This window comes from Phyllostomus discolor, chromosome 3, assembly GCF_004126475.2.
Source record: "Phyllostomus discolor isolate MPI-MPIP mPhyDis1 chromosome 3, mPhyDis1.pri.v3, whole genome shotgun sequence".
In the NCBI taxonomy this organism is placed as follows: Eukaryota; Metazoa; Chordata; class Mammalia; order Chiroptera; family Phyllostomidae; genus Phyllostomus; species Phyllostomus discolor.
In genome coordinates this window covers 13,421,766-13,555,954 of record NC_040905.2, presented here as the reverse complement: position 1 = coordinate 13,555,954, position 134,189 = coordinate 13,421,766, and the positions used below count along the sequence as shown (strand labels likewise).

Genomic DNA, 134,189 nt, shown 5'->3' with positions numbered 1-134,189 from the left:
CTTGGGTGGGAAACTAGTTCAGTCACACAGGGCCCACACTTAGAAGGGCTTGCTGTTTAATGCTCCATAGTGGCAGCCTTGAAATTCTGAATCATTTTATCTCTGAATTCATGGTTTTTTGAGTGAAATGTTATGGGACAACAGAGCAAGCCTGGGGGCTGGAAGCCGCAGCTCCTGGGAAGTGCCACTTCCCATCCTTCCCCTGCCTCCTCGCAGGTGCCCACCAGGCCCTGGCACCCTGGTCCTCCCCAGCCAAGCCTAGTCTGCTGCCAGCCTCTGTGAGGGCAGCAGCAGCTAGGCCTCATTCCCCAGGAGGGATGAGGGAGGAATCCCGTGTTCTTCTATCGCCATCCACCCCGCACCCTCTGAGTGCCTGGGCATCAACTAGGAGATGATCAGGGTCGGGTACAGTTCCCCAATTCATTCCTGTGTCTCTGAGTGAGAGAAGCAGCCATCCCTGCCCTAGGCTGACAGCTCCATGGCGACTGCCAGAGCCTCTCACCCACCCCCGTTCAGATACTTAGTGTGGCCAGGCAAATAGGCTCCAGTCTCTCAGGGGTCACCCATATCCTGTGGGGAGGGAATTGAGTTCTCTGCCCTGGGACAGGACCTCACATTTTCATTTTGCACTGGGCCCTGCAAATCATGCAGCTGGCCTTGCCTATACTTTTTACCTGTGTCCTTGGGCAAGTTACTTCACCTCTCTCTGCCTCTATTTCTGTCTAAGATGATAGAAGCAACGATAATAATTACCTCGTGGTTGGGGATTGTTTTGAAGATTAACCGAAGTATCCAAGTGATGCCTAGTAGTCAGCAAGAACTAAATACATGCTGGCTGCCTTTAGTACAAGCCCACCGAGCAGGACATAATTGACTCCTTCTCCCAGACTATAGGAAGAGAAGCAAAATGACTTCTCCCAATAATCAGCCCTGGAACTTTGTTAAGCAAAGAGGTTTTGTTTGTTTGCTTGCTTGTTTTTAACTTCTGCCCTAATCCTTGGACTAGAGATAATGTTTTTTATTTCTAATCTGTCATACCAACTTTCCTTCCCTTCAGCCCATCCTGCCTTCTAATGATGCCGTTATCCTGCTCTTCAGCATCCAGTTGTTTTACAATGCGATGCATCTGGAAATATCACACTGTCACTCCATGTATATACATGCTCAGAAAACTATAGACAATGAGTGAAGAAGGTTGTTTTAATTTTTATTTATTGATTTGAGAGAGAGAGAGAAACATTGATTTGTTGTTCCACTTAGTTATGCATTCATTGGTTGATTCTTGTATGTGTCCTGACTGGGGATTGAACCTGCAACCTTGGAGTATCGGGATGAGGCTGTAACCAACTGAGCTACCTGGCCAGGGCAAAGGAAAGTTTGTTGTTGTTGTTGTTGTTGTTTTTAATATTTTATTTATTTTTTAGAGGGGGAAGGGAGGGAGAAAGAGAGAGAGAGAGAGAGTGAGAAACATCAATGTGCAGTTGCTGGGGCTCATGGCCAGCAGCCCAGGCATGTACCCTGACTGGGGATCGAACCTGCGACACTTTCAAAGGAAAGTTTTTAAAGACTGAAAGGCCAGATGCTTCCCGCAGCAGTTTGGAGTCAGTCATGAGAACCTGTACCTTCTTTAAGAAGCAAGAAGGCGATGAGGACGGAGAGCAGGCTCACATCTGTCTCCATCTTCCTGTCAAGTTTTCCAGCTACCAGCATATTTTTGCTTAATATTTAGGGTGTGGGTCCATTCTCCTTGGGAGGGTCTCTCCTGATGGATTGAAAAATTCCTGTCATGCTGAGGTCAAATATCTCCATCTATTAATAAACACAGATGGTGGCCCTTAGACTTTGAAACGTTTTAATTTATGCGCAATCGTTTTAGGGTCACTCTTTTCTCCCAATGCCGCCCCAAGCGTTCTTGGAGAACTATAAATAAGAACCAGCCAACTCTCAGCTCCTAGCTAGCATACAGTGAGTGCCAGACGGGGGGCAGTGTGTTCTTCCCACGGCATGCTCCCAGCTGGGGAGACACATTCTTCCGACAGATAATTAAGCCCGGCCATTCCCATTTCCTCCCGCGTGCAGTCCTGTGAAGCAGCCTCCTGGTATGCGTTAATCATCTTTGTCTAACAGGTGCCAGGCACATGGTAGAAATTTGACAAATATTTGCACCCCAGTGAGCGAAATGGTATGAGATGAAAAGCGGCCTGGGAAGTGATTGATTAGTAAGCAGGGGAAGCCAGAGTTCAAACTCGAGCATCCACATTAGAGCCCGTACTTTTCAATCCTTTGGATACAAGCTAGGACTTGATTTTAAAATAAATAAATACATAAATAAAATTGTATGTTATTATATATGACATATACAATAGATTTATATGTGAGATGCCATAGATTCTTATTTATAAGTCAATATATTCTATAATATATCGATATCAGCCTTCTTCTATATCACATGGTATTTTCATATGATATCTGTATATAAAACAGTCAGAGGCTGAAGTGCATGTGATGGCTAATGGCCACTTGCCAAACTTCCAGTTTGGCCAGCGGTCCGGACATGGAGGCCTGCCCTCCTCTCTCACTGAACACAGAAAGCTCCTTAGCCTCTTGCTGCACCCTTGGGTCTTTCAGCCCGCCTCTGAAGATGACGAGGAGTAAACCTGACTTCAGAAGCCTTTGGGAATGGTGTCAGTCCTGTGGTACCAGGATATGAGGACCTGTTGGGGAGGCTCGCCAATTATAAACAAGGATTTCCTGTGATTTTTTTTCTCTCCACCACACACACAATCTAAGTTGGCCACATAGTAGGGGGCTTAATGAGCCTACTGTGTGTAATCTGTATTCTGTCTCCTTCAAAACACAAGTTCATGGCCTGACAGATTTATTTATCAAACAAAGGCTTACGGATGGTCCGTTCAACTCTTCTCTCAGCCTCTCTCAGCAAGACTGCAAGTTCCCGGGAGCAGGGGCGGTGGGTCTCCTGTGTGACGAGGACCTCCCTGCATTAGCGCTGCAACATGAAGTGAGCCCTCAGTGAGGACGGGAGAAACCGGGATTCTCATCGTTATCAGAGGAGGGGGGCAAATTGATGGGGCAGTTGGGTGGGCAGTTTTGCAGTATCCGTCAGGATTGTATCAGGAATTGCGCTTCTACACATGTATCCTACAGATCCATTTGTACCTGTAAAATGCCGTATGTCCAACCTTACTCACTGCCCAGAGCTTCTGACGGTCACAGGAGGCCCTCCTGTACTTCTTGACATTCCCTGCAGTATTGTGCTCCGTGCTTTGAAGACATTATGCGACGGATGGATAAGCCTTCAAACTCGATTGAATCATTGACCCGCCTGAACCCTGGAAGCCTCTGGGATAAGGAAACTGCGCCCTCTACAGGACGTTTTAGGAAGTGGTGAGCCAGAAAGGTGTTCTCAAACACGGGTTAAGGAATTCCCTTAACCCAGGTACAGGGCACAGAAAAATAATAAAAGAGGAGGCTTGGGCTGTTCTTCCTGCCCTCCTTCACCAGGCCTCCTCTGGGCACACTGACCGGGCCAACAGTTACATGAGGCGTGCACTAGAAACTTGGCTAGAGTCCGTGCTGGGCCACCCCTGCAGGCCCTGGAACTGCTTCCAGAGCCGGACCCAAATTCACTTTGAAGAGCCAGGGAGTAGGGATGTCACAGGGCCCAGGGAAGTAAAACAGCGCCTCCAAGATCACACTGCTGCTTGGTGCAGCCCTGGGACTTATTCCTGTAGCGCATTCTGATTTCCGAACATGAATTCTAATCCTCTAATCCAGAGGTCTGACCTAATCTGGTTATTTCTGAGCTTTGTCTTTGTCACTTTGAGTCTTTCATGGCAGTCACAATCCATTCCAGAACTCCCCTCCATGTTTGTTCCCGTAGTCTCTGGGCTGGCACAAAGTCCTGGCCAGGCCTGGCATGGGAGTGGGGCCAGGTGCCCAGGTCCCTGACTCTGTCTCACTGCTTGTCCTGTGTGTCCCCGGGGCCTGCGGTCACTCTGTCCTGCCCCTGTGCAGCCGGCCGGTATGGTGATGCCTCAGAGATGCAGCGAAGCCCTCATCCCTGGACCCTGAGGAAAGGCCAGTCCCTGCCTTTCCTCTGCTGGGCAGCCTCCCAGGAGCGCCTGGGCTCTCCCTCCTAATTACTTTCTAGGTCTCACTCAGGGGCCCTGGAAAACTATGGATCATTTCCAAACCTCTTGGGAGACACAGAGGAATCAAGGGGCTTCTGCAACCCCTGGGAAGACCATGCTGCTGTTTCAAGTACCCTATGCCTAGAGCAGGGCCTGGCAGAGGTCCACAGGGCTACCACCCTCCAAAAACCCTGAACAGGGTGTTGAACTCAGGCCCACACATCCCAGGTCCCGCAAGTGGCAGGGTAGCTGTGAGGCAGGGGCTCAGTACAGGGACACTGCCTGCTCCTCACTCTGACAGTTCAGAGCTGCACGCCTGCGTGTGTGTGGAGTGTGTGTTGTGTGTCTGGAGTGGGAGGGACTGTGGGAGGGAGCAACCACGGAGCTGAAAAACCTGCTGTTTTGCTTGGCTCTCCGTTTCTCCTGACTCATTCCAGGATAATAGCAGTCCAGATCTGGCATCTGATTCAGAGATGGTCTCCAGGGGAGAGGAATGAAGGAGGCTGTTTGATGTCTCAAATGGTTAAGACTGCTGTAACTTAATGCTTTACATGTCATTCAATCATCTGAAGGCTGCATATCGCCAAACAAAAATAATGTGCTATTCCTTCTTGAATGGTTACTGGGATCAAAGCACGCAGTTGAAATCTTAGAATTTCTGGTGCCACCAAGCTGGTTGGGGAAAAGTTAGCGACCTGGCATCTAGGCTGTTTACTCTCTGAGTTGAAGGAAAATGGCACTGAGGGAATCTTCTCTTCCTTCGAGTTTTGCACGGGGCTGAATCTGGATAGAAAATCCGGCACCACGGCAGGAGGATGCCCGTTTTCCACAGTGTCTGGAGCCTGATGATGATCTTAGAGCAGGGAGAAGGAAGCAGTTGCCGTCCTAAGGGCCGGGAGAACCTTCTCAAACAAAATCAGGCCAAGCATGCCTCCCCACCGGGACGCTGGATCTTTGCTCAGTGCGGTCACGCCCGTTGGGAGCTTGGCTAACCAGCTCCGCTCACTGAAAACCTGAAAGGCTCATTGTTCAGGTGGCCGTAAAGGAACACCCGCAGCGGCTGTGAAAGGCCCACTGTTTCGAGCTTGAAACAGTCGTCTGCCCCAAGGTTTAAATGTATGCAAAACTGTTTTTTTTTTAAAGTCCTTTCTGTCCAAAGGCAAAAAGAGAATGCAAGAAATGGAAAGGCCCCAGCGGCACAGAAACATCTCCGTGTGTTTCACGGAGTAACTTGCCTGGAGCGCTGCTTGTGGCCAGCTATTTCCCCGCCTCCCTCCAGAACACTGGTGTCTATTCACCATTCATTCACCTGGTCTCTGGAGCGGATCCCGAGGGCAGCCAAGGAAAGCACCCGGCACGTCCATCTCAGACTCTGCAAACATCTTATGCAGGTTTAAGAAGTCTGAAAGGAAGTTTTACAGCTCACCTCCACTGGGGGCCCAGAAAGAGAGCGGGGGAGACCCTATTCATTCTCTTACCCCACGTGAGACAACATTCACTGAGGGGAAACTACTCAGAGAATCTTAATTTGGAAGCACAACATAGGGTCGGAGAAGTAATTGATTACTTTTTAGAAAAAAAAAAAAGCCTCTTGATTTACTTTTTTCCTAGTCTCCAGGGTAGACTAGGGCAACACCTCCCCCCCTCCAAAGGAAAGGCTCTGTCTGTCTCTCTTGGTCCATAAGGATCGCCCCACATAGGCCTCTGAGGCTGACCTCAGAGGGAGCGGGCACACGCTCGGGGGAGAGGCGAGAGCGAGCACTCTGCTCTGGGGAGTGGCCGGAAGAGAGGCTGGAAGAACAGGTCAGGATGGCAGTTCATGGGGCCCCGGCTTCCATGCTAAGGCTTTTGGAATCTATCCTTAAGGCACGTGGACATATTGGAAGGCTTTCACACTGTTTCTTTTTAAAGTTATTATGTAGCAATGATTTAAGAATTAATAGGTAGTTATTTATTAATATATGGTAAAAGCTATTATAGAAACAGATATTAGCAAACCTCCTAATAAGATAGAAATAAAAGCCCCAAACTGAACAAGCCGTAATCATAATGCACAGAGGTGACCACTGGAAACATTTTGGAGAGTGGTATATACGCCTATTGACAATACTTTACACATGGTGGTTTTATCATCTGATTTTTTCACTAAACATTATAAAGTAAATGTCTTCATGTGTTATTCTATTACATAGTTCTTTTCCTTTTCTATTTATTATTGATTTGGAGACTTCCTACTGAGAGGAAGGGAGAGAGAGAAATACTAATTTGTTATTCCACTTATTTTTTTAAGGATTTTATTTATTTATTATTTTTAGAGAGGGAAGGGAGGGAGAAAGAGAGAGAGAGAGAAACATCAATGTGCGGTTGCTGGGGGTCATGGCCTGCAACCCAGGGGATCGAACCTGCGACACTTTGGTTCACAGCCCGCGCTCAATCCACTGAGCTACGCCAGCCAGGGCCGTTATTCCACTTACTTATGCATTCCTTGGTTGCTTCGTGTATGTGCCCTGATTGGGGGTTGAACCTGCAACCACGGCATATCAGGACGACACTCACCAGCTGAGCTACCTGGCCAGGGTCCAGGTAGTTATTTTCAACCTTTTTCCAACCTAACGTTCCTGAGGGAGCTGACACCCACCCTCTCCTGAGTCACAGGGGTTGAATAATGAGGATTTTAAGAAGGCGACACTTCCCTTTAGAATGACTGGTCTGTACTATCATTTAGATGGTTGAGCTCTATTTCTATAAAGTGTGTATTGGACATTTCAATAGTTTCTACTCTTACACACTTGCCAATAGTGCTTCAGTAAAAATATCTGAATTTATAATTTTGTATACTTATCTGATTAAATTCTTTAAGGTAAAGTCTTTGAAGTTCAGTTGCTGGGTCAAAGATTCTCCCTCTTTGTGTGTGTGTGTGTGTGTGTGTGTGTATTTAAAAAGCTAAAAGGAAAAAAAAGATCATTCCAATGTCGACTGAGCTAGTGCCCCCTGCCTTTTGCCTTTGTGATCTTACTAGCTCAGACCAGACCACATTATTTTCCTTCTTTATAACCTTTGTCAATCTGGTTGACAAAAAGTCTATTACCTTTATTTTTTTTATTTGTATCTATTTGATTTCTAGTAAGGTTGAAAATTTTTCATATGGCTATTGGCCATTTATATTTCTTCTGAGAATATATACTTCTGAGAATTGTCCACCCATGTACATTGCTCATTTGCCCTTTTAAAGAAAGTTTTTCTTCCTCTTCCTGTATGCAGCTGGAGGTGACCTCTGAAAATGGTTCACTATCCGCTCGGCCCAGAGAAAACCCCACAAAATCATGTGAATCAAGAGATTCAGATCTTTGTGTTCACTTCGGGGTCACCGGAGAAGCTGCCCAGGCCACCCAGGGCATGCATATCCGGAAGCCACCAAGTGTCTGAGGGATGTCACTTCACAGCAGCCAAGTGCATCATTCCACTGTTACAACGGTAACGTCCGGAGGTGTGCTCAGGCCCTACAGTGGGGCTTGGCACGGGGTCAGTGGTCCCTGGCGCGGGGTCAGTCCCCAGAGCGCTGACTTTTTGCTGCAGGAGTTGAAAAATGCTGGAAGTAAAACTGAAATTCAGAGTTTAGATGTAAATTCTCTGGCCATGGACCACATTCAAGTGAACAAACCTCCCGAGACGCGGCGCAGAATGCGGAGCTCACTGCCCGGGCAGCCCACACGTGAGCCCTCCCTCCCTCCCACGCTGGGGCGAGCCTACTGAGAAACAGCGGATCGCTCCTAAACCAGAAGACGAGGCTGCACAGAAGAAAAAGAGACCCCAGAAGAGACTGAAGAAATAAAAACTTATGGCCCAGGAGTAAATTCAGCATAAGATTAATGCTAATAAAAGTACAAAAAGTTTTTATCTTATTATTAACAAAGCATTCCATGTTCATTGTCAAAAGATCCGAATCAGTTCAATGAGTCATCCAGGACCTCATAACCCAGAGATAACCCAGATTAGGACTTTTTCTATGTGTGCCTGTGCCAAGTAGATGCATGGATTGCAAAAGCGGGCTCTGACACAGATGCTGGTTTTACGCACGATGTTTGTGAGCAGCTCAGCTTGCTGGAAACACATAGCTACATCACCATTTGTGGTGACTCACTAGATGGGCGTCCCGTTTTTCCAATTCTTGACCATTGAGGTGGTAATTCTTTTTTTTGTTTGTTTTTTTTGTTTTTTTTTTAAAGATTTTATTTATTTTTAGGGAGGGAAGGGAGGGAGATAGAGAGAGAGAGAGGGGGAGAGAGAGAGAGAAAGACATCAATGTGCGGTTGCTGGGGGTTCTGGCATGCAACCCAGGAATGTACCCTGGCTGGGAATCGAACCTGGGACACTTTGGTTCCCAGCCCGCGCTCAATCCATTGAGCTATGCCAGCCAGGGCTCATAGGTGGTAATTCTTTATGGCTGTGTCCAGTTCTTTACCTAGTGGAATCACATTCCAATGATTTGAACGTCTTCATCAATATCAGCACTCTGGTATATTATGCTGCAATGGCTTCCCCCCTTATCTCTTTAAATTTTATTCATTCCAGGATACAGTTCATTTTATATTTTAGTAGTAAAATTCGTATTTTGATTTTTACATATTGAACCTTCCATTCCAAAGGTAAACTCCACTTGGTTGTGGTATGTTTTTCAAAGATTTTATTTATTTTTAGAGAGAGGAAGGAGAAAGAAAAGGAAAGAAACATGGATCTGTTGCCTCTAGCACACCCCCAACTGGAGACCTGGATGGCTGTGGTATGTTTTCATGTGATTTTTTTTTTTTAAATTTACTGATTTTGAGACACAGAGAGAGAAACATCAATTTGTTGTTCCGCTTATTTATGCATTCATTGGTTAATTCTCATATGTGCCCTAACTGGGGATTGAACCCCCAACCATGGCGTGTCAGGATGACAATCCAACCAACCAAGTCACCTTGCCAGGGTGGCTATAGTATGTTGTTATCTGGTTTTTATATCAGGATAATGTTGGCCTCCCAAAATAACTTGCAGTTGAGTCCTGGAAAATTTATTACAAAATTATTCATAAATAACATTATGAGGTCACATACCCTAGCTCCTCCCTCTTCCCAACCTGCCCAGCATGTTCCAGGTCCCCAGGACTCTCCGTTTTCATCCTCTGACCAGAAATCTGGGGCTTCGATCACCACACCCTGCCATACTCCTCTATGGCTGTGCTCACGTCCAAGGCTAAGCAGTGAGTTTACTTCCGGAAGGAGCCATGGCAAGCTGTCATGTCAGTTTGATGATACTGCATGTGTGATCGTCTCCAATCTGTCTGTCACTAGTTATGTTTCAGAGTCCTCACATGGGTGCTCTCAGCATTTTATCCAGATCGTGTAGTTGCATTCGGTGGGCAAGAAAGGGAAGAGTGTGTTTACTTCATTTCATCCAGAGCTGGAACTCATAAATTGGGTTTCAATTAATAATTTAATTGCAGCTCCCTTTCCACTTTACTAAGCCCTCTCCTCTTCATCTCCTTTGATGTACACTAAGATTTCATAAAAGTAAAAAATGTAGCCCTGACTGGTGTAGCTCAGTAGATTGAGTGCCGGCCTGTGAACCAAAGGGTCGCTCGTTTGATTCCCAGTCAGGACCCAGGCCTGGGCTGCAGGCCAAGTCCCCAGTGTGGGGTGTGTGAGAGGCAACCACACATTGATGTTTCTCTCCTTCTCTTTCTCCTTCCCTTCCCCTCTCTCTAAAAATAAATAAAACTTAGTAAAATAAAAAATGTAAAAACTTATATAATTAAGAATTTTGCCATCTAGAAAGTCTTCTTTTAGCCCATCTTTGTTCAACTCCCGTACCCTTTTCTTCTACACCTTTCTCTTAGCCCCACCCAAGAGCAGACAGGAAGACAGGCGGGCTGCTCCAATGTTACTATGAGATTGTCAGGAGCTAGATTTTCGTCTCTGCTCAAAAAGAAAAAGAAAAAAAAGGATTCCCTTAAAGCTGTAACTTGCTTAAATCTCAGGCCTCCTTTCTGGCATTTTTCTGGAAACAATCCATGAAGGAAGTGCGAGTGTTTCTTTAGGACTGCCCTTTATGTTAAAGGCGGATGACATCAAGGGCACTTGTGTAGGAAGCACGTGCTCACAGAACTGAAGAATTTTGGAACCGAAAGTAAGTTTAGAGATCCTCAGTGCCTCAGTTGAACAGATGCAGTCACACACTAACACGGGGAGAGGCTACAGCAACGTGGCTGGCATTTCTGATGTGATGTAACAACCAAATGCCCACAGGGCCAGCCTGGGAGGCAAGACAGACACCAGGGAAGGCTGTGGTAAGCCGTCCAGAAGAGGCTTTGTCTCAGACTTACCCTCTACAGGAAGAGGCCATTATGCTCAGTGTTAGCTAATTATTACCACAGAGGAACACATACCCTGGATTGTCAGATCTTCGAATTTTTTCAGAGAAGTCAAGTGAAGATTTCTGCGTGAAACCTTTAATATGAACCTTTGCTCAGGGTTCCTAACAGTGTCTGGGCCAAATAACACACAGCTATAGCCTATCCTGGGTATGGTACGTAAGACATCCGTTTTGACTTTTGGCTCGGGTAAAGGTTAAAATGCCAAGCAAAGGAAATGGGATTCCCTTTGTTTTCCTGTCCTCAGTTAACCATCGGCCTTAGAAAGGGATATAGCTTTGTAAGCTCTTTAAGATAAAGAGGGGTGAGAAAGGCTGGGGTGCAAGCCTTTGCAGCAGACAATTGGGAGACTTAAAATCCACGGGCATGCCATGTCTTCAGCATTCAAGTTCTACAGAAAGAGGGTTGGCTAAAAACACATCTATAGGAGGTATACGGCATAAAGATCAAACACGCAGGTTTTCAAGTCAAAAGAACTCTCCAAGTAGGTAGCTTTCTGACGATCTGATCCAATTCAAAAGGCTGTATCATTCTAATGACCTTCTATTACAGCAAGTTACTTATCCCCAAACCCTGGTTTGCTCATGTGTAATAAATACCTACCATGTAGTAATAATGTTGTGAGGTTGAAATAGTATGTATAGTTTTTTTTAAAAATTATTATTTTAGGCTGAGAGAAAGGGGGAGAGAAACATCGATTTGTTGTTCCACTTCTTCATGCACTCACTGGTTGATTCTTGTATGTGCCTTGACTGGGGATTGAACCCGTAACATTGGTGTATTGGATGACGCGCTAACTGAACTACCCGGCCAGGACTACGCACTGTTTAACACAGTGATGTGGAATTGCTTGAAGGTCTTTTGAGTAGCAGTAACATAATCAAACAGATGCTGTAGAGACGTAATCTGGGGATTGTAGACTGAATAAATAGTGTAGATACTAGAGGCAGAATGAAAAAAAGCAAGGCTGGAATTTGGATAGACAGGATTTGGAAATAACTTTAACAAAGGGAGTATCTTGGAAGGTGAATGAGATCATCAATAGCATGTACATACACAGAAGATGCTGATGACAATCCAGGAAAAGTGCTCTTCAGAAGCAGCAGAAGCAGAAAAATGTTGAGAAAAAATGCTTAGAAACTTCAGTGCTATGGAAAACCAGGGAACAGTTAAGGTATGGCAAAACCAGCACCTGTTTTTCCAAAATCTTATTTTGGATGCCATGAAATAATTCTTATCAACATTGAGACAATTGGCCATTTGAATCCTGTTCAAATGACCTCTAATAGGTACATGGACTATAGTATAATAGCATTTTAAACTTGGAAAAGATTGGTCATCTTATATATTTTCATACCAAATGCCAGACCTTAACCAAAATCTTACATAGGTGGTTGGTTATAATTGTGAACATGGGCAACACCTTCTTTGCAAGTAACCTCCATTTTATTGTCGCAGTTAACATTTTAAAAGCTGTTCTTCAATTGTCATTTTTCCCACATTCATATAAGAAGGTACCATCTTTTCTGTTTCCCACATCATCTCTCGTCCCTACTGCTCTGTACTTCCAACTGTACATGATACGGTTTCAAACAAATTCATGTTACTCATGCTCTTGCATCACTTCAAAACTAATGCCCAGAACGGAACACCATACTCCAGACATGGCGTGACTGATGCCAAGTGCAGGACTAACTAGATGTGGTCGTTTCCGCTTCATCGTGGGGAACATGCTCCACAAGCCCTCTTAGGAAACGAGGATATTACCAAACCCTGTATGTATGTCCCAGTGATAAGTTTTAATTGATAAATTAGGTGCGGTAAGAGATTAATAAAATAGAACAATCATAGTAATATAGTAGAATAAAAGGAGAATAAAATGTGAACGTAGTCTCTCTCTCTGACAACCAATCTAACCTAAAGCTTGGTGACTAACAGGCAAGCAGTGCGTACAATGTGGATGCGCTAGACAGCAATGATTCATATCCTTGGTAAAACGGAGTGGGATGGCTTGAGATATCACGCTGCCCAGAACAGCACACAATTTAAAACTTAAGAATTATTTCCAGAACTTTCCATTTACTATGTTTGGACCACAGCTGACCGTGGATAGCGAACGGCGGAAAGTGCAACCGCAGATGACGGGGTGGCGGAACTGCTGCCTCTCTCACTTTGGGTATCGTGCAGGTCAGGGACACGAGGAAGCTCCTGTTAACAGGGTCCCAATGCTAAGGTTAGTGTGATGGCTAACGTAGGCGTTTAGCTTCTCTCCAATGCCCCACACCAGGCATTAACCAAAGGCAGCCCATCTGTTTCTATCTGCCTTGTATTGCCCCCTAAACTGCACTGAAGTCGTCACTCGACAGCTCAGAGCAGAACTCGACAAATTACAACACCCTGAACTTTTTCTCGTCATGAATCTGTCATACTGCACTATCATAGGCATCTTTAAATACAGGGCCCACATCGACCCAAGCCAGAAGTTTGTTCTCTGCTCCTTTCCCTGTTTCTGAAGTCTTAAACATCCGTGTATTTTAAGAGTGATTAATCAATTGAGAACAGTTTAATTATCTAGTCTAACTTGGAATTATATTAGGATAAGGCAAATAGAAGGTGAACCTAACTTTGTACTTAACATGAAACCAGTTTAACTATTGTTCAAAAATATTCACGCATTATGTTACAGAATTGTTTCCTGTTTTCAGATTTTATTTGACATCAAGTATTACACTAAGCACACAATAAAGGAAGACTAAAATTGCTCAGAGAATGGGGATTTTATGATTTGCTGAATATTTCAATTACTTATTGCTACATATATTATATGGCTGATAATAAAACACCTTTAATATTAAATTAAAAATACTGATTTGGGACTATATGTTATGGTCACTGCTATAAAGCATGTTTATTAAAGCCTGATCCATGTAACACTTGCATCCGAACCATCTGTAACTAGAGAAAAAGCCGAATCTGGAACGGTCCTACAGTGCTTGTTAGAGGCAGCTTCCCTGTGTGTACCCACATGGAACGAACTTCAAGATTCCGAGACACCTGGTAACACAAGGAGAGAAGGCACAGCGCAGGGCAACGCGCAGAGACCACGTAGGAAAGAATACACAAATGGGTGACGGGAACCGCCTCTGGGAAGTGGCGGGGGGCGGAGACCTTTGGTGCCCTATATCCTTCATCCCTTTCCAGTTTTTCAACGTGTGTATAAACGATCTGTTTGAATAAATACCTAAGAGAAAACCATCTTAAAATGCCCACTCTCAGGCTTATTCTGGCCCTCCTCAGTCAGAATCTTTGGAATTACAGGTTAGAAATCTTAATTTTTAGAATGTTCTCCAGAGAACTCGTATAAACAATGAAAGTGGAGACCTCTGCTATGAATATTACCTTCCTATGACACTATGAAATGTTCCCTTTGGAACATTTTAAAAAATTAGGTCTGTCAAATTCAGTATAAAAATGAACACTATTAAATGACTGGTTCATAACATGAATTCATAATATCGGGTTGGCCAATTAGTTCATTTAACTTTTTTCCATAAAAGACAATTTTCATTTTCACCAATAACTTTATTGATTTGGATATTTGGAGTATGTTGGCTATTTTCCACATGGTAGAACACTGTTCTCAATTAATGTCTTGATTGGATCGCTGTCAACTGGTCTCCCCGACTGCGCAGCATCCATCAGCAAGAAACCTCCAGCACGAAACTTCACAAACCACTTCTGACACGTCCCATCAGTCCCAGCACCTTCTCCACGCACTGCACACATCTCTTCCATTGCAGTGCGTTTTCACCTTTCTTGAAATAAAGCATATGCCAAAAAATGTGGCGTATGTTCTTCCATCTTCAATACTAAAATGGCTACACAAAAAACTCACCAATTTTAATGTTTTTTTTTTTTTTTTTTTAAATGCACACTGGTATGACAGCTGTCACAAAATACAATTGAACAAAATGGTTTCAAATGAAGTTAAAGACAACCAAGCACTACCATAGCCATCTTATGAAAACAACAGGATGAAATTTTCGGCCAACACAATATGTTTTGAGACCATAATAACATGACCACGAAAAACAAAAGTTTATGTGGACTTCCAGTCAATATAGTGGCGTAGGCAGATGTCAATTGCCACGTCCCATGACCACATCAAAATTACAACTAAAATATAGAACCACCATCGCTCAGAACCAGCAGAAATCAAGCTGAATGGAAGTCTGACACTAGGAATTAGAAAAACCATATCCATCCAGACTGATAGGAGGGGCACAGACACTGAACAGGCAGGTCCAACACCCACACATGGTGGATAAAAACTCAGGAGGGATATCTTGGAAGTGAGGAGTCCCAGCCCCATACAAGGGACCCCAGCCCAGGGGTTCCAGTGACAGGAAGAGAAGTCCCTGTAACTTCTGGCTGCAAAAACCAGTGGGGATTGAGTCAGTGGAAGAAACCAGTGGAGCCCCAAACAGTTCCTCTTAAGAAACCCATGCAAGGACTCACCTAACTCAGACTCACTCTCTCTGAGCTCCAGCACTGGAGAAGCAGCTTGAGAAGTACCTGTGGCACACAGGGAGAAAACTGAAGTGCCTGGCATCAAGGAGAGCAGAGGCCATTGTTGTCCCTTTTCTGAACCTTGCCCCCACAGAGCCAGCAAGCTGGTGCCATATCCACCAACCTGGCTAACACTGTTTGACCCGCCTTAAAGATTCCCAGAGACCCCAACCCACCCCAACTTGGGACCCACCCAAGCTGCTTTTCCATATGAATGGCTGGTCTTGGCTCATGCTTCACAACTTCCTAAACCCTCTCAAACAAGCAACAGCTGGCCTCAGTGAGACCCAGGCCCTGCACAAGCAGCAGCCAGCCTAGATGCAGTTTAGCTTGGCCTGGGAATCTCCAAGCCCAGCACAAGTAGCAGCCATCTCAGGCAGGGTGCCCCAGGCAAAACACAGGTAGGGGCTGCCCTTGGCCTGCACCACTAGGGAAATCCCAGAGCCTCCACACCCAGTGGACAGCTACAATCTCAGAGCACCGCCACCCTGCCCCTGCACAGCTGATCCTCCACAGAGGGCAGAGGGTGGTGGTCAGTGGTCACAGCCAGTCCCTGCCACTGACTGGCCTGGGTAAATCCCTTCCACTGACCTGCCACAGCAATCAAGGCTCAACTACAAGAGGAAGGTGTACTCAGCACAAACAAAGTGCACACCTCGAGTACCCAGCTTGGGTGGTGGCAGGGCAGGCTGTGCCAGTGGACCTTATAGGACACCTGCTACATTAGGCCACATTACCAAGACACGGAATCAAAGCAGCTCTGCCTAATATGTAGGAACTCACAGGGGGGCTGCCAAAATGAGGAGACAAAGGAACTGGCCCAAATGAAAGGACAGATCAAAACTCCAGAAAAAGAGCTAAACAAAATGGAGATTATCAATCTCTCAGATGCAGAGTTCAAAACAAGGGTTACAAGGATGCTCAAGGAACTCAGCGAGGACTTTTTATGCTCAGCAGCATAAAAAGGACCCAGTCAGAAACAATGGATACACTAATTGAAATAAAGAACAATTTACAGGAAAACAACAGTAGAGTGGATGAAGCCAAGAATCAAATCAGCAATATGGAACACAAGGAAGCAACCCCTCCCCCCCCCCAAAAAACCCCAATCAGAACAAGAAAGAATCCACAAAAACTAAGATAGTATAAGCAGCCTCTGGAACAATTCAAGAGGTCCAACATTCACATCATAGAGGTGCCAGAAGGAGAACAGAAAGAGCAAGAAATTGGGAATCTACTTGAACAAGTAATGAAAAGAAAACCTCCCTAACTTGGTGAAGGAAATAGACATGCAAGTCCAGGAAGCACAGAGCCCCAAACAAGATGGATACAGAGGCCCACTCCAAGACACATCGTAATTAGCGTAAAGTTAATTATTAATGAACTTTAGTTAATGGTTCAAACCAAACCATTATTATATGAAATGTTAACTTATTTAAGAAAATTGATGGTTGCCAGAAGTGACTGGGGAATGGATGAAGAGATGAAGGGGTTAAGAAGTACAAATAGGTCATCACAGAACAGCCACAGGGCTATATAGTACAGGAAACTGTAGTAGCTAAAGAACTTGGAGAAGAACAATGGTGCAGGGATTGTCTGAGGGTGCAGGGAATGCTGGGGAAATGGGAGTAAAGGGGAAAAAAAATCAGGAAAACTATAAGAGCATAATCAATATATATTTTTTAAAATATATTTTTAAAGTTTATGCTTTTTATCAATAAACAGAAAAATGATTTAAAATATTGCTGACTTAAAAAAATCAAGTATGGTTTGCTACACTGTTCATTTTACATTTTTAATTCTAGCTCTCAAAGAAATAGAACAAGTGGTGAAGACAAAACTAATTTGTAATGCATTATATAACTGGGGTGGGTGGGAGAAATCAATTTGTTTTAAAGATTTTATTTTTGGAGAGAGGGGAAGGGAGGAAGAGGGAAACACTGATGTGTGAGAGATACATTGATTGGTTGCCTCTCCCACACCCCCCTACTTGGGACCTGGCCTGCAACCCAGCATATGCCCTGATTGGGAATCAAACTGGTGACTTTTTGGTTTGCAGGCCAGTGCTCAATCCATTGAGCCACACCAGCCAAGGCTCAATTTTTTTTTCTTTGGTATCATTAAATTAACTGTAACATGGGCATGCACTAATAACACAAAAAAGCCTGCTATGCAGAGAATAACAGGTAAGTAAATTAGTTGCCAAAACAATTGGTTCAAGAATGCATCAGCAGGGCAATAACCAATGCTGCTTTTGACTAGAGAGTTCAGTTTAATTTAAAAGTTGTCAAAGCAGCCCTGGCTGGGTGACTCAGTGGGTTGGAACCTAGTCCCATAAACAGAAAGACTGTGGGTTTGATCTGCAGTCAGATGATGTAGGTTTTGGATTCGATCCCCAGTGGAGCATGTATGGGTGGCAACCAATAGATGTTTCCTTTCTCTCTCTTCCCCTTCTTCTCTAAAATCAGTAAAAATATATCCCTGGGTAAGTATTAAAATTTTTTTAATTGTCAAAGAAGATACTAAAATACGTTTCATGTCATTTCAAACAAGATGATTAATGTGGGTCTATTCACAGCTATGAAAACAACTTAGCTATGAAAAAATATACTGAAATAATTATATTAGTAAAAAACTTAAATGGTGCCACTTGTATATATGGATGAAGACACCTAAACCAAACGCAAAACTTTGAAACAGGATGAAAACATTTTTGAAACCTAACTGCAAGATAAAGGGGGCCGCCTGGCAAAGTGCTGAGCATAAATGCGAAAATCTCTCAATTTCAACTATGTCACTTAAATTGATGTGCGATCTTTAAGTTAACCTACTCTGGACTCCAATGCCCTCATCTGAAAAATAAGAAATATTAACACCTTCACTTATTCTTACTGTTATGATGGTTTTAAATAGGAAAATGTGTAAAACCACCAGGCATGACATCTGATTAGTGTGATACATTTCAGTTCTTTTCTTCTCTGTTAAGCGGAACTGTGAAAAACAAGTTTCCAAAATTTTACTGGGTGACTTGTTACTCAAAAGAATAAAATGAGACCCAGAAGTATTAGAATTAAAAAAAGAAAATGGCTTGCGACAGACACAAGACAGCACGTGACAAAGCCCAAGCTTCCTGTCCTAGCTTGCCGATGGCCGTCTCCCACAGTCTCCTGGCCCTCTAAGAGTCCAGTGGAAGGTTCTAACCCAAGAAAGAAATCGAACCAGTTTGTTATTGAAAATTTCTGGAAATTATGTGCTCAGGTGACAAACATGTATCAGGAATAACAAGATTTAAGTACTCAATACTTTTAAATATGGTTTTACTAAAGCATAAGTCATTTCAAAGCAAAAGTAGTTTATGATGTCAATTCTGACATATAATACATTTGTCATTATATGAATTTAAGTTTTTATTTGTGTATTTCACTGTAGTGCTGTGACAACAAAATGACATCTGTGTACCAGAGCATACACACATCAACAGTAAGATGTAACTTTTATTACACCACTGCTAGAATATTTAGCTTTTTGTAGGACATATATAAGCATGTAAGATTGGCCACACCAAATAATTTTCTGTTTTTTTCCCCCTTAGATAATCTTAATTTTTTATCAGTAATACTTTATCAACTTCACTGTTAATAGAACTGTAAATTATCTGGGTGACAGGGTATGGGGATGGGGGAAGAAATCATTCAATTGTGTTACACTGTAATAGTCGTTAAAGTAATCTCACACACATCAATAAGGAACTGTCATCATAATTAAGGGCTAGTTACTGTTGTTAGTTGCACAATGATAAAGTTCTTTCCAAAATATTGGTTAGCCCACTTATAGTATGAAAAATGCCCTCTCCACATATGCAGAAGAAAAAAATATTCAGAAAGTTATTTTTGGCCTTGCTATGTCAAAAAGTCAACTGTACAAAGATCTACCTGTCAAACCTAAAATTATAATTTTAAAAGTCTATAAAAACAAAAATGTCATGCATTTTTATCAATTATGCAGAGGCTTTAAAACTGTTGCAAGACCATATAGTATATATTAGCTTTTATACTGCTAATGCACAACTAACAGCAAACTTGATTAGATTAACAGAAATCTGTCTTAATTACACCTTTATATATCACACTAGAGAGACAAATGTCACAAGATCTGCAGAAATATTCAATCTGAGCACTTAAATGGCAGGATAACTTTTTGTGTTATAATCCATCACATATAGAGTAATAAAACAAAAAACAAATCTGCAGTCTCACGTTACAAAAAATAATGTACTGCTGTAAAATATTAAAGAGTAAAGGATATCGTCTATAACACAAAGAACTAGTGTCAAAAAACAAAACCTCTAAATAAAAATCTCAAATACACATAGCAACTGAAGCACAAATACTGCATTAAATACAGTAAAGATTTAATAAGGCTAGTTAATAAAAGACACAAAAATAGGGGGAACTAGGGCAACCAGTAAATAAAACCAAAATAATGGGAAAAAAATCTGAATCACTGTTTTCCCCCTAGCTGGAACACAATTTTGGGGGGTTGTCTTTCCATTCATATAATACCTAACACTGTACATGAAGATTTTAATGTCACAGAAAAACTTGGTTCTTCTATGAAATTCTTGATACCTTTTTTGAAGTACACATTATTATGAATGAAAAACAGCCTACAGATGGGCACCTATTATTTTAACACTGCAGATTCACAGAAACTTTTTAAAAGTTATCGTAATCTTTTTTGTCTTTCTTCCCTTCCGCTTCAAATCCATCAACTCCATCACTATCCCTTCTTCGTTTCCTGTTGTTGTGGATGTTAAAACGTTGGCTCATTTGGGGTAATGGATCCATGCCTAGAACTTTGTGTATCTGGCGGAATGCAAGGAGTCTCAATGCAAACTGCAACAAAGAGAGTCAGAATTAGGGTTAATAAAAAGACCAAAAGAATAATTATTAAGTTTACTCCCCCATATGTAAAGAAGTCTGTTTAATGAAAGAAATACCTTGAACAATATTAGTTTCATAAGTGAAATACTCCCTATGTTCTGCTGTTTTTATTTTCAGGTTTTTCTGTGTGCACGCTAATTTGTTTTTTTTTTAAAACCTAAGTTAAAAATTAAATCTTTAAACAATTTAGTATTATGTTCATTTAAAAAACACCCTGAAACTATACAGAGCAAAAGACAAGTGTCTCATTCACCGACTGAACCCTCTATGGGTCACAGTCACCTATTTTCCCCACTGTGATACCCATGGACATAGGCTCAGCCCCAGCAGCACACGCACAATGTACATACATACACTTCCCTGGGTTTACAGAAAAGAGGATCACACTTCAACTTGTTACTTCACAAGTGAAAAAGATTTTCACTCCATGGCTGTGTATACACAGGAATATGTTAGGCACTGATGGCACAAGACACCATGAAATCTTGAAGCTAAAGGGACTTCTGAGACATAATTTAATCTACTCAATTTCTGAAAAATATATCCCTTTAACTTAGGGAGATTTTATAGTCATTTGATTGAATGGCAACTTTAACTATATGGTTATGAACCTCAAAGTAATTGTTTAGACTATTTTTTGAGACACAGGTCACATAAGATTCAACTTCCCTGACAACCACTAATCTACTTTTCTGTCTCTACAGATTTGCCTACTACGGATATTTTACATAAAGAGAGTCATATGGCATTTTGTGCCTGGTTTCTTTAACTCAGCAAAGATTTTCAAGGCCCATCCATACTGTAGTGTGTATCAGTACATCCCTTTAATGACTGAATAATATTCTAGCATGTGGGTGTACTATATTTGTTTACCCACCCATTCATCAACAGAACACTGGGACATTTCCACTTCTCAGCAATCACGCATAACGCTGTTATGTATACTGATATACAAGTTTTATGTAGACATATTTTCAGTTCTATTGGGTATATACCTAGAAATCAAACTATTTTTTTTCAAAGTGGCTGCTATTTAGACCATTTTTAACCTTTTTCTTCAGCTGATACAGTACATTTAGTACATTTCTGGAATCCAAAAAATGGAAAGCTATAGCAGTTTTTAAATTGATCAATTCTTTCATTCATTCTTTAGGTTTTTTCCTTTTCCATAATTCTTCTAACAAGATTGATAAGAGATAATGATAGCTAATATAAAAGCTGGAGAGTGAAGGTGAACAGCAGTCACTGGAAATCTGGTGTTGGAGGAAAGCTCTGCAGACATCTCAGACCACCAGAAAGACAAGTAAGCGGGTCCCAGAGCAAATTAAGACTAAAACATCATTGGAATAAAAAACGACAAAACTGAAGCTGTCCTACTTTGGGCATACTATGAAAAGGCAGCAGGAAAAGAGAAAAACCAAACGAGAGATGGACTGATTCTACAAAGGAAGCCAGAGGCATGAGGCTACAGGAGCTGAGTTGGACTGCTTAGGACAGGACCTTATGGACACGACTCATTCATTCAGTCACCAGGAATCAGAGCTGACACAATGCCACATAACATGCACTTTATAATTATACATATTAACGCATTTAATCCTTCCAACTTGAGCCAGATAATGCTTTTATTCCCATATTACAGATGAGATGGCAGAGCTGGTATTCAAACCAGGGAGTCATGACTCCAGAGCACACACTTTTAATCACTGCATTACACAGCTAGAGGCAGGAGAGGCTAAATTATAACAAAAATTACCATAAACCACACAGCACATTACTTCTGTACAACCAGATGACATAGTTTCTCTCTACTGATATTGATATATAATTTAATACTCAGATTTAATGAGACACTGAAAATACTGCTTTATTTTTATATTTATATAATATACTTAACTAGACATACACATGGTTAAAATAATACAATTTCAGACCATATTAGTGAAAACTAGTTTAAAGTACAATCCCCTTTAAGGACTTACTTATTAAAGAAGCAGAGAAATGAATACTACCCAGTATTTTTCTTCTAAAGGACAACTATACAAAAACAAAACCCTATGGCAGCGACCCAACAAAGCTTCGGGACTAGGAGCACACTTTCACCTGTGCACTGGATGTGATGTCCTCACGCTGCTGGTCTGTCATCGTTGCCAAGGTATCAAAGGGATCCTTCTCGCAAGGATCCAAAAGTCCAGGACTACCTACAGCCATCACAAAGGTGAGAAAAAAAACATTAGCTTTCTGTAAAAGAAAGAAGAGTTCTTACTCAATTATCAAACACAAATATTAAAAGTGAAACTTACCTTTCAGAATAATCCCTGAAGAAATGCACTCAAAGACTCTTCTCAGCGCATCTCCAGGGCTCTGGGGACTGGAAGCACTGCTGATTGCTTTCTCTACTAGTAACTCCATAGCCTGAAGATAAAAACATAAAAAATGTGTTTAACAGCTTACAGACCAAACATGAGAATGGCAAACTACTTAATGAAAATTAAAAACTTTAAAGATTAAAGAAGTTACATAGAACAAATCACAAAAACAGAAAATAAGATTGCACGTAATATAAAAACAAAGTTAACTATAAAACAAGTAATGAAAACAAAACTCATAAGACAATATAAAATTTGCATTTTAAAAAGATTTTATAATTTATTCTTAATGAAGAAAAACAAATAGATTCAGAGGTTTTTTAAATTGTTTAAATTATTGCTATCCTTTCCTAAAACAGGACAGTCCTTAAAATCCTTTAGACATTTAGAAGCTCACATACATTTGTTTTTTAATACCTACAGACTGATGATACGTACTAGGGAGTTATATGAGGCCAATCTTCTTTTTTAAAAAGATTTTACTTATTTATTTTTAGAGAGGGGAAGGCACCATGAATAAGCAGCAGCAGTGTGTGGTTGCCTCTGGAGCGCCCCCTACTGGGGACCTGGCCCACGACCCAGGCACAGCATGTGCCCCGGTCCGGGAATCAAACCAGTTACACCCTTTGGTTGCAGGCTGGCACTCAATCTACTGAACCACACCAGCAGGGCAGGAGGCCAGTCTCCTAAGTAGAGAAGACTGTTTTTTTTCTTTACAAACAATGTATATTATCTAAATTTTCATTTAATGCATAACTGAACTTCTATTATCCCTAAGCAAAATACAAATTATGCTTTCACTGTAAGTTACTTTGAGAGACTCAAAATCTAAACCAATGAATAGAATACAAAAGTAGAAGTACAGATTTAGAAAGCAGTCAACCCAATGATGTATTTTTGAGGGGCCTATTAAAAATGTGCTTTCATTTAGATTTTAAAAATTGAGATATTATTTCCATGATAACATTCATTCTCAAAGTTTATTTTTTGAAAGACTTTATTTATTTTTAGAGAGAGGGGAAGTGAGGGAGAGGGGAAGTGAGGGAGAGGAGGGAAGAGAAACATCAATGTATGGTTGCCTCTCAAACAACCCCTACTGGGGACCTAGCCTGCAACCCAGGCACATGCTCCCAAATGGGAATCAAACCAGTGACCCTTTGGTTCACAGGCTGGAGCTCAATCCACTGAGCTACACACCAGCCAGGACCATTCTCAAGTCTAAAGTTTATAATTCAGTGGAGTTTTTTTTTGCTTGTTTTTTATTTTTAAAGATTTTATTTATTTTTAGAGAAGGGGGGAGGGAAGGAGACAGACAGAGAGAGAAACATTAACAGGTTGCCTCTCATACACGCCCCATCCAGGGACTGAACCCTCAACCCAGGCATGGGCCCTGACTGGCAATGAAACCACTGACCTTTATTGCTCTTTGCAGTACAATACCCAACCGAGTCACAACTGTCAGGGCAACAATGAAGTGGTTTTCAGTATACTTACAAACAAAGTTGTTCAACCATAACCACTATCTAATGCCAGAACACATCCATCACCCCTAAAAGAAACACCACACCCATTAGTAGTCATTCTCCATTTCCTCCATTCCCCTGGCAATGACTAAATCACTTTCTACTTCTATAGATTTGTCTATTCTGGACATTTCATACAAATAAAACCATGTGGCTTTTTGTGTCTGGTTTCCTTCACTTAGCATAATGTTTAAAGCTTCACCCATGTTGTAGCTTTTACCGATAACTTAAATTTTAGACAAGACCACCAATAACAATTCAAAGAAATTAAATGGACTAGAAATATAATGAAATCCCTAAAATAATACTGAAGCTGAAAATACCTTAGTGAGAATCCATTTTTAGTTGTCTGCGTAAAAAGCTCAGATTTAATCAGAGGTAAAAACTATGTCAAGCTATTCACTCCAAAGCCATTACTCAGATTTTAAAATAAGAATTCTAAGGTGTTTGGACATGTGAAGAATGAGATTGTAAGAAAGAAGGGAATTTTAAAAAAACAGTGCACATTAATGGCAGTAAAAAATAACAGGTTTTGCCCCAGCTGGTGTGGCTCAGTGGAATGAATACCAGCCTATGTACCAAAGGGTCACCAGTTTGATTCCCACTCAGGGCACATGCCTGGATTGCAGGCCAGGTCCCCAGTAGGGGGCATGAGAGAGGCAACCACACATTGATGTTCTCTCCCCTCTCTCTAAAAATAAATAAAATCTTAAAAAAAAAAAAAATGACAGCTTGTACTGGTCATTCAAGCTAAATGAACAGGCCCTGGCTGGGTATGTCTGGACCACTGTCTCCATGTAACAAGGTTGTAGGTTTGATCTCTGGTCAGGGAACATATAGGAATCAACCAATTAATGCATAAATGGGTGAAACAGCATATTGATGTTTTTCTCTCTCTGCCCTACCTCTCTAAAATCAATTTTTAAAAAATGACAGTAGCATGAGAGATTGGAAAAAAATTAAATGTTCATAATGATAAACATAAATCACAACTAAAAAATCAAGATGGTTCAGTTTACCCAGTTTAAGAACACAGATGTTGTTCAAGACATTTTAAAAGGATTTTCGTTAAAAAATTTTTAGTATGTTAAGGAATTAGCTTCAGTTTTCAAGACAAATCTATGAATGTATATAAAAAAACACCTCTCCTTGCTGAACAAATCAAGTATTATTTTAAGACATCCAACAGACTGTGAAATCCTGAAGGACAGGTCAATGTCATATACTTTGAATGCTAGGCCTAGTATAAATGAAAATACTCAGCATATAGAAAACACTCAGTAAATACTTGTGAAACAGAATATTCCAGGAAAGAATGTGAAAATAATCCCGCTTATAAAAAGAACCAAGGTAATAAATAAGGAAAGTGCTTACTGATTTTGTGCTAAAAATATAAAATTGAAGTCATAAATATTCAACTTGCCATAAATACCTCCAACTTTTATTAAATTCCTTTACAGAATGTTAAGAAAAAAATAAGTATTAAGTAATTACCTATAATCTATATGTCAAGATAAAAAAGGTATTTCAAGTAATTCAAAGCTTTTGAAAAACTGCATATTGACTGACCTTATAAAGTAGGAATTTGTGATATATACTTGCATATAAAGGTAGATAAAAACTAATTAAAACCAAGGAAGAAATGATTTATGGAAACAGTAAGTTAATATATTTAAATACACAATGAAACCAAGTCAACTATCTGAACTTCTAAGATCACTTGTTGTGAAGCAAGCAATTAAAAATATTAATTTTCTACAGAACATGGTTATCCTCTAAGCAGATATCTACAGTTAGGAAAGCAACAAAAGTAAAATACACATAGTTTATAAACTCTGAAATATGCATACATGCATTCAAAAGTAAAAGGACAGTATCAAAGATGAAGAATCAAATTAGGGAAATGATATATATTCAGGCTTTAATGTAAAGGATCTTGGGGACTTAAGTCACTTAAGGAGAAAAGCTCTCCACATTAAATGATTTGAAACAAATGATTATAATATTTATTTTTAAAAAGTCATGGAGCATATTTTTCCTTCCAATCTCTAGTAGCATATTTTTCAATTGTTTCTTATTTACTAATTTTAGAGATTAGGGGGAGAGAAAGAAAGAAATATTGATTCATTATTCCATGCTTGTATGTTCCCTGACCAGGGATCAAACCTGCAACCCTGGCGTATCAGGATGACACTCTAATCAACTGAGCAAACCAGCCAGGGCCCCATCTCTGGCAGTACTAACAACAACAGCACTTACTAAGTAGCAGGCACCATGCTAAGTGCTTTAAATGCATGGTTTCATTTAATTATCACAACCAGATGTTAAGACCACAATTTAAAGATTAAAAAAGAAAACTTAAATAGGCAAAGTAGCTTGTCTAACACCATACAATTACAAGGTAAAAAGACTAGGATTTTTAACCCACATCTGTCGGACTCTAATCCTGTTTTTGTTACTAAAGATTTAAATAGGGCTATTATATTTAAATGAAAGCACAAAAAAATATTCAGTGCAGCTGTTTATCTATCTGTACTGACTGGGAACAATGGAAATATCTAACACTAGGAATTCTGGTTAAATAACAGTAACAGTAGCAGTTATCCCCTTCACCATTATAACTTATACACTAAAGCACTATTCTGAATCTTTATATATATTATTCAATTCTGATCATCACAATCACTGTGAGGAGACAGATATGACTACTATCCCCATTTCACAAATAAAGAGTTTATGTTATTAAAATAGGACTTTATGAATACCATTACAACAAACAACTGTATATACAAAAGGCATTTCTGTATTCCAGTTGACACAGGTAATACTGCTATGTGCGTGAGACTTCCATTCTTAAATCTATTTGCAGGGTGTTTTGTGTATTATATTTAAACATAGTACCTTATTTTATAATCGACAATTCTTATTAAAAACTGTCAAGCCTTTTTTCTTAAAGATTTTATTTATTTATTTTTAGAGAGAAGGGAAGGGAGGGAGAAAGAGAGGGAAAGAAATATCATTTATTCCTCTCTAGGAATAAATAATTTTTTAAAAAGGATCTTTGTGGAAGTGAGGAAGAGTAGAAGAATACTAATTATCCACATCTAATTATCTCTAACAATAGACATTTGCCTAACATGCAGATAAAAAATAAATAAGGTAATATCTTCCACAGGAGTAAGGGTTAGGGAAAAAGTGATATATCCAAGATGGCTGTGAACTCTCAACAAAAGTCTGCCAAAGTGACTGAACATGCCCTCAAACCCCTCTTCACTCAGGGAAGTATAAGTTGTTGCTGAGATGAAAACAAATATAAACACAGAGAATTCTGCACAGGCAAAGGCTCCACGAGCCCACCCCGGATTTGAAACCTGCAGTCTAAAGATGTGCCAATGGAATGCACCTACAGAGCATTTGATCAAGACAAAGGAGAAAGCACAACCCATGTCTCTAACAAGGCCGCATGCAACCAAACCTACTTCTTTCCATAAGCAACCCTTCAAGCAGAGCTCACAACTGAGAAAAGGAGAGGTTTTTTAAAAACATATGCATATATTCAAAGCAATTCTTGTTGGAATGTCTCAGCACAAAAGCTGACTTTGTAATGGAACTGATGATGCTAAACACTATTGAGATGAAAAACAAAAACAAACCAGGCATGATATGTTTGTATTTGGGTGAAACATAGAATGAAAAACAGATGTAAAATCTATTTTCTATTAACTCTCGGTGATAATGATGGATTAATATAAGTTCATCACTTGTTGACAAATGAACTGCTCCACTGCAAAATGTTGATGGGGAGGCTGTATGTGGCACAGAGTATGTGGGAACTCCTCATATTATTGTATTTCACTCAATTTTGCTATGAACCAAAACTGATCTAAAAATTAATGTCGATTAAAAAAAAAATCCACTCTGGTCCCGGCCAGGTAGCTCAGCTGGTTAGAGCATCATCCTGACATATTAAGGGTACGGGTCTGATCTCTGGTCAGGGCACATACAAGAAGCAACCAATGAATAAAAAAATGGGTAGAACAATAAATCAACACCTCTAAAAAAGCCCCACTCTGGAGAATTTGAATTTAAGGGAATACAGATATAATCTGCTAATGTTTTGAGTTATAAAAAAAACTTGATGAAGAGTTCCAGCCAAGATAGAGGTGTAGGTAGAAACCCTTTGCTTCCACATACAACCAAAAGGAGGATAACCGCCCATCTAAAAGCAGTAAACAACCAGAAGTGCCAGAAAATGAAAGTGCATGGAACTCGGACAATGAAGGAGTTCAAAATATATTCACCCAAACTGGCTGGAAGCAGATGGGCAACGGGGTGGGCAGAGAAGACCGGGCAAGGTGGAGGACTGTGTGAGCAGGGCTGGCTGAGAGGTCCAGTGGCAAGGTGGCGGACCCTGGGAGTAAGATGGGCTGGCTGACGGGGAAACTAAGACTCAAAGCTAACTGTAAACTATGGTGGGGGGTTGCCACGGTGGGAGAAACTCCCAGTCTCACACTCGAGTTCATTGGAAAGAGGGGTTAGAGAGCCTGACAAGTGAGTTCCATTGTTCCCTCTCTGGCCCTTCCCCCACAGACAGCGCCACAACTCAGCAAAGAGGGTTGCCCTGCCCTGGAGAATACCTAAGGCCCTGCCCCCTTACAACATAATTGGTGTGCAGAGACAAAGAAATATGGCCCAAATGAAACAACAGATCAAAACTCCAGAAAAAGAGCTAAGCGATGAGGAGATAGCTAATCTATCTTATGGAGAGTTCAAAACACTGGTAATCAGGATGCTCATGCAACTGACTGGTATGGTCACAAAATGAAAGAACAAATGAAGGCTACCCAAAGTGAAATAAAGCTAAATATTCAGGGAACCAATGATGACAGGAAGGAAACTGGGACTCAAATAAACAATTTGGAACAAAAGGAAGAAATAAATATCCACCAGAACAGAATGAAGAAACAAGAATTCAAAAAAATGAGGGGAGGCTTAGGAACATCTGGGGCAACTTTAAATGTTCCAACATCCGAATCATAGGGGTGCCAGAAGGAGAAGAGGAAGAAGTTGAAAACTTATTTGAACAAATAATGAAGGAAAACTTCCCCAATCTGGCGAAGGAGATAGACTTCCAGGAAGCCCAGAGAGTCCCAAGGAGGCTGGACCCAAAGAAGAACACACTAAGGCACATCATCAAGTTACACATGATTAAAGATAAGGAGAGAATGTTAAAAGCTGCAAGAGAAAAGGGAAGAGTTACCTACAAAGGAGCTCCCAGAGGACTACCAGCTGATTTCTCAAAAGAAACCTTGTAAGCAGGAAGGGGCCAGAAAGAAGTATTTAAAGTCATGAAAGGCAAGGACCTACATCCAACATTACTCTATCCAGCAAACTTTCATTTAGAATGGAAGCAGATAAAGTGCTTCCACTTTATTCCCAGATAACGTCAAGTTAAAGGAGTTCATCATCACCAAGCCCTTATTACGTGAAATATTAAAGGGACTTATCCAAGAAAGTAAAGAAGATCAAAAAGTAGGAACAGTAAAATGACAACAAACTCACAACTTACCAACAATTGAACCTAAAACAAACAAACAAACAAACAAACAAAAACAACAACAACTAAGCAAACAACTAGAACAAGGAATCAGAAACATGGAGATCACATGTAGAGTTTTCAGAGGGGAGGAGGGGCAGAATGGGGGAGAAGTTTGGTACAGGGAATAAGAAGCATAATTGATAGGCATAAAATAGACGAGGAGAGGTTAGGAATGGCATGGGCAACAGATTTCAAAGAACTAACATGTATAACCCATGGACATGAATTAATGGGGGGATACTGAAGGGTTAGGGTGCAGGGCAGAGGGGGGATAAAGGGGCAAAAGTGAAAAAACTGTAATAGCATAATCAAATATACTTAAAAAAAAAAAACTTGATGAATACAAAAGCCAGTAAAATTAAGAGCTCAAGTTGAGATGAAAAGACTGCAGAGCTAATAAAGAAAATTGAGATGCAAAATAACATTATTACAAAACTAATGAATTATAAATATCACAGAAGATTAGGACATAGCTGAAAATAAAGTTACTGCTGAAAATACAATCACAAGAGAAAAGAGAATAAAGATTAAAACAATCACAGAGAAGACAACAGATATGCCAGACAAAGGCAATCCACCATAAGGATAACTAATGTCCCTAACACAGAGAATCATACTGATTAGACATAAGAAAATTGTTTTTCCCTCCTAACTGGAAGAAAAATAAAACCTGAAAGACAAAAAAACATAGTGAACAACATATTTCAAGACATAATTTGGCTAAATTACTGAAATTCAGGATAAACAAGGAATTCTTTTAGAAGTGTGTAGAAAAAAGGCAAAATAATGAAGCTGGACTTGGACTTAGCAATGCTCCATGCTGGAAGATAATGGAGTGATACTAGAAATGGAAAAGGAAAAACTGACCTAACAATGTAATAATGGTCAACTGGCAGATTCTCAAACATGAAATTCAAATATGTAAACATTCTTTGATAAAAACTATCTGATGATAAAATGTAATCAGTCAAGAAATGAAAAGGAGAAACCCCAGTAAAAAAACCCAGTGGGTGGCACTGAACAATGTAAATATAGAACATTAAATAATCATAAAGAATAAGACTACAGAAGATAAATATATAGTTACTTCTATACTTTTAAGGTTTAAAAATAATATGGAATCAGCACATAATAGGATAAATAAAAAAATAAGTTTAAATACTTTACTTGAAGATATGAAACAAATGGAAGAAAGACAAAAACAACCCCAAAGGACGAAGCGATAGAAAGAAGTATGTAATAATTCTCTTAGTTTTTATAGATAAGAGGTTGACAAGCATTAATTAAAATTGTTAAACAGATGAATGAGAATACCAAATGAAAACAGAAGGGCAACAACTAGATGTCTAAATAATCAGAAGAAAACCCATTTATAAAAAAGAACAAGGAAAAGATAAGATTATGGCGAAGGACAGAAAGCAGAAAAAAATGAAAATCATACCAGACAAATGCTGACAAAAGGAAAGCTAGAGTTTTGATATTAATGCATAAATAATTCTTATTAATTCATGGAAGAAAAGTGTTAAATGACAGGCCTTTTACAATGGCAAGGTGTTCAATCACAACATAACTATCCTAAGTGTTTACTTCTAAAATAAAAAAAAAATCACCACAACAAAATAATAAAGCAGAAACTGTAGGAAATACAACAAAAATAGAAATACAACAGAAGTAGCCGATTTTAACTCACTTTATTCAGTCTATGAACAGATGAAGTCAACAAAAAAGTAAGAATATAGAAACTACAAACAAAATGACTAATGAAGTTCCACTAAGAGGTATATATTTATACACTATATGTTGTTGAGAATACATCTTCTAAATGCCCAGTTCATAAAAACTATACATATTAGACACAAGGAAAAAGTTTAAATTTAAAAAACTGCAAACAGCAGAATACATTTATCAGATCACGTTGCTATAAAAACCAGAAGTTAATTACAAAAACAAAAGCCACTCTTCTTCCATCACGTAAAATTAAAAAATTCCCTCCAAACCACTCTTAGCTTGAAGACAATATTAAAACATTTTGGATGGCATAGAAACTAAAGAGAAAAATATTACATATATAGCCAAAAACTGTGTTGGGCTTTAAAACCTCTAGATAAAGTGAGTGAATAAAACAAGTACCCAACTCAAGAAGTTTGTAAAAGAATAACAATAAATGTAAGATAAACAGAAATCAGAAATTATTGACTTATTAAAGAGGTAAATGGTAGCTCTCACAGATAAATCCAAAGAGCTGACTCTTTCGGGAGAAGAAATAAAATAAGATAAATCACTGCCTAAAAAAATACAATACTAGGAATAATTAAACATGTCAAAATACTGATGATTATTTTGGTGTGTTTTCAACTAAAATTTTGGTGTACTTTATGTTATAAATATATTAATGTAATACATGATTTCAAAGATCAGCCAGGAGCTTTGCTTATCTTCTGACTCCCCCAGCACTACCCTGCCACAGTCCATGCCCCCATAATTCCTTTCACCTGTGAACCCCCCTTTTCCCACACAGTTCTTATAGTTCTGTCCCCCTAAAGCAGAGAGTGCCCTACAGCTGTCTCTCATAAATAGGAAAAATATGGTGTAGGACAGCAAGGGCTATCTGCACACACTGGACTTCCCGACTCCTCCACAAGCAGCGCAGAAAGAGTGGCCTAACAGACCATTCTCACAAGTACTGAAGCCCGGACTTGCAACAACAGAAATGGCCTCAAAGGCACCTGGAATGAGAGGACTGAAGATGAAGCAAACAGGAAGTAGAATGAAGATCACTATGTTTATATTTTTATAAAATTTTAACACTTAAAGTTATGCTTATAACTTTTTAAAAAGATTTTGTTTATTCATTTTCATAGAGAAGAAAAGGGAGGGAGAAAGAGAAACATCAATGTGTGGTTGCTTCCCATGCGTCCCCCACTGGGGACCTGGCCGGCAACCCAGGCATGTTCCCTGACTGGGAATCGAACTGGTGACAGGTCACAGGTCCTCGCTCAAACCACTGAGCTACACCAACCAGGGCCATGCTTATAACTTTTATATTTAAAAGCTATTAAGAGAACTTCCAGCCAGAATGGAGAAGCAGGTGGACATGGCTCACACCTTCACATATAGACATCAAAATTACAGCTAAAATATAGAACAACCATCACTCAGAACCATCAGAAATCAAGCTGAATGGAAGTCTGACACTAGGAATTAGAGAAACCATATCCATCCAGACTGGCAGGAGGGGCACAGACACTGAGCATGCAGGTCCAACACCCACACGTGGTGGATAAAAACTCAGGAGGGATATCTTGGAAGTGAGGAGTCCCAACCCCATACAAGGGACCCCAGCCCAGAGGTTCCAGTGACAGGAAGAGAAGTCCCTGTAACTTCTGGCTGCAAAAACCAGTGGGGATCGAGTCAGTGGAAGAAACCATTGGAGTCCCAAACAGTTCCTCTTAAGAAACCCATGCAAGGACTCACCTAACTCAGACTCACTCTCTCTGAGCTCCAGCACTGGAGAAGCAGCTTGAGAGGTGCCTGTGGCACACAGGGAGAAAACTGAAGTGCCTGGCATCAAGGAGAGCAGAGGCCATTGTTGTCCCTTTTCTGAACCTTGCCCCCACAGAGCCAGCAAGCTGGTGCCATATCCACCAACCTGGCTAACACTGGTTGCCCAGCCCTTCGAGATCTCCTGAGACTCCACTCCACCCTACCCAACTTCCTAAACCTTCTCAAACAAGCAACAGCTGGCCTCAGTGAGACCCAGGCCTCACACAAGCAGCAGCCAGCCTAGATGCAGTTTAGCTTGGCCTGGGAATCTCCAAGCCCAGCACAAGTAGCAGCCATCTCAGGCAGGGTGCCCCAGGCAAAACACAGGTAGGGGCTGCCCTTGGCCTGCACCACTAGGGAAATCCCAGAGCCTCCACACCCAGTGGACAGCTACAATCTCAGAGCACCGCCACCCTGCCCCTGCACAGCTGATCCTCCACAGAGGGCAGAGGGTGGTGGTCAGTGGTCACAGCCAGTCCCTGCCACTGACTGGCCTGGGTAAATCCCTTCCACTGACCTGCCACAGCAATCAAGGCTCAACTACAAGAGGAAGGTGTACTCAGCACAAACAAAGTGCACACCTCGAGTACCCAGCTTGGGTGGTGGCAGGGCAGGCTGTGCCAGTGGACCCTATAGGACACCTGCTACATTAGGCCACATTACCAAGACACGGAATCAAAGCAGCTCTGCCTAATATGTAGGAACTCACAGGGGGGCTGCCAAAATGAGGAGACAAAGGAACTGGCCCAAATGAAAGGACAGATCAAAACTCCAGAAAAAGAGCTAAACAAAATGGAGATTATTGATCTCTCAGATGCAGAGTTCAAAACAAGGGTTATAAGGATGCTCAAGGAACTTAGCAAGGACCTCAGCAGCATAAAAAGGACCCAGTCAGAAACATGGATATACTAACTGAAATAAAGAACAATTTACAGGAAAACAACAGAAGAGTGGATGAAGCCAAGAATTAAATCAGCAATTTGGAACGACGAAGCAAAAACGACCAATTGGAACAAGAAAGAATACAAAAAAAATTAGGATAGTACAAGCAGCCTCTGAGACAACTTCAAGAGATCCAATATTCGCATCACAGAAGGGTGCCAGAAAAAGAGAAAGGGCAAGAAATCGGAAATCTTGAAAAAGTAATGAAAAGAAAACCTCACTAATTTGGTGGGGGAAACAGACATGTAAGACCAGGGAGAACAGAGTCCCAAACAAGATAGGTGCAAAGAGACACATCATAATTAATAAGCCAAAGGTTACAGATAAAGAGAAAAGCAGTTAAGTTACCCACAGGGGAGTTCCCATAAAACTGTCGCTGATTTCTCAAAAGAAACTTTGCATGCTAGAAGAGACTGGCAAGAAATATTCCAAGTTGTGAAAAGCAGTGACCTACAGCCAAGATGCTCTACCCAGCAAAGCTATCACTGAGAATTGAAAGGAAGATAAAGTGCATCAAGAAAAAACTAAAGGAGTTCATCATCACCAAACCATTATTATATGAAATGTTAAAGGGATTTATTTAAGGAAAAGAAGATCAAAACTATCAACAATAAAATGGCATAAATACAAATCTATCAACCATCAAATCTAAAAAACAAATTTAAGCAAACAAGTACAGGGACAGACTCATGGATACAGAGAGCATTTTGTTGGTTGCCAGATGGGAGCTGGGTGTGAGGGAATGGGTGAAGAGGTGAGGGGAATAATAAGTATAAGTAGGCAGTTACAGAATAGTCATGGGGATGTAGAAGTACATTATAGGAAATGGGGTAGACAAAGCACTTACACAGATGAGCCCTGGACATGAATAATGGTGGGGGGACTGCCTGAGAGAGTGGGGGATGCTCTGTGGAGGAGGGACACAAGAGGAAAAAATCAGGACAACTGTAACAGCATAATCAATAAAATATAATTAAAAATAAAATACTGCCTTGACAGCTAAAAAAAAAAAAAAAAAATCCAGTAAGAATTTAGTGAATTCTCATCACAAATAAATACTGAAATATCCATTTGTCATTTTGCTCCTATAAGGCAACTGCTATTACTGGTTTTTCTAATCAATCAAGGAATAATTAAAACAGAAAAAGTAATAATAAATATGCTGAAATATATTTTTAAAAAAACCCTAGTTAGCAAAACTTTGAGATATCTGGCTGAACTGGTTTCCTAGGAAAATAAAAGTTAACCCCAGGAGAAAGAAAAATTGGATTAATTAATTACAATAGAAAAGAATTTGTGGGGGGAGTGGTAGCGGGTAAATGCAGACAACTGTACTTGAACAATAATTAAAAAATAAAAAATAAATTTAAAAACACTGTATCTTAAACAAATTTGAAACTAATGATGTCACATGAATTTTATAAATTATAAACAAACAGATGGTTTTGGTACCACTAAAACAGTTTCAGAGTCCAAAGTCTAAAGAAAGACCAAAGCTTCCAAACTGTTTTTATAGTTACCTCATTCCTGTTTCAAAGTCTGACCAAGAGGACACACATAAAACTACAAAACACTATTGTCTGTCACTGCAAAATTTGTAAATTCCTATCAGCAAACGGAACTTAACAGTTCATTAAGATTGGTCAATACTACATGTGACTCAACTCTGGAATGCAAATGTAACTAAATATGAAAAAATCTATCTATATAATATATATTAACAGATTAAAGGAAAAACAGCTATGCATTAATGTCAATAAACCTTGAAAATTTACCTGATAAAGTTCAATTTCCATTCCTAATTCAAAATTACTTAGCAAACTGGGAAAAGATGAATACTTCTAATATGACAAAATAAATATCTCAAATAAAAGGCTACATTACGCTCAATGGATTGAGCGCAGGCCTGTGAACCAAAGCATTACTGGTTTGATTCCAAATCAGGGCACATGCCTGGGTTGCAGGCCATATCCACAGTATGGGGTATGCTAGAGGCAACCATACATTGATGTTTCACTCCCTCTCTTTCTCCCTCCCTTCCCCATGTCTCTAAAATAAATTCTTAAAAAAAAAAAAAGGCTACATTACACTTAACACATTAAAAGCATTTTCAGTACAATAAGGAAAATGACATGCCCAGGAAAGTATTATTTCTTTTATTCCATATTTGTTGTAGAAATATTATATCAATTAAATTAGAAAAAGAAGGAAAATACTGAGAAGGCAAAATACCACTTTTACATATGATTCTAACACTAGAACACCCAAAAGAATCACATGGAAAAAAATAACTATTACAAAGAAAGGAACACAGTCAGATGGTGGGTTACAAAATTAATATCCAAAGCTAATAGCTTTTATATACAAAAACAGTAACCAGAAAATACAATGTGAGGGGAAAAAAAACCCTGAAATAATCATGTACCAACCACTCCCCACCACCAAATAATATGTACATCCTATTCAAATCTAAATAGGTACATAAAATTAATTTCAATAAGTAGGATATCCCATACTCTTGGCTAAGAACAGCTAACACTATAAAAGTGATGCTATTCACCAAATTAGTCTATTAATTCAATGCAGTCATACCTAGAAAAAGATTACTAGAACTTTGGAGAAAAGGAACAAAATGGTAGTCAAATTCATTTGGAAGAACAAGCATACAAGAGCCAAAGAATATCTTCTGTGCAAATGGTGTTTATAATGGGAGGCAGAAAATGGAGAGGGAGGAAGGTCATGCATCAGCACTTGAAAACACTGTGAAGCTTCAATAATTAAGAGTTTATGAGAGAAGAAAATGGACTGAGGAGTAAAGACAACCACAGAAATAGGCCCACAAAAAAAGGAACTTTGGTTTATGATAGCTTTCTCAACCTCAGTGCTATTGATGACCATTTCTGACAACCAAAAATGTCTCCAAATGTTGCCAATGTCCCCTAGAGGGCAAAGCTGCTCCTGGTTGAGAAGCACTGGTTTATAATAATGATAGTATTTCAAAGTGGGGGATGGGAGAACAGATAATCATTATTAAATAGTTTAATGGTATTGGAATAATTGGCAATTGGTCTGGTGAAACATATAGCTGAATCCGTCTTTAATTTGTTTATAATTTTTAAATTAATCTTTAATTTTACAAGCAATAGATGTATATTTTATCCTAGTAAAAACCAAACATCCATTCCTCCCACTCCCCAGAAACAACCACAAGTGAGTTGGAACACATCTTCCAGGAGCTTTAGCGAGGCATTAAAATATGTATACGCACTTGTAGAAAATATAATTTGATGAGGGAAAAGCTCTAGAAGAAAGCATATGTGAACTGATTTATAACCTAAAATACACAAGGATTTTGTAAGTAGAATACAAAACCTAGATGCCATAAAAGGTTAATGAGTTAGAATTTGTAAAAATTTAAAAACTTTTATATAGCAAAAATCGCATAAAGTTGAAAAGCAAATAAAAAATCAGAAAAAGTAATTTTCAATACGGGGAAGAGCCAACTTCTTATAGAAAGAATATAAATTGTTAAGAAAATGATGATTAACAAGGGAAATGTCAGTTAAAGAGAAAAATTACAAATGTCATCAATCACTCAAAGAGATATAAATTATAAAATGAGCCCTGGCTGGATAGCTCAGTTGGTTAGAGCACTGTCCCAAGGCACTAAGGTTGTGGGTTCAATCCCCAGACAGGGAACACATAAGAAGCCACCAATAAATACATAAATAAGTGGAGCAATAAATCTCTCTCTCAAATCAATAATTAATTCTGTATAAAAAACCCCAAACCAAAAATGAGACACCATTTTTTAATTATTATATTGTTAAGAAGTATGATAATATCCCACAATTAGTACAGGTATGAAGGATCACTCCAACAATTTTTGGATTTTTTAAAATTATATTCTATTGTTTATGCTATTTGGTTGTCCCAATCCCCCCCCACCCCGGCCCCCAGCATAGTTTTTGGAAGTTTTAATTGACTCAACTTTCTGGTGAACAATTAGCACGTGTTCTTTGACCTTCAAATTGCAGCCCTAGTAATCTACCACATGTATAATACTCAAAAGAGTTTGACAACTATATGAAGATTTAATAGCAAAACACTACATACAACCCAAATGCCCATCAAATAGATACCAATTAAATAAAATACGGCATGTCCATACAAAGGGAATACCGTGTAGAAAATGCAAAGAATAAGGCAGACCTGACTGTGCCCTTCTCAAAAAGCTCCAAGATGCATTTTGATAAGAATAATGCAAATAATACAATTAGCATGATCACTGGGGGGGGGGGGGAGAGGGGAGGAGAGGGGAGGGGAGGGGAGGGGAGGGGAGGGGAGGGGAGGGGAGGGGAGGGGAGGGGAGGGGAGGGGAGGGGAGGGGAGGGGAGAAAAGGATGAGAGGGAGGGAGGGAGGAAGACTTAAGGTAACCCTGGCTACACAATTCTTAAGAATCCAACCCAACTCCGGAATCGAAAAGTTCAATTATATTTCTGAATGAATTCCTTTCTATCTGAATTTGTTCTATTCAGGAACCAAAAAGGTTAAAATATCAATGGATACTTGTACATGTATAAAAATAGAACATATATGATGTAAATCCATGCCTCTTTTCCCTGGAAGAAATCACCACAAACTATTAAGATATAATCTGCTTTAAATGATAAGGTTTTTGCTTCCTATTTTGTACCTTTCTGCATTATTTGAGTGTCCCACCACTATACATTATTTCTGAATAATGTATATTTCTGCATTTTTTAAATTCCTAACCTTATCCATCATTTAAAAAAAAAATGTCAACAGAACCCTGCAATGAAGATTAATAGCTCTCACTTCTAGTCTTTGGACCCACTATGTATGTAAAAGCCAATTAATAAATGTTGTTAATTTAAATGATTAACATCGTGAGACCAGGAAAAAAAAAGGAAAATACAAAAGAAACATCAAGTGCACTTCTTTAAATACTAAATTCTCAGACAATTAAAAACCCTAATACCTCCCGATTTCTCACTCGAAGAGAAAAGAAACTATCTTTAGGAAATAAAAATAAAGTTAAGTACAAGATCAGACTACGAAAACTGTAGAAATACTTCCCAAATATTCATTTTTGACACCACATAGTTACATACTACTTACCCAGCTTGGAAAATCAGACCAAGTTGGAACTCGCTGACAAAGGTCCCGGAGAATACGTATGATAATCACACAGGACTGCAGACCATTAGCTCTAGCCTTGAGAGCAACACAAAAACCAATGGAATTAATCTTAGAAATATTGAAAATATCCCTTGATGAAAAAAAGTTAAAATACCACTGTTCAATGGAAGCTCAGATAAAAATAAAACAAAAATAATCACACTTGGAATTGGATTCAATGAGCTGCCATTTACAGCAATATTTTATGCCAGGGTTAGTATTTAAAAGCTGGTATTTTAGGTCAAAGTAAACAGATTATACAAGAATAATATTTCTTGATACCCTGTGAACCTTGACCTGTAATCATTTGAATCAGTAAACTTAAAAAAAAATCTGCCTACAGTAGAAATAAAAGAAAAAGTAAAGAGCTAAAAAGTTTGTCTAGGGACTGAAAGGTTAAGGAAATCTGTCTGGTTTCCCTTCTGTGCCTTTGCATGACTGCAAAGTCACTAAACCAAACAGCTGCTTCCTCACCTTTCACTCCCTACACTTATTAACTTAGAGAAAGAGGGGGAAAATCTTAAAACTATACACAAAGCTTTAAACACATATTCCATTATTTAAAGCAAAGTTAATCTGCAGCCTTATGGAATATAATATATATACACAAACATGTGATGTTCCTAAACAAGTCAACTTTAAGTATAGCTACTAAAAATAAAAATAAAAAACCCAAACTACAAAACACCCTCAAAACTTCTAAATTCATTGTCAAATTAATAGTAACTGCAATATGCAGATCTTCAAACCCAGCTTTCTATGTTAACATATTTTCTGAAATTTAATTTAAAATAGTGTTGCTTGGGTAATCTTTTGCAATGTTTAAACACAGTTAAACATGTTGTACTGAACTACTCTCTCATAAGGCTACAATAAAAAAGTAAAATGATGTTCCGAACCTGGAACCACTTAGCGTGGCGTAGAGCAGCCAGAGCGTCAAGGCATTTTTGCCTGTCCAAGACGTCCGGTGGGTCTTTCACCATACCCGAGGTTACATCTAAAATGGATTGAATTGGCAAAATGCAGTGAGGAATGGGTGTTTGACCAGGTGAGCAAGACACTTCCTTAAAGTAGCATCAGTGTCACACAAGCCATTTGAGAGCTTATCAGTACTTTAATGTACCCAGGAGATTATTTTCAACAAATTTACATAATCCAACAGGACAACCAAAAGGAGAACTAAACTCTTATTTTAAAAATATAATAATTTCTGCAAATATAAGCCCTACCCACCAAAATAAATCCAAAAAGAAGGATTACTGGACACAGTGCACCAGCACAAAGATGACAAGACAAGAGGGAACACAAAAATCCACCTTAATAAATGAGAATGTACAATAAACTACTGAGTTTGTTCAGTATTGTAAATGGTCATAGGTTACTCTGGGGCTAATATAGCAAAGAATTAATGATAAATATGGAATGACAACACAGTAATAACCATAGAAAAAATAAAGCAGCAAAAACTGGCATTTCTATGAGTTCAACACTTTCTCTTCCACGAGGAGCTTTTTAGTTAAAAGGAAATATGAAATGCCCTTTAAAATCCAAAGTTCCCATAAAGTGTTCTAAATAACTGGAGAGAAACAATGGGTAACGTAGAAAAGGGCAAAAGGAACCAGCATGGTTAAACAGAGTAAGTATTGAAATAGAAAAGATGAAGTAAACGAATGCTTTGATAATACGTAGGGTCCAAGGTTATTATAATTGATTTTAAGCATATTATTATATTAAAACATAAATGAACAACATAAAACTGGAGAAGAAAATCTGAACCTAAACCAGGGCAAGAAGTCAACATATTCACCTAAACATATCTGTAAAATGTGTTTAAATATAACAGCGAAGTTGCTAATGGAACTATTCACAAGTAAATAGCAAGTCAGTCCATCAAATTCACAACTCTTCATGATTTTTAGAGTATACATATTTTCTAAATATAGGGAAATTATATGCCAGGCAAGTAATCTATTGAATTTAACAGTCTTCTGGCTAAAGAGCAGGAAAATTATGGGACACTTAGGATTATAATTTAATAAATTATGAAGGGCAACAAATAGATGAGGGAAAAAGATAAAATTTATGATAAAAAAAATTAAAGATGATTTTAAGAGTACAATTATAATCATGGGCAAGTTACTTAATTATTTTTTTTTAATCCTCACCTGAGGATATGCTTACTGATTTTTAGAGCGAGGGGAAGGGACGGAGGAAAAGAGAGAGGAAGAGAATCATCAATGTGAGAGAGAAATATCAATTGATTGCCTCTCTCTTGTACATACCATGACTGGGACCGAACCTGCAACCCAGGCATACGTCATCACTGGTAATCAAACCAGCGACTTTGCGATTTATAGACTGACACTCCAATGAACTAAGCCACCTGGCCAGAGCACTGTTCATTTTATATGACCATATAGAAATCTTAAGAGATACATGTCCATATTTTGAGTAGATAACATATAAATAAAAACGTGTATTTTAAAGTGATGAAGAATTCTATGCCCTATCTGGACATTTTACTGTAAGTTCTTACTCCCTAAATAATGAGATGGCACAGATTTTTCAGAAGACATTTCTGAAGGGAGATTTACAGATAATCAAAGAATGCAGTATTCTGAGAATAAACATTAAGAGGAATTGGGGTACTCAAAAGAAACTATCAAGATAAAAATATTAGTTATTTTTAAAAAGCAACAATCTTAAAACCTACAAGACCAATTAACTACCAAATCTAGAAATATACTGAACATGAGAAATGAACTACTCTGAGGTAAGAAAAAGGAACACAGGAAAGCACAGCCAACTAAGGAAGTAAAAAAGAAAGGAAAAAAAACACCACCAAGAAAATCCCCACTTCCCAAAGCAGGGTTACAAAACATGCTGAAAGACGCTCTTTCCATGCCCCTACTTAGTTATTCACATTTGTTTAAGCTAGAATGCAAATAGGTGACAATGTGCAATTTGTTTCTAAAAATGTTTCACAATTTCTAATGTTAATTCAGAATGTTATAATGTCCTCCAATATGTAAGGAATTTTATTTTGCAAACATCCATAACTTTCGAAAATTTAATTATTAATACAGTTTTAAAGATGTCAAGACACCTATTGCAACTACTGCAACAAATTAAGAGCTAGAAATTCTGTTAAATTTAGAGTGTGGATTTTTGCACCCATTTTATATTTCAAGTGGATTAACCCCTTAGATATACTGTACTAAAATCATTCTTGTTTCCTAATACCCAGTTAAAACAAAACAAAAATCAGTTAATTTATTTAGAAAAATAAAAAAGCAAATTCTTACTCTACATGAATGTATTTCATGAACTTTAAGGGGTTAATCACCAGTTAGAAAACATGCTGTGTCCACACTATTTTATGATTAAAAGTTAATGGGAATATATTAATTTAAATTAACAAGGTTATGTAAAATATATAATCCACCCAACCATTTAAAAACTAGTGTGAACACTGCTCAATTCTAGAAAAGACAATGACAAAACAAAACAGCCACACAAAGGACAAATAAATGCCAGGCTCTGCATCCAAAATCCCTTCTTAGTCAAATGGCAGGTGTGACACTGAGCTTTTAAAACCTTGGTCAAAAATCCTTCCGATGTCTTGGCAGCAACCCCTGACAGGAATCAATCCCCTCTGCTAGAAGGCTTTGGACCGGGCCTGATAAGCTACAGGTGGAAAAAAACACATACAATACTTGACTTGCTGCAGAAAACACTCTGGAGCAAGGGTTAGAGCATTTTGAACATTTCAAGCTTTGAGTCAATCAAACGTTTACTTAATATTTAACTGTCAAACACAGTACCATAAAATAGATCTGTCATGCGTTTAACAGTTATTTCGACAATTTAATCATTTCCTGTAAATAATTTTTGGTATTAAATAGGACTGTTACGCATTAAAGAGGCTACCACACTATGCGCAAGTCTCAAGTCTAGTGATTGACAATCACTCTTCCGGCAAAGCCTTCCTCACCCCCTGAACTAACTCCCCAAAGCAAGCTATAGGCTTTAAATGATTTTAAGACACAGAGCATTGTGAGCTGCAGTGAGAGAGAATACATACCGTTATTCTGCAGCAAGAAAGAAGCGATCTTCATAATGAAGCTAAAGACATGGTTTACTGCAGTTATCTGCAGCAAGGAATATTCTATCAATGTTTCTACACTTTTTGCACATCCAACTTTTCAGCTCAGTGTCTTCAAGTAAAATCTTTCAAAATTTGGACTGATCATTTCTCTCAACATAATATTTATGAAATTCAGAACAATACTTCTATATCAAGTCTGGGTCAGACAAAAATATAATTTTGTTTCCTTTAGAAGGGACGGGTTATTAAAACTCTACTACAAATATGATACCATTGACTTTAGACTTTTGCAACATAAAATGACTCGATACTGCACAGATTAAACAGCTTAAGTATAATTGGGCAAAATGTGCTCTGAAATAAAGTTAATTGGTTATACAAGTGTATTTGCATCGTAAATATAGCAGCTTTTATTTACAGTATATCACATTTGAAGATTTTTTCCCCAAATCCTAAGAGTCACATGCTGATTATGAATTGACTCAGGAACTGTTTTTTCCAGCAATATCCACAGCCAAACCTTGAATGGAAATTCATGTTCATATAAAAGATCCTTTACACAAAACCCGTTTATCTATAAGACGCAAAGCTCATAGAACATACAAGTCTTGATATGGTGTATATACAGAGTACGCAAAATTAGACAAGTCTCCTAATGACGTTTTTTAATAAAATGTTCTTTTCCTGGGTTGTAGAAAGCCCAGTGCCGTAAAAAAAAAAATTGCTTTGCTGTAAGAAAACAAGTTTAAAGTGACAGTAATTGAGAACCTACTGATGCTATTTTAGAAAAATTTTAATATTCAATATGTTACTCTTTTCTCCTGTATACCACAAATATTAGAGTAGACTATAACTCCATAATCATCAAGTTAAGATGTACAAAAACAACATGAAAGGAAACAAAGTAAATTTTATCTGACCCATAAAACAACAGAACCAACATATGGCAGACACTGACCATGCTTTTCGGCTTAAGCTTTTGAAGCTTTGAAAATGTTACAGAACAGTCCTTAAAGCAACATTGCTGGCACCAGCAGGATTTCATATTCTACAATTGTAAAGTAAATCCTGAATTGTACTAACTCACTAACTACACCTATGCTATTTATTTTCTAGTATCTCTAGTATAAGAGTGGGGTCAAATGCCCAAATCTATGTGCATTAGGATATTCTGCATTTATGAAAGCACTCCAAACCAAAGAACAACCTCAGAGAACTAGAAATACTTTTATTTACCACAGGACAAGCCAAATTCATGATTACTTATTTAACAATGCCTCTAAAAATATACCTTAGGAGTATTTAACCAATTTTATTTCTGAAACTCGTCTTTGTGTAAGACAAGGTAAGAAAAAGAAGTTCAATCTGTGGCCCCTTACTAGCAACATTTAATTTTTTTATGTGCCACAACTATGCTGGTAAGAATGATTTTGAACTTTTTTTTTTCCAGAAATCTGAGGTTAGTGAGAAAAGAAAAAAAATCAAGAAAATCAATAATACCATGAGTGTTTTATATAAAAATACATAACTAAAAAGAACATTTACTTTCTGAGAAATGATCTTAAGTAAAACTGATTGCTATATAAGTTAAATCCATCAAATTCAAATGTAATGCCAGCATGTTGCCTTCTAGGGCTTGATGCCATCTTAAAGAGTAGGCAAATGAAAAAAAGTTAAGAGGAAAAGTAGAATGTTTAATGGCTTTCCAACCTCCTTCCCTCATGTTCTCTTCTCGAATAATTGGAGACGTTAGGGTGATAGTGACTTGCATTTTGGGTTCCACACATGAATTCAAAATTATTGCCGCTTCAGACACAGCGCATTTTATGTCATACTTCTCAGGACTTATAACCTACATAATGAAGAGTACAAGAAATTAGTTGGACCTTTTACATTATCAGACAAAGCAGTTTCATTGTGACTCTTTCATTTTCTCACTACCATTTTATAAAGACTAGATCATAATACTACTCCCTTTAAGAGGCCTTGCAATAAATGTAAATATCACTGAACTCTCTAAGATCTGTTTCTGTAAAACAGGGACAGCAATTCTATCCTATAGGACTGTTGGAGGATTAAGGGAATCAACTATACGAAGCACTTAAAACAGGGCCTGCCTAGTACATAAGTGCTATATAAATGTTAATTATGACAATAATGACGAAGAATTCTATTTCTCTTGCTTATTCACTTGTACGATAAGTACAGACTCATTTGGAAAGAATATTCTGCTTTTCGCTTAATTGTTTAACTGTTAATTATTTAGTTAGGATATAACATGTCTTGTTTTGTGGTTGTACCAAGTACCACAATTAGAATCAAGATGTTTTTTGCAAATTTACATAGTTCTTTCAAGGTCTTCAAATCTCTGCTTTTCTTTCCTCATTGCCCTTTCAGCATCAACAGAGGGGTAAAAGTAGATAATCTCCATTCTGCTGGCTCTTAATACTTAATAAGATTCACCCACAATGAGAAACTTCATAGTTGGAACAATGGTAATACCAAGCAAACAACAGTGAGTGCCACAGTTGTCAGAACTTAAGCTCAATAGTGTGCTTTATTACTCCTTTGTTACTAGTTGCTCTGCTGTGGTCAGGCACTATTTATTCTGACTCATTACTATACAATACCTATTACCATTAAAATGTCAATCATCACTGTATTTAAAATTGCCTAATTAGCCCTGGCTAGTGTGGCTCAGTGGATTGAGCACCTGCCTGTGAACCAAGGGTCAGTGGTTCAATTCCCAGTCAGGGCATATGCCTGGGTTGTAAGCCAGGTCCTTAGTAGAGGAAATGCCAGGGACAACCACACACTGATGTTTCCTTCCCTCTCTCTCTCCCTGCCCCTCTCTCTAAAAATAAATAAAATCCTCTAAAAAATGCCTCACTAATTGCAAGGTTGGAAATAAGTTCCATACATTAAATTACTGAAAGAATCTTTATTTTAAATCTCAGTATAAGATTCTGTCAGGCTAATATATAGTAAAACTTAAAAAAATTCAAACTTAAAAAATTGCTTTTGCACAACCAAAAGGAGATATTGTATTAATTGTGCATTGCCACAATTTGCCAAATGGACACCAAAGAAGTGGTTCCTACTGTGTAACACAGAAAACTGGGGAAATTTGACTCAAAAAGACTATTTTATTAAAGACATATGTATTCAACTAAACTGGCAAGAAGTTCATGATTTAAAAAATTTAAGCTTCCTATACACGGGCTTTGTTTAAAAAAAATCACTTTCTGTTCTGAACTGTCTTCTCTCTGATGATTCAAATCTTGGAAAAAGAACAGGAAGAAGACATGTAATTTTACATTTTAAAATAATTTCATGAGATGGCTTTGTACCAAATAGCAGCACTATAAAACCTAAAAAGACAAAATAGAAAATGGCCGTACCAATTCACACAACCAGGAATAAAAATAAAACTCAATATGGAAAGTCAAGCCAAAATTTTAAACGCTGTTTCAACTTTAAGCTGAAGTACAGGTAGTCCTGCCCAAAACTTTAGAACCAGACAAGGGATAAAAATGAACATTTCGATTACACTTACAGCAAGCTGTTTGGGTAGTTTTTCTGCAATACGACTTAACAATGTCTTTGAAGGTTTCTCTGAGCATAGCAAAACAAGGTTGACATTTCTATCTCCTCGGAGAAGTAGTCCTTTTGCCAATACTCCCACTCGCAAAACTCCTTTTAAAGCTCTGCAGTGAAATCAAATTACGATATTTGTCTTCTTAACCAGAACCATGATAGTCTCTAACACACAACAGTAAATTAATAACTCCTATAAAATTTTCCACTATAGTAAAAAAGGTTTAATATTTTTAGAAGTATTTTTCAATTAGGTATTCATTTATGTATAAATACATAAAGAGTTAGATTCTCATTGGGACAACTGAAAGGCAAAGAACATTAAACACTTCTTTGTCACATTGACAAATTAGAACCAGTTATTTCTAATATATTTTGTGTTGCATTTATAAATTAGAATTAGAGTCATGTCTAAAATATTTCCAAATAAAGGGAGCATGAAAAGTTATAGATCATAATGCAAAACTGGATATGAAAGATATTGCTAAAGCTTGGGCTTATTCACACTTTATGGTCAGTGTGTAAAAGAAAAAGTTGCTAAAACAAAGACTGAATATAGGACAGATACAACAAATAAAAACTGAACAGCAGATGAACACAGTTAGAAAAGTAAAAAGGTAGCTTTAAAAACAGACTCAAAATAATTTTCTATAAATTAAAATAAAATGCATCAATTTACAAGGTTGAAGATTGTATGGAATTGTGTGTTTCACATCTTAGCAAAAGCAGTTGAATAATACATCAGATTTCTAACCCAAGTATAAGACATGTAGACTCAAACCATAGAGTTTTCAGTCTTTGTAAGTTTTATTTCAAGTAAGTCCATGTAAGGAAAACAAAAAATACACAAAGTAGGTAACTCTGAAAACACACCTGTCTTTACCTCCCTCCTTCTTATCATCTCCCTCCTTGCTCTTGCTCTTCTCATGTTCAGACAAACTGTCTGAAACAAGTTTTAAAGCACGTTCAGTGATAGAAACAATTTTCTGAACTGCCTGTAATTCCTCTTCAGTTGGGTAAATAGTTGCATGCTTTGTCATTACGTAACGGTCATCAGATGAGTCAGGACGACGTAAAGGCTACAGAAAGAAAAGTTATTTCACTTTAAAAAAAAAAGCTTCCTGAGAAAACGCACACTATTATTTTTAAAATATACATATTGCTGTTTTACCTTCTCAACAATGAAGTCAATTATGCAAAATGTTCATTTAAAACAAGCTCTTCCTTTTTTCCATTTCAGTAAAGGCAAAAATGGAAACTATGTAAAGTTATTCTACCTAAAGTATGTACATATTTTGCCTTAAAACAAGTAAAATTATAATACACACCATCTAAAGTCATGACAACACTTTTGACACAACTTCAAAAACCAAATGATTCTGAACTATTTTTTGCTTTTAATAAAATGTTTTTCAGGTGCTTATTCTGTGTAAAGACAAATGAGAAAGAGAATAGGTTAAAAAGGAGGAATTTGCTGTTTTCTTTAAGTGCTATCTAGAAAACAAAATACACAAAAGATCCTCTTCTTTTCTGTAGCCTAAACTTCTATGAAATGTTCCTCACACTCAAGGGGTCTCCTTCTTTTACCTACATCCCACAGAACACAAACTCTAAGATGCTCTTCTTCCCTACAGTTTTCCTAATACATCAACTCTGGTGTTAACCTTGAACTGTTTACATACTACCCCTTATCCTGCACTCAATTGTAAGTAGCAGTAGGTTTTAGATGGCCAGGATTTAAAGAAGAAAAAAAGATTCTAAACCACCAGTAATAGAAAGATAAATCAGTTCCTGCTGATCTAATCTAAACAACAACAACAAAGGCAAGAAATTCTTTTATGTTGGCAAAAGGAGCTCTCTTCTCATTGTCTTTATGGAAAAGACTCATGGAAGTTCTATGAAGTCTTATACACAAAGACAGCTAGTGAGAAGCTATAATAAGAGGAGGAAAAATTCTAAATCAGATGAAAAAATTACATCAAGATCACAACACTATTAAGTCAAAGAATTAGGCTCCCAAACTGTTACCTTCTAATGCTTAACAAGTTCTACACTTTCATCCCCACATAAACAAAGTGGACACTCACTGCAGGCCCCTGTGGCTGAGGAGGCATGCCCGGTCGGACTCCCAGAAGGCCTAACGGACCCGGAGGACCGTGAGGATAGCCGCCATCGGGCATTCGGCGGCGATCATCCCAATGATGTTGCTCTTCCTCCATTCTTCTCCAGTACATATCCTCTTCGTAACGTCTGAAACAGAGAGTGACATTACAAGCCTATACAAAAATACAACCCAAGAACTTACACCAATAATGGCATAAAACAATTAAAAACCCTAAGTCTGCCTTGCTAACACCTTCCTTTTTTCCCTACTGTATCTGATTTCCCTTATTTGCTTTCATTTAGAAGTAAATAGCAGTGAAGGCAGGTGAAAAGAGAAGATAAGAATACAAACAGAAAAGCAAAACACAATTTTAGCCCAAAGTCAAAGTTGAAAGAACAAGCATCAGAAACCTCAGTTCCTTCCAACCTCTCTATTTAAGGAAGAGATTGTCAACTTAAATGTCTACCTAAAGTGGTCAGACCTTTAAGGTATGTGAGTGAAAGGATCCAAAGCAAATGTTTAGGAATTTCTTCCTGTATCCAAAGAAATGTGCTATCTTTTTTCTTATAGAGAACCTTTAAGACCACCCTTAATTTCCCCATTTATGACACAGGTAAAGACAAAGACATTTCTCTATGATAAGGAACAACAGAGCAAGACAATGATAAATGGCAACTCACATTCTGTCTCATTCTTGGGAATATTAAGAGTGTGTTCTGGCTAAAGACCACAGTTGTGACTCAGCTTCAATTAATTACTGACATAAGGTAATATATGCTGTAATCTCAAAATCACCAGGATTTTAATGTTTTTAAATGTCTTTGTTACTGGTTTTTAACTGTTGGTTCAGATTTAAAAATATCATGTACATCAAATAAAATCAGCATGGGCTAAACTTGGACCATGGACAGTTGATAGACAGCCTCTGCTTTAGGGGTCAATATTTTCAGAATCTAATTTCTTTTCATCATCTCACTCTCATTTCTATCCTCACTTTCAGCTTCACACTAGGACACCAATAACTCCTAAAGGAAATCATGTCACTAAAGCAAATTTTTGCAACTGTAAGGTTTTACTAGACAAATTTGTTCAATACAAAACATAAGAGGTATGCTTCTTAAGTAGCACTGTAGAACTACCAGTTCTGTCAGATTGGGGATGAGTAGCGCTTTTTTAGTTCATCCAACTTAGGACCAGACGTTCACATTATTTAGGTCTCGGGAGGAAATGAATAAAAACAGCTTGAAGGCTCTGGTAAACCATGTTCATTCAAGTTTCAAATAGTTTACTGTTATTACTAAAGATGTTTAAGTTAAATAAGGGCAAGGACCATTATCCATTGTTTTCTTTTTAAAGAAAAAAATTTTTTAAACTTTGTTCTTTTTAAAAGAGATTTTATTTTTTAATTTTTATTTTTGTAAAGATTTTTTTAAAAAGCTTTTTCTTAAAAAAAAAAAAAAAAACACCAGATTTTATTTATTTATTTTTAGAGAGAGGGGAAGGGAAAAAGAGAGGGAAGGAAACATCAATGTGTGGTTGCCTCTCACACATCCCCTACTGGGGACCTGGCTTACAACCCAGGCATGTGCCCTGACTGGGAATCAAACTGCCAACCCTTTGTTTCACAGGCCTGCACTCAATCCACTGAGCTACACCAGCCAAGACTTAAAGATTTTATTTATTTTATTCTTAGAGAGAGGGGAAGGGGGGGAGAAAGAGAGAGAGAGAGAAACATCTATGTGGTTACCTCTTACATGCCCCTACCTGGCCTGCAACCCAGGCACATGCCCCAACTGGGAATCAAATGCTTTGCAGAACAACACCCAACCAACTGAGCTACACTGGTCAGGGTTATCCAATGTTTACCAATTCACACCGGTATTATATATCAATACACCTAGTCAGGGCACATGCTTCTGGCACATGGTAAGTGCTTAATAAATACTTATTGGTGAAGAGAAAAAGAACTGCATAATCTAGGTATACAGAAGACTTTTTAATCAATTACAAAGGCAGAAACTTCATATAGAATGTGAACAGTGGATTTAAATACATTTTAAAAATCAATATATAAATAAGAGCAAAACCTATTTAAAATAACATGTTAATAATAGCTTAATATCTACAACATAAGTGTCTATATGAATCAACAACAGGTAAATAAAAAAATAAACAGGCAATTTGCAACAGAAGAAATGTAAGTGGTCAAGCATGAAATAAAAATTCAGTTTCCTAAATATAAAAAATGGAAATTGAAAGAAAAATTGCTTCCACATTTTACTCTCTCATTGGCAGCAATTTTAATAAATGATAGTAGCAGTTCTCCAAGTGTGATCCAGGAACCCCAGATGGTCCCTGAGACACTTGCAGGGGATCAATGACATCAAAATTACTTTCATAATAATGTTCATACATTATTTGCCTTTCCCATTCTCATTCTCTTATGAGTATACAATGGAGTTATCCAGAGGCAAAATGTGGAAATATGACATACTGAACATAGAAGCACATGTGAGAATTATGCTGTTTTCTTTTAAGCCAGACATTAAAGAGAATTGCAAAACTGTAAAACAATGTCATTTACATGATTCTGGGGAAGAAATAGTTATTTTATAGCTAATTTTCACCATACTATATTTATTAAATATATTTAATCTAATATTACAATATAACTGTTGAATGTTATATTTAACTAACTTGAATATAGTTAAAATTTCATTTTAAAATTAAATTCATAATATTTAAACTCCTCAGATTTAATTTCTAATATAGTAAATCTTGACAGGTATAATCCACTTAAATATAAAGAGTCGTGAGACCAAAAAGTTTAAAGACCACTAAGTTATACTATCTAGTACAGGCTGAGGTATGGGTATCTTTGAATCAACCATTTCCATTTATGAGACTTATTATTAGCAACTAATCATGATTTATGCAATAATATAGCCTCAAGGATGGTCAATGTAATTATAATAGGGAAATATGGGAAACAATCTAAATATCTGATAATATGGAATGGTTATAAAGAATATTTTACCTCTGTGTAAGAAAATACTATGCTGCCATGAAGGAAGCGTTACAGAATATGCATCCATTATGCTCCTGTTCATATTTTTTGAGACTATATTTCAAAACTGGCACACAAATACTCACAGGAGCAGTACTCATAATAGCTCAAAACAACACAACACAAATGTCCACTAATTGATGAACAACATGTGGTAGAGCCATAAAAAGGAATGAAGTGCTGACATAAAACAATAACATGCATGAACCTTGAAAACATTATGCTAAGTGAAAACAACCAAACAAAAAGGACCACATATTGTATGATTCCATCTATATGAAATCTCCAGAACAGGCAAATCCACAGAGAAAGTAGTGTATTAGCAGTTGCATAGGGGTACAGGGAGGGGTTGGGGGGAAAACTGGCAGTGGTTGCAAACTGGTGTTTTGGGGAAGTAATGAAGATGTTCTAAAATTGACTGTGGCCCTGGCTGGTGTGGCTCCAGTGGATTGAGCACTGGCCTAAGGACCAAAAGGTTGCCAGTTTGATTCCCAGTCAGGGTGTATGCCTGAGTTGTAGCTAGGTACCCAGTAGGGGGCACTCAAAAGGCAACCGCACATTGATGTTTCTCTCCTTCTCTTACTCCCTTCCCCTCTCTAAAAACAAATAACAAAATCTTAACAAAAAGGAAAATAAAATTGATTGTGGTGATGGCTGCATAACTGTGAATGTATGTGAATTGTACCACTAAAAATGTGGCAGTTAAATCAATAAAACTGAAGACATCTTTAGAAGATGTTTCTCATTTTCTTTCTCTCTCTCTCTCTCTCTATATATAAAAATTATACCCACACATACACACATCCTCTAAAGCTTTTTAATAAACTTTCTTCTTAAACACACTAAGATGTCTAGACTCTACCAAATCTTACATGTAATATTTTCAGCATGTAACCAAATGTTCTGTTTTGTTTGTTTTAAACTCAGGCATTTATTTATAATATTAAACTATTTCTTCATATATTTAATATATATGAGATACCACTCAACCACATAATTCCTAATACCAAGGCCTTGGTCAAATATTAGAATAGCCAAAAGGCTATTCATTTAATAGATTTCTTTTCTAGACCTACGATCGTCCTAAAAAGTGAAACTTAAAAGTACATTAAATAAATCTGGATTGCTTTGAATGCAAGTCACATACTTAGAAAAGTTCTTTTTTTAAAGATTTTATTTATTTTTTAGAGAGGGAAGGGAGAGAGAGAGAGAGAGAGAAACATCAATGTGCGGTTGCTGGGGGTCATGGCCTGCAACCCAGGCATGTACCCTGACTGGGAATCGAACCTGTGACACCTTGGTTCGCAGCCCGAGCTCAATCCACTGAGCTATGCCAGCCAGGGCTTAGAAAAGCTTTTCTTTTCTTTCTTTTTTTTTTTTTTTTTAAAGAAAGGCTGAACTACTTATCATGCTACAAAAAGTGAAAGATACTACCTCATTTCCATTCTCCAGCGTTCTTCTTCTTCTCGTCTTCGCCAATACTCCTCTTTCTGCATTTGCTTCCTCATTTTCTCTTCTTGAATCTTTCTTGCTCGAATACTGGGCTTTACTTCTACTTGCAAATCTGGATTGACTTTTTTCTGTTAATATAGACAAGACATTTCAAAAACTAGCACACCTCTCCCAACAATCAACACATTTTTAAATTCATACAATCCCACATATTCTTTCATCATAGAAGCTTTTAGTCACAAATTTCCTATTATATAAGAGTAAAATCAGTATATAATTTGAATCAGAAGAAAGATTTAGAATACATTAATAAAATCCCCACCTACAAACTTTTAAACTGCTCGTAACACTGGTGATCAATAGAAGAGATCCTTAGAGACCTAACGGTCATTTAATTTTCCTGCATATTGTTGTAAATAGATGATTCTTAATGTCTGAGTGTGGGGTTAAAAAATTTCTTTACACAGAAAAGTGTTGCCCTTTAACAGACTATTTTAGTTTTCACTACTTCTGTATTTATGAGAAAACATGCATCTAATGCATTAGATTAATCTAGCCTAAGTAAAAATTTTACATACAGTATTTAAATTTAATTATCACTTGGGGTATTTTCAATTAAGAATTTCTCATCTCAAAATTCATTTTAGTGGAAATTCTACCAAAATAAAGTAAGTGGAGACCCAACTCTTCTTTCAAGACACTTTATTATGTGAAAGTACCCTTACATGATCACTTAATCCAAGATATGTTACAATTTAGCCAGTCACTGAAAATGATAAATATGGTTATAATCTTCTTACCTAAGTACGACAAACTAATCAGTAACAGTCACACATCTGAATCTGAGACATAATATGCTAATCTTAGAGTGGGCGTTCATTGACTCAGAGAGTTATGATACTTAAGATGTTTTGTTTTACATCTAGAATATTCCAAGATGTTGAAAAAAAAGAAAAAGAAAAAACAGTTGAAATTTTTACTCACTTTATACTGAAGTCTGTGTCGTCGCCCTTTTAAGTGCATTTCCTTAGCATTAGGATCATTAAAGCTGCACTCACATAATTTACAATGGAATCGAATTACTTTTCCTTCATCATTTCGTACCTTGATGTGGGGGATAAAAAACCCAAGAATCACGACAAGAATGTTACAGCTGAGGATTTCATTTACATGGCCTCCCAGATTCTCTGATAAAAAATGTTGTGAAAAATTAGAGTTTAAAGTGAGGGGAAAAAAAGAGGTAGTATCTATAATTTTTTAAAGGATAATCTATAAAAACAAACTAAATGCTAGAATCTTTTAACTGAAGCACTTGCATACAAGATATGTTAGCTTTTATAATTAACTTTAATACTTTTTTCTACATGTAATACAATGAAATACCTTAAATTCTCTAATAGTTACTGAATACCAGGTACTATTGTTGGAGATGAAGATATACATGATTAAAGACATTTTTTTGGTATACAAATGTCTACAAAGCTCAGTGTTTTATACATGTAACTTTGTGGAAAAAAAATCAATGTCAATTTTTTCTAATTGCACAACTAGTTAGGAGACAAGTAGACTAGAATGTTAAGAAGTTTATGATGAATGCTATGTTCAAATTGTTAGTGCAAGCTTTAAAGACTGGCTTTGAATGCAATTATCTGAGGTTTAGAATTACATAATTAACTATTATCATTGGAAATTACGGTGTTCTGGTGCTATACATTTTTTTTAGATAACCAAATCTTACTCTTAAATCAAAAATTTTAAGTGTACTACTTATAAACTACATAACCCAATTTTCCACCTTGTAAACAAAGAACCCAACATGACAGGGAATCTACTATATGCTAGGTACTTTACTTCATTTTATCTTCACAGCTTATTTGGGGAATTGCCAAATTTTATAAATGTGGACACTGAAGTTCAGAGAACTTATATATGTTCTACAGTAACAAGGAAATAATGCAACATCATTCCATGTTAGTCCTTCCACCAACAGCAAATACTCATATCAAGAATGATATTCTTTCACTCCTCCATTTACTGAGTTTATTTTCCAATAAAACAGGAAGTTTTCTAATCAGCTTGAAAAACCAAATAAATGATATCTTTTTAATTAACATCCCTAATTTTACACACGAAACTAAGTGACTGTTCAGAAAAAAATTACTGACTCTGTCAAAATTTTTGTTGCTCACAATTTTTAAAATTCTTATCTTCAGGACAGCTGAAGGATACAAGAGCTGTGTTAGCAGGGAAAAAGATAACAAAAATATTGTGATATCAGTTAGGCAAGCTTAAAGAAGGATACTTTTTTAAAAAATCCTCACCCCAGGACATATTTATTGATTTCAGAGGAAGAGGAAGGGGGGGGGATGACACACTGCAGTGGGGGAGAGACAGAGAAATCGTTTGGTTGCCTCCCATACACCACCCAACCGGGGATTGGACCCACCACCTAGGTATGTGCTCTGACTGGGAATCAAACCCGCAACCTTTTGGTCCATGGGACCTTGCTCCAACCAACTGACCTACCCAAAAAGGTCAACGGCATGCTTTTTAAAAACCCTTAAAAAGATTCCTTTGATATTCCTTCATAACCTAGATATAAAATTTAATTGAATATAATTTAATTTTGCACTTAAAGCATGCCTGCAACAAAGTGACAGACACACTTTTTCCCTTTATCTAATCTGACACCAATGGGATTCTCAAATCAATACCTCCTCCACATAATCATGGCCCACTGGCTGTACATCACTCTGCAAAGCAGCAAGAGATGCAGGCGTGACTGGTTCTGACACTGTGTCTGGCTTTACTTCTGGAATCTGTACAGAAGTGACAGGAGCACTTTTAACACATTCAGGTCCTTTTAAGTCTTCTGTTTTATTTCCTGTTGATTGAAGTTTATTACCACCTAGAAAAGCATAAAAGAATACAATAACTTTACTTTTTGTGTAAATATATACATAACCTAATACAACAAAAACTTCAGATAAAATTATCTTTTCTACCAATACTCAAATACCTGCTTGACATACAGCTGACCAAAAGTTTGAAGAACTGCATATACCACTTGGCTTTTTTATCCTATTGATGAAACACATCTAGATTTTTCCCTTCTCCACCACCTGACACCTAACCAACCTCTCTGTACCCACCACAGTTCTCGTAACATCAAGTACCTAAAAAGTGAACAGCAAACACTGACTAGGGTGGCTCAGTGGATTAAGAGCTAGTCTGCAAATCAAAGGGTCGCCGGTCTGATTCCCAGTTATGGCACATGCCTGGGTTGTGGGCCAGGTCCCCAGCAGGGGGTTGCACGAGAGGCAACCGGACATTGATGTTTTTCGCCCTCCCTTCCCTCTTCTAAAACAGTAAACAAATCTTTTTTAAAAAAGTGAACAGCAAGAACCCTTTGAAAAGGAAGGGTCTAACCCTTATTCATGTTTGTATCCCTAGTTCTTTGCCAAGGGAACTGGGCACTGTCCTACGTTCTGGTAATATATTAAGATAGTGACAGTGTAGGTGCCTTGAGGTGCCAACAATGAAGGGAAGATGCAAGTATTATAATTCAATATGTGATAAGAGCTGTAATAAGTATGAATATAGTATTGTGGGAATGTAAAGCAAAGAAGCTACTATCCTTTAACCTGATCAGTTAAAAAAAAGACTTCACAAAGGGTATGACAGTTGAGCTGGGCTTTGCAAGAAGAGTGATGAGCATGAACTGGCCAGAAGAAAGAGAATGTCTGAATACAAAACAGCATAACAATATGGAGTTAAAAAGACTAGAGTAAATTTAAGGAAGGCTCAGTAACTCACTATGAATTACTACCTCAGTAGATATGATGACAACATATGAGGCAGGAGCCAGATCTGAAGGGCCTTAAATGACATAATTAAAGAATGCAGTTTTTTCCCTATATGCAAAGGGAAAGACACTGAAAACTTTTAATCAGGAGTTTAACATAATTTGGCATGTATTTTTATGAAATGACTTTGACAAGTGTTAGAGACTGGATGCAATCAATAGGAGACAAAACTCTGAGGAACAGACTTTGAAGGCCTAAAAACAAGGCAGTGTGGCAGTGAAGACATTTTCTTGGGGGGCAGAAATATTGTAGTGACCGAAACAAAAGAACTAGGTAAAAACTACAGGAAACAATAAATAAGAAATGTCAGTAAAGTTTACCAAGGGAAAATCAGCAATTTTATGAGATATTTCATGGTACTTTTGTGACGAGACAATGGGTTAGAATGAGACATTGGTAGGTATCTATGAAGCTATACACATGATGCCCAGGGGACAGCTAAAACATAGCTCTAGCCTCAGACAGGGGTTTTGAGTTTGCCCAAAAGATCTTAAAGTCACTGCACACATTGGAGTCGATGAGACCACTCATGAATGCTGGCTGAGCAGACTAAGATGAGAACAGAAATCAGAATCTTAGGAACACTACCACTGAATAAACATGAAGGCAAGAGAACCAATAAAGATACCTGAGAAAGAGGTGGGCAGACAGGTAATAGAAAGATAAAGACATATCTTAGGGTTTAAGGTTTAGCAGTCAACTGTATCAAATGTTAAAGAGGTCATTTGAATGAAACTGTAAATTGGCCACTGAATTTTACAATTAGGTCTTGGTGACTCCTGCAAGCAGTTTCAGAAAAAGGTAGAATGGAAACACTATAACAGACTGAAGATGGGATAGAAAGTACAGAAGTAGAGAAAGTAAGAATTAAGTAGCTTGAGAGGCTAACAGGAATGGGAAAACATCTTTTTAAAATTTAAGACTATGGAAGACAAAGGTATACTAGCATGGCTGAAGGGAAATGGGAAGAAACCTTTAGAGGACTAAAAGTTAAGAAAAAAAATAGAGATATGTGATTCAACAAGGTCCCAGAGAAGAAGGGAGGAGATAGGAATGAGCACGTAAGCGGAAGGTAAGTCCTGGACTGGAAGAGAAATGTTACTCTGATAGCGTTAGGAAGAACATAATAAAGAATCTTTAGTACTTACCAACAAAGTTTATTTTGGGTGTCGATGTCTTCTTGGCAGCCATATTTGTAGGCACTGCTGATACTTTAGTGTTGGATGTGCTATTAAGAGACGAGCTTCCTGTAGCTGTAAGACCTTTCACTGATGAAGTTGCAATTGATGAAGTATTCACAGTACAATTGTTTGCTGCAATGCTTGAAGGAGAGGCAGTCGGCTTTGAAACAGACACAGCTGTTGAAGAAGTAGCTTGGCTAACAACATTTGGTTCTGTTGAAGGAATGGGTTTACCAAGTTTTGTGTGTAATTTAACCACCTGCAAAATAAAAGCACATTAGTTAGGAAACTCAGAGTCTAGATTTTTAAGTGTGTCTAAAAGACATTATAAAATTAAAATATAAACTGTATTTTTTGTTATACATCTTCATACACAAACAATACTTTTGAAAGTAATTTCTGTGAAGCAGATATGGATACATATTCCATCTACTACTAGTGAAGAAATTAAGACAAAGATGAAATGACTTGGCTACATGCATACCAACCAAGACTTAAGCATGACAAAAGGAAAATAAACATATAATTTTCCAATTTGTAGAATAAATGATCTATTTCAATTCAAAGAAAAGTCTCAGTCTTCCCTTCTCTAAGCAATGACTATTTAATGTCACCTTTATATTTATTAGCATGTTTAAAAAGGCTTATAAGCCCTGACTGGTGTGGCTCAGTGGAATAAGTGCCAGCCTGCAAACCGAATTTGCAGTAAGGGCACATGCCTAGGTTGTAGGCCAGGCCCCCAGGTCAGGGCATGCAAAAGGCAACTGATCAATGTTTCTCTTCTTCTCTTTCTCCCTCCCTCCCCCTCTCTCTACAAATAAACAAAATCTTTTAAAAAAGGGGGGGAGGGTTTTAAAAAAAAGGCTTATAACACACTCAAAGTTTTGGAGGCACTTTTGCTTTACTCCCCGCTTCCCACTGAAAAAGTAAAAGAAAACAAAGTAAGACATACGGGTGTGTGTAGGGGGTAAGAAAACAACACCTACTTTCTGATGCTTAGCACCACGAATGTGGGCAGCATATGCATCTGCTCCTGTACAAGACACATCGCAGAGCTCACAACGTAGCTGATTTTGAGTCCCACGAGTAGAGTTGTTGCTGCTGCTGGTATTTTGTGAGGCTTTCAATGCAGCTTCCTTTTTTTTATGTTTCTGTCCTTCTAAATGTTCTTTGTAAGTCTGTTTCAAAAAAAAAAGGATAAATTTTGTTTCATTAATTTTCTAGACAGCAAATCGTTAAAATTATTCAATTCTCAGATCTCTAACATTCATTTAAAAATGAGGCTTCAACAATTTTAAAAGCAATTTAACAAAATCTTATGGTACTCTCTACACACTTTAATACATCTGTGATTCTCTGTAGCTTGTTTACCAAGAATACATTTGTTTAACACTTTGATTTACAAAGGACTTTCACACACATCCATAATATCAATATAAGGTAACTGCTTTCAGTTTCAAAAATTTATATCTTTTACTGTTTATGTATAATGCTGAATAGAGAATACCAGACAATTATCATTCCACAAAGAAATTAATTATAGGATTAAGATGGGAGAGAATGTACCTACATCATGAGAAGAAAAAAAGTTAATGTATGGTAACAAGATCCTTAATAAACAAGTATGTTTATTTACAAAATTGACTTTTATTAAAAAACTCAGAATGCACTTTCACATAAAATTCTTGCCACCATAAACAAAAGTCTATTTAAAACACAACAGCATGGTGATTGCTGGGGGAGGGGAGTATATGGGGACAAAACAATAATGAAAAAAATATAAACATGTGTTTTAAAAAATTACAACAGCAAAAATTGTATAACTGTGAGAAAAACATTATTGTAATACTAGCCAACAAAACAGTGAAATTATACATTAAAAATTATCTTCAACTAAGAAGGCAGGTTTATTAAAATGAGAGAAAGTAAATACGGATTGCTGGTTGGTTTGTTCATTCTTGAGTGAGGCCAAATAGTTACCCTTTCATATTTTATTTTTAAAATTGTTAAGATTGAAATAATTAGCACAAAATTATGTATTCTTCGTAGAATTTCAGAGCTGAGTTTTAAATTTTTAAATAAGAAAATCCTTTCTACAAATAATATTAGGTACCAGTAAGGAAAATTCCTGTTTTTGAACAAAAGAGGGAGACCTAAGACCCAGTCATTTGCTAGTGCCCATCTGCGGCAGCCTGAAGTGGCTCCAAGAAGCAAGTAAAGCCTAAATTATTTAGGGCAAGTCCCTATCACAGAAGTGAAGAAACAAAAGCCCAAAGAAGTTAAGGTCTCTGACTTGCTCAAGGCCACAGTTAGTGGCAGAGCCAGGACAGAATCTTAAATCTGAATCAACTACTTTCCTCCTCCTTATGTTCACACCTAGACTCTAACTCACAATATCAATGATATTTTTCTCTAAGGCTCATTAATCCACTAAGGCACTGCATCTGACTTGCAGAAGTACCCTTTGCTTGTCCTTGTAAAACCATTCAGATACTGCAAGTGAATGGTCAGGCTTATGTATACTCATTCTAAATGCTGCTTTTAACTTGTCACCTATAGCCACATTCTGTCCTTCTATAAAGGTGCCACATATTAGATAAATCTCTCAGGTTTACATTTGCTACTCACAGCATTATCCTCTCTAAACAGCCATTATAGCGTAGGATATACTCCTCATACTAAGACCAATATCCTTGTTCCCTTTCATGTTTAATCCCAGTCATTATAAATATTCCTCATCTTTCTGCTCTCCTTCAATTATGCAATCACAATGAAACCATTTCCTATCACACTCAAAATCGGGAGAAAAAATGTTTTACTTAACTAGCCACAAATTAAAATATTCCAATTTATTGACAGTAATTCAGTGGATGCTGGTAACTGAAAATACCCCCAAAATTCAGTATTAAAAAGTAAAGAGAACTAATCTAGTAAATTAAAAAGAACATACACAGATGGGGCAGGGACAAGAGAGTCAACATCTGGTCTCAATCAAATAATATGCCTATTACTTATAAAACTGCTTATCAAATTTTTAAAAAGCTAGACACTGTTAAGCACATTATTAACAAAGTTGGGAAGGGAGTTTAACTCATTAGATTTTATAAACAGACTCATGTCTAAATCACGTATTTTAAGGTGTTGCAACCCGGGAAAAAAAAAAGCCCCAAAGTGTGTGTGTGGGGGGAGGGGGGGGAATAAAGGTTCTGCAAGCTTCATTAGTTGATATTTTTGAAAGACACTTCCCTACACCATTTTTTGGTCCCTGAATTCCTATTCCCTCATGAAGAAAATCATACAGAAATAAGTGATATATAAAGCATATATTAAAGTCAGTCTGATCAGAAATACTATCCTGAAAATTGTAGATTTTTAAAGTAGTTTAAGAATTTTTAAAATTCTAGAAAGAATTCTGCTATTTATATCCTCCAAAAAACAATACATTTGACAAAGTCCTTTCATCTTTAATGCAAGTATGTAAACAATGATCTCTATGGTCATCCTTTTTCAGCTGTAAAATTCTATACACACACACTTAAAATGGACCTTGAAGAGGTAGGGAAATCAATTAACCAACTGTCTTAAGTTGAAGAACTCTGTATAAAGGCTTTAAAAAAAGCAAGTTATAAATGCTAAAAAAGAAATAAAAATTCCATCTTTCCCTTAAATCCCAATTAATCTGAATATAAAACTTTTAGTTGAATTTAAGTTTTACTTAAAAAGCAAAGTATCCTTTCTGGAAAAAAGGCCAATTTGCCCATTTTTCATTTACATTCATAATCATTTTTACAGTTTTTTCTTAATAGAATTATGTCTTAATACAAATACCTTTTTAAAAATGGCCATTTAGTGAACTAGGTACGTGTTAGCTAAAAGCTAACAGAAAAAGAAAATGCAAACCTTCTTTGCAGGCACGAAAGCAAGAATACCAACCATATTCAACTGTTAAAAATAATCATTGAAGACTAGTGGTAAAACATACAACATAAGTACCTGTGGTCCAGCACAGCTGATCTTACAAACATCACAATAGTGAATCTGGGGTGGTTTGGGAGGCTGTTTTGGTTTCAGTTGCTTATTTTGGAATGGTGCTTTTTTAGTAAAAGTGGTCCCTGTCCAGGCAGCTGTTGCAGCAGCAGCAGCAGCTGCTGCTGCTGCTTGCTTCTGTTGCTGCTGCTGCTGTTGGTAGTAGGAGGATGCAGCTGAATACACTGCTGCTTCATAACCTGAATAAGACGTACCTTACAAACAAAAATCAAACAAAGATTATGTTACATAATTATAAAAGGCCAAGTTAAATGTTATGAATTTAAATTCAATAAATTTTGCCAGTAAAGGTAGGTTTACACGTGCATATTTACAAATAACGTATATCTCACAAACCTAGAAAACATTTATCTTCCTTTTATGTAAGTCAATCAAGTATTTACTCAAAACACATTAGGTGTTATGGAGGTATAAAGAAAGTGTAAGATGTAAGATTTGGTCCTTGTCTTCAAGAAGCTTATAGGTTCAGTGGGAGGAATGTGGTAAGAGTATCTGGTACACTTTGTGGCTACAGAACCCTTACTATTTCCCCAAGCAGAATGCCTCTAAATGCAACTGAGGAAGTGTTGGATTTGAGGAAGGGTCTGAAGTAATTAAGATGATAAATAGGAAAAAAAGAATCACATGAAAATAAGATTTTAATATGCTTGGTGGTTAAAATGAAAGCTATGACTGAAGAGGAAAAAACACAACGATAGCAAGATTTTGAATCCCAGCAAGTGACGTGCTGTGCATCTGACTGATAAAAGCAAGGTGCTGACAGAAGTTGGTTAGGAGAGGCGAGGTGAATAAAGCTTAGCAGAAGTCTGTAATATGGAGTCAGGGTTCAGGTGAGTATATGGAACAGCAGATAAAAGATTGTGGAATTATGAACCGCTGGGTTTCATGTTCCAAAAGATGAAAAAGCACCATATTATATTTTCTGGTTAACTGAATGAATTCTATCCATCTGTATTGCTCAAAGTCTTTAATAAATAAATATATTAAGCTAGTTATTGACAATGTGTACATGTTGTTTACATTCAGTGATGTACAGATTTAAAGATCTATGAAAGTTTTAACTTTGATGAAGTCACTGATTTTATCTATAAGCTTACCTGAAAACTGGAAAACTTACCCCTTCTAAACTAAAATCTCTGGCAAATTTCATGGACTCCCTATTTATAATATTTTCCAGTAAGATTTCTTACTAGAAAAGAGCCACATAAAATTCAAGAGAAAGATTCCTAGCTGCCAGGATAGTGCAAAAGGACCACTTAAAAGAAACCTGGACTTTTTGGTCTCTCAAATGCAGAATGCTATAATGAAAAGTAAAGACGTATGACCCACTGACTCCAGTAGTATCTACACACACAGGAAAGAAAACATAAATTGGAAAAGTGAAAGTTAAGATGCATGGCAAATCACAATCACAGAAATCCAAAACTGGACATATCCAGGAGAGACAGTAGTTAGGCAACTACCATGAAAAGCCTTCCCAGACTTTTATATCGGGTTATTAAATTATATACATTCTTATAAAGATTCTCTGTATCTTTATATATGTGTGATAAAAAAATCTAAAAATTAGAGTAAAAAGTAGGTAAATATACCAATAATAAGCATATGATCAGATGAAAAACAACTAGAAAACAACTGAGAAAACCGGTTAAAAAAAAAACTCTATAGATCAATAAACCATTTACTGGTCAGGCCTACCAATGTCCTCTATTATTGAAGTGTGATAAAAGAACATTATTAAGCTCACAGCCAAATGCTTTCAAATTTATAGGTAAAAAAAATGTACAGTTTAAATTTTGCTCTTAAAACATCACCATAAAATAGTCTAATTAACAATAACAAAGCTGTTTTTACATCATTACCAGTTAGGACCATGATTTATATATGAAATCTTTAAAACAGACACTTTCCAAATGACCAGTTGTTGTATATGGAAACTATAAAAATGTCACATTAAGCCCTGGCCCGTGTGGCTAAGTTGGTTGGAACATGGTCCCATAAACTGAAAGGCGGGGGCTTGTTTCTCAGTCAGGGCACATGCCTGGGTTGTAGGTTCAGTCCCCTGTCAAGGCATGTACAGGAGGCAGCTGATCGACGTTTTCTCTCACATCAATGTTTCTCTCCTTCCCTTCCTCTTGCTCTAAAATCAGTTAAGACTGTCCTTGGATAAGGATTAAAAAAAATACGCCACTTTAATATCACTTCATGAATTATGTATGGAGAAAATAAAAAGTAGAATAAGGCCAATGGCATTCTCCAACTCTGGAGGACTGAGAATTTTAATTAGTTTGTTTTTACACTGAGAATCCACAATATGGGAGGCAGTATTCCAGACAGACCAAAGACTCAGAACAGCTCTTCAAGGCAGGTATTGCTATCTTCGCTTTTTATAGGTGACAAACTGAGGCTAAGAGATTGTGAGTTTCTTTAAACACTGAATTATTTAAACTACAAATCAACCAGGTAAACCTGTATTGTCAAATAATAATCCTTCATTTGCACACATGCAGCCTAAAACTAGTAAAAAGCAAGCTTAATTACATAGCTTATTAGTTTTTGAACTGTCAAGAATGAACTGAAAAGTGGGCTAGAGATACTAGAGTGCTACGAAATAGCATCTTTAATTCTTCTATGACTATTAGCAAACAAATGCACATTTCTTGTAAAAAAGCATTATGGAAAAACAAATATAAAGCTGTGCCTCCAATTTAAGTAAAAGCTTAATTTTGAATGCTAAAAGTTTCACTTATAATTATAAATATATAATTTTTAAATGTATAGTATCAGAAACACAGGTATATACCATTTCAATAATAAAACTATCATGCTGTATGTCACCATTTAGTATGTACCAACATTCTAGAACTCATTTTAATGAGATAAAAAGAATAGCTGACCTAAGTTATAGTTGATATACTCAGATGCCCTAAAAATGATGTCTTTGGATGGCAAATGCATGCTGTGCATCCCTTAATTCTTTAAAAACTGCATACCCTTTAACATAACAGTTCTAAACATAGGAATTTATTCTAGGAAAACAATTGGTAAGCACACAAATCTTCACATACAAGGATTATTTTACACAGTGTTGTTTTTAATTTTTCCATAACATGAAACTAAATGTCCCAAAAGAGAAACTTTAAAATATAATACATCTATACAATAAAATATTATGCAGCCATTAAAATTACGTATTTCTAAGCATAGATCTTCTTTATACTACTGCCATAGAAGAAAACATGGCTCCTTCACAAAATGGCTGTGAGTCTCAGGCAGGAAAATCTTGGAAGTTTATCTGTAATACCTTACTGTGCTAGAAAGGAAAGAAGTACTCAAAGACTAATGATGCCAAAGCCAAAAAAACTCAGGAGCTGGTGTAAAAAGGATTCCATCGGCCAAATTTGGGACAGTGTGTCCCTCAACCTCGCTTTCCCAAGAGTAATGGATTATACTGTATTAAATTAAAAAAATGAATAGTTAAAAAGGGGGGAGAGAACTCTTTAAGAGAATAATGCCTAGTTTTGTAAGCACCACTGCAAGACCTCAAATCAGTTAAGAGATTTCCCAAAGGATCTAACATCGTAAGAATGAAAGGTAGATGGGTAACAGGCCCACAGATTACTTGATTAATTACAAAGGGAAAAACGTTACTTTTACAAGGGAGAGATCTGATAGTCATCACTTTAACCAGTGACTATACTTGGTATCATCAATAAAAAATAAACTGACATTATTTAGTATGAGCTCCTCATATGATAAAATGAAAAACTTGCTTAGTATTATTGACTAAAAAGCTGCCAGAATCTAAGCATAAAGAAATCAGATAAATCCAGATTGTGCAATATTCTACAACTGGCCTAACTCCTAAAAAAATGTCAAGGTCATGAGAGAAGATGAAAATAGGGGATTAGTCTACATTAAAAGCAGGCAAACAAACAACAAACAAAACAAAAAACTCTCAAACAAGACATGACAACTAAATACAATCCACGATCCCTGACTGAATCCCGAATTGAAAATAAGGCACAAACATGCAGAAAGCAGCGACATTTGTGGAAATCTGAAAAAAATTATCAGATAAAAACCCATGTTCAATTCCTTTTTACGACATTTGCATTGTGACTATGTAAAAGAAAGCCCTTATTCTTAGGAAATATATGCTGAAAATTTCTGGACAAAGCACCATGTCATCTGCAACTTTTCTATACTGCTGAACCACCTGAAAATGTGTTTTGAGAAGAGAGATGAAACCAATGTGACAAAATATTAATAATTGGTTCATCTAGGTAAATGATATATGGTTACCAGTACTATTTTTTTTCAACATTTCTGAAGGAAATTTTTCTAAAATAAAAAGGTGGAGAATAGCATAAGGAATGATACATCTTCATATTTAGTAACATGAAAGAACATTAATGAGAAGTAGTTTACACAACAGTACGTATAAGACAAATTTCTTTTTTATAAAGAAACCATGATGCTAATGTATGAATACTTCCATGGAAGAGAAATATAGAAAGACATATAAAAAGTTAATACAGTAAAATGTTAATGGCAGTTAGTGTCTAGGGGTAGATGTCCAGCGACTTAATTTTTTTTTAATTTATCGTTTCTAGTTTAAAATAATGATGTATTATTCATCTAACATAAAGGAAAGCATACTATCATACTCTGTATTCTGAAGCTAATATGGACATTAAGAAAAATCTATCCACTCAGATTTCACTGAAATAACTCCATTACAATTATAACTGGTTAATCAGATAAAGAGAGGCAGAAAAGTTTTACCTGAGCAATCGGAATGACAGATCTGGAAATAACATCTCCTCACTTCACTTCACCTGCACATGACTGTCATACTTAACTCACAAGCTGTTCCCGTTGCTCCCTTTTGTACTATCTCCTCTTGGCACCCTGGCTACCCCCAAGATAAAGACAGACACCACAGCAGAGCCTACAAGGCTTTTTTCACACTGACATTTTTTGCCTCATCTCCTGGTATTACTCCATATATCCTGTACCCCAGCCACAGTAAATTCTCATTCCCAAATACTCCAAGCCTGCCTAATTCATCATCGTATCTCTGGCACCCATCATAGCATTTGGCATAGGGTAAGAGAAATGTTTCTTGAGAAATTAAAAAACATTTAATTGAATAAGTAGGCTTCTAACAGTTAATCTACAACAAAGTATCAAGAGGAAAGAACTGAAATTACCCATGTCACCTAAAATCCTCCATGGAACAAAATAAGGTATTAAGGAATAAATAAAATGTAAAATAATAAATTGTATAGCAGTATAAGACTAAGTGTCTCTAAAAAAGTAACGTGTGATTTTTAATAACTAAAATGCTTCAGGTACCTCATAGTAAGGTTTTAGTGATTACACTTCTTGAAGAAAAAATACATGATCATTTAAGGAAACCTACTGTCCTTCTGAGATGTGTATTATATAACCATTATCTTATGTTTACAAGTGTTAACCAATATTTTCATGATTACTTATTCCTGGTAACACACAAAAAAAATAGCTCCTTGAGGGTTTACATAAATAATAAAATTTGTCAGTGGTATTCCCTTGTTAACAATTCCCTTGTTAATGAGGTTTCAAATTCATTTGAAGAAGTCAGAAAGGAAATAGAATACTAGTAGAACACTGTGTTGTTTTTTCTAATTGCAATACGAGGCCCAAAACTCATGACTAGCTTTCAAACTCCCAAAGAGCATTTCATGTTCTGCTAAAATCTTCCTGGCTTAAAAAACACAAAAACAAAAAACAAACAAACAAACTATACAGCTTGAAAAGTCTCTAATGTCTTTATTTATTTAAACATTGTTTATCAGTCTTACCAGAATAAGTAACTGCCGTGGTACTGTAAGTAGCACTCTGGGTGTAGGATGGCACCACAGTAGCTGCAGCTGCCACTGGCTGTACGGTGGAAGATACAGGATAAATGGAGAAAGTAGTGGTAGCTGGACTCGGTGTCGCTGGTTTTATGGCTGTCACTTGTCGAGTTTGCTGGGCTTGTGTATACTGAGTTGCACCTTGGCTATAACCTGCTTTGGGAGCTAATTGAGAGAGAGACATCAGAAAATTAGAAGGGTAAATCACCTATAGTACTTGCTTTACTGCAGTAGTCTAGAACAAAACCTGAAATATCTCCAAGGTACACCTGTAGTTACTGTGCCAACATCGTGGAAAACTAGAAAAAAAAGTAGGTTAAATGTTAACTGTAAATTAGATGCCAGCAATTTCTTCTTGGCAAAGGGGGATAAAATTCTTATTACCAATTAAAATATGATACCTATATAAAATACTCTCCCATCCCATATTTCCAAAATTATGTTTTGTAAAATTTTACAACTAACTGAGATACCGGTACTACTTAAAAAGTTTTTGGAAAAGGTGTGTGTGTAGGGGTGTGTATATATATATCTAGGATAGTCAAGGCTACTTTAGAGTCATGCTTAATACTGGGAACAGAAGAGAAAGCCTCAAAGTACATATTTCAATTCACAGTAAAAATTTCAATGTTAAGTTATGAGGAACTTATTCATATACCATCATTACATTTTATTGATTTATCTATAATTCCAACTCACAAGGTGCTGACAGTTCTTCAAATGCAATTAATAACTTGAGTGCAGCCCTTCATAAATTGCTGCCATTAAGTCTCTGCTAAACTTTCTGCTCCCTTTGACCATATTCAAAACAAATGTACACTTTAAGAATCTTATCAGCCTTATTATCAATCACTGAATTTAATCACTAATTATTGGTCACCAAATTATACAAATGTAATTTCTCAGAAAGGCCCAAATACCAGGGGGCCAAAACAAACTCATTTTATGCTCATTTACGTAAAAGTACCCTAAATAAATAGCACTTAAAAGTTTTAAGCTTTTTGCAGACATTTTAAAAAAGAAAACTGAAGTTACATACTCAATGTCAGAAATTAGACTAAATCAAACTCTTCTGACTCTTAGATAACGCAGTACTTTCAAGCACAATCTGACCTTCATAACAACCCAGAAGTCCACTATAGATTGCTGTACATGCAAATCATTTGAGATGAAGCTATAAGAAAAATCAAGGTTATGTTAATTCAAAATATTTTTAAACCACTTTTAAGGAGCACATAAAATCTTAGAACTAGAAGTATCCTGGAGAGACCTGAGTCAACTAAATCATTTACAAATAACAGAACACAGAGGAAAAGTGGTAAAAAAAATCACTTGCCCTCATTAGTGCTTAAGCCAGTACTAGAAGCCAGCTCTACTGTTTCCTAACCCAAGGCTCTACCCATACTCTCATGCTCCTTCAAAAACAATTAAAATAAAAAAGCTGTCTACTTTTCAAATCCCAAAGAGCTTTGTTTTAAAAGTTGTCAAACCTCTACAAAAAAAATCTTCTAAAAAATCACCTTCTAAAGACTACAAATACATAGGATTCTTTGCAAACAAAACACTTAATGCATTTGAGCCAACTGTAATATTGGTGGCTGGTTATAGAACCAACTTGTCATTATAGATCAGAGACAGGTGATTTAAAAATACGGACCCACAAAGGGTCTCTATTGGTTACAAAGGCAACCAGCAGTATGTCTTAGGCATTTCTGGCAAAGATGAGAAAGTGGCCAAGGTTATCACCACAACTGCTTTTCAACTGCTTATTTCAGCAGGAAGTGAATTGTAAGCTGAAGACCAGAAATACAATACATTTCCAGGAGAGAAGGGCATGATTATGCACTGCTTCCATGGCCTTCTTTTTGAGACTCAAAGGCATTCTAGCAGAGGAATAGAGGGATATGGCTAGAACCCAACTTTTGAGATAACACAATGAGTATACATGGACTCAGAAAACAAAAATGCGTATCTTCATTTAAAAACACCCTAGACAATATATTTCAATAATTTAAAATGAAACCACGTATGTTAATAAAGCCCACCTACCTGTCTGATAATAGGTTTCAGCAACAGAAGGCTGAGGCTGGGCAGCAGCAGCTACAGCAGCAGCGGTTGCTGTTGGTTGTTGGTAGTACTGCTTACTATCGTAAGCTACAGCAGGAGCCGTGGATCTTACATATGAGTATGAGTCCTGAGGAAAGAGAATGAAAGAAAATCTTGCTAGGAGTAGATGCAATAAATGGCCCTCATCTTGCTATACGAAAGTATAATAAAGGAAATAAACTAAATATATACCTAGACCTAAATATAAGAGTCAAATTAAATTACAAAGGGGATTCATTCTGGACTTCATTAAATAAAGTCAAAACCATTTCAAGCAGCATGTTTAACTTTTAAGATCAGAAAAATTACTAAAACATTTAAAAATAATGTCTTTTATAAAAACAATTTTACTAAAAAACTCATGGCTGATCTGCAACTGAAAGATAGATCCTGAAGTAAAGAACACCTGTGTATTCCATACTCTGTGGTTGCTCCAGCTTTCTTTTCATTCCCCCTTATTTACTACTACCATTAGCACAGTGATAATGGGAGCTTCCAGATGAAGGAAACAGGAACAGAGGTGCCAGGGAGAAGGCACATTAAATAAAAATCTTCAAGGCAATGAAAATCAAGGTGAGCTTGGTGAATTCTGGTACAGCATAAAGTGAGGGATGGGAAGGTATGAAGGTAGAAAGGCTGAAAATTAGGCAGGGTGGAAAAAAAGATGGGCTTCATACATCCTATTAAGAACAACAGAATTTATTATAATTACACCTCTGGACAAAATGAAAATAACCACAAAAGTCAAAAGAATTCCCTGCTTAGTAATTTGTCAAATATTAATAATAAATACTAATATTGTTGGTTCATTTAATTTTTTAATCACAATAAATTCCTATAATTAAAAAGAATACAGAAAAACTAGGCAAAGTCCAGAAGGATCCAAGTTTACAAAACAGATCCTAAAAATAAACAAACAGATTAATTTGCACAGCAAAAGAAACCATCAATGAAATGAAAAGACAATCCACTGAATGGAAGAACACATTCACCAATGATACACCTGATAAGGGAATAATATCCAAAATTCATAAAGAATGTATAAAATTCAACACCAGCCCTGGCTGGTGCGGCTCAGTGGACTGACTGCCAGCCTGCAAACTAAAAGGTCGCTGGTTCAATTCCCAGTCAGGGCACATGCCTGGGTTGCTGGCCAGGGGACTAAACAAACAAATGAATAAAATCTTTGTGGGGAGGGCTGGGGGGGGTAGGCTGGGATGGGAGTAAAAGACAGAAAACTGTACTTGAACAATAATTAAAATAAAATAAAAATTTTTAAAAAATCAACAAACAAACATTGGAGAGGATGTAGAGAAAAGGGAACCCTTGTACACTATTGGTGGGAATGCAGTTTGGTACAGCCATGGTGGAATGCAGTACTGAGTTATCTCAAAAATTTAAAAATGGAACTGCCTTGTGACCCCGTGATTCCACTTCTGGGAATATATCTAAAAAAACCAAAAATACTAATTCAAAAGAATACATGTACTACCTCATCACAGCATTATTTACAATTGCCAAGATTTGGAAGCAGCCCAAGTGTCCATCAATAGATGAGTGGATAAGAAAAAGCTGTGATACACTTATATAAGAGAATATTACTCAGCTGTAAAAAAGAAGGAACTCTTACCTTTTGTGACAGCATGGATGGACCTGGAGAGTATTGTGCTAAGTGAAATAAGCCAGTCAGAGAAAGACAAGCACAAAGATTCCACATAAAGATTCCACATATGAGTGAAATCTTGAACAAATAAACTAACAAAATAGAAGCAGACTCATAGATACAGAGAAGAGACTGAAAGCTATCAGAGAGAGGTGGGGTGGAGGGCTGGCTGAAAAAAGTAAAGAGATTAAGCAAAAACAAACAAACAAAACCTCCCAGACACAGACAACAGTATAGCAGTTACCAGTGGGAAAGAGGGAGAAAGGGGTGGGGAGTGGTAGAAGAGGGTTAAGGGAGGATAAATGGTGATGGAAGGTGACTTGACTTGGGGTGATGAACACACAATATAATATACAGATGATGTATTATAGAGATGTACACCTGAAGCCTATATAATTTTATTAATCAATGCCACCCCAATAAATTCAATAAAACTAAAATAAAAATGGGTTAAAGGAAATTAGGACCAAATTTAATTAAATAAGCACACAGTAATTTAGTACCTTAATAAACATAATGCTATAAAGGTAATTAAATCTTTACATCCCCACAAGGCTGAACAAAAAGGGACTGGATAAATAAGAGCAGGATAATTTACTGTTACATACTAAGAAAAAACATCTTGAGAGAAAGAATGTATAGGCACAGGAAATTCTACCCTTGCTAAGTTTAAAAAAGACACTATAATTGGTTTGTCCTGTATAGCTTAGGCTCATGTTTCTCAAAATTGATTCTCAAAATGTGTTCCAAGTGGACAAATAATGCCACAGTACGAACAAGTGGCATTTTCCCTATATCTTCATTTTTCTCAAAAACTTGGGGTAAAATTAAAATGTTTAAATAATGTAAATTTTTCAAAATTAAAGCAAACAGATATAGTGAAATGGACCGGGGGAGATTATTCATATAAAATTCAAAGCAAGGAAACTTAATGCCTGGACTATGCCCTCCTCCCCCAATTACCTGGGAATACACATTTCCTCTTCTCTATCATTACAGGTATATTTTGGAAGAGCCAAGTCTGAGAAGCATTGGCTCGGACATTATATCATATACTGAGGACACTGAAGCCTGTAATTTAACGCTATTGAAACTAATAGTTTTCTTACCTGGTAGTTTTGTGTAGTTGCTGGGGGTGGTGGTGGTGGTGCTTCTTGTTGTCTCTGGGTATAACCATAATCCGTTGCTGTGTGTGCAGTGGGGTAGCCTCCATAAGCAGCAGCTGTTGCAGCAGCTGCAACAGCTACTGGGGCAGGCCTGGCAACTGCAACTGTGGCAGCTGCTGGTGCATAGGCAGCAGTAACCGTGTGCGCAGCTACTGGAGCCTGATGGACAGTGTAGCTAGCAACTGTAGTTGGATGAGAGTAGGCTACACCCGAAGCTGGCTGCTGGCTATATTGTGGAGTAGAAGAATAAACATAATACAATTTAATTTTAAAACCTTGGAGTTAAATCAACTTAAATAAAAAGTACATTTTCAAGTAATTTAATCACAGACTACAAAATTTGACCAAGCATTTATTTGAACTTGATGAACTTCCAAATCAATATCGTATGTGTCACTGTTATATAATTTTCATTCCTTAATCTCAATACATTAAATAGTCACACATTATGTTTCAGATCATAGATCATATGACAAAGCAGGGATGGCAAACTGGAATAAGAAACAGTATTAGGAAGGGAAAAATTGATCAAACTTAGAACTTCAGAAAGTATTTGTTATACATAAAGTTCTTTATTATGCTGTATAGTTTAAAAAATCTCCACAAAGAGATGTTAAGAAAAATACTGTATTCTAACTCCAATTATGGAAAACACTGAAGGTAGAAATGATTACCCAGTTGACTTAACAAATACTTCTGCTCTATGTAGGGCAGTGGTTCTTAACTAGGGAAGATTTTGCACCCACACCCCCTCCCCTGGCACATCTAGCCATGTCCAGAAATATTTTTGAGGATGGTCAAACTGCAAAGAAGGTGGTGGTGATGTGTGCTACTGACATCTAGTGGGTAGAGGTCAGCGACTGCTGTTACTTATCCCACAAAGCACAGAATAGCTCCTCACAAGAAAGAATTATGCAAAGAACGTCAACAGTGCTGAAGTTGAGAAATCCTGCTCTAGGGTGTAAAATCTGCAGTGCAATCTCTATTACTTTAGGTAACTTTTCCAGACTAGAGGCAGAATTTCATTATATACAATTGTTTTTTTCTTTAAAATGTAGATGTTGCAAAAGGAGACCTAAGTCAGATGTTTTGCAATCATAACCATTTAAACCTCAGAGAAACAAAAGTTTCCAAAACTGAAAATCAAAAACTTTGCAGCCAATTAGCTTTTAAATTGAGAGCCTATTTCACATAAAACCAAGGCCTAAAAATGTTGGCATAGGAATACATTTGTTGTTCTATGATCTCTGGATAAGATACATACAACCATGTGCTAAAGATGTATTACCAAAACAGAAATGCCTTCTTAAAAAAAAAAAGAGTTCCAACAGTTATTTAGCTGACAGGGGTTAGCTGCTTATAAGTTTCAATAAGTCAATAGTTAGGAATAGCTAAGAAAAAAAATACATGATCTGAAGCTGCACTAATAAACTGGAGAATCTGATTCATGGGTTATAGTAAAGAATATTCTTCACTTGTGTGCACACTACCAAACAAATATAGCACAGACTTAAACTTTGAGGCCTTTTTATTTTAACTGTATTATGGAAATCACTGATAATTAGGAACTATTCAAAAGGAACCAATATGAAGTTTATAAGTATGGGTTTTGTTTCATATAAAAAGTGGAGGACCTGGAGATATTCAGTCTAGAAAGGGTGGCTGAGGAAGATAAGATAGCTGCCTTCTAACAAAACAGACTGACTCCATGCTGCTCCAGAGAACAGAACTAGAACCAACGGATTGAGGAAGGGTGGTAGAATTCAGCCCAATATGAAAAAGGGAAAAACAAAACAAAACAAAAAAACCAACAAAAAACCTTAGAACAGACTCCAGAGAATCTCTTATAATTTCTATTCGGATGAGGTTTCCCTATTGTGATACTAAAATTACCGAACACTTTCTACATGTGTGCCAATTCTAAGACATAAAAAGGTAAGTTTAAATTGGAATAATGGGAAAATGGTTTGGGATTGACATTTTCTATGGATAATTCTACATCCTTAAGAAACAATGCCAGTAACATATTTTACTTCTTCCAAGTTCCTAAAACTAAAAAAAAAAAAAAAAAAAAAAAAAAGATTTAAAATATAAATAATCAGTTCTGTAAAACTTGTATTTTGCATTTATTGGTAAGATTTTACACAATCCAAACTGCATATTCAGAAGGGGGTTTGGTTATACAAAAATTCAGATAGTCTTGGATTCCTATACTGTTTCCATTCATCCATCCCACTGCTCTTTTTCAAATATCTGTTCACATTTCTTTCTCCCCAAAATTTGTTCTATTGAACAAAAAGAGTAGGAATAGAATAGTAATGTCCAGTCAACTAGCAGGAAATGTGACTTATAAGAGTCCATGTGACTCAAGATGGGATGACCATATACTCCAGTTTATGCCCACCTTCCCAGCATAATTATTAATAGTACTCTCTTTCACTCTCCTGTGTGTTTCAGTATGAACAATAAATTTTATAGTCACCCTTCCAAGAAACCATAAAAAAGATGCCAGTGCATTCAGCAATTACCATATACATCCCTAGGGCTGTTTAACCTAATTCTGCTCTGTATAGTCAGGTCCCTACCCATTATCTGGGCTGACATATCCTCCACCAAAAGCATCGTAAACAATAAGGATCCAGTCCCATTTCCCAGGGGGTGAAAACTAGGGTAGCTGACTGCTTGCTACTCAGAATAAAGATTCTCTGGGTTGTTGTCATAGATCCATCTGGGAATTTCTCTCCCAGTTTCAAATATCCTTTGAAAAACTGTCCTTTATGTGAGGTAGATGACCAGATTAGACAATGCCAATTCAATTAAATATCCAGTGGTTAAATCTAAATAAATAAGTTAATTTTATAAAATTCAGGTCAAATCAAGCCCAAATTCATTTAAGTAAAATTTTTCTAAGTGGAAATAGTTCAAATCAAGGTTTCTGCCTACTTTGGGGTATTAAAATAAAAGCTGTTAAATTATATCCCTTCATAAAATGTAATACTGTCTTTAAGTTATCTCTTAAATAAAGTGGGATATAAATACCCCTCCTAAATTAATTAATTAATTATTAGAGAGGGGTAAAAGAGAGGGAGAGAAGAAACACTGATCAGCTGCCTCTTGTATGCACCCTGACCGGTGAACAAACCTGCAATCTAGGCATATGTCCCAACCAGCAATCGAACTGGCGACCTTTCCCTTTGAGGGACAATACTCAATCAACTGAGCCACATCAGTCAGGGCCAAATAACCAAAATCTTGTGCCATAAAATACATCTGCAAAATGAGAAGACTTTCATTTACTAAGTATCCAGTGGAGCAGAAGCCTCTATTTAGATAATATCCTTTGCAAATAAATTAGATCTAATTAGTCTGTTTATAACTGGGACAAACTAAATAATAAATGATGAAACAAACATAAAAATGGCTTAAAAAAGAAATAACTGAAGAATCAGACATAATAATGGAAGGATAATTCTCTTGAAAAAGAAGAAAATGTCTAAAGAATTATTAATATTAAAGACTAAAAACACTTTATATTTTTGTACTTAACCCAAAGGTTTAAGAACACCTGCTTACCAAAAAGTGACTCCAGCCAGAGGGCTAACCAAAACAGCCAACCAAATTACCACAAACTTAAAGAAAGCCTACTATAAACTGAAAAACAACAGAAAAACCACACAACAACCCAAGAATTACCCTGTAGGAATCAAATATGTCAAGGCAACAGACAAGAATTCAAACTCTAATGTGTATTCATAAAACAAGAACTTTACACTAGTCAGGAAACCAAGCTGAGGGATACAGACAAGAAAAGATATGAAAACTGTAACAATAAATGTAACAGGTACAATATTCAACTAGAAGGAATTCTAGAGAGAAAAGAAAAAAGTGGATGAAAGAAATTAAGAAATAAAATTTCCCACTCTTAAAGAGAGGCACATATTTTCAAATTCAAAGGGCCTACAAAGTGCAAAGCAGAATGAAAGAACCACACCTAGAGACACACACACAGCATTTCACATTTTGCAAACACACACAAAAATCCTTCAAGTCTCCAGAGAGAAGAAAAACGGGTCATCTACACACAAGAAAATGTAAATCAGACTCTTATTGATAACACCAGTGGCTAGAAGACAATACGATGTCTTGGTAATTCAAGAGAAAATTATTATTAATATAAAATTCTGTACCATACCCAGGTAAACTATTAATGAAGAATATAAACTTTTCTTGACATTCAAGGACTGAAGAAGCCTATCTCCTACATACATTTTCTCAGAATGTTACATGACGATGTATTTCAACAATAACAAAAAAAACCAAAAAACAAAAAAAAAAACCCCAAACCCAACAACAATCAATCAGGAAATTGTGGGATCCTACAAACATGGATCCAAACCTAGGAGTGAGATAAAAGCCCAGATCAGCATCTGTGTAGCAGTCCCAGAGAGGCAATCAGCTTACACTGGAATCAAGGGAAGGACAGAAGGAACATGTTCAGGAAAAGAGCACTGTACAACAGACAATAGACTAGGAGCCTAGAAATATTTTAAAAGGTAATAAAGGCACCAACAAGATTTGAAAGGAAAAAAGGTAATGAAAGACTTCAGGAAATACCAAACTGCTCAAAAAAGGTATGATCCTGCTAAAAGACATCATAGTTGAAAAATTAGTAGGGTATAAAAAGGAAAAAAATCCTTTTTAATTTGAACCTAGGAAGAGTCTTCTATTAAGTGGTTGTAAAACCACTCAAGGTTGTAAAAATGAAACACATTAGGAATTACAATCATAGGACAGTACTTGGCTCACAGTAAATATTATTAACACAGCCATAATAATGAAAAATTTTGCTTTTAAGTTTTAGAATCAATCTAAGTCACAGAAGGGAAACTATGATTATAGAACATCATGTAAATGGTACCTCAAGTAAAACTGTAGCTAAGTTGGAGATGGGATGGACAAAGCAGTCAAATAAAGCAAAAGAGTTTCACGATTCTTTTCCTAAAATAGACAGTACTGAAATACTGTCTACCTTAGATGGAACTAGAATGGAGTGAATTGTTTATAGTAACAGAAATAGCTGTTATCATTGAATTTAGGAGGAGAAACGAGAAGCAAGACAGGGTACATACAATTCCTAACTATGACTGTAGGAAATCAAAATATTATATAACGTATAAAGTTGACAAATTGAGACATAGAAATGCATATTATTTCGTGAAATAAAACCAGAATGCATAAAAGATGAGGGTCTCTAGGAAGCAGAATTGGGAGGCAGGGAGAAAGAAAATAAGGGAATACTATTTTCATTTTAAGCCTTTCTGTACTACTTTGTTTTTAATTCTATGTTTTACTCTGGTGGGGAAAAAAGCATAAAGGTTTTGGAATAGACTTCTTAAACTGGCAACTTGAATGACTAACAAACAAACCCCCAATTTAAATATTACTTTCTAGTTATTCCAACTTGACTCTAACTTCTACATTTCTGGCCTCAACCCTAACCTATCATCCAACTCTGGACCCATTTTTAGTGCTTTCAAATTCCATTACCATGATCTGGCTTTACATTATATTAAATTTACAATCACGACTGAAATTAAAATAACTTAAGTATACAAATAGTTTATCCATATAAGTGGTTTCTGGCACCAGGAACACTTTTCTACATTATAGTGGTTCTCAAAATGTGATCCAAAGACTGCTAAGGGTCCCTAAGTCCCTTTCATAGGTCCAAGAGGTTTTCTTTTTCAATTACAGATTGCCTTCATATATTTTATTCCAAATAATTTACTGCAACAGACTGAATTCAGAAGCAAATTTGAGAATCCAACCACCATATCTGGGACATTAAATGGATTTGTAAAAATATAAAACAGTGCCTCTCATCTCAACTATTTTTGGGGAGGTAGGAATGTGGGTTTCTTTTTTCATAGTACTTTTGGTTAGTATATAGTGATTTATTATTCTTATTTTAAAATGATCTGATAATATTATTTTTTAAATTTGTTACAGTGATTATATAACACATAAACAAAAGCTCTTTGGGGTCTTCAATAATTAGAAGTGTAAAGGTGTCCTAAAACCAAAAAATTCTGCCACTTCATGATACAGAACATTCACGGAGTAGTCACCTTTCATTTTCCTGCTTTTTAATAATTATCTTTAAGCAAAATGGTCCCTTCTATCCAACAGGGAAACAGCGTTAGTTCTCAGGGAAAAGGAGCAAAAGGAGCAGTGCATGAGTGACCAGAGCCCCAAGTCTGTTACCTACAGCTGCAACATCTTTCAACATCTTTATCCAGGGCCCCCAATCTCCCAGTTTACCCATTGTGCTGCTGTATAAATATTTTCTGTTAGCAGACACTTGAAAGGCATTGGGAAGCAATGCCTAGAACTTTGGGACTCACACAAGAAACCAGCACATAGGGTGAAAGGCTAAAAGACCCAGAGGACAGAAGAGAAAGTGGTAATGTATCTAATTAGAGTAGCAAATGAAGAAAAAGAAGTAACATCTAAAAAGAATGCCTGAGATTTCCAGAATAAAAGGTAAAACCCCTCAAATTCAGGAGCTCTAACAAACCCCAAATAGTAATAAATTAAAATGAACTCTCACCAAGATGCATCTAAGTAAAAGAGAGCATTTATAAAGCAGCCTGGGGTGGCAGGGAGAACATCCTAGAGACTTACATGATGATTTCTCAAGAATGAGGGGAATGAATTAAACACATTTTAAGATTAAAAAAAAAAAAAAAAGGTGTTACTAGTAGACCCAGATTAAAGGACATTTGCAAAGGTTTACTTTAGGAAAAATGAAAATGACCTCGGAATGAATGAATATTAAGTTAAAAAAAAGTGGTAACTGTGAAGGTAAATTTAAATAATCACTGAATACATAAAACAATAATTGTTCAACAGTGACTGGTTGTGGGGTTAAAAAATATAAAATGTACAACAGTGCAAAAATCAGGAGGCAATTTATCAAGGTTAAAGAATTTTAAGTCCTTGTGTTGTTTAGGAGAGTAGTCATTAACTTGAGACTAAGTGAAAGATTCATGCTAAACTTCTAAAGGAATCCCAAGGGACAGAAGAAGAATGATTAATTTCTGACCTTATAAAAGGAATGAGGGGGAAAGTTTTAACCAAGATAACATGGACAGGTTCTGCCACTTACATTAGATGTACTTTTTCTCCCTTGGAAAACATACTGTGTGCGCATTTGTTACAATGTTGGATAAAGATAACAGAGAATTTTTTTTTCTTTTTCATGGCATACAAAACATATTCTAACTTTTCCATTAGCCCAAATTAATGCTGCACATTGTTGGACTTTCTAGCTCAAATTATGCCATTTTATGTAACTACATTACTAATACATTAACTTCTGCAGACTTAATATTTATGATGTTAAAAAGATGCAAAATTAAACTTCCTCATAGAATCATCCCAAAGACAAACCACCTTTAACTAGTCCTTAGACTCAATATTATAATGCCATGCTCTCTTTACCTTTATAATACTATGAAAACAATAACTTTATCATTGTAAAATTTTAGAAATTTAAATTCAGGCTCCATTTCTTACAACTAAAACACAATAATCATCCTCGCTAGTGCAGCTCAGTGGATTACGTGTCAGCCTGAGAACCAAAAGGTTGCTGGTTCTATTCCTAGTCAGGGCACATGCCCAGGTTGCAGGCCAGGTCCCCAGTTGGAGGTGTTACAAGAGGCAACCAGTCAACGTGTCTCTTGTACATAAATGTTTCACTTCCTTTCTTTCTCCCTCCCTCCCTCCCTTCCCTCTCTCTAAAAATATATTTTAAAAATCTTAAAAAACAACAACACAATAACCAATCCTACAATTTCTCCAACTAATAGACTAGCAGACTGCACAGGAGAGGGATTGTTAAATACATAAAAACTGTTTTTAGAGGCATACCTCATTTACTGTGCTTTTGCTTTATTGCACTCCACAGAGGTTGCCTTTTTTTTATTATTGAAGCCCCTCCACCAAGCAAAATGATTAAAATGCATTTTATTGCAATACTGACTTTATTGCTGTGGACTGGAACTATGAGCCTGCAATATCTCCAAGATACACCTGCAGTTTTCTTGGGACTTTTTAACTCTCAACATACCAGGAAAAATAGTCATTACCATTTACTATCTGGGTCCTCTGCATCTTTTACATTTCTTTGTAAATTTATTTTTTGTTTTAGAGAGTGGAGGAGGGAGAGAGGAAGAGAAACACTGATGTGAGAGAAATATCAGTCAGTTGCCCCCTTTTTTTCCCTACACAACCTAGGCACATACCCTGATTGAGAATCTAACAAGGCGCCTTTTGCTTTGTGGGAGGATACCCAACCAAGCTACACTGGTCAGGGAAGCTTTTACACACTTTTTTTTTTTTTTTTTGTAGTTTTAAAGCCATTTGACAAGTAAGAATGAGGGATAATGAAAAAAAAATTAGAAATTTTAAATAAGTATAGTAAACCCAGATTTTTATTGTCCTGTTTTTTGTCCACATTGTCCTGTTTTTACAGGTATATACACAAAATGGACCATGTTCTCTGAGCGTAACTGCTCATCAAATTTAATGCACAAACTGGGAACATGTCCATTTCATAAATGCTGATTCCAGATTTCAAATTTATCTCTAATGAATTCTAACTCATTATTACTTCTGATTTTTCTTTCTGTACTTCAATTGTCAAAATGCAATGCTTAAGTTTTTGAAACATCCGATGACTCGTATTTTATCTTCTTCGCTCTATAATTGTAAAATATTTTCAGTTTTAGATTTGGAATGAGTAATAAATCTTTTTATTTCTAAATCATCTATTTCTTTCCAACTACCCTCATATACAGACTTGCCTTCAGCATTTGTCCACTAATCAATCATATCAAATAAATTTTGGTGCACAAACATCACAAAAGATGAAAATTCTGCACACTTTTAGCAGTGTGGAACACCTGAACTTTGTCAGACTATTACATAATGAAGTCCTTCCTACTAAATAGATGAGCTTATTTCCTTTTTTATCCTTAAAAACATATTAACTCGATAAGTTTGAAAAAATTAATCTAGGACATTGTATATGAAAATTCTTAGTATGAGACTTTGCTCTAACAATTTCATCATCATTAGTCTGGAGTAGTGCTGTATTTTGCATTCATCCTATTGTCAAACATCTTCCTGTGTTAACTTTCTTTTATTAGCTAGTGTAAAGAGAGAATGAACAATTCTGAATAGTTAACTGTGTTGAAGTAAAACTAAAAGCCAACTATAAAGGAGGTGTCTCTACTTTCTTTCACACCTCCCTGAAGGATGATTCAGTACTTTGGGAGATGCAGTATCCTCTAGTGATTTCACTACTGTACCATCCCCTTCTAGGTGATTTTACCATTTTTCCCATTTTCCTATTAAGTGGTTTTTTTTTTTTTTTTTTGCATCTTTGGAAATAAATGAGGAAAAAGAAATAATTCCTAGGACAATAAAATAGCAAAATGTTTCAAGACATAAAATAATAAGATCACTAATCAGATCCCATACAATAAATCTAAGACCTTATAAAAAAATACCAATGGATCCATAGGGTAATTGCAGGATAAAATATTCAATTTTTAAAAACAAACAAACTGGTTTCATTGAAGACCTCTAAGGAAAATAAGGTCATGAAATGTCAATCCTTGTAACTATTTATAAACAGAACTGTTCAAAAAGGAACTCACAAACTACTAGGTACAATAAAAGCTGATGGATACCATAGGCTAATTAAACCAAAGTGCCCCATAACCTTTTATACTCAAGAAAAACAAATCCTTTATGATTTCTCAAACATATTAACATTTCTTCAGGGAAAGGTATGAAAATTCACACCAAGATTTAAAAAAAGAACTAAAAATAGCCTCCTACACGGACAACAGTATGGTAACTGCAGGGGGAAGGATGGTGAGTGGAGGGGAAGAAGGTATGGGGAATAAGCGATGATGGAAAATAAATATAAGTGAATAAAAATAGCCCCCTGACACGTCATGTCAGTTTTTACTATCAAGTTTTTTACAAACTTACTAAGTATTGTAAAAACTTACAACAGTAAGTTGTAAAAAAATGTAAAAAAATATCCTGGAGTCCTCTAAATATAAAGCTAGGATAATCAGATATTCTGAAAATAGTAGCTAGCCAGTGAAAATTTTTAAGCAGAAGAGCGCTGTTAATTTACATTTCATAATGACCATTCTGCTTATATTAAAAACATGGTTTGGGATGAGGACTTGGGGAGTGAGAGAAGCTACAAACCCATCTTCATAAATCACAGCATTCTTGCCCTCATTTATATAGTTATTGTTTAAAAGACTTTGGTTTTTCCCCCCAGGAAACACAAATGGCAGATGAGGCTGTTGCTATAGGAGGGTCCAGGTGCCCTGGAATGGGAGGACAGTGCAGTAGCAGCATTTGGGACTGAGGTCATGTCCAGGGTCAGGGTCTGGGTGGAGGCCATGGTGCTGCTGGAGGCAAGGACAAGGAGTGGATTCCTGTCACCAAGCTGGGCCACCTGGTCAAGGATATGAAAATCAAATTCCTGAAGGAGATCTATCTCTTTTCTCTGCCTGTCAGGTAATCTGAGATCACTGACTTTTTCTTGGGGGAAGCCCTCATGGATGAGGTTTTGAATATTATGCCCCTGCAAAAGCTGACACATGCAAGCCAGAGGCCTGGTTCAAGGCATTTGTCACCATTGGGAACTGTAATAAACATGTTCATCCAGGTGTTAAGTGCTCAAAGGAAGTAGCCACTGCCATCCATGGGGCTATCATCCTGACGAAGCTCTTTATGTCCCTGTGCGGAAAGGTTTTTGGGGGAACAAGATCAGCAAGCCCCACACTGTCCCTTGCACACAAGCCCCAACCAGGTGCTGTGGCTCTGTGGTGGTAAGCCTCATCATGCCTGCCCCTAAGGGCACTAGCATCATCTCAGCCCGTGCCCAAGAAGCTGGTGCTGATGGCTGGTTATTGATGACTGCTATCTCTCAGGCAAGAGCCACAATGCCACACTGGGCAACTTCACCAAGGCCGCCTTTGATGCCATCTCTAAGACCTACAGCTACCTCACCCCCAACCTCTGGAAACAGACTGTGTTCCTCAAGTCTCCCTATCAGGAATTCACTGGCCATCTTGTAAAGACCCACACCAGAGTTTCTGTGCAGAGGACCCAGGCTCCAGCTGTGGCCACCACATAATTTTATACAAGAAAAATAAAGTAATTAACCTTGTTTTTAAAGAAGAGAGACTTTATCATTTTTCCTATAAAAGTGTCATTTCTTCAAATCTCTTTTCAGGGATGTTCGTTGTCCATTTTATGCTGACTACTATAATAATATGATTTATTTTATACAGTACACACAGTAGTGCCCCCTTATCCTGTTTTGCCTCCGCGGTTTGTTACCACCAGTCAACTACATTCCGAAAACATTAAGTGAAAAATTACAAAAATAAGCAACTCATAAATTGAACACCATTTTGAGTAGGGTGAAGAAATCTCAAGCAGTCCAGTTCTGTCCCACCCAGAATGTGAATCATCCCTTTGTCCAGCGTTTCCACACTATATGCTACCCACCCATTAGTCACTTACTAGCTATGTCAGCTATCAGACTGAATGTTGTGGTACCACAGTGTGTTCAAGCAACCTTTATTTTACTTAATAATGGCCCCAAAGTGCAAGAGTACTGATGCTGGCAATGTGGATATGCTAAAGAAAAGCCATAAACTGCATTAAGTGAAAAGGTGGAAGTTCATGACTTACTTAGAAAGAAAAATTGTATGTTGAGGTTGCTAAGATCTTGAGTAAGAATGAATTTATCTGTGAAATTGTGAAGGAAAAAGAAATTCATGCTAGTTTTGCTGTTGTACCTCAAACTGCAAAGGTTACAGCCACAGTGCATGGTAAGTGTTCAGTTGAGATGGAAAAGGCATTTGTGGGTAAAAGACATAAACAGATAATGTGTTGTGACCAAAAGTAGTGTACTGCGCCAGAAAGCTGAGTCTGTAAGTAGTCCCTCCTTATCCACATGGAATACATTCCAAGACCCCCAATGGATATCTGAAACCATGGATAGTACTGAACCCTATATATATTTTTCCTCTCATACCTATGATAAAGTTTTATAAATTAGGCAGAGATTAATAATAACGAATAATAAAATAGAACACTGATAACAAAATAAAGGTTACCTGAACACAAGCACTGTACTAAGTGACTAACAGGCAAGTAGTGTATAAAGTGCGGAAACATGGCCAAAGGGATGATTTACGGACAGTATGAGATTTTACCACATTAATCAGAATGGTGTGCAATTGAAAACTTATGAATGTTTATTGCTAGAATTTCCCATTTTAATATTTTCAGACTGTAATTGGCCACAGAAAGCAAAACTGTGGATAAGGGGAAACTACTGTATGTAAAAACTTCAGTGCGAGTATGTATATACAAGAAAAAACATAGTATATAGAAAGTCTGGTACTGTCCATGGTTTCTTTTCAGGCATCCACTGGGGGCCCTGGCACATAAGCCCTGAAGATGAGGAAGGACTACTGTGTATATAATTTCCCAGAAATAAAAAATAAATTTAAAATTTTCTTTTCATTTAATTCAACTTTCAAACATGTGCTTCCCTTCCCAATACTTTAAGCTCATTTGACCTCTAGAACCCATGAGTTAATTACTAAATTAGACTAAAAAATTTACATTAAGCAACATTTTTAAATATTTAAGCTAGTCTTTCTATAGCTCCAAATGATCTGAGTCTAATTTTCCAATAACGGCTACCCACTAAAATTATAGCAATAATTTGATAACTACCAAATCCTTCAACCAATCTCTCTAAAGCCCCAACACTGATGACATTCCTGACCACCTCTCTCTTTTTGATTTTTAGGATACTATGTTCTCCTGGAGCTCTGCTCACCCAGTATTCGTTTCTTTCTCTGGCTCTACCTTAAACACAGACATTACCCCAGCTGGTAACCACAACTCTATTTCTCATTCATTCAAAAAATGTTTACTAATGTTTGATGTATGCCAGGAACTGCACTTTATCATGTTTCAACCATATAGCTGTTAATGGTGGGTCACCACCACATACAGAATATCCAGATTTGTACTACCAACTCTATCCCTTTTCTAAGCTCAATTTCCAACTGTCTACTGAATATAATACTAACATTGATGGGGACATTATATATGCCAGGAACTGTTCTAAGCACATGGTAAATTTTATCTCATTAGATTCTCAAACCACCACAATTGGGACGGTACAGGCCTCCCAGGAATGTTGGTAATGTTCTAATTTTTTATCTGGGTGCTGGTTATACAGGAGTATTCAGTATATGACATTATATAAAGCAATATATACTGTTGCAGTTATAGATTATACTTCAACATTCTTTAAAAATTTTAATCCCATGAGGTAAGAACTGGTATTATCTCCAGTTTATATTTAAAGAAACTGAAGTACCAAGTGACTGTTTACCTAAGGTCACATGGCAGGCAGTAGAAGGAACCAGGATTCAGCTCAGGTAAGCTGACTTTAGAACTCATCCTCTCTCAATCATATTAACCAATTCTTACATTCCTGTCTTGGCTCAACACATTTCCTTTGTCTGAAATAACATTCCCTGGCTTTTCAGAGAGAAAGACCATGAAGTCTACCTCACACTCCTAGTCAGAATCCCAATTCCCATCTTATTATTTCATTAAAACTCAGTTATGACTGTTGTCATGGCATAGTTATTTGTGGGTTTATCTGATCTGTTCCCACTTTTTAAAATATATTTTATTAATTATGCTATTACAGTTGTCCCATTTCCCCCTTCACTGCCCTCCACCCTGTACACCTACTCCCACCCACATCCCCCCCTTTAGTCATGTCCATGTGTCATACTTGTAAGTTCTTCAGCTTCTACATTTCCCGTACTATTCTTACCTTCCCCCTATCTATTTTCAACCTACAATCTATGCTACTTATTCTGTCTGTACCTTTTCCTCCTCTCTCCTCCTCCCACTCCCCTGTTGCTAACCCTCCATGTGATCTCCATTTCTGTGGTTCTGTTCCTGTTCTAGTTGTTTGCTTAGTTTCTTTTGGTTTTGCTTTAGGTGTGGTTGTTAATAATTGTGAGTTTGCTGTCCTTTTACTATACATGTTTTTTTGTAAATCTTCTTTTCTTAGACGAGTCCCTTTAACATTTCGTAAAATAAGGGCTTGGTGATGATGTGCTCCTTTAACTTGACCTTATCTGAGAAGCCCTTTTCTGCACTTCCATTCTAAGTGAAAGCTTTGCTGGACAGAGTAATCTGGGATGTAGGTCCTTGTCTTTCATGACTTGGAATACTTCTTTCCAGCCCCTTCTTGCCTGTAAGGTCTCTTTTGAGAAATCAGCTGACAGTCTGATGGGAACTCCTTTGTAGGTTACTGTGCCCTTATCTCTTGCTGATTCTAGGATTCTCTCCTTCATTTTTACCTTGGCTAGTGTAATTATGATGAGCCTTGGTGTGTTTCTTCTTGGGTCCAACTGCTTTGGGACTCTCTGAGCTTCCTGGAAGTCTATTTCCTTTGCCAGAATGGGGAAGTTCTCCTTTATTATTTATTCAAATACGTGTTCAATCTGTTGCTTTTCCTCTTCCCCTTTTGGTACCCCTATAATTCGGATGTTGGAACGTTTAAAGATGTCCTGGAGGTTCCTAAGCTTCTCCTCGTTTTTTTGAATTCTTATTTCTCCTTTCTTTCCTGTTTGGTTGTTTCTTTCTTCCTTCTGGTCCACTCTCGTTTTGAGTCCCAGTTTCCTTCCCATCACTATTGGTTCCCTATGCATTTTCCTTCATTTCTTTTATGGTAACCTGCATTTTTCATCTAACTTGCACCCCAAATCAACCAATTCTGTGAGCTTCCTGATCACCAGTGTTTTGAACTGTGCATCTGATAGATTGGCTATCTCTCGGTCGCTTAAAATGTGAGTCCTGGGGCATTAATCTGTTCTTCTGTGTGAGACATCTCTCTCTCTCTCTTTTTTTTTTGGTCTGGTTGCTCCTGTTACTATAAGGGGCAGAGCCTTAGGTGTTCACCAGGGCTGAACACCCCAGTCGCTAGATTGTGACGTTGTATGTGGGGACGGGGGTGGGAGGAAACAATGGTGGTAGCTCTGTTCTCTACGGGACCTCAGTCCCTTCTCTGGGATCCTGGGTTGTGCACTCTGCCCTGTTCCACAATTGCCGCCTCACTGGGTCTGCCAGCTGCCGCTTGCGTACTCAGGGTCCACCCGCTGAGATCTTGCGCGCTCCAGATGCCTTACACGCCCCCAGTTGCCTTATGCGCCCAACTCTCTGTGCTCTCCTCGCCGAGACCCACACCTGGCTGCTCCTCTGCACCCCTCCTACCGGTTTGGATGAACGGGTCTACTTCAACTTCTTGGCTGTCCAACTTCCATTCAGATAAATTCTCTGTCAGTTCTGGGTGTTATTCTGCCTCTAAATTGTTGTTGTTCCAATCCTGGTTGTGTGTGGAGGTACAGTGCATCCACCTATGCCTCCATTTGGCCGGAAGCTGATCTGTTCCCACTCTCAACCCCTAGAAGTGTAAACTCCTTGAGAACAGGGACTGTGCATATTGTAGATGTCCATTAAGTATCATGTGTTACTCCCTGTAAGTGTATTTCAACATACATATCATACAGTAAGGCTAATAATAAAACAAATAAGCCAATGTCCTTTATTTTATTAATTTGTGCTCTGTGAGTATGAATTAAGAGCTGCAATGCAAACAGCTTTCATGAAACAGTAAGAAATGCCATATTCAGAATGACCCTAATTCTGGTAGAATGATACCAAAGACAATTTATAGACAAGTACAGAAGGTACAACTCCTCACCTTTAATCATGCATCTAAGTGATTGTAACATAGTTTGTCTGTTACTACATCTATAAGTCCAAGGACTGTCTTGATTAACCTGATGGCATATTTCTGAATAATAATTTGGCTGACCTTATTTTTTTACACAAATACTTCTACTTAAATAGCTATACAGTCAAATCCAACTGCCCATAAGCATAAATCTACCTCTAGGATCTCTATTTTAATCCAATGATCTATTTGTCTATCCTTGCACTAATACCAACATTTTCCTGTTTAAGTTTGGATACTTCATAATACAAGACCTTCCTTATCATACCTTACAGATGGTCACGACTGCTTTTGGACTAATATTCTCTCAAAATCAACATTGGAAATCCTTCATTAGCCATGGCTGTGTGGCACAGTGGCTTGGGCGCTGGCCTGTGAACCAAAATATCACTGGTTCAATTCCTAGTCAGGGCACATGCCTGGGTTGCAGGCCAGGTCCTGGGGGTGGGTGTGTGTATGTAAGGCAACCAACTGGATATAGCTCTCACATACCAATGCTTTTCTAGATCTCTTTCTCCCTCCCTTCTCTTCTCACTAAAAATAAGTAAAATCTAAAATAATTTTTTTAAAAAAGAACCAATGAAAGCATAAATAAGTGGAACAAACCAATGTTTCTCCCTTCCTCTCTCCCCCACCTCCCTCTGTCCCCTCCCCCCAAAAAAGACAATCAAGTTACCCCAAAAATCCTGTTGAGATTTTTACTGGAAATACATTAAATCTATGGATAACCTAGTGGAAAATTGGTAACTTGATGGTATTGGGTTTTTTTTCACTCCATAAACACAGCTCATCTTAATTTATTCATGTCTTCTTTTATGACCTTTATACCCTAATATAGTTTTTCCTTAAAGTGTTTTACATATTCTATTGGTTTTATTTCTAGTTACTTAATTGGTTTTCTGGCTATATATAAACAGGATTTGACAATGAAATTCAGGCCTACCTATACTTCAGTACCTATTTTTAAAACATTTCATTCTTAGATCATGAAGCTCTATACAGCTATATATAAACATCAACTAAGGAAATCTTTTAAAACCCTTCTAGTAGTATTCAAATCTCTATAAAAAACTAGCTGTAGTAAAATGACTACTGAAAATCAGGCACTAGACTACAAAATTTTATATTCACCTCAAGGCCAGTTAGGTCAGGAAACTGGATCTCAGAAAGATTAAGTGATTTGGCCAAGTGACTAAAGAGATAGAGCTGGGTTTCAAATGCCAAATCCAACTAGCTCAAAATTCATGCCTTTTCCATTCTAGTATATTGTTAGGTAGTTTATAAAAGCACTGTCAAGTACACACCATAAGCATTCTATACAGGGATACTTTGGCTCACCCTACTCTTAAAGCTATTAATATTAAAATGAAATATCATCAATGTTAACAGCAGCAATTCTTTTGGGAAAAATTTTTTTCCTTATTTCGAACTTCTTCATGCATTATGAATCCTAAGATTTCTGATTCAACAATGGAAGCACTGATATAATTAGCAGTTGCAATAATTTTTTTTAAGAGCCAGTAAATTTCCATCACTACGATTGGTTTCAAAAACCTGTTCACCTGGTTTTTTCACCTTCTCAGTGCTTATTCCTTTTCTATCTTACTAGTGTTACTTCTATTCTTTCCTTCAAGACACAATGTTCTTAACACGACATTTAAATAAAAAGTTAAAAAAAGAGAAAAGTGGAAAAAAGGAAAAATTCATCAGCTTATCCAACCAGCCTACCAAGTTATCTTATTTTCCTTTAGGAACAGATTGTCCTAAAGACATCTCCAGATGATTAGATGAGATGTGTTCTTTTGACTAGTAGATACTTAAAACAAATGTCCAGAAAACAATCAAAATCCAATTAAACATTTATCACTTATAACATTTGCTAGGGTTCTAAGAATATAGGAGTAATTATTTTGCAATCTCTAAAGTATCCAAATTTAATAAACACTGGATATAAAAAAAGTTGCCAAATGATTATTTTAAATAACTAACTATATTAAAGGTGAATAACATTCAGATATCAATGATACAGTAAGAGTTATGTATAGGACAAAGAAAAGTACTTTAAACACAAGCTGAAGATTTGTATCACTCAGGTAAAAGTAGACAAGTATTGTTTTTGTTTTTAAATCCTCACCCAAGGATATGTTTTTATTCATTTCAGAGATGTAGGGGTGGGGGGGACACAGGAAGAGAGGAGAGAAACACTGATGTAAGAGAAACATCAATCAGCTACCTCCCATACATGCCCTAAGTAGAGCTCAAACCCAAAACCTAAGTATGTGCCCTGACCAGGAATCAAACCTGCAACCTTTTGGTGTATAGGAGGGCCATCCAACCAACTGAAGCACCCAGCTGGGGCAAGTCAAGTATCTTGACTAGATAGAAAGATGACAAGGAACTGGTATGTCCAAGGCTTTTCTAATGAGTAAGGGAAATTGCTTGTTTAGAACACTCAAAGAAATGGTTATGTTGTATTCATAGTGGAATTTTAAGGGGGTTACTTAATTTAGTATTACGTATACATGTATGTGTATATGCCACAAATCCCCTTCAACAACTGAAGTACTGTGACAATTTCTGTATCAGCATTAATGAAAGAGTGAGAATAAATGATTTTGGTCCTATGAAACTATTAATTCGAAATTTTTCTATTGAGAATTATCTTTCCTCACATTCTTTGCTATCATCCTAAGTCCTCATAATTATTAAAATATTTTTCAACAAAATTAGGCTTGTCTGTCAAAAAGGAAGTCTATCTTCTCAAACTAAAAAGGTATTCCACTAAAGTAGTTTACCTACCCAACCAAATTTCCTTTCTGCCATGGAGCCATCCTTGTTTTTTCACCATGCTTGAGATCTGCTTTGTCCTACACACCCCAAATTAACATTCTATCAGGAGCACATACAAATACACACACAGATACTTCAATTTTTTTTTTATTCCCAAGAGGGGGGAGAAAGCAAATGAAAGGCCAGAAAATGAAGAGAGTACATTTGCAAGAGTGGCAAATGGCATAACAGGTTTATGCACTGCCCTTTAAAAATAACACAAAAGCAGTGAGAAAAACACTCAGTAGCTGGTAGAACATGTAGTACAAAGACTGAATGCTTACCACAAAAATGTTTAATATGGCATTATATAACTGAAAAACTTGATTTATCTTGCAGTTATTAGTAGCAGAACTTATGAGATCTTTATAAAACCTTTTTAAAAAAACCTTGGTTTTTAGTATGCCATTACGAATCTCAAATATTAACAAGCAATAAAGTCTAAGCTCCAAATAAATTTAATCAAATACCTTTCATAGCTGTAACCACGGAAACTTAGAACCAGAATCAAATCTAGACTTAGGAGTTACTTTCAGTTATCTGTATTCAATGACAGCTGAAGCAACTATTCACAGCATCCACATGTAAATGCCTAAGAGTTCCCTGATCCTTCAAATTGCAAAAAAAGGAAAAACTGCAAAGTAGGCTTTGTCTTCCATGTCTAAAAGTTACATTGTAATGCTTTCTAGACAGAAAAATGAGCATCATAACTGCATTTTTACAAATGTTTTATTATTAATGCTATTTGTTAATTTTTGCTGAACCAAAGTATTAACTTTATTTGGCTTGCTTTATTTTCATTAAAAGCAAACAATTTCCATGTACTGTATTTATATACAAGAACAGAGCGTCTTAATTAGTTTTGCTGTTATACGCATAAATGACATAAAAAAAGTAGTCCTTGAAATAGAGAACAGGCTGACAGTGACCAGAGGGGAGAGAAGAGGGAATTTCAGGGGAGAATGGGAAGGGTTTACAGGACAAATACAAAGGACACATGGACAAAAAATTGGGGGGGAGGCGGGCGGGATGGGAGTCAAGGACAGAAAACTGTACTTGAACAACGATTAAAATAAAATTTAAAAAATATTTCTAATAAATAAAATGATGAAATTAAGAAAAGTAGTCTTTTCTTACTAGGCATATATATATATAACAAGCAGTAACTGGATTGTTTTTATAGTTCGCTGAAACTATGAGATTCAGAGCCAAGGAACAATTAGGTACAGAAATTCTTTAATAATTTCCAATATTGGGATAAAATACATATGTACAACTATTTTATTTTAAAAAATGATTAAGTATCTTTAAATTGGCATTTCCTCCCCTCATTTCTACCTGAAGGCTTGCATTAGAAAAATATTTCAGAACTGCCACAAAGAACCCACTACATTTTTAATAATAAACAGTAACCCAAAAAGCTATCATTCTGCCCATACTTAAAGAAAATGGGTAAAACAAGCAAAAGCAAAAATTTTAATGGTTAATACAAAGTACTTGGTAGCACTGAATTTATCGCACAGATGCTGATCAGCTATTTCTTGTTTCCCTGAAAAAGAAAATGGCTAGCTTTTTTTCTCCCTCCACAAAAATTGTTGGCCCTAAAAGGTTTTAACAAAGTAGCTGAAACTTTATTACTTGTTTACAACTTGTAAGCAAAGGTTTTAATGTTTAAAAAGCCCCAAGAATTTGCCCCAATTATTTGTTACCTCAGTCTTTTTGGGGGGGAGGGGGGAGGAATATAGGCCTCAGTATAAGAAACTTGTAAAAAAAAAATCCACATGCACTCAAGGCATTCAGTAACTAATAAAATACCAATTTCCTCAACAAAACGTACATTTGCACACTCTAACATCTCATAAAATCAATGGTCTTCAGCCTTGTTGTCTTTTAATTGGTAGCAATTTTTTTAGTAATGTATAAAATGATGCATGCCCCTTACAATAAATGGCATCTGAGAATTCCAAGGGGAATGGCAACTTTCTCATAATTACAAATTTTAACCCCCAAAGATAGCCGCACCTTATAGATGAGGAAAAAGAAAACCCAAATAAGCGATACTCCCAATGTCAAAAAATCTAGAGTAAGAGAGACTGAACCCCAGAGCGCCTAGTCCCCAACGATGCCCTCTGCATTACACAAGCTGCTGCCTGGAGTGACCGAGATGAAAGAAACTACCTGGGTTGAAGCAACAGCTGACACGGCTGTCTGATACACACGGCTGTCTGATACAGTCTGTGCGCTACAGAAAGCTCATCTCCTAGGAGCCGAGTGATTACGGCCTGAATCTGAAGACACCTGTCTCCGACGGGCTCAAAAGTGACAGGGACCACAACAAATAACCTGCTTTTTTAGGATAATGAGCTACGAACACTTCACAAATTAGCGTTTCCCTTAAGGTACGAATTTCATGAGGTGCACGCACTAGAATAACTCAGCCCAACCCCACTCGCGCCTGCTTCTCCCCAGGGGAAAAGACTCGCCCAGGGAAACGACTGGCCCACATGGAGCCTCAACTCAAAAGCGGGACCAGGCCGCGGACTCGTTTATCAACACTAGAAACTTCGCACCCTCTTTCGCACTCTACCGACTACACCATGCACAGGTGGTTGGTGTGTTTACATCTCTCCTCGGAGGGAAAACTCAAGGAACCCAAGGGCTGCCGTGACACCCGCGGTTCGTTCGCAGGGCTCGGGGGAGGGCCAGGAGAAGCCACAGGCCGCAGGAGAAGGGACCCGGGAAAACGACACGTTATCTGGGCTCGGGGGGCCGGGGCGCGGGGAAGACTGGTGCTCGGGAGAGGCCGCAGGCCGTGCGATCCACACTCCGCGTCGCCCACCCTCTCCGAGAGAGACGCCGGGGGAGGGGGACCGGGGGTGGAGGCAGGGCAGCCGGGGAGATCGGAGCCTCGGCCTCCGCCAGCCGGCCGGGCTCCCAGGCCGCGGGAGGCCATTTTAGCTGCGGGGCCGCCGAAAGCCCCGGCGGCCCTCCACGTCCCCAACCTCGGCCGTCTCTCGTCCCGCCCCCCGGGGGGCCGCTCCCCGCCGCGGGCCCGGCCGGGCGGGGAGGGGGAGGAGGCGGTGGGCAGGGCCCGCAGGGAGGGGAAGTCGGGGCCGCGGGGCGGGGGCCGGCGCGGGGGCGCCGCGGCGGCGGGATCGGGGCGGAGGAGCGAGCTGGGTGAGAGAAGGGGGAGGGCGGGAGCCGTTACCTATACTGGGCCGCAGCCGCCGCCGCCGCCGCCCCGCTGTGGGTGAATCCAAAGTAGTTGCCGGTCGCCATTTTGGCATCTTCCCCCAGCCGGCTGGGCACTGCGGCGGGCACGGAGAGTCGGGTCCCATGGCGGGAGGACAGGAGCGGGGGCGCAGAGACGCCGAGGGAGGGAGAGGGAGAGAGAGAGGCGCGTGAGAAGCCGCCCTCGCCGGGCCTGGGCCGCGGCCGCGGCCGCGCCGCCTCCCCCTCCCGCCTCGCACTCCCTCACTCACTCGCACGCCCCGGTGGCGGCCGCCGCCTCCTCCCCGGAGCCAGCCCCAGCCCCCGCGCCTCCCCGCCGCCCCGGGCCGAGGAAGGAGCTGGGCAGGGACCTCGGCGGGGCACATTATACTCACCATAGGTGAAAGAAACTACAGGGCATATGGGAATCATGGGCTCGGGCTGCTGCTGCTGAACTCTGAACTCTCACCCGCTGCCTCCCTCCTCAGCCCCTGCTCCTCCTCAGCCGAGAACAGACGGCCGCCTCCCACCGCACCGCGCAGGCGCCGCCGCGCTCGGCACCCTGGGAGCTGTAGTCCTCGCCGCCTTCGCAGCTCCGGCGAACGCGTGCTGGGGCCTCCGCCAAGGCGAAATGGGGGACGGCCGCGGTGGAGCGCAGGCCTGGTCTCCTCCAAAGTGGTAGTGACAGCGAGCTGCAAGCCGGGCAACCGAGGAGCGCGGGAGGAGCTCCTGGTCACGCCGTGGGGGAATCGGGGAGAGTGACCCGAGGGCTTGAAGTCTGTTAGCCTTTTCTTCTTTTCACTCTTCTCTCACTGTTGCGTGTGCATGTGTTCTCTACGTTTCAGTCCTTCTCGCCTGTGCACTTTTCATCAGAATTTGAGCTGGACTCATTTGGATTCCTCCTCATTTCCTGCATCCTCGATTCTTGTCCCTGGCCTCTAAATTGGGGAAGAAAAGACGGAGAGGGGAAAGAAAAAAGAATGGCAAGTGTGTAATTCTGTTGGTTTGGAAGCACACCCCCGGACACCCCTCCCGAACACACCTCTACTGGCACTCTCTGCGACTTGCAGCCACCCCTGGGCTCATTCAACGTATGTTGAAACACCTCACTCCACCATCCCAACGCGCGCGCGCGCGCACACACACACACACACACATACACACACACACTGTCAGGCTAGGTCCTGAGTATATAGCAGTGAATAAAACAAAGTACCCACCCACCTGGAATTTAGCTTCTGGGAAAGGGGAGAGGGTGCCAGACAATAGCCAAATAAATACTGTGTCGGGTGATGATTGCAGCTTTAAGAATAAAGCCGGGAAGAGAAGATAGTGGAGGGAGTGGATCAGGCGGCCACTTGAGTAGAGTCCTGAAGGAAGTGAGGGACTAGCTCGTTAGGTACCTGGGGGGAGGATCGCAGGTGGAGATTCTATGGCTGGAATGAGTGCTCAAGAGCAACGGGGAGGCTCGTCTCGCTGGCGTTGAGTGATCGGAGACGGGATCAGAAGGGGGGCTTGGTAAGGGTGCCAGACCTTTCGTGGCAAGTACAGAACTCTATTCTCCCCCATTCACGTATTTCTTTTTCCCTCTGCTTTCTCACCATTTTCTCTTCTCTGGTCATTTCCAACCATTCTCTTTCCTCTTGCAGTTCCTGTTCTGATTGACTGTTTTCCCCCTCCTTCCCTCTTTCCTGCCTTCCATTGTGCATAAGTGCTCGATTTCACCTCTTCCTCACCTTCTCTGTGGCCATTCTCCAGACCCTCTGCTACTGGTTTCTCCTCAATATTGGATATGAGCATTAAAAAGAAATGCAAAGAACTCACTCATGAAGTTTAGGACTTTATCCCGCCTTCTTGAATGCCAGAGCAGAAACAATACCTTCATTTCTCCTTGTGCCAACCCTGCTCCCCCACACCTCCTACAAAGGCGATGGTTCTAAGAACCTGTCTGATTTATCCTCTTAGTCATTTCCGAGAGAGAGAGAGAGAGAGAGAGAGAGAGAGAGAGAGAGAGAGAGAGAGAGAGAGAGGGAGGGAGGATGTAGAACCTTTGAGAAAAATCAACATCATTGTTTTTGAGAATACTGATGTTTCCCTAGGCTGAAGTTATCTGTGCTCCAAGTGTGTTGCTAGGGAAGAGTATTTTCAACATGCAATATTGGAACTAAATTTTAGAAGTAATTTGCTTTGAACCTCATAAGCAATCAAACCTTCAAGGCACTGACTGTAAGTGCTTTGATGAATTTGCACTATTAGTTACCAGGCTATATGAATAAAACTGGAGGACAAAAGGCAGGCATTAATCACCTGCATAAGAAGATTCTTTTTAGGCCACTTTTATGCATGATTGCTTGGTAGGCCTTTAGAGGATGGAAAGGGGCTGCTGGTACACTCCAATGAGCAAACAAGTAACTAGAAAGAGGGAGGCATGCCTCTTCTCTTTGGTAACTGTTCTTTGAGGTCAGAGTAGGTGTGGCCATAATGAGTATTGTTTATAACAGTGCTCTCCTCAAATAGAGAATCCGTAGGAAAGGGTCTCAACTCACCCTTGACTTGGGCTTATGTAAAGAAAGAGTTTTCAAGAAGACTCGAGTCTTTTTCCTGAGCATTTCATAATGAAATGAAATTATTTAACCTTTTTAAACCCGTAGGACCAGAACAACATCTCTCTCTCAGGACAGCAGTGTGGATTAAATGAGGTAGCATCTCTGTAAAACAATACCAAGCACAAGGCATTTATGTAAAAAGAACTAGCCTGGATGGTTGCAAATCTTTTTTAAACGTACCTTCTAGTAAGTGAATGTGCATCACTCCCCTAAAACCAAAAAGTAGGTGGCTCTGCCCTGAAAGGGTTTATGTCCCAGAGCGTACCCTGTCTAGGCAACACAGCAGTATGCAGTCCTCTGGACCAGCCACAGAAAGCGGGAGCCTTGACTGGAAGCAACCTGTTATATCTGTCATCTTTCGTGTCCAGAATGGCTGGCATCAGAATACAAAAAACAAAACAAAACAAAACAAAAAAAACATGTAACAGTCATTCTCCACACTTTAGCTACAGTGATGAGTTCAAAACACAAATCTTATCAAAACTTTCTGTCCTTCCCCTCCCTCTCAGGACAAAGCAAACCCACTGGGGTGGCCCACAAAGCCTTATGTGGTCTGGCCTCCCTGCCCTTTTAGCCTCTTCCTCTTGATTCTCTCTAGTTCAGCTACCTTGGCTTGCTATTTACCGTGCCCCACCCACCAGAGGCCTTTGCATGTTCTCCCAGCCTGGAATGTTCTTCTTCTCCTCACCTGGGTCACCTTCATGCTTCACGATCTCCGCTCAGTGGACCCCTTGCTGGATCAGACCTTCATTGTGCTCTCATACCACCTGGCATCTCCCCTTAGTTGCTTTTGTCACAGTTGCAATCTTTTACTTATTTTGTGATTATTTGCTTACTATGTATGTTGAAAGAAACAAACAAACAACAGGCCAAAATGGAGTCACTATTGCTAAGCCACATCACCAAAGCAAAACTGAATAACTAATGTAACTGCTGTTTGAGCCTCTCCCAGGAGTGAAATTTTAAACCAATCAGTCTGGAATCTCCTGATCAACTCCAGTGAGGTAATCGACCTTAAGACCCCTGCTTCCCTCTCAGGGAGCAGATTTTCAACCTTTTTCACCTCATGGCACACATACGCTGATTACTGAAATTCTATGGCATACCAAAAAATACTTTTTTTGATGATCTGACAAAAAAAATACGTACAGTTTTGATTCATTCATCCTGGATAGCTCTTGTTGTGCTAGCTTTTGTCATTTTTTTTTAAATTTGACAATCTAAGGGAAAAAATGTCAGTGCCCCTAACTTGTCAGGTGGTGCATGTTTTAAAATTTCCTATGGCACACCAGTGTGCTGTGGCTCACGGGATGAAAATTACAGTTCTAAGGAAAGGTGTCCTTGTCTGAAATAATTCACTTCTTTAACTTCTTAGTCCCATCCTCCTTCTGCCTATAAAAAACCTTCCATTTTGTACAACTCATGGGAGCACCCTTCTAGTTTCTAAACAGGACACTGCCTGATTCACGGATAGTTTAGTAAAGCCAATCAGAGCTTCAAGTTTATTCGATTAAATTTTGTTCTGTCATGCCCATGTGCCCCATCAAACTACAGCTTGGTGAAGGCAGGGTACCTGGTGATGGGCCCCCAGTGAGAACTTACTTAGGAAATGAACCAGGCTGTGCACGGTGTAACCTCTCTTCAATGATTCAGAAGGCAGTTCAGGAACTCACAGTGCCTCAGTCATGGTTAGGAACCGCAACAGTATCTGAGGGCACAGGAGGAAATGTTCATTGGCAGACCAATAACCACAAGGTGGAGCTAGCCAGAGAACGCCTGCCCCTAAACTCACAGAAAATGTATCTAGTCACCCTTAGTCCCAACTTGGAGTCAAGGCCTGGCATCCTGAAAGGCCTTATTAAAATGCAAATGTGTCAGCCAGCAAGGAGGACATAAAAGCTACTTTGTACCGAGAGGAGTATGGCATGGTGAGTGAGAATGTGCACTCTGAAGCTGGACCCACCTGGCTTCCACTCTCAGCTGTCACTCACTGCCATGCCACCTCAGCCACAGCCTCTCTGCCTGATTTTTGTCCTCTGTAAATAGAGTTGATAAAAGGAGCACTTGTAGCAAGGAATTGTTGGTAGGGCTTTAAAATCTCCTAGATGTATGTTTCTAGATCAGTGCTGGGCTCTTTGCAGGCACATATGTGAGCTTTGGTTGTTATTCTAACCACCACCCATTCTTAATACAATCAGAAAATGAGGCAAAGGATGGGAGTGTTTTTGTAGGGGAAGGGGAAGAGCAAGCCCTTGAGAACATCAAAAGGAGGTGCCTAGATCTCGAGGGGCAGCGTGGAGGGTCATCGGGGGCATGCAGCGGGAGGCAAGGGGCGAGCTGCTGCCTCACTGTTGCCGGGACCCCGGGCAAGGAGCAAGAAGGTCAGACAAGACCAAGGAGAGGAGCCAGCATTGACCAGTGTTGTCGACAAAGAGCCCAGAGATTTTTTTAATTTCATGTTAACAGGCTGCTGTGAAAACACTTATCTTCATTCTTCATTACTTAGAAACTCCACATTTCTACAGGGTAGCATCCCTTTATGATTTCTAAAGGATGGAATATTATAGGCACTTGAGAAGATTTAAATGTTAAAGACTCCAATTCCAGTGTTTTCCCCCAACTTTTTGATGATAAAAAAATCACCTAGGGAATCTTTCAGCAATACGAATTCCTGGATCTCGCCACATTCCCACTAAACTGAAATCCCAGGGCCTAGGCCCTGGGAAACCATACAGTGAACAAGTTCTCCCCTCCCCAAGTGATTTTCATCAGCACGGACGTTTGGGGGACACTGGGCCCAACCTCATCATTCTAAAGATGAGGATGCCGAAGCCCAGAGAAGCTGAATAACCTACTGAAGATGCCTCCTGCGTGAGCACGGCCTGGCTCTGGAGGAACTGTGCCTCTCTTTGGGGAAGAGGCCCAGAGGACTGTCCATCTCAGAGGTGAAAGAGACTTTGTTTCTTCATTATAAGCCCTTTTGTGGTGGTCGGTGGGGGGAAGTTTTTATCATATCATAATGAATGAATTTTTCAACTAAAAACCTAGTTCTAACTACATCTGATTTGCATACAACTTGGAAGTACAGTCATTTGTACCCTGGCTCCCCCTCCCGCCCACCTACCTTGAGTCAGCTTTCTAGCTGTCAGCCCCCTCACTTCCCTTCCTTCTGCCCACTCCAGACTCCCCCCTGTGCAGCCTCAGCCAGGCTGGAGGCCTGGGGCATTTGAACAACCCTTTCTCTGCCCTGATGGCCTTGCAGCTTAGTCATCCCCCCGCCCACCCCCCCCCCCCCCCCCCCCCCCCCCCCCCCCGCAAGTCACAGCAGGAGTCCCAGAGTCCCAGAGACTGCCAGACTGGCTGTGACAGCCAAAGCCTTTCTCAGAGGACTTGCCAGCAACACGCCTAGGCAGCACTTAACCTTGAGTGCTTTCAGAAAGGACTCTGTGCTGAGGTGCCCATGTTCCCACCTTTCTAATTTTTCATTAGCCACATCTTAAAGCCACACAGGCAAGGTTCTGTGTAAGGTGGAGTTAGAAGGATACATTTAATTGTCTAAACAGGAGACTGTGGAACAATTGGGACTATCACAACTGCAGTGACCGTGCCAACTATTTCAACCACTTTGGAGAAGTGTTAAGAAGTTAAAGCTTGACAAATGCACACTTATTATCCAACATACAGTATCCATGTACTCCTGGAGTTTCTACAGAAATAGATACATGTAATGCTTATGAAAAGACAGGTATAAGAGTATTTACAGAAACAACTATTCATGGTGTCCAAAACTGGAAACTACTTAAATACAGTAGTTTCTATCAATAGTCACATGGGTAAAATAAATTCTATTATATTCATACAACAGAATATTTTCATCATTGAAAATGAACGAATCACTGATATATGCAGCATAGATGATTCTCACAAATAGAGTGCTGAGCAAAAAAAAAGAAAAAACAAAGCCAGACATAAATGTTTATATGATGTCATTTACATAAAGTACTTTGTTTCTATTTTTTCCAGTTTTATTGAGATATAATTGTCATATTACATCGTGCAACTCTTAAGGTATACAACATGTTGATTCGATATATGTGTATGCATATTGTGAAATGTTTACCACAGTAAGGTCAGTTAACACACCCATGACCTCATCTAATTATAATTTTCTGCATGGAGTTTTTTTTTATAATGTTTGTTTTAAAGATTTTATGTATTTATTTTTAGAGAGGGAAGGGAAGGAGAAAGAGAGAGAGAAAGAGAAATGTCACTGTGTGGTTGCTGGGGGTCGTGGCCTGCAACCTAGGCATGTGCCCTGACTGGGAATCGAACCTGCGGTGCCTGGTTCACAGCCTGTGCTCAATTCACTGAGTTATGCCAGCCAGGGCTGGAGTTTTTATTAAAAACAGGCAAAATTAATCTCTGGTGTCAGAGTCAGGATCGTGGGTGGGAAGTGACCGGGAGGGAGTAGGAGGGAGAGCCCTATGAACTGACAATATTAGGGCCCCTCAGAGAAGATGGATAACTTATAAAACTTTAATTTACAAATATGAATTGGATAATAAATGGGTGATTTATAAAAATTCACTGAGTGGTCTACTCATGTTTTGTGTCCATGTAAGATTACTTAAAAAATTAGTCCCCATTAGAGCAATGGTTCCGCACTGCATCAAACCCCAATGGCCCCCTTTTATAAAAATGTTTTTTTTAAATTTATTTATTTTTAGAGATGGAAGGGAGGGAGAGATAGAGAGAGACAGAGAGAGAGAGAGAAAGAAACATCAATGTGCGGTTGCTGGGGGTTATGGCCTGCAACCCAGGAATGTACCCTGGCTGGGAATCGAACCTGGGACACTTTGGTTCCCAGCCTGCGCCCAATCCATTGAGCTACGCCAGCCAGGTATAAAAATGTTTTATAACACCCTCTGTACTCTTCTGCAGTGAAAGTTGTACATCATTGTACCTACTACATGCATATATAAATGTTTTCTTTTTAAAATTAAATGTTAACTTTCTAATTAAAAAAATCAGTACAGTGCCTTCGTTGAAGTAGAAAGGAAAAAAGGAAAGGGGAAAAACTTCGCAATAAAAAAATGTGCACTCCAGTGTGTTGATGTTTGGTCACAGCTGCTCCGGAAGACACTGAGTGAGGACAGGAGGTGCGTGCACCCAGTGCGACAGTCTCCAGGAACGCGAGAGTTGCAAGTGCAGACGGCATCAGGCAATGTACCAGCTAGTTACCAGGGCACTGGTGACGTGGTTTCCTGAGACGGTGAACAATCTGTGCTGAAGTCTTAAACCGGACACAGGACAATCATTCTTCCATTTGAGCAATAATGACATTCCTTCCAGGTCTGGAGCATGTTAAAACTATGCAAAAAAATAGTTTCTTTTGAAGAAAACTGTACTTGAACAACAATGAAAAAAGATAAATATTTAGACATACAAAAAAAAAGTTTGTGTTTATATGTCAAAGCCCACTTAAATTCTAGACTTAGATCATTATAAACACACTTTGTGTGTAGTGAGAATGCATGAATGCCCAATTTGATATTACAGTCTTGTAGGATGAAACAATTCATTGTGGTACAGGGCTATTCCATGCACTGCAGGGTGTTAAACATTTGTGGTGTCTGACCATTACATGCCAGAGCTGTCATTGCGACAGCCATAAACTTCCAATATTCCCCAGATGGTGGCATCACTTTGGTCGAGAACCGTCTGTGTGGAGGGTAAGTTCTAGGCTATGTGTCATTAATGTCCTCACTGATGAAACCCTTGAAGATCTACATGCATCAGAATAGTTTGAAGGGCATAACAACTTGAATAAACTGTCTCAGGGCTTCAAGGCTTCTCCACTCATTACACTGCAGACCTGCCCCAAATTAGGCTCCCTGGAGTCCCAGCTTAATGAAGATTTGGGTGTTCTGCTGTTCTCGACTGAAGGTAAGGGTCCATCAGAAGAGATGGGCAGTGTTCCTGGACAAATAAGTAAAAATCATGCCTGTAATTCAAGCTTTATCACTACCTCTGCCCTGCGAGCCCAGCCCCCTGTACAGAATTGGTGCCCCACGCACACTCAGCCTGCCCCATGATGTCTGAGATGGTCAAGGACACCCGCTGGGGTGGACAGAGCCCACTGGCTAGGAGTCTCAAGCTCTGGAGGTTTATGAGTGAGAATGTGTGAGGCCCGAGTGGCTGGAGACACACAATTTCTCTACTACCAACAGTACCATAATCACATCTTTGGTGTCCCCTGCAACCAACATGATCCCCAAGCTGGCACCACTTAGTTACCACACACAGAGCAGGAATGGCAGATACCGCTCGCTGCCTACTGACCAGCTGGTGTGGACTGAACGTTTCTGTCCCCTCCCGAGTTCAAGCGTTGAAGCCCAACCCCCAATGTGCTGGTATTTGGTGATGCCAGGAGGGTAGGGCCCTCATGATGAAATTAATGCCTTTATAAGGATTCTGTCTGTCTGTCTTTCTCCCTCTCCCTGTCCCTCCCCCTCTCCCTCCCTCCCTGCCTCTCCCTCCTTCTCTCTCCTCCTCTTCCTCCTCCTCCTCCTCCCAAGCAATGCACTTCTCTGGGGATGTAAAAATTAGGGATATTTGATTGCAGGCCATAGAAACCAATTCTGGGTAATGCAAGTAATAAGGGACTTTAGAGAAGGCTCAAATTGAACAGGAAGGCTGGAGAATCAAGCTTGGGCTTGAGCAGAAACAAAGTCAGCTCTGGAGGGCAAGGAAGCAGAAACAGTCTGGTCAGACATCACGGCCTAAAAAAACGAAAACCGACAATTTCCAGTTCAGTTCTTTGCAGAACATTCAAACTAGAGGTAGGATCAATTTCAGATGGATTGCAGATTTAAATGTGAGAGGAAAAATCAATAAAGCCTTTAGAAGAAAACAGAGAAGAGCTCCTTTGGGCCAGAGAGGGTAAGGCAGGGTGTTGAACACAAGCCAGGCTTTTTGAGAGGAAGGCTCCTGGTCTAGAGCAGGAGTGGGAAACAGAGGTAGAGCCCAGAGACTTGGAGGAGGAGAGGAGGCATGCCTGTGGCTGAGGGATTTGAGAAGCATAAATACAGCAAATACCAGGCCTGGGACAGCCACAGAGGGATTCCAGATCTCTTCTGTGGCGGCTCCGGTGTTCCCAAAGCATCTCCCTTCTTGGTCAGGGTCAGCTCAGCCTGCTAGGAAAGTGCCTGAGGGCTCATGGCTGAGCAGAGAGGGGCAGGGACTCACTTCTCCAAGTCAAGGTGCTCAACTAGCTGCAGACAAAGGATACGGAACCAGCCTGGGGACTCAGCGCTGTGGAAACCCAGTGTTCCCAGGGAAGATCCCCAAGAGAGTGCAGCTCCTGGTTCTGAAGTCCAGGGAATGAAATTCAGGGCCACTGGTGACCTCAACAGTAGGGTGGAGCAGTGGAAGCAAAAACCTTGCACTTCACGTATGTTTTAGTAAAAAAAAAAAAAAACAACAACTATTACTATTGCACCAGGCCCATTCAAAGCTCTTAACATGTGCCATCTCATTTCATCCTAATAACTCTATTATGTAAGTTGCTATTACTCTCATTTTACAGATGAGTAACCAGGCTCAGGCAGTTAAGGCTGCTTGCCCCAGGTCACATAGCTATTAAAAATAGTGCTGGGGACCCTGGCTGGTGTGGCTCAGTGGATTGAGCATTGGCCTGCAAACCAGAAGATCACAGGTTCGACTCCCAGTTAGGGCACATACCCTTTCTTCTTCTCTTTCTAAAAAGAAATAAATGAAGTCTAAAAAAAAAGTGCTGGGATTTAAATGTTGGTAATATGGCTCCAGAGATACTGAAACACTGCACCCTAGATTGTCCCTCATGTTTGCCAGGAAGATAAACAGAGACCCTGAAACAGACTCTTTGAAAAAGGACTGGAACCAGACTGCACCAGAAGGCAAGGAGACACAGGCGCAGGTGCACTCCAAGTTGAGAACCAGAGAGCTCAAAGGGGCTAAGAGCTCTGGGGCGGGGTGGGGCGGGGCAATGGGTGGGGGTGGGGGGCGTTGAACAGTCAGGCTGTGAGCCTGCAACTCTATTGGAGGAAGATTCTGTACTGCTTTCATTTACCTTGCATGTCCCTTTGGGCTTCTTCAGAATACCACAGTGGAACTTGCCCAGCAAACCCTGCTGCTTTGAGCTCTTTTGTATACACATGAACTTCTCTGACACCTGACTCTTATCTTGATAAGAGTAGACAGTGGCTCTTGTTTATCCGTAAGCCTGGGTACATACTCCTCACCTTGGCCTCCAAAGGCCTGCATGACTCAACACACCCAAGTCTCAGCTGCAGTCTGTCTACTACCCCACTGAGCCCCACATAACAGGTTCATTTTCCAGACGCTTCCACGTTGCTTTCCTGGCATACCCTTACCTCTTGTCTTTAACCATTGAAATGCCGCCAGTCCTTCAAGGCCTAGCCTAGGTTCCATCCCCTCCACCTGCCTTCAGTATTAGTCAGGGATCTCCAGAGAAATGGAACGAGTAGGGGATATGTGTATCTCATATATACGTATTTATTATAAGGAATTGGCTGATGCAATTACAGAGGGTAAGAAGTTTCAAGATCTGCAGATGGTGAGCTGGATGCCCGGGAGAGTTGATGCAAAATTCCAGATCAAATCCAAAGGCCTGGGAACCAAGAGAGCTGATGGTATAAATTCAGTCCAAAAGCCAGCAGGCTCGGACCCAAGGTTTAGTGTGAGTTCAAAGACTGGAAAACAAAACAAAACAAAAAACAAACCAATGTCTTAGTTTAAGCAATCAGGAAAGAGGAGTTCCATTTTAGTTGAGGAAGAATCAGTGCTTTCGTTTTATTCAAACCTTCAACTGATTGGATAAGGCCCACCCACATAGGGAGGGCGATCTGTTTTACTCAGTCTATTGATTCAGATGTTAATCTCATCCAAAAATACCCTCACAGACACACCTAGAATAAGGTTTGAGGAAATGTCTGGGCACCCATGGTTCAGTTAAGTTGAAACATGAAATTAACCATCACATCTTCCTTCATTTTTGAATTGTGACACAGAAAGATCTGACCAGATCACTGGGGAGGAGTAGGGAGGGATGCTAGGATGAGGCAATGGTAAATAGTCTAGGTAGTGGTAAATAGACTGATGGGATTAGCTGAGAAGCTGAATGCCTTTGGAGTGCATGGAATTATGGGCAAGAAGATTTGAAATAAAAGAAGGGTGTGCTGGCTGGTGTGGCTCGGTGGACTGAGCACTGGCCTGTGGACCAAAAAGTTGTGGGCTTGATTCCCAGTCAGGGCACATGCCTGGGTTGCAGGCCAGGTCCCCAGTTGGGGGTGTGAGAGAGGCAGCCAATCACTGTTTCCCACAACATGTTTCTCTCCCTCTCTTTCTCTCTCCTTTTCCCTCTTTCTAAAAAATAAATAAGTGAAATCTTTTTAAAAGAAAAAAGGGCTCTTGAGGGCTCTCAGACAAGCTGGCTCTTTTCCTTGAAGATGCCTGCGTGATTCTGCTGTAGTTGCCTGCACTTCCCAACGGACAACGGACAGTATTTGGGATGGGAAGGAACTCCAGGTGCAACCTAGGATCCGGCTGGCCTGGCAGAGGGTGGCAGGGTTATTCTCCTTCGGGTGTTCTAGAGGGGACAACCTCTGAGGCAGAAGCCTGCCATTCTTCCAAAATTGTGTAGCTTTTGTACCTTATGTTATTTCAGTTTATAAACTAACCTTATAGAAATAAGATAATTGAAAACTAACAGGGGGAATGATAGAACTCAGGTGTTAGTGAGTTTAGCCTTTGACTTCCAGTCAAGATGGAGGCATAGGTAGACATACTAATCTTCCTTGTACAACAACAAGATGGATAACAACCAATATAAAAACACAAAACAACAGGAGCTGCCAGAAAAACTGAACTATATGGAAGCTCAACAACCAAGGAGTTGAAGAAGAAACATTCATCCAGATGGGTAACAGGGGCGGAGACAGGCAGCTGGGGCCAGGGTGGAGAGGAGGCATGGTGAGGTGACAGTGGCAGCTGGCACAATAGGTGGTCCCACGTTCATGTTCAGTGGGTAAAAACTTGGAGGGACAACTGGGGGTCAAGCAATCCCAGCCCCAGACCAGACTGTGCAGCCCAGGATTCCGATGATGGGAATAACCTTTGGCCATAAAAATCAGTGAGGGGTGTGGTGGTGGAAGAAAGTTCTGGTCTCTCAGGGGAGTTCGTTGCAAGGGCCCACAGGGTCCTAGAACATGCACAAACCTACCCACTCGGGAAATCAGCACGAGGGCATCAGCTAGAAGGGCGCCAGTTGCTTATGGGAAGTGGGGGAGTGACTGAAAACGGGGGGAAAGCTGAGCAAGCTACATTGTTCCCTCTCTGAGCCCTCCCCCACATACAATGCTACCAAGTTGTGAAGCAGGTTGCCCCTCCCCGGACTAAGCCTAAGTCTCTGCCTCTTACAAGGTAACAGGTGTACTGACATGGTCAGAGCAGCTCTACCTAACACACAGAAACACAGGGAAGCTGCCAAAGAGAGGAGATGAAGAAATATGGCCCAAATGAAAGAACAGATCAAAACTCCAGAAAAAGAACTAAGTGACAAGGAGGTAGCCAACCTATCAGATGCAGAGTTCAAAAGAGTCAGGATGCTCGAAGGTATGGTTGAATATAGCTACAAAATAAAGAGAGAGATGAAGGCTATACAAAGTGAAATTAGGAAAAATATACAAGGAATCAACAGAGAAGGGAAGGAAACTGGGACTCAAATGATAGATTTGGAACAAAAGGAAGAAATAAATATTCACCCGGAAGAGAAATAAGAAGCAAGAATTAAAAAAAAAAATGAGGAGAAGCTTAGGAACCTCTGGGACAACTTTAAATGTACCAACACCATAATCATAAGGGTAACAGAAGGAGAAGAGAAAGAGCAAGAAATTGAAAACTTACTTGAAAAAATAATAAAAGAAAATGTGCTCAATTTGGTGAAGGAAATAGACATAAAAATCCAGGAAGCTCAGAGAGTCCCAAACAAGTTGGGTGCAAAGAGGACCACACCAAGACACATCATAATTAAAATGCCAAAGTTTAAAGATAAAGAGAGAATCTTAAAAGCAGCAAGAGAAAAGGAGACTGTCACCTACAAAGGAGTTCCCATACGACTGTCAGCTGATTTCTCAAAAGAAATCTTATAGGCAAGAAGGGGCTGGAAAGAAGTATTCAAAGTTATGAAAGACAATGACCTACATCTAAGATTACTCTATTCAGCAAAGCTATCATTTAGAATGGAAGGGCAGATAAAGTGCTTCCCAGATAAGGTAAAGCTAAAGGAGTTCAGCATCACCAAGCCCTTAGTATATGAAATGTTAAGGGGTCTTATCTAAGAAAAAGAAGATCAAAACTATGAATAGTAAAGGGACAACAGACTCACAACTATCAACAACTGAACCTAAAAACACAAAAATAAACTAAGCAAACAACTAGAACAGGAATAGAATCATAGAAATGGAGAACACTCGAAAGGTTATCAGTGGGGAGGGGGAAGGGGGAGGATGGGAGGAAAGGTACAGGGAATAAGAAGCACAATTGGTAGGTACAAAATAGACAGGGGGATTGCCCTGGCTGGCGTAGCTCAGTGGATTGAGCGTGGGCTGGGAACCAAAGTGTCCCAGGTTCGATTCCCAGCCAGGGTACATTCCTGGGTTGCAGGCCATAACCCCCAGCAACCGCACATTGATGTTTCTCTCTATCTCTCTGCCTCTATCTCTATCTCCCTCCCTTCCCTCTCTAAAAATAAATAAATAAAATCTTTTAAAAAAAACAACAACAAAAAAACCCAAAATAGACAGGGGGAGGTTAAGAACAGTATGGGAAATGGAGAAGCCAAAGAACTTATACATATGACCCATGAACATGAACTAAGTGGGGGGAATGCTGGAGGAAATGGGGGTACTGGATGGAGGAGGGCAAAGGGGAAAAACGGGACAACTGTAATAGCATAATCAATAAAATATATATTTCAAAAAAGAGTTTAGCCTTAATTAATACGCTTAAGTGACTAATGCACGTGGAAAGCTGTTCTTTCAAAATTGTGAAGCTTTTGAATAAAGACTTCTTTCCTTTATCCTTTGCCTCTGGAATTTTGCCTAGAGGGTGGTGGCGGGCAGTAGGTCTCCAACTGCTGTTTGGTAACAAGTGGAACTATATCCTCTAAGCCCCAAATTATTACCTGTGGTTACTCCTGAATAGTGGGATCCCGTGAGGGGAAGAGAGAACTTCAATTTTTATAATTTACTATTCAAAATGAGGATTAAAATTAGTAGAATTGTGCTTTCCCGTATTACTTTTTTTTGCATTTTCCAAATTATCTGTATTAAATTATATTAAAAATAATGATCTAATTCCAAGTTCCAGTTATAGAAAATAGAGAGGACAAAGGAACATGTTTAATAAACTATACAATGCAATAAGCAAAATCCATGACTGTTGGAGACTATTCAGAATAAACAATCTGGATTCTTCAACAGATAAATTGTTAAGAACAGAAGTAGAGAGACAACCTATCCTTAAAAGAAATTTTAAGATCATAGTAACCATTTGCAAAGCATGGACATTATTTGGATCCCATTTTTTAAAAAAACCACAAAATGAAAACAGAAAAATTCCTAACATTTGTGAGACAACTGACAATTCAAACACTGACAGAACATTTGATGCTATTGTGTAATGATTGTATTGTGGTGGTATTTTAAAAACTGATCTTTTAAAGAAACATACTTAAATTTCTATGGATGAAATGATGCTAGGTCTGAGATTTGCTTCAAAATAATCTGGGGAGAGAGGGAACTGGTCAGGGTACAGGTGGATGATGGTTTGGGGGTTGAGGTAGTAGGTGCCTAGAGAGTTCATGATCCTATTTGGTCTACTTTTGTGTGAATTGGAAATTCTCCATAAATAAAAAGATTTCAAAAATTTTAAGGCCAGCACAATTTAATCGCAGGCAATTATTTCTATCACAGCAACTGTGAAAGACCTTTTAAAAGCTGAAAAGAAATCGTTGAAAATTTCAACAGCTAAGAAATTTTCATCCCCATTTCTCTCTTCCCACACAAGATCACTGGCATCCTGGCCACAGACCTGTGTGAAACCATGCAGGACACAAAGGTAATTGTAGCTTCCTCCCGGCTTCTGGCTGCAGCTCAGCCTGATTTGGCCGCGTTCCCTCAATTTCAGGGCTGAAGCCTGGTGGAGACTTTCCCTGCTGCAGAGACAGGGGCCCACACCTGGACTTGTGCAGGACCTGGAGGGGTCACCAAGATGACTGAGACAGGGTCCTCACCCTCAAGAGCACATGTCAGCCTATGCATCCAGATGGAGAACTGTGCGCACCTCTCAAAGCGTCTTCCACATTGTGAGATTCCGGACAGATTGGAGTCCGTCCCCAGCTCCTGCTCGCCCTCAAGCAGTCATGCTCATTTGAACTCATCCTAACGCTGATGATTCCCGGGTTTGTACCTCCAGCTGTGTCTTACTCCTGACTGCCGACTTGCACATCCAGCTGTCTTCACAATATTCCCGTCTAAATGGTGGAGGGGAATCTGGAAAAGCTATGTAACAAGGCTCAGGATATTTTCTCAAGACCTCCTTCCACCTTGCGCTGCTCATCCCAGAAGGTCCTTGATGCTTCTCTTCTCTACACACTTCACATCCAATCGTTTGGTAAGCCCTGCTGACTCCACCTTCAAACAGCACCTTAAGTCCGACCGCTGCTCCCCACCTCTACCGCTCCCATCGGTCCAGTCTGCTGGTGTCGCACGTCGTGCTATTGCGGTAGCCTAGCCTTGTCAGTGGTCTCGCTGCTTCTTGCCCTGTTGTTTTAGTAAATTTTAGGTTTTAAAGATTCATCAGATTACAAGCCACTCCCCTGCTCAACTCTCTCTAGTGGCTTCCTCTTCTCCTTTCCCTGAAATTCACATTCCTTGGGAGGCTGACCTGGCCCCTGCCCACCCAGCATCTCCCACTCCTCTGGGCTCCCTCTCCTCCAGCCGCTGGCCTCCACGGTGTCTTTGAATGTTTGCTCAGCCTCACATTCATACATGTAAGAATCCTTGCATTTGTTCTTCCTATTTCAGATTGTTCTTCCTTCAAACTCCTTATAGCTTGGTTCAGGTGTCCATCTAAATGTTAAGTCTCAGAGATGCCCTGTCCCTGTCCTGTGTGAAAGATCCCAATCTCTTCTCTTTCTCTCTTTTTTTTTTAAGATTTCATTTATTTATTTTTAGAGATAGGGGAAGGGAGAAAGAGGAGAGAAACATCAATTGGTTGCCTCTCACACACCCCCAACTGGGGACCTGGCCTGTAACCCAGACATGTGCTGTGACTGGGAATCAAACCGGTGACCTTTTGGTTCGCAGGCTGGCACTTGTTCCACTGAGGCACACCAGCGAGGGCCCAAACCTCTTCTAACCATTTATCCTGACTTTGTTTTTTGAAGATTTTATTTATTTATTTTTAGAGAGAGATGATGGGAGAGAGAGAAACATTGATGCATGAAAGGAACATTGATCAGTTGCTTCTTCCACACCCCCAACTGGAGACCTGGCCCACAACCCAGGCATGTGCCCTGACCAGGAATCAAACCTGTGACCTTTCAGTTTGTGGGACAACACCCAACCCACTGACCCACACCAGTCAGGGCCAGCCTGCTTTTTACTATAGCACTTGTCACTACTTAAAATGGTGTATGTACGTGTTTATCTATTTTCTCTGCCCTTCCACTCCTTTTCCCAAGAATGAAAGCTACACGAAGGCAAGGATTTTGTCCCTCACCTTTGTATCTCTAGTGCTTAGCACAGTAGTTGAATAAGTACTTGTGGAATGAGCGAAAGAATGAATCTTCCAGGACTAGTATGTTATGGACCTACTTGGCTCTGAGAAAGTGACAATACCATTTACCAGCCATTTATCATCCTTAGAATCCCAGACAGAGTGCAGGTATGTGCTTTGGTGTTCATGTGAATTTCCACATGGGCCACCAGGAATTATTTTCTCCAAAGGGCCTGCCGCTTGGCATGCTGGGACTGACAGCTGACCCCTGGACTGCAGCCCACCTTCAGCTAGAGATCATTCCCTTTCTCACCTTCTCAGTGGTATTCTAAAAGGAGAGAAACTCACCCCACCGAGAGCACTCTCGCGTGGCCCAGGGGTACCGTGTAGGTCAGCAAGGAGACAGGGTTTGGATGCAGCCCTGAGTAGAGTCTCAGATGATCTTTAAGCCCAGCCCTTTTGTATCAGGCTCCTGGGGAGAGGAGTCAGGTACCAAAATGAAAAAAAAATTAGTCTAACTTAAGAGCTGTAGAAAACAGCACAGGGTGGCTGTTGTATGGCCTCACAGAGTTTATCCCAGCGTGGAAGAAAGAGGTCCTTCAGCAGCAACTGAGGGGAGCTGTACCTGGCCTTTGACCCCAGAAACATGAGAGATATTATATTACAGGGGGTGTTGAGGGCACCAGCCAAAGTCACAGTGCGTGTCTGGCGAAGAGGGACTTGGCATGACAGGGGAGCTGCATGGAAACACTGGGCATGTGCCAAAGAGGGGTGCTGGATAGGGCAGGTTTTACTGCAGTGATTTTGGTCAACAAACAGAATCAAATTTCAGTGGCTCACAATCGCAAGGCCACGCTTATGTTTCCCACTACAGGTCTTCAGGTCCACCGGGGTGGTTTGGCTCCAGTCTGTGGGGCTGGTTCAGGTCAGCTCCATGCACATGCCTCTCATGCTGGGACTAGAAGCTGTTCATGGCAGGCGACAGAGGTTTAGGAAACCAAGACAAACTATGCAGGCACGTTTAAAATCTCTGTTCAGGTGACAGATACATCGCAGGCAAGCCCAGCATCAATGGAGAACGAAAATGTACCGCAGTGGGAGGCCCTGCCAAGCCATAGGCAAAGGCTGCAGGTGTTTCATTCTGTTGCAGGGAGGGAGTGAAGGAACAGTAACCCCATCTCCCACAGGGCCATCAGGGCCGTTTGGAGGCACAAGCGAGTTACCATGGAGACACCTCGAGTGAGAAGAGTGCAATCTCAATGGCAAAGGCATGCTGCTGCGGATTGTTCCTGTGTTCCTGTTACTGGGATACATAATCCTTTTATTTTGTTTTATTTTATTTTATTTGTCTATTTTTAGAGAGAGGGGAAGGGAAAAAGACGGGGAGTGAAACATCAGTGTGTGGTTGCCTCTCATGCAGTAGGCTTACTGGGGACCTGGCCTGCAACCCAGGCATGTGTCTTGATTGGGAATCGAATGGGCAACTCTTTGGTTCGCAGGTCCGAGCTCAATCCACTGAGCTACACCAGCTGGGGCTTGCTTTTTTTTTTTTCTTTTTTAATCCTTACCTGAGGACATCCTTATTGATTTTAGAGAGGGGAAGGAGGCGGGGAGAGAAACATCGATCAGCTGCCTCTTGTGTGTGCCCGGACAGGGACCAATCCTGATAATCTAGGTATGTGCGCTGACCAGGGATCGAACTCATGACCTTTTGGTTCACAGGACAATGCTCCAACAAACTGAGCCACACCAGCCAGGGCTGTGATACATAATCCTTGATTTTGACCCTCCAGGCTAAAATTTGAGCTGCTTCTACTTTTACCCTCAGGCTAAATATGAGATGCAGAAGCTCAAGTTGCAAGAGCAGGTGGAACTTCTACCTGGCAGGAAGCACCCAGACGGAGAAGGCACACATGGAGCCTGCATCCTGTAGCAGTGAGGGGCCGCGCTGCACACCCACGCAGCACCATGTAGCAGCCAGGTCGGCGGGGGGAAGACACACAGGGGTCTTTTCCAGGTTTGTCTAAAAATAGAAATCATAAGAAATACAGATAAGAGAAAAGTATAATAAAAGAAAAAGGAAAAAGAGGCACGTAAGATCTTTCTTGCTCTGCATTTAATGAGCTTGATTTTTTTCATATCTAAGAATTATATTATCTCTCAGCCCACCAACAGAGTGTAAGAATCAAGGTTCTGTATAACTGATCTTTCCATTCAATGGAAACTTGACCCTTCAAGTGCCAAAACAGTGTTTATTTCACCACCTTTTAAAAATAGCAATTAGCCCTGGCTGGTGTTGCTCAGTGGGTTGAGCACCGACCTGCAAACCAAAACACCACTGGTTCGATTCCTAGCCAGGGCACATGCCTGGTTTGTGGGCCAGGTTCCCCAGTTGGGGGAGTGTGAAAGGCAACCACACATTGATGTTTCAATCTATGGAATGGTGTTGGAGCACCGTTCTATAGACTGAAATGTCATGGGTTCAGTTCCCAGTTAGGGAACATATCCAGGTTGTGGGTTTGATCCACGGTAGGGGCTCAAGAAGGCGACCAGTCCATATTTGTCTCTCACATTCCCCCCCACCAAAGCAATGAAAAAATGTACTGGGGTGAGGATTTTCTTTTTTAAAGTAAAATTTGACAACCTCATAAAAATAAAATTTTCTATACTACCAAAGATGCACATTCAACTTAAAAAACAAGCATAAGGTGGGAAAGAATAATCATCACAAGTATAAAGGGTAAAATAGGTAAAATAGTAATGAAAATGTGTAAAGAATGTCTACAAATGAGTAAGGGAAAAATACCCTAATAGAAATATGGGTAAAGGAAAAAATGAACATACAGTCCTGTGAACTGGAAATGCAAATGGCTGTCAGACGTATAAAAATATACCATTTCTGCAGTGACAGAATCATGTATAGTAAAACAAAACAAATATGGCCCTTTCACTTGTTATATTTGAAAAAAATTACAAAGACCGATTGTAACCAACATTGATGACACTGTGGGGAAACAGGCATTTGTATGCCTCCTGGCTCAAGCGCAAATCACGTACAGCACTTTAAGAAAGCAAATGGTCAGTATTTTTTACAATTTTAAATGTTTATACATTCAGTGTAGATATTCACTTCCAGGTACCTAGCCTAGAGGAAAACTTAAACATGGGCACTATGAAGCATACGAGTGTATAGGCTCTTCCACGGTGCATGTTCATTGTGTGAAAGATTAGAAACAACCTAAGTATCTACCAGCAGGGAAATCACGAAGTAAGTTCTGGTAAAACCATCTTATATGTTAGGGGAACTTCCATTTATTTTCTGCTCTCATATTTCCAATGAGAGGAAACTGAGTTAGAGCCACACTACTGTCCCTTTACACCTTGCGATGGAAAGAGGGGGGAAAAAAAAAGCATCGCAGGTTCGATTCCCAGTCAGGGCACATGCCTGGGTTGCAGGCCACGGCCCCCAGCAACTACACATTGATGTTTCTCTCTCTCTCTCTCTCTTTCTCCCTCCCTTTCCTCTCTAAAAATAAATAAATAAAATCTTAAAAAAAGAAAGAAAGAAAGAGGGGACATCTAGGATTTGGGAATTTGGGAGAATCGGCATACTCAGCCACGTCTTTTACTTTTTCTCTTTTTGGATGACCTTCAAGGACACTGCATTTTGACCTGTTACCCATATTGTGTGGCAGGTTCAAGTCCTCTGGGACTAGTTGTGACCTAGTGAGGAAGCCTACCTAACTCAACCCTAATGGTTGGCAGAAATGCTTTTAGCAAAGACTTGGATCCATGGTCGGAGTCGATGTTTATCAGTAAGAAAGCACACACTGTGATCCGCTGTCCGGTTTTCAGTCGGTCCTGTTTTGAAATGGGAATAAAGAACAAATACAGTGGCCTCCTAAAAACCCAACTCGAAGCCTCGGGCAGCAGAACAGGACTGGGCCCCAGAACAAAAGGAACATGTGAGGAGATTAAGGTCCTGGCACAGCCGGGGCTGCTGGCTTTCGGCTTTGTTGCTGCCGTGGGAAGGGCAGGGCCAGGGTATGCTTGCCCTTCGCTCTTCCAAATACAGTTCGAAATGTGGTCTCTTTTGTACATCTGCATTTAGGGCCAAGCAGGAAACTAACCTCTTGGATTCGTCTGGCTTGTCTACAGGTTCAGGGTCACAGCCCCATGTTGGCCAGTCCCCTAACCTTTGGCCATGGCTTTGGGTTTGAGAGACTCAAACACCATGGCTTCAACATCAGTGTGGATGCGTGTTTAACAGACCTTTTCTGAAAATTAAAATGACATCCGTGCAAAAAAGTGCTTACATCATAAGAGCACCTGCTCAGTGAACGGTTCCAAAGTGAACACTATGCACAGCCACCACCAGAAGTGTGTTTTATTAACAGTTATGCTAAATTCTTGGGTTGAAGTGGAGAAACAGCACAACAAAAGTTACTAGAAAGCCATAGGCTGAGAAGAGATTAAAAGGCCCCTGTCTAGGAGTCAGAGAGTTAAGGAGGAACTTAACTCTCCGTGAAAGCTTGAAAAAAAAAATAGGCTTCAGGGTGGAGCAGTGGAAGAACAGAAGCAAAATGAAGGAGAGTTCCCCTCGATGGCAGACTGGGAGCTGAGAGCCAGGCATCAGCTGTGGTCCCTGCCCAGCAGCGTGAGCGTCACTGGGGGCTTGTTAGACATGCAGACTCCGGCCCCACCCCACACCGGATTCATCAAAGTCGGGCAGGGGGTGGGGCTGGGGATCTCTTTTCTCCACATCCTTGCCAACACTTTTTATTTTCTGTTTTTGATGGTCGACATCCTAGCAAGTGTGAGGTGGTATCTCACTGTGATTTTGATTTGCATTTCCCTGACGATTATGATGTTGAGCCCCTTTTCATGTACCTGTCGGCCATTGGTACGTCTTCTTGGGCTAGATGTCTATTCAGTTCCTCTACCCATTCTTTATTGGATTTTTTGTTGTTAGGGAGTTGTACGAGTTCTTTGTATATTGTGGATATTAACCCCTTATCAATATGTGATTTGCAAGTATTTTCTCACATTTGGTAGATTTTCATTTCACTTTGTGGTTTCCTTTGCTGTGTAGAAGCTTTTTAGATTGATGGAGTCCCAATTGTTTATTTTTGTCTTTATTGCATTTGCTTTGGTTTCAAATCCAAAAGAGTCATTGCCAAGAGCAATACCAAGGAGGTTACTGCCTATGTTTTACCTCGAGGAGTTTTATGATTCCAAGCCTTTAATCTGGTTTGAGTTAATCTTTGTGTATAGTGTAAGATAGTGGTCCATTTTAATTCTTTTGCATGTGGCTGTCCAGTTTTCCCTGCTCCATTTATTGAAGAGACTGTCCCTTCTCCAATGTTCATTCTTGACTCCCTTGTCATAAATTAATTGACCATACATATGTTGGTTTATTTCTAAGTTCTCTCTTTTGTTTCATTGATATATGCGTCTCTTTTTAGGCTAATATTATACTGCTTTGATTATTATAGCTTTGTAATATTGTTTGAAATCACAGAGCATGATGCTTCCAGCCCTGTTCTTCTTTCTCAAGATTGTGAAAGATTTGGATGTCTTATGTGTGACTGCTTGTCTAATTGCTCTGGTTAGGACTTTCAACACTGTGTTGAATACAAGTGATAAAAGCACACATCCTCATCTTGTTCTTCATGTTAGAGAAAAGTTTCCAGTCTTTCACCATTCAGGATCATGTTAGCTGTGTGTTCCTTGCAGCCTTTATTATGATAGATGTTGCATTTTTGAAAGGCATATTGAGACGGGGTGCAAAGCGGGGTTCCCCAGAATACAGGAGAAATTCCCCACAGCTCATGGTTGGGGCATGGGGGACATGGGGGAATACAGCTGCGTAAGATAGTTTGCATAACTATAGCTACTTGACAGCTGTGCTGCCACCCCAGGCAAAAGGTCTAGTGACTTTCAGAGCATTCAGGGACTCATGACAAAGCCAGGGGAGATGGCCCACCCCAGGTGTCTGGATGTCTGTGTGTCACAGAAGACTCTTGCCCTGACTAAAGATGGCAGCTGAAAAAAGAAAAAGATAGCAGCTTAAAGAAGGGAAAAGGTATGGGGGAACTGGCAAAAGTAGCACATTGTAGGAGGGGCAAGGTTTGAGGTCATGTGGGGAGCTCTGGATCAGCATTTAAAGGCAAGAGCGGGCTGAGAGAGAAAAGCTGGTCTGCCACGAGGGCTGAAAGAATAAGGTGGCGGACATGCAGTTGGAAAGGATGTGGATGGGCTGCTTGCTGGCCGTGATGTCAGTGGTTAGTGGCAGCCATGAAGGAGGGGGATTCAGCCATCTCTGTGTAAGGAGGTGCCACACGGTTTTGAACGAAGATCTGGAGTAAGAATGAGGAGACCCACTAGGAAACCTACCTGGAGAACACGGCTGCGGAGCTGAGGCAGCTGTGCAGGTACCTGTCTAACCAAGTCTGAATTATTGGGACATGCCTAGAATGCTCAACTGTGAGCAGCAATGCTAAGCTGCAGATTTCTGCTTTTCTGAAAGATGGTACCTCTAACTGGTGTATTCTGAAACTGGTCTGGGTTGGCAAAGGAGGGTAGGGTTATGTGTTTTCAGGTGCTTTAAAGGGAGTGAGACTTAACAGCAGAAGTCTGCCGGTGTTCTGAATCTGTATAACCTGTAAATAACCAACCCTTTCCTTTTTCACCAAACTTTTGCTCTGGGACTCATGCTTCTTGCTAGCAGGAAACTGAACCCTGCAGCTGTTCCAGAACAGCATAGGCAGGGTTCTGTAACTAATCTTCTTGCTATATAACCTTTGGTGAATTACACTGGACATTGCGATTGGGTGTGTTCTTGATGGAAAACACAGTATGGAGCACCTTTTGACCTAGGCAACATCAAGGCCTAGGAGTTACTGTAAGAAATGAACTGTCCTAATCCATTCTTCTTTTATTTTTAAGATGTTATTTATTTTAATTTAGAGAGAGGGGACAAGAGGAGAAAAAGAAGGAGAGAAACAGCAATGTACAAGAGGTACACCAATTGGTTGCCTCTCACATGCCCACAATTGGGGACCTGGCCTGCAACCCAGGCATGTGGCCTGACTGGGAATCAAACCAATAACCTTTCAGTTGCTTTCAATTCACAGGCCAGTGCTCAATCCACTGAGCCACACCAGCCAGGACCTAGATTAGAGTCTCCTGAGGCTAAAGTAAAACCTGTTGACAAGACAGACCTACAGAAGAGCAGAGGTTGGTATTGAGGGAATAGATTGATGAAGAGAGCGGAGAGGAACTTTCTGATCTCTTCTCCCAGGGGGCACAGGGGCGTCAACCATGCCCCTGTCGATTCTGGGCTGAAAAAGTTTATAAGAACAAAAGGCTGGAAAATGTTCAAGGGAATCTCCATGTCCCCAGCCTCAGTTAGGTTCTGGATGACATTTCTGTCCTCTCTCCTACCTCTCATTCGCTCATTTATGAATTTCCTCCTATGGAAAGAGGACTGGTGTGTGGGATTGGTGAGTGAGGCGGAGGGAGCTGGGCACCCTAGCTCAGGCCTTGCACCACCGTCTCCCGAGGTGCCTGCTTGGAGGGCATTCTAGCCTGTTCACTTCCAGCTTGCTCGGAAGGCTGAGGACACGTTGGCTGTCCTGGAATGCCTGTGACCTGACAGAGAAGTTTTTAGTCATTCAGGGGTGAGGTATAGCAAGTTCTTCAAGACGTACCTTAAGCCATGTTTTCCAGCCAGCTAGTTAACACAGACATTTAGACTTCTGTCAGTTTCTGATTTATATCTGTCTGTCTCTACTGTCTTCTTTCTCCATTGGTCCCAGACTTGGGAAGAAAAGGAGTATTATTTTGGCTTTCTGAACTCCCAACACTATCAAATAGTATGCGGCAATTAAAAAGAACTAAATGGCTCCATATGTATGCACATGGAAAGATGTATTGATAAGAGGCTTATTCTTAATTTTTTAAAAAATCAACCTGCCAAAGAAGAGAGGTATAATATGATCCTATTTAAAAAAAAAAAAAAAGCTCCATGGGCTCACAAAACTCTGTTTCTCTATGTACCTTTATATGAGTAAATACACATAGAAAGTTCCAGACGAGCATGCTCCAAACTGGAAACAATGGCTTTTGTATGTTGTGTTTGATGTGTTTAAACAACAGAAGGTATCTGTGTGATTTATTTTTTAAAAATCTCGTGTGGAAGTCAAGTGTCTGGCTAAAAGCCAACCCCTTTGGAGGGTTCAGAGGCCTTTTCCTACTACTTCCCGGTCAGAAGCTGTGAGACTTTTCCCTAATTAGGGTGGTAGGGACGGAGTGGACATGTGAGCCGGACGGAAGCCCTGTCCCTGGGTATACATTCTGGGGTCCATGATCAGGGGTGAGTGCTGGGTTGGAAGAACATACACAGAAGCTAGGCAGGTGGGTCTGCAATTGAAGTGTGAGTGCTGGGGAGCCAGAGGTCCATGCTGCACTGGCGGCTTGATTTTTACTGAGTGATTTCTGTGAGGAGCACTGGTGAGTGGGCCAGACTCAGTGCATAGAGCTGGGCCCAGCAAAAACTGCTTTTAAGAGCTGCTAAGTGTCTGCATTTCTGAATGCTTAAGGCATGTAGAATAAAATGTGAGAATGCCACCAGAGATAGGATGTACTTACCTATCAAACAGTCCTGATGACCCATCTTGGAAGAGGATTGGTTATCTGAAGCTGTCCCGGTAAAGGTACGTTGTAGTTCACCTTCAAACCACCAGGGGGCGCACACGTTCCGGGCAGAGACCCTGCGTGGGGCTGGGCGGGGGCCAGGAGGGGATAATTGCTTCCCGGTGTGGGAGACCGCATTCTTTTCCCGGAGGCCATAGAAATGAACACTTCAAATGGCCAGTTGGAGTTTGTCTTCTTGACATTTGGTTCTGCCCTGTGGCAGTTGGCTCTAAACACGTTTAGAGAGACACTGCATTAATGAATGTCATTTAACTCTTTACTATCCCCACTCTCATTTGAGAACTGTCCCAGTTGGTGGCTTCTTTCTTTTGTGTGTACTTTTAAGTCCTCAGCAAATATGGTAAAATTGAGTAGGAGAACAGATGATAATTTTTCCTCATTTTTTTTGTGATTAAAGACTAAATAACGCACCCATAAAAAAAAACACATCCCCTTGTAAACAGAAATAAAAGAGAAAAATAGCACAGCAATTCCTAGAAGCAACATTCCATGTTTTATTTGTCTGTTTTGTTTCAAGGATGTGAGCAGATGGCCCAGCTACATCAGTACAACGCCAGAGTTTACTAGAAAAGACTTATTTCGTAGCTGCAGATTCAGGGGGGCAGGCCATACTAAGGAGCTCACCCCATCTCCCTGGGGCACGATTTCTCCAAGCATAGCCTGACTACCATGTGAATCTGAGCCCCCCCCCCCCCCAAAGGAGGCTTGTAAAAATGCAGTTTTCTGGGCTGCGTCCCAACCTACTGAATCAGCATCTGGATCTCTGAATCTGCATTTTACCCCTAGTTAATTTCTTAGGAATACATGTTGCATTTGGGATTAGAGGTCAGCCTCCTGGGGTGAAGTACGAGAACAGGTGTGGCACCTGGGAGTATATAAGTATCAGATTTCAAGGACTTTGCCCTGAGGTGAAGGTCACACGGCCCACAGAAAACAAAGGGGCTGGCCACTGGGCCTGAGGATGGACGGGACGGGCTGTGGGCTCCCGTCGTTGAGAGCCATCTGGAAGGAGAAATGTGGATGATTAGACAACACAGGAAGTTGCTCTGAAGCGTCCCTGACGACTCCCTGTTCTCTGCCACTCAGCAAAACCCAGAAGTTCAAAGCACAATGTATCCCACAACATTGGTACCATCTGCAGAGCCTGTGCAACATCCCTCTTGCCTCCCTAATACCTTCCTTGCTTCTGGAAACCTCCTCACTTGATCTCACTTCCTGGAACTGCACCAATTACATTTACTTCATTTGTGTGGGACTTTTGTTTTGTTTTTTAAATCTTCTTTTCAAATGCAAATCCCCTTGGGAAAACCAAGCTTCTATTCACACACCGGAGAGGATTTGCTTATTATCTCTTGTTGCACCCTTGTGATCTCTTACTTTGAGACAAAAAGAAACATTTTTATTGAATGAGAGGAAGAGGTAGCTTTACAGCCAGCCTGGGGAGTGTGAGTGAAGGGAACAGGACATTGATTCCACGAACACTGTAAGCAGGGAACACTCCGAGTTGTTTCTTGTCCTGCAGGCCTTCAGCCTGGGAACAATCCTTGCCGGAGAAATCTGGAAGAGTGAGCGCTTGTAGCAGGAATAAAATCTTAGTTTGCAAACTCCGGAATTGAAGACAAAGAACTTCCTTTATGTTTCCACGTCATCCTCATATCTGGTTTGCCTCCTTCTACCCGTCTATTGGCTCGGTTGTGCTGACAACAGTCTCCACATCTCAGCAGCAAACACAATGGAGGGCAGAGGAACTATACTTGGTATTTACTTAGGGATCCAGGCTGGAAGCCTCATTTCCATACGCCAAGGTCACTGTGGCAGGGAAAAGAAAATGTGAGAAATTGCACATAGGCTCTGCATCCATCAAGGTTCTCCAGGGAGGCAGAGAGAGATTGACTTATCTTAAAAAATTGGCTCACACAATTGCAGGGGCTGGAAAAATGCAAAGTCTGCAGGGCAGGCTGGAAACGCAGGGAAGAGTTAAAGGTATAGGTAGAGTCTGGAGGCAGAATTCCTCTTTCCTTGGGAGACTTCAGTCTTTTCTCTTAAAGCCTTTAACTGACTGGATGAGACTCACCCACATTATGAAGCATAATGAGCTTTATTCAAAGCCTACTGTTTTAAATGTTAATATCTAAAAATACTTTCACAGCAACACCCGGCTGGCACATGAAATTAGCCATTACGGGCTCTTAACCTTCAGTTTGGCCAGGATACATCTCACCTGTGCTCCTCTGGCATTGGCCAAAGCATATCAGATGACCACAGCCAACTTCAAGGGGGCCGAGCAATGCAAAGCGTCTACCCGGGAGGAGGAGAAAAAGAATGGGTATTTGTAAAAAGCCCAAATGGCCACCGTCATCCTCATCTCACTAAGGGAATAGAAACATGTTCTAAGCCAGTTTGGGGTCTTTCTCTTTCCAGGGGTTCCATCTATGGGGGTGGTGGAGGGGCTCCCACATGCCATACTAGTGGAGAGGACCTGGACCTCGTCATCATCTGTCCGGGCTGGCCTCTCCTGAGATAGCCTTCTGGTGTGCGGTGACCCGCTTACCTCGCTCCGGTTCGCGGGGGCCCATCAGAGCCCGTGACACCGTGGACACCTCTGGCTTCTCTGCCCCAGACGGGGTTTGTTCTGCTCTTACTGGTCTGTACCAGGACCCAGGAAACTTTTTGAGGCTGGGATTGTGGAGATTGTTCGTGAAAAGGTCGGGCTAGTTTCCCAGCCCGCCAGACTGCTCTGGACCCCATCAGGCCAATTTCCGACCCGCTGGACTGCTCATGACTCAGTTATCCCAACCCGCTTGAGAGCCCGAGGCTCCATTGGAACTCTCTCCTGCCTCACTCAATAGACATCTGGTGCCGGACATGATGGCCCGAGGTCAGACTGACCCTCCTGCACCTGGGAACAGCCCGGCCCTTTACCTAACCCATTGCCCTGACTCACATCCTGGAACCCTGAGGCACCCGTCTGGAAGGACAAGAGACTAACCCCTCCCCTACTGCCCCACATACTCCACCCTTTTTCTTTAAAAAAAAGCATTCTTGCCTCCCCCATGGGCTGCAATCAGTCCAGACTCAGAGCAGCATCAAATAAAGGCACTTGGATCAGATCATCCAGCTCCTCCCACCTCCGTCTCGCAAGCATTTCTAACAGTTAGCTGACACTAATACCTGTTCTTCTCTTCTACAGAAATAGAACACCTAATTTTTAGCTGGTGCATGCTGTCCAGAGCGATGACTACATTTCCCATACTTCTCTGCACCTTCAGAGTCATGAGACTAGATTCTGGCCATTGTGAAGTTGGCAGGAGAGAATATATACAACATCTGCCAAGGAGTCTTAAAGGGAGAGGGTATGCTTTTCTTCCACGTTTCCTCCTCCCTGCTGCCTGGGACACGCATGAGATGGTTGGACCGTGAGCAGTCGTTTTGGAGAATCAGGAGACTTTGGGAATGGAGTTCATGCAGAGTGAAGCAAAACTTGGAAGGAGCACTGTATACCAACTTTTGAGCATCTCCCATGGACCTGCTATGTGAAACACAAACTAACTTCCTACTTGTTTAAGCCTTGTTCCTAGGTTTTCTGTCAGCTGCAGAACATGAAGTAATGACAGCATACTGAGGACTTCCTTGCCCTCTTGCCCTCTTGTTTGCTGGCTCAGAGGCAGAGTGCGGAGGCAGGAGCTCGGCACCATGCACGAGCTGTCTTTCACGTCGCTCTTTGAGCCTGCCCTGGGTTTTAATGAAATGACTTGGCTTTGCTTCGCTTCCCCTGGAAGTATCCCCAAATGAAGACTGGAATACAAGGGGTTTATTCCGTAGGCAACTCTAGGAAGCTTCAAAAGGGAGATGGAAAATTGAGATGGGGACGGGGAGGGGGCCAATCCAGTGTGCTTCAGCAAGCGAGTGTCCGCCGGGGCAACTGACGCTCACGGGGAGGGGGCGCTGCTGAGTGGGGAGGAGAGTGAGAAACGACCCACTCCATCTCTGTTCCTCATTGGCCGCGGCGGCTTCTGGGGGCACGCCCACTCCGGCACCCTCACCCCACGTGCATGCGTGTGGCGCTGCCTCGTGTATCCTGAATGGGGTTTATGTGTGGCGTCCGGGGTGTGGTTGGAAAGCAGCCCTCAGAATGCAGGGGTGGGGGGCAAGGGTGGGGGGTGGGCACTCAGGTTGCTCTGACTCCCCTCTAGTGCATTCCCCACTGTGAAATCAGGCGATCTGAGAAGGTGAAAAAACAACAACAAAAAAGGAGTCTTTTCTTTAGGAAAGGAATCAGCTTTGCTAGAATCGCAGCCAAATGTTCATCTCCCGAGCTATTTCCCCTTCTTAAACTGAAACTATGAAATAACTTCGAACTTCTGCTTTTCAGGTTCCATACAGTAAATTGCCCTTGCCTGGACGAGCTACATAATATATGGGGCCTCGTGGGGTGGCAGCAGAGCGCTGACTAAGCCCTCTGGTGCATGGGGCCCTTTGCGCACGGAGCCCTTCGGTGCGAGAGGGTGCTGCCGTTTCCACTGGGGTGGTTCACAGTACTCGGTAGGTTGTAGGGTTCCTTGGAGGGTCTATTAGTCCAAGCCCGAAGTTTCCAACTCAGGTTTTATGTTCCTTCCCCTGCCTTTTCTGTTCTGGGTTTATCTCCCCTCCGGTTCCTGACACTGAAGATCCGAGACAATGAGAGCCCTTCCTCTCAAAATGCCTCTGAGCTTTTCTTTCTGTTTTTGACATGAAACAGCCCCATTCTTGGATCGGCTCACGCTTAGATCATCGCAGGAAGTCATGCGACATGGCTGACACACAACACAGTCTGTCCTTTCATTGTAGCGCACTCATAGGCTGCGAGTAGCCCTCTGGTTCTCCCTTCTCTTTGTCTCCTGTCTCGTGCCCCTGGAAGTCCGGTGCTTGAAGAAAGCTGTTTACATTAGGTCCACAGCAATCCTGGCCATGGGCTGCCTCGTATTCTGAGTGAGAAGTAACGGTGACTGGAATGAGGGCAGTGTGGGAGGAAAAAAAAAAAAAAAAGGTCTGATTCGCCCTGGCTGGCCTAGCTCAGTGGATTGAGTGCGGGCTGCGAACCAAAGTGTCTCAGGTTCGACTTCCAGTCAGGGTACATACCTGGGTTGCAGGCCATGACCCCCAGCAACCGCACATTGATGTTTTTCTCTCTCTCTCTCTCTCTCTCTCTCCCTCCCTTCCTTCTCTAAAAATAAATAAATAAAATCATAAAAAAAGGGGGGGGGCTGATTCAAGAGAGGGGAAAATGTAAACTCGCCAGGATTGGTGATGAGTGCAATAAAGGAAGCAGGTGCGTCGAAGACAGATCCTGGATTTCCAGGCTGAACAGAACATGGTTTCTCTGGGTGGCGAGAGGAAAATTCTCCCTATCCTTCTTGGTTCTTTTGGCTGGTGTAATAATTAAATTGACACAAGACAGATTAACAGGAGAAAAAAAAATTAATTTGTATGTACAGAGACCTGATAGGTATGGGACCTAAAGAAATGACCAAAGTGGGTAGCTTTTATGCTTTTTAGACAAACAACAAATCTGAGAAGCATTAACAGGACAAAGAATGTTAGGGCTTGGATGTGTGATGAATGAGGAGTCCCAGCCAAGTTGGGGCTTGGGCCAGTACATTAGTAAAGAACTCACAAGGTTTGTTTACATTGGCTTTTCGGCCCTTAATCTCCTGTCTCCAGTGATAAAGACCTCTCTCTGCTTCCCGGTGTGAGGAAGGAAACTTTCACGTAGGAGATTTATTTCCTGCTTTCGGGGGAAAAGAGAGGAGGTCAGAGTGCCCTTCTTGCACTGGCTGTTTCTCAAGTAACTTTAATTCAAAATAATCAATACGCCACAGTGAAATAGTTTGGGGTGGCCTGCCCGGAGCCCCAGCACTGTCCTTCGCACCTTGCCCTGATATTTGATAACTTTCTTCCATGTGTCAGGCACTGTTAGGCCTTTCAGGTACTTCGCTCCTTCCCTCTCATAATGCATTTGGCCAAACTCACATTAAGTCATTCCTTACAAGGCCTGTTCTAAGTCTCCTTTTCCTTTCGGCGCGGCGCTGGGCTCCCTCTGACTCATGGGGTCAACCTCCAAACCAAACCAAACGCAGCACGAAAAAGAGAAACCTGAGAGCTGCAGCAGTCTGTGTCTGCCAAACAAACTTGATGCCCACGAATTTAAGTGGTGATACATTGGATTTAAATACGTTTTTAATTCTAAAGCAGGGTCTCTCCGTCTCAGTGCGGCTGATAGTTTGGGCCTGATGGTTCTTTGCTGGGGTGCGGGGGCCCGAACCGCACACTGCAGGGCGTTCCTTCGGCAGCCTCCCTGGCCCCCACCACTGCATGCCAGTCGCGCCCCCTCCCCCACGTGTGACAACCACCAACGTCTTCAGGTGTTGCACGAGGCTCCCTGGATGGCAAAAGTGCCCCTGGTTTGAGGCCACCGCTTTAGAGGAGTACTGAGTTCCTCTGTCAGCTCCTTGGTGTATTATTATAAGTCTAAGTGCTAAGACAGTGTGCTCTTTCCACATTGTGCAAGATGTTATGAAACCCTGACCCATATCATGTCCATCCATCTTCTTTTTTATAGCCTAGAGAAAGTGCCTTTAAAAAAAAAAAACAGGTAACAGGACCTACTGGGATGGGCACCTGGGGTGGGAATCAGAATCTGGCATGGACAAAAAAGAGGGATGTAAGAGTGATGGAAAGTCATCAAGGTTTTCGGTGGTAAAAACCACTGAAAGCCACACAAACCTTCTAAACCCTAAGGAACCTCATGAGGCTTGCACCCAGGAAGCAATGGGCAGCGGCAGCTTGTCCCCGGCTGATCCCCTGAACTTGTCCCCTAGGCCCCCTTGTCTCTGACGTCTGAGTGAGCCACAGCAGCCCCGCCTGGGCCCATCTCCCTAACCAGTTCCTCTCCCGTCGCTGCTTCTGATAGGGAACCTTCTGCCTGGCGTGGCGAATGTAGCCCTGCCCCTGACTCGGAAAGACCAGTGGGGAGTGAGTCAGTGCACAGGACCTGAGCCCACAGATTGGTTTTCCTGTGGGGAACCAGGCCCACATTGTACCTAGGCTGCTATGAGACTTGCTTTTGGTTAACACTCTCTCACCCTGGATTGAGGCAGCAAATGTTTACTGCATGTCTTTAAAGTAACTTCCTAAAATCTTTGCTAAACCTCCCCAGTATGGAGTGTAACCACTTCAACCACTTTCCCCCCCTGATCTGCAACATCCTTCTCTTTGAAGTAATTAACAACATTCCTTCCTTTGTCATCTGTAAAATGTAATCACCTGCAGCAAACCTGTGCATAGTGAGGACCATCCCCGATATAATGCACCCAGAAAAGCAATAAAAGCCTGTCCAGGCAGGGGTTGGGGCCCTCTCTCACTCGGAGAGCGGCCATGCCATCCCTTTTTCTGCACAGGACTTCTGCAGTCCGTGTGAATGTGTTCCTCGCAGCCACAGCACACGGACCCCTTGGGCCAGAGTCCACATCATCTTCAACTGAGGCCCCTTCCCTGTTTCACTATCCCCCATTTTGATAAACATCCTCTAAAAATCACCTGGACGAGGTAGTGAAATCTTTTTGCACAGAGTAAAGAACCGACACACGATGGGCGGGCCCTCGGCAGACGGGCCCAGAGCCCGGCCCCTTTCCGGAAAGGTGCAGCGTTTACTCCTGTCCCTGGTTACTGCGAATATTCTCTGCTCCCCAGAGGCAGCCGCTAGATTTCGGTTTTCAGGTGATTACTTCTGTGCATCTAAATACTACCCTTGTGCTGCTCTTTTTTGGTTTATCAATTTTAGGCATTCTCTCTTGGCTTCCTGTTGTGAATGATAAGGATTTAGTTCGCTCACAACCCTTGCCTAGTAAAGGTTTATCTTTATTTTTAGTTCCTCTATTGGTTACTGTTTCAACACTAAGTAATGGACCTAAATCTCTCTGCAGTTATTTTTAAGCCAAATCTTTTTTTGAACACGACTGAGTTATTTTCTTTCTTTCTTTTTGGGGGAGTGGGGGGAAGGTGTACTATTAAACGCTTGTGTATCCTGATTACCTGGAGGGCCTGCAAGGGGTAGGCCTCATTCCAGGGACAGGCTGAGGTCACCGTTACACACTGGGTGGGACAAAAAGGTACATAATGTTGATGGTATCACCTGAGCCAAGGTCTGGAACTCACGTAGGAGCCCCCAGCCCCTCAGAGACATTGTGTGAGGGACAGGCGTGCCCACACTGAAAAGGATTCTGGGCTTTAAAAGTAAAATTTGAGTTTAGGGGATGGGGAGGATTACACAGCTATTACCTTCAAGGTATGTTTTTAGCTGAGGAACCACAGACCTCCCTGTGTTAATAGTCTATATCAAGCACATTTTTTTTCAGAAGAGCCCTCAACAAACATCCCCATGGTAGAGATGACAAAACATAGGTTTAGGGATGCAGGGGGGAAAAAAAGCAGTAACTTCTTGACTTCTCCCTTTATTAAAACAAACAAAAAAACCCCCTTGCTTTTCTCTTAAAGTCTTCAGCTCTGTTTCCCAGTTTCTGACATCTGTAATTTTACTTTCATATTGTCGAGGCCGGTAAGGTTTACGTTTTGTGTCTTCACCACAGTCAATTCCTCCTGTGGACGGAAAAGGGGCCCCATGCTGAACCCGACGAGCTCAGGGGAGGCCTGCGCGGTGGCCTCACAGGCTCAGAGACTAAAGTAACCGCACAGCATGGTCTGAACTGAAAGCTTTCTGACCCAAAGTGAGAGGCATGGCGTGCAGTCACGTCCTAGGCTGATCTCTGTCCTGACAAAGGTCAGTCTTCACCTTGGCTGGGCCTGTCTGTTGTTGCCTGTTGGCACTGGTAACACACCTTTGGAATGTCAGGGTAATTCCCTTTCCTCCACACCTCTCTGGGTCTGCTATTGTGTTCATTGTTAACTGTTATCTGTATTGTACCCACAGATGTAAAAGAAGTACGTGCCTATTCTTTTCACTTCCTATCCAATCCCAAAGACTTCTCAGCTTTGCTTCTCCCGCCTCCCTGCTCTTTCACCGATGGGTTTTGTGTAACCCCGTGTGCCTCCTCCGGTGACTGTGATGTCTAAAATATGGAGTGAAACTGCCGTTCTCTGGAGCAGTTTCTCAATTCCTTGAGATTTTGCTTCCTGGCAATTGTCAGTTTGGCTCAAATAAACTCGTACGTATTCCCTCCAGGTTTAAACCTTTCTTGCATTGACATTCCACACTTCGCCTAGCTTGATTCTAAGAGGTGAACCTCTCTCCAAATCTCTGCAGCAGGGAGAGGAATGGGGAGGGAAGTTTGGCCGTTCCTGTGAGACAGGGCCTGACTCGAAGAGGCCACCTGGACAGGAAAATAAGGGGCTTCTCATGAAAGAGCTTCATTCAAGGCCCTGGAAATGAATGGGAGCCCGGTCATTACCTTCGGGGGGGTGGTGCTCACCTGTCGTTAAATGCACCCAGGGGCCAGGCTGGCTGTGCCTTGAGAACTTCTCTTCAACAGTAGCCGGCACCTCACTGGTGTTATTGCCACCTGGTGACTCCTGTCCTTCCCGAAACCTCTGCTCAGCCCTATTTGACGTGTCCTGTACAGGTAATCCTCATTTCATAACACCCTGGGACATCAACAAGCACTCCCCAAAGGAGCCTTAAAACTTATCAGGAAAATTCCCCTGCGTTGGCCCTGGAATTCGAGGGGGTGAAAAAGTACCCGCTTAAACGCGCCACTTCTGGGCCTGGAGCAGTGGTTAGATGTCGCCTCTCCAATAGACTTTTCACTGACCCCTCACTCTCCTCCTCACTGCTCCACCCGCCTCTGCCACCCCTACAGAATGCTGGGAGGCAGTCCTCCACGGCACTGCTACACATTTCATGACAGCTTTTGTCCGAACAACCAGATCATTTGCTCAGCTCTTGGAAACTGGAGATAACATCTCCCTGGGTCAGAGGACAGTTTGGTTTCATGCCCAGCATAGTAAAAGTACTGTCTTCCTCTGGGTCACAGGTGGGCAGGTTGGCTAGCCATTCCCTTAGAGGACTGGGGGTTTCCTCGGCAGTGAGGCGGACCGCTGTGCAGTCAGTATTCACCCCTGCTGGCTCAGCAGTGCCCCTGAGGCTGGGGGGCCAGCAGACCTGGTGTGAACTTAGGCTCACATCCTCTGTCATGCCGTGAATAATAAACTATACACATCTCTTTGGGCTGTTTGTTTCCTTACTGTCCACGACAGTGCGGCAAAGCGGTAGACCTGTCAGCTGTGCAGTCATGTTTGTTCAGGGCCAGTTTGACCACTTGATTTGCACCCTCTGAGGGGCTGTGGGCTTCCTCCTGGGAGCCAGACCTCTCCCCCATGTTCAAGGCAGGGGCTTCCTCCATTCTCATGCCTCTGAAATCCCTTAGCTGTCCGGGCCTCCCTTCCATTCTCTGCCTGCACTGTCATTCCACGGGGTGTCATGTTTAGGGGTGGTAGATTATTCATGTGGGTGCTCAGATTACCCATGGGAACAGAAGCTCCATTTGCATTTCTATGCGGACTGAAGAAAGAATACAGAGGGAGGCTTTTGAGATTTTTCAGGAGCTTGTATCATTCAACTTTCAAGGACTAAATGGCAAAGCATAATGCACCCTAACAAGGGACATATTTGCTAATTGCAAAATCTCTCCCTCCTGCACGGCTCCTCAGATGTTCACCATCAGGATCAGCAGAACCGTGTCCTTACCAAAGGCTGAGTGGTGTTTTTCGGCTGCAGCAAGGAAGGAAGACTGAGGAGGCCTGTGGTGCTCCACCGCACATCTCAGAGATCAGCTGTGTGGATCGGTTTGCAGAAAACCAGCCACACATTTCTGTGTGCAGGGCCTGAACGAGCCCACAAACGCTAGACTCCTGTGCAGCTAGGGTGCGTCAGACCACTCACCTGGTGAGACTGTGAGGTAGAAGGGAGGCCCTCCCTGGCTGAGGGCAAAGAGGCCGCCTCTTCTGCAAAACACTATTGTGGAGGCTTTTGGTCCCTCTGGAACAGTGTGGCGGGGTTTCTGTTGTTAATATCTGATGTCACGGGCATGGCTCCTGCTAGCCTACGCAGCAGCTTTGTATTAATTATAAAAAGATACCTGCATGCTGCCTAAAGCACCTGTAAAAATAATGGTCATTAGTATTTCTACTGTATTAGAATAAGACACCATCTGCTGGAAATTGTGATAAACAAACCTAAGACATCTGCAGTGTGGACAGCCTGGCCCAGGAGTATAAAGAGAAGCTTGAGGAGAGATGCTAATTGGCCTGAGGGGGCATCAGGGAGGTCATTGTTAGAAGAGTTTACTGGGGCGGTTCCCTAATCCAGGATTGGTTCCATCTCTAGTCCTTTTAGAAATGCATAAGGCTACCTATGACACCTCTTCATTAATCCCTTTCTGCATACACTAGCTAGATAGAGAGGGTTGTTGCAAAAGCTACTACAAACTCAGATCAATACAGACGGAAATGACAGAGCAAGCAGTGGCCGTGAGGAAAGGAGGAAGACCTAATGAGTCTTTGGCGTCTGTAGGGAGAGAAGAAGGGTCCCTGAGAAAGAAACCCATAAACGGAGCAATCCCCTTCCACTTAACTGCTAAGAAGAGAGTGAGTTCCCTGAAAAGGACTCATACACACGTAGGGGAAGGTTATAGGTTAAATAGAGGAGAAGAAACGTATTTATTTGAGAAATGAATTCACTAAAGAATTTAAATTAAGCAAAATATACCTTTTTCCCCCCAATGCATTATACTTTGTAATGTACTGGTTGAATGCTTTCGACATGAATGAACACGTGACCCCATTGATTAAGCCATGTTGGAGAGGAAGTAGCTGTCTGATTCATGCCGCAAATGGATGTGCTGATGAAGTACAGGGCTCCTGGGATGGGGGCAGGAGAGGAGGGGGAGGGCCGGAGCTGTGGGGGAGGGTTCTCTGCCCTGTTTTCCCAGCTGTCTTGCTGGTTTTCCTCCTGATGTGGGAAACCTCAGTTTAGAACTATTTGAGCCAGGTTACCTCTCCTTCTTTTGCCATGCACCTTTCAGTCATCTTACTGGTTTTTACACTTCTGGTCAAAACTGGGTAGGGGAGGGGACTAAGTCCTTGATTTTGTTATCGGTTTAGAGACTGTATCTCCCATATAGCTGAATCGTCTACTTGCAGATGGAAAAATATAGTGCCCTTTCTTTCTCCCCTCAGAAGACAGAAAGAGACTTTTGCTTTCATTTCCTACTCCCTTGGATTTCTTGTCTCCACCTCTCCATGGGGGCCCCCCCCTTCTCTTACCCCTTGCCCTCTATCTCAGTTTGAATTTAGTTTTTCAGCTTCATCGGTTCTTTCCTGGACGTGTTACCAGTGTTGTGGTTTTGGCAAAGAATTCAGAGCCAAGAACTTTAGCACAAGAGGAATTTTTTTTTTTTTTTAGCACAGTGAAAGTACACTCAAAGAGAAGAATTGAGTTGGTTTCTCAGAAAGCTTCTTTGGCCTCTTAGACAT

The 134,189-nt window shown here is 40.1% G+C and overlaps 1 protein-coding gene and 1 pseudogene across 2 annotated transcripts; one reads left to right on the top strand and one right to left on the bottom strand.

Moving 5' to 3' along the window:
• Positions 1-18,432: 18,432 nt before the first annotated feature.
• On the bottom strand, positions 18,433-96,032 carry ZFR (zinc finger RNA binding protein). 2 transcript variants are annotated; one of them, XM_028515014.2, is made up of 20 exons: positions 95,895-96,032; positions 95,498-95,597; positions 73,458-73,740; positions 70,629-70,773; positions 68,526-68,744; positions 62,623-62,870; positions 59,616-59,807; positions 58,597-58,888; positions 56,297-56,490; positions 54,567-54,686; positions 53,565-53,710; positions 49,047-49,209; positions 47,833-48,038; positions 46,919-47,069; positions 45,073-45,214; positions 40,154-40,251; positions 39,195-39,290; positions 22,379-22,490; positions 22,179-22,276; positions 18,433-20,027 (listed from the first exon to the last, which is right to left on the bottom strand). In XM_028515014.2, exons 1-20 carry the CDS (start codon positions 95,929-95,931, stop codon positions 19,848-19,850), a joined length of 3,222 nt encoding a protein of 1,073 aa, XP_028370815.1. In that variant the 5' UTR covers positions 95,932-96,032; the 3' UTR covers positions 18,433-19,847. The 2 variants fall into 2 exon arrangements, 1 of the variants encoding a protein (XP_028370815.1); XR_003684802.2 differs by lacking the exon at positions 40,154-40,251 and having other exon boundaries at positions 95,895-96,031.
• Positions 83,436-84,767, top strand: LOC114500856 (annotated as a pseudogene).
• Positions 96,033-134,189: the final 38,157 nt, after the last annotated feature.

Bases quoted from the DNA above. Each gene is read 5' to 3' on its own strand.
- ZFR (XM_028515014.2), bottom strand. From the start codon at position 95,931: ATGATTCCCATATGCCCTGTAGTTTCTTTCACCTATG. The intron at 49,210-53,564 runs GTAGTATCTTTC...TCTCTGTTTCAG, and splicing joins CGCTGGAGAATGGAAATGAG to ACGTTACGAAGAGGATATGT. The intron at 47,070-47,832 runs GTGTGTTTTCAG...ATTTCACTGCAG, and splicing joins AAGGAGGGAGGTAAAGACAG to AGCTTTAAAAGGAGTTTTGC.